General features: G+C 38.7%; 2 protein-coding genes across 4 annotated transcripts; both read right to left on the bottom strand.

The window, feature by feature from the left end:
- Positions 1-2,947: 2,947 nt before the first annotated feature.
- Positions 2,948-45,674, bottom strand: LOC137196591 (cGMP-dependent protein kinase 2). 3 transcript variants are annotated; one of them, XR_010931265.1, is made up of 22 exons: positions 43,640-45,674; positions 33,299-38,910; positions 32,773-33,008; positions 30,065-30,430; positions 23,984-24,150; positions 23,152-23,265; positions 21,901-22,006; positions 21,020-21,083; positions 20,819-20,896; positions 20,000-20,094; positions 18,867-18,935; positions 16,687-16,785; positions 16,251-16,398; positions 14,468-14,604; positions 12,615-12,704; positions 10,560-10,701; positions 9,755-9,918; positions 5,433-5,555; positions 5,038-5,100; positions 4,835-4,901; positions 3,329-3,541; positions 2,948-3,223 (listed from the first exon to the last, which is right to left on the bottom strand). XR_010931265.1 is itself a non-coding variant. In XM_067609280.1 (21 exons), exons 3-21 carry the CDS (start codon positions 32,892-32,894, stop codon positions 3,446-3,448), a joined length of 2,310 nt encoding a protein of 769 aa, XP_067465381.1. In that variant the 5' UTR covers positions 32,895-33,008; positions 33,299-38,910; positions 43,640-45,674; the 3' UTR covers positions 2,948-3,445. The 3 variants fall into 3 exon arrangements, 1 of the variants encoding a protein (XP_067465381.1); XM_067609280.1 differs by having other exon boundaries at positions 2,948-3,541; XR_010931266.1 differs by lacking the exons at positions 2,948-3,223; positions 3,329-3,541 and having other exon boundaries at positions 4,839-4,901; positions 5,433-5,583.
- A 1,389-nt stretch (positions 45,675-47,063) lies between these two features.
- col13a1 (collagen, type XIII, alpha 1) lies at positions 47,064-112,631 on the bottom strand. The gene is made up of 40 exons (XM_067609281.1): positions 112,627-112,631; positions 107,792-107,818; positions 99,901-99,936; positions 97,309-97,335; positions 92,952-93,002; positions 91,018-91,053; positions 89,788-89,814; positions 89,470-89,496; positions 87,690-87,716; positions 87,552-87,578; positions 84,986-85,012; positions 81,983-82,024; positions 81,390-81,452; positions 77,661-77,744; positions 75,841-75,882; positions 75,718-75,735; positions 75,126-75,152; positions 74,586-74,630; positions 70,544-70,570; positions 69,511-69,555; positions 62,154-62,189; positions 62,011-62,064; positions 60,160-60,246; positions 60,016-60,042; positions 59,866-59,901; positions 59,710-59,766; positions 59,592-59,615; positions 59,441-59,494; positions 58,795-58,839; positions 58,415-58,549; positions 57,371-57,442; positions 57,129-57,170; positions 56,954-57,004; positions 56,159-56,185; positions 55,947-56,033; positions 53,687-53,722; positions 51,927-51,980; positions 51,749-51,802; positions 51,132-51,167; positions 47,064-49,461 (listed from the first exon to the last, which is right to left on the bottom strand). Exons 3-40 carry the CDS (start codon positions 99,919-99,921, stop codon positions 49,333-49,335), a joined length of 1,806 nt encoding a protein of 601 aa, XP_067465382.1. The 5' UTR covers positions 99,922-99,936; positions 107,792-107,818; positions 112,627-112,631; the 3' UTR covers positions 47,064-49,332.
- Between the last annotated feature and the right edge of the window lie 31,548 nt (positions 112,632-144,179).

The following is a 144,179-nucleotide window of genomic DNA, read 5'->3' on the forward strand; positions in this document are numbered from 1 at the left end:
GCCTCCAGCCATCCACAGATAGCTTCACTCCTCAAAGGACTCCTAGTCCAAGAGCCAGCTAAAAAGTTTGCAGGATGTGCTTAATAAGTTCCACATCTCCAGGTGAGAAATGAGGGTAGATGAAATGATAAGCTATCTTAGGTTAGGTCTAGCCTAGGTTAGGTTACCTATGGTATACCTTTGTAATTAAACAAGAGCCAATGATACTCTCTTCTTACATAGAGATAAGGCCACCCTACATTCTGATAGAGAAAAATAAGTGACAGCAACTAAGTTATCAAAGTATCAAAGGAACTAGAACTTGCATAAGGAGGTCTGTATATTTAATTCAATGTCAAAATGAATGAATTATATCTACCAATATAAAGCGTAAGAGAAAGGAATTCATGCTGCTTGTGCAGAGAGATACTATTCAGTAATATCTGCATTGTAGTGTGCAATGCCATCAGGAACATCCAGTAGACACAAGTAAGCCGACCTAAGTGACTTTAAGTTACTCCTGGTATATGGGTTTTGGCGGTTGGTATACAGTAACACACTGAACAGGACGGTGACAGTTGACTTTAAATGCCTTTGCCTCAAAACTAGGGAAACCGATTAAGGTAAGCGGTAAACAGCTGGCATTAGAGCAGTTGACACTTGAATTCAATCAAATGTTTGTGTTGATGGAAGTCACTACTGTTGCCATGTGATGGAGGATAGAGGAGCTCTTATCTTAGTTAAATCTGCTGGATGGTAACAGATGAGCACTGTAAAGACTGCAGCAAGTGGGAGGACAGAATCTGGATTTGAAAAGTATCAGAACGAGGACAGCCTGCAACAGTACTTACCCAGAGGCCATTCATGCCCTTAATTCTTAATTCACTAATGTGCTATTTTTTTTAAAATTCGGTCTGTAAGACACTGAAAATGTATGGTGGTATATATGGTATACATCTTAGCTGGTTTGTGGTACTGATAGTATCACTATATGAACGCTTGTTTTGATTATTTAATTTTTATGTATTTATTTTGTGGTATGAGGTTTTGTTTGTTTTTGTTTTGTGTGAGCTCACCAAAGCAAATTCATATCAACTATGTTCAAATGACAAAAAAGTATTGGATCTATTAACAAAAGTAAAAAAATAATATTACTTCACAACAAGAGAGAAACATTGCTTTCAAGGCAAAGAAAACTGTGTTAAAGCCAACAGAGGTTCTTGATATGAGCATAAAAATAGACCAAACCTTATAAAGTAAATTACTACTAGCAGACACACTGTATGTGGCTCTAGGGCTGGCATTATTGGTCTGTTGGTAGGTTGGTCCACGGTTTCACCCCAGACTGAAATATCTCAACAACTGCTGAATGGATTGTCATGAAATTTGTCACAGACATAGGAGGAAGATGAATATAAGGATGAATTATAACAATTTTTTGTTATCTCTTATCTTTTCATCTAGTGCCATCATCAATTCAAATTTTAATGTGTCCAATACTTTAGTGTATGACCAAATACCTACAAAACTACATAATAACATTCCCATCAGTCTCAGCTGTACTTTGTGTGAACTGGTTTATTAAACTAAGAACATAAACATTATGGACCCTATCTTACACCTGGTGCAAAGTGGCGCCAAGTGTGACGCAAGTGTCTTTGCTAGTTTAAGACAGACGCAGTCGTCATTTTCCCGTCCAGCGCCCACGTTGTTTAAATAGCAAATACACTTGCGCCCATCTGAGTGCCCATAGGTGTGTTGGTCTTAAAATGAGGTGTGGTCAGGCACATTGTTGGCACATTGACATCTTGAGGCAGTGGAAAGCGATTGCATGATTGACCAACAAAAACCTAAAAAAAAAATAGGCAGATGCACAACACATGTACACCATGCTTGTTACACACACACAGACGTGCAGCAGTGCACAAACATGCAAAAGATTACAAATAAAAGGATTACAATGTGAAAGATTATTATGTACATTAACATATTTTAAAAACTACATGTCCTAATGATTAGTCATCATATTTATCAGAATTAGCTAATCGCAGTAATGATGGATGAAATTGTCTAATTATTTGACTGAATCGTGGCAATACACATAAGTATTTAAACAGACTGGTCAGGTTGTGGTTGTCTATCAAGACCCAGCAAACGGATATCAACAATGGATCAGACTCAGATGGACTTTCCTGCTACATCAATACATGAGGACATGAGGAACAGCTGAAGAAATAAATGAGGTGAAAACAATGATTAAACTAAAAAAGGCAAGAACTCTGGACAGCTCCCAGCTGCTGCTGGGGAGGGAGGGTCCAGGAGCAGCAGGGGACAGTGTGCTTGTTATGGATCGTGCACTTTCACTTTGTGAATGAGCAGATCCGTTGTCTCTGCAGAGAAGCGTACCTTCTTATTACTTGGCAAATGCGCCATTATAATAGCAATCCGCCAAGGTGCAAGTGCACCTGGCTTTTCAAGGGAATGGAAGATGACACTTTCATTAGTTTGTTGCATGTTATGCCCCAAACACAACCATGAGTAATTAAGAGACTAAGGACAGACCTTTTGAACCATGCGTCTGGCACTACGACCATTTTTTCCACTATTAAACTAGTAAAAGTGATTTTCGACACACCCGAAATGCATTTGTGCCATACGCTTCAGACATGCATGCATATTGTAGTCACAACCTCAATGAAAATACAATGTTAATTCCCTTGTAAATCCTGCGCTTAGGCTTTTTGTCTGACCACTGTCAACATATGTTTATGGCAAAGCTTGGTGCCAAATTGACAAAGTAGTACTCTTTCAAAGAATGATATTCTTGTAGATAAGCCTCTGTTCAGGCCATATATATAATTATAGAACATTAAAAAACCCTAACCCTAACCCCAGCTGATGAAATTCTTTCAGGGTGACGTGAATTCATTAGAAACCAAGACATATCATTCATATAATATGTGACACATTTATTTATTTAAATGACAAAGACCTTGAAAATATTATATAAAGCAACAACACATTTTGTAATTTTATTACCTGTGAAAATAATACATAACATGTGCAAGGCTGGTTTTAAAAACTGTGAAAAATGAGAAGATTTAAAATGTTGTTCCATGGAGGCTGTCATAGACTATCCTCTGTCTTGCTGATGTGGGATTTAGAAAAACAAATGGCTTCTCACAAAGCAAGTCCAGTACAGACAGGGTGTGATGGAAGTACTGATCACTGCAGCATGATGTGGCTGTTGAAGCAGCAAAGGTAAACAGGGAAAAGGAAGTAGTATGAACAGACAAATTTTTACAGTACAGGTTTTACAGTAGCAGGCTGCATGTTCATTCTCAGTTACCATGGTGACGTGCTCCATTTCAAGTCAGCCAAAGCTTCAGGAGTTAGCTTGCTAACTCATTGCTGCTTCAAAAGCCAGATGTGTAGTTGTTGCACAGACTGTCTATGATCGGAGTCTTCAGAAGTCTTTATCCCATCCAGACAGCTCATCAGGAGGCTCCTCTGTGTCCGGAGGAAAGATGTCAAAGTGACTGTGATCCATTGGCCCCCTCAGCTGCACAAACAAATGAAATCATTATACTTTTTCAGCATGTGATCATTCACAAGAGCTGGATTCCCCTCTCAGTGCACATCCTTATAATTAATGAGGCTACTTCATTTTGCATAATGACATGTATACATGTAAACAGCTGAGAGGATATAAATCTAAGTAACAGAGTGCTCTTTTCATTTGAAGGAAGACTTTTGTGTTGGGACTGCAGAATGATATTTAGATCAAAGAGGTTTGTCTGTTTTTACGTCAAAATATTTAGGAATGATTATTTTTCCTATTTTTCAAACACAGCCAGAGCAGCCACATATTATATTTCATTTTTAGACATGTATCTTAAGCATATAAATCATATCAGACCTTTTGTAATATCACATAGAATGCAATTTAATACCTTTTTCACAGTGATACCGGCCACAGTATGAAAGTATGATGGAAAACCAGGATAAGGACAACAATACCTGCAACTATTTATCATTACATCACATGTTTCTTCCCAGCAGTATATAACAATATTTCCTCTTGATATAATTAATTAAATCAAAGCAACCTGGACCTGGATAAAAATTGATGGATCAACGGATTAACCAATGAAAAGTGATTAATTAACTTAAGTTTTTGCTGAAATTAACACATTGTGAGTGGATGAGCTTCCTAGCTACTGTAGCTGCAGTAGTGACACCACAAAAAAGGATCAAAGAGCTTCCTGCAGCACCTTCCACTGTCGAACCAGTTTCATAGCCCACAACCACATGCAAACACATTTTATAAGTAACACAGCAGTCAAAAGAACATATTTAAGACTTTTGTAAATGGAATTTACTTTTAATATCTTCTAAGGCTCTTTCTTGGGGAAACTAAAATTCAATGCAAGACCTGCAGATACCCTGATATAGCAGCACTGTAGTAATCAACACATCGTTTTTCTACATCTAGAATCTTGGTCAGTGGTCTCATCTATTACTGTCTTTGTCTAGATTGAGTCCAGTTGTCTGTTGGAGCAGACTGGAGCAGCTGCTCTGCTGACAGTTTGCTGTCCGTCCACCACAGACACACAGTATTCTTTACTGTTTATTTACTTATTTGTAAATCTCTTCTATTAAAAATCATAAGGATTTGTCATCTTACTGTCATATGATGTGGATAATACTGCACACAGGCTCACAGGCTAACATTTTTACTATTCCTGCATGTCATAAAAAGACAATTACAATAAACTGAAATGTTTTTAATATAAATGCAGTGTAGTACTGGCTGTTTGCTTGTTCACACTCAGGAAACAAAGGCTAATCTCACCTCTCTCTTCAGTGGAGATGAGAGTTTGTGACGCCTCAAACCCTCCCAGTTGAAGCCTTGGAACCACCTTCAATAAACACACACACACACATCCCAACTTTACTAGAATTTACAATGTTTAAGATAATGTTGGTGTGAACACTGTTTGGCTCCACAGCATGAGTTTATAATGATGTTGATGTGATTTGGAGAGTGAGACCTACTTGTGTTTCTTGATGTCAATGATGCCATTCTTTTTGTTTCCCAGCCTATCCACTGGGTTTAGTCTGAGAGGGAAAGAGAGGGCCGTACATGTCAGGTTTAATAGACCTGTGGAACAGCCAGGAAACTTCACCAGGACACACATTACTGAATCAGTCAAGCACATGGCTTAATAACTGCAGCAGAACACAGAAGTGTATGACCAATGTGGATTAGACCCACATCAGTGTGACTGTTGTTCTCAGCTGTGGTGTAACATCACTGCAACATAATCATCAGGTCATTATTATAAATGATGCTGCCTGGTGTGCTCCACATCTCTGATTATGTCTGTTTAAATGTCACTGAGCAGCATTAATTATCCTTGTATCTAATATAGGCTGGTGCGTCACCGTACTTGCAGAGTCTCCTGATGAGGTCGTCTGGACGCTTGCCTATTCTCTTAGGGAAGTCCACTTTCTCAATGCCGTGGAGGACCATGGTGTAGATCTTTATGGGGTCTGAGCCAGCAAAGGGGGGGCTGGAGAGAAAACAGGGTCTTATTTTTCCTGTTCATTGCAAAGATAAAAATGAAGACTGGTCTGTTTAAAGTGCAATACTGAATGACTTGAAAATCTGTAATGCAAATGTCAGTTCATTGTAAATTATGTGGTAACACACCTAGTATTCAAACACAATGGGCTTCATGCAAATCACCCATATGAATTTCTATTCATTCTTAAAGGAAGTTCAACATTCTGGAAAATACATCTATCTTAGCACAAAGACGGGGGGAACAGCTAGCCTGGCTCTGTCCAAAGTTCAAAAACACACCAATACCTCTAAAGCTCACTGATTAACATGCCTGTTAATTGTATTTAACCTGTGCACAGACAGAAATGTTAACCACTAAGGATGTCTCTCGAAACCTAGTTATGAATTGGAACCGGTGCTAAAATTTTAAGAACCCAGGGTATTTTTAAGGTCAGTTCTTTTAACAATACTTTTTTGCGTTTTGGTGTAACTTATGGTCGTGCCGCAATCTCTCCTCTCTGTTCTCTCCTCTGCTCTCTGTGTTTGACCGAGGGCGGGGCTCAGCTCCTGCACACAACACACATACAAACACACAGAGCAGACAGCAGAGCAGAGAGGCTGCAGTGGAGACAGTGAAACAGGTTTATCAAGTTGATGACAACTACACTTGTTACTGTAAGTGCAATAAAACCTTCACAAGTAAAAAGCCAATACGTACTTTATCAAACCACCTGTTCAACAAGCATGAACATGTAGAAAAGCGATATTTTTATCTGCTTAGCCCACAGTCTCTCATTCACTGCAGGTATGTTTTGCACAACCACAGTGTGCTAGTTAGGCTAATAGCGAATTGTTATGAACTAGCTAAAACAAAAGATGTGTGTATGTAGCCTAATGTTGTGTTCACACCAAATGTGAAGCAAATTTTTCGCGCGTTGAGATTACATATAAAGCCAATGTAAAGACGTGAATAGACGCAAATTCGCATGTATTTGCGCTGGGCACTGCGAATGGCGTGAATAACTCGCCGTGAATGGTGCAAATATGCAAAATTTGCATCGCAAATGACGAGAAATTCACATGTAAGCTTATTCGTGCAAGTTGAAAATATTCAACTTCAGCGAAAATTTCGTGTGTTTCATGGGGCTGAACTGGGGGATGCAGTCACAGCTTGCTGACAGACAGCTGCTGAGAGGTGGCCAGCTCTGGAGGAGAGAGCCAGGGAGCATGTTGGTGGTGCTGCTGCTGATTTCTGGAGGAATAAACACACCACCACACGAGTCACACCGGATTCTGCTGTAATCCGGAGCCATTTACCGGCGGAGGAGTTTATGTTTTTAAACTTTAAACTGATTTATCTTCACTTTCGTATCTCAACTCAACCGAAGCTATTTACAGATAAGTGTCGATGTTTACAGATAAGTGTCGGTATAAATGTTGTTAGCAGGAGGCCTGAGCTACTAGGCAGGCTGAGCTTCAGTAACATCACTGGCTGGCTCCCATTGTCCAGGTGGGGACTAGTTGGTGCCTGCCATTGCTCACTGGCTGTTTGGGGCGAATAAGCACAAATGATCTCGCGGCCAAACTTGCGCGAATTACGTGAACAAAAACAAATGTTCCTGCGTTCAAACTCGTAACAGCATTTCTTTGAGATGGATGATAAAGCGGGCAAACTTCTGGTCCACCAAGCCTGCACAGCCTTGGCCTCCAGACCGATTCTTAGACTCAGATCCCCAGCAGGTGAAATCATCTCCAACCTTGTGGGAGTAAATGAGTTATTTTCTATCTATTACTCAGAATTTTACACTTCAGATTCTCTCCTGATATTTGGGAAGATGACAACCCTCTTGATCAGTTTCCCTTCCCTAAAGTTGACAAGAATCTTGCCAGAGGACGGGGTGACCCTATATCTATTCAGGAAATACAAGAGGCAATTAAATCATTACAGAACAGCAAATCCCCCAGTCCCGACAGGTATTCTGTCAAATTTCATAAACAACTCCCTGCTTCGGTTATACCAGCTCTACAGGAAATATTTAACAAGACTTTCTTTAATGGTAGCCTGCCCTCTACCCCATTGGAGGCAACCAATACCTTGATACTCAAAAATGCTACACGCATTTAGCAAGTGCTACCAGGCCTTATCTCCACAGATCAAACAAGCTTTATGTTTGGGAGACAATCTTTCTATAACACAAAGAGGCTTCTGAATGTTCTTTACTCTACTGGCACTGATTCTCCCAAAGTGGTAGTGTCATTAGATGCTTAAAAGGCCTTTGATAGGGTAGAGTGGAGATATCTCCCTTTTATTTTAGGGAAATTTGGTTTTAGTGCAGATTTTATTTCCTTGATTTTATTTCCTTGATAAGATTAAGTATTCATCCCCTGTTGCGTCAGTGTGTACAAGAGGTGTGATATCCGTCACCTTCCACCTCCATCGTGGAATGAGACAAGGCTGCCCCCTATCGCCTCTTCTGTTTGCTCTTGCCATTGAGCCTCTAGCCATCTGGCTCCACAGGGAGGAGAATTTTAAAGGCATCACTCACTTACGAGAGACTCATAAATTGTCCTTACATGCCGATGACCTTCTTTTATATGTGTTGGAATCATTATCTTCTGTCCTTGTAATCCTGAAGATTCTTGAACAATTTGGTAAGATCTCTGGATACAAGCTAAATCTCCAGAAGAATGAGCTTCTACCCATTAACTCATCTACTGAAGTGATTCCAAACTCGCTCCTCCCATTTAAACAAATGATCATGGGATTTAGTTACCTGGGTGTTTTCATTACCAAGTCATTCAATAACATATTTCGCAAAAATTCCTTCCCCCTATTTGAAAAGTGAAAGCCCAGATGTTACCCACTCAATTAAAATATGGACCAAATTTTGTAAATTTCTGCCAACATAGGTCTTCTACATTAGCTTTGGTTCACAATAACCATCTATTTGAACCATCTTGCCTTGACCCCACATTTTGCACTTGGTCGGAATCATTATCTTCCATCATTGAGAGATAGAGGCATTACCTCTATCTCTGAACTTTACAACAATGAAGTTTTCCTGTCCTTCACTGAACTCTCACTGAAATTTGGCCTCCCTAATAGCCACCTGTTTTCATTTTTTCCAGATCAGGCAGTTTGTCCAGAAGCAATTTCCTCACTTCCCCAGTCGCCCTCCTGACTCTAAAATTGACTCTTCTGAATCTTGGTCTTGTCAAAGACATCTCACATCAGTTATTTATAATTTAATATGCTCTTTAAATCCTGATGTCTCTATGAGTCCCAAAAGAACATGGGAGGATGACTTGGGAATGGGACTGCCTGATGACAAATGGAAACATTTGTCATCCATTTTAAAATCGGTTCCTCCTCAACAGAGGAAGAACAGAGGAATGACTGACAGTGACTGACGTCTGTGTTCTTCATTCATTCTAAACTTCACTCAGTATTTTGATGTCAGGAATATTATTTATTTCATTGACATTTTAGATTTGTTTCCAGTGAGATATTATTGAGTTTGTATAGTTACTTTGCTGTTATATATTGTTATATTTAAAATATAAATCAATTCTAATCCTGTTCTGAAATTACTCTTTTCTTAAATAATATACTTTTTAAAAAGCAATTATTTAGTAATGAAAATGAACTGATAAGAGTATTGATAAAATCTTAACAATCCTAACAATACCCATCTCTATTTACCACAATGACAACAACATCATTTCTGCGCAGCACAGTGTGGGTTTCAGGTTTTGGTTTGGGGACAGTGAGCACAGGTTTTGGTTTGGGGACATTGTTACCAAACTTGCAACCTCATTGGGCCTCACACAAGAACATTCTTTTATTCTTATCCTAAAACTCACTTTTTTCTGTGAGGGGGTCTGGGCGACAGGTCTGGACCACTTCTAACTTTCATTTGTACATTTGATTGAAAATTGATGAATGCCACACATTTTCTTGAACAAATCTCTTCATATGAGTGGACTTGCACTGTGCCTACAAGCACAAAGTCACTGCAGCCAGCATTGTTCAGCGAGAAATAATTCTAGCACTTATCTCCCCCTAAAACCACTGTCATTCTTACATTTCTGTTTGTGTACAAATTAAACAAATGAGATATGATGTGTCACACTCACAGCCACAGACAACTTCAAAATGATTTTTTCTCTGAGTTAGACAAATCACAACATATCTTACTGACTTACTTGCCAGTGAGAAGTTCAAATATGAGGATTCCCAAAGACCAGCAATCAGCTCCAAAGTCATGGCCTTTGTTCATGATGACTTCTGGGGCTACGTACTCCGGGGTCCCACAGAATGTCCAAGTCTTCTTTCCAAGGCCAATCTTTTTAGCAAAGCCAAAGTCTGCCTGAGGAAATGTAGAGGAATTAGGGAGATATGTCAGAAATAATGCTACTGAGTACTGTGATAGCCCAGTTACATGTCTCTTAGGTTGAGCTGTGCCCTCCCAAACAATTTCTTTTGACTCTTTGTTGTCATTAGGTGATGTTAAAACTAGTAATTTACAATTAAACTGTGACACATTGTTTCATAAAACAATTTTATTAATCATTAGCAATGAGTTGGGATCTTGTGGATTAAACTGAGAAACTATTTACAGCTAATGCTAATGGTATTCCTTTATTTTTTTGTAATGTATAGGCCTAGTATTTCTCTGTTCCCCCCTTCTTGTGTTCATTGCCTGGCCAGAAAGGTATAAAAGTTCCCCTTTTGTGTCTTTGTGAGTCATCTCAGTAAGTTCATTGCTTAGGCTTGTAGCGCAATTTCTGATTTAGACCTCAGTTCATAGGAGGCAAGAAAGAGCTGCATTATTTTGCCTGTTAAATGTTCACATTTCAGTTGAAGTGATTGTTTGTCATGAACATTAAAATTTTGGTAAATAGAACCCTTGAATTGCACTGTGTGTCTTATGCCTGACTTGCTTGGTCTCTGACAAGTACTATTATTTAAAGGCCATCACTCTAGCAACCATTATAACATGTGGCTTACCATTTTGACATAACCCTCAGCATCCAGGAGAAGGTTTTCAGGTTTCAGGTCTCTGTAGACGATGCCCATGGTATGGAGGTAATCAAAGGCCTCTAAGACACAACCAGTACAGAATCTGGCTGTGGATTCCTCAAAATAAGTCCTGGTAGGAGAGGAAAACATCAATAAATTAATGTCTTGTGAATACGCAGAGCAGATTAGTGGACAAGATTAGGAGGGTCAGTTGTGACTTAATATCCAGCAGAGCCACCTGACAATCACCAAGGACTCTGAGCAAACTGAGATAGTAACCACCAGTTACCATCTCAGGTACATTTACAAAGGATTTGTGTCCCTTTTTAGGCACTTTACATTCAAAATGATATTTGTTGTTATTTACTAAAGGACCGCACAGAGAATTTAATGTTTGCAGAAATCAGGTTTTATCATACACACAGGAGAGAGAGAGAGAGAGAGAGAGAGAGAGAGAGAGAGAGAGAGAGAGAGAGAGAGAGAGAGAGAGAGAGAGAGAGAGAGCGAGCGAGAGAGACAAACACAACAAACAAAATTAAAAGCTGCATTATAAAGTGACTTTACTAGAGCTCAGCACCACAACACTGTACAAAGGATCAGCGATGCTGGCTGTTATTTTTCACATCATTGTACCTTTCTGTTTCCTGCAGTTGCCTCCTTCTCATTTGTCCTGTTAATGGTTCATAGCAGGTGCAGTCCAGTATGAAATGACTGAAGCAGCCAGTAATACTGAGGCCAATAAATATGCATGTTATATTATTTGTATCTGTTTACAGCAATAATCTAGTTAAAGGAGTTCACAGGTTTATCTAATAATCTCCCACAATTATTTTTCATAACACATATATTCATTCATCTTTTTGTTGGGCTGTAAACATCAGGCTACGTAACTTCAAGCTTTGCTGGATGAATGCACTCTTTGAGTTACAAAAATGTCCTCTGTATTGTACCAATATTCCAAGTGCAACAGCAGGACGCGCTTTCTTTTGTGCTCCATTGTTTTCAAGATGTGCATAATATGTGTCAAAAGAACCTGGTATCAGATATAATTTAGTGCTGTAGTTGTAGTAAATAACCTGATAAATAGAAAAATTGCAAAAGTGATGAAAAATTTTGCGCCCAACAGTAATTTGTGGCAGGCTTTGTAAGTATCCTCCTAAGTCTTGTTATGTTATTGCAGCATATTATTCTGATAACATATGTTTTTGTAGAAAAATGAAGCAATTCTGCTAAGAACTGATACAGTCTATGTATTGGGACTCAGTATCCCAAGGTTATATCTGGACAGGGTTTGTTTTGTGCTGTCTGCAATAGTGTCTTTATGAAATGGAAATGGAAAGACAGACACAGCAGCTTCAAAATGACTCTAATTAAGGGAATAGTTTGGTTTTTGAGGAATTGAGCTATTCTGTCTTCTGACCCAGAGTCACTCTGCATACCAGCTTTTAGTCTCTTGGACAGACTGCATGTCACCTTTGGTTATGAATATAACACTCCATACCCAAAAGTGTCCCACATGGGGAGAGGTAACAACTCAAACTCTGCCATCTTCCAATCAGTGCCTCTTCACTTATAGACATTATTTAGAGTTTTATAGGAGACTAAAGTAGACAGATGCTCTATAAACAGGATTAGTGAGCAATGAAGCCTTCACTAACCCCTGCTACCTTTTGAGGCTGCCAAAGCAATGAAAATGCTAAGTACAGCTTTAAAGGATAGATTTTGATTTAACAATACTCTTGTGCCATATGGACAGGGAAAGAACTGATGACTGTAATCATTCTTCTTCTACATACTAGCTGTGAATCCCTTCATAGCACAAGTACAATAAAGCTTCAGCCATCTGAGTTAAACAAGTCAAGTGGGTATGTTCATCCTGGCAGTCACATGAAGGTTCATTGCTGCTGCTTTTACAGTGCAGAAAGAGATCACCTTTCATGACCACCAAGGAGAGGAGGAATGATTACAGTGACCAATAACTGTACATGTGCATATTTCATTTGTTGTAGTTGCTATTAATGTAGCCAAAGGACCTACACTCACATGTCCCGAAGCACAGTCCACAGCTCTCCTCCAAGACACACCTCCAGCAGCATGTAGACAAACTTGTCATCCCAAAATGTTCGGAACAACCTGAAACAGATGCACAGACAGTCAAGAGACTCTTGTGTGTCATTATAACATAATGTAATATTACTATTACAATGGCCAAGTATTATTGTTGTGATACAGTATTTATCCTGTACACACTATGTCCTTATGATGCACATTTATTGCCCTATACATTTTTGTTCACTTAAAAAGTGAAGAGTTGCTATGCAGCCATTCACATAAAACAATGAATGCAGAAAACTGTAGTAATTCCAGTTTGAAAATTCTTGGGTGCAGGCTCTAAACTAAACTAACTCCCTCTCTAAGTAAGCAAGTTTACAGTCCAATAAAAGATTTTAACATCTGAGAATTTGGCATCTAAAATAAAAACTAAAAACCCTGAGACCCCATGAAAACCAGGAAACCAATAAGTGACGTGAAATAATAAGTAAAACACTGAGTGGTACAGTAGGAGGTGTGAGACAAACAGGAGAGAGAAAATCACATTTTGGCTGAGCTTCTCTCTCTGAATGACAGTCAACAGACTGCTTGTTCAAGGCCTTTGTTCTTTAAAGTCGTAGTCCAGATAAATCTCAGGGCAGCTGCATTCTGCAGCATGTTCCTTAGCAACTCCACTGAGAACAGCTCTCATTTTCTTCTCTGCTGAAGGAGCATACAGACGTGGCCGAAAATATTGGTACCCTTACACCTTTTTTTAAAAAAAAAAAAAAATTCTCAGAAGTATATGGTATCCATCATTCTTTATTTCACATTGAATATAACTGAAACTTTGCTTTTAATTTACAACTTAACATATTATTTAATACAATAAAAATAATGAATATGGCATGGCTAAAAATATTGGTACCCTTAACTTTATATTTTCTAGCACAGCATTTGGAGACAATAACTGCAGTCAAGCGCTTTCTGTAACTCTGAATAAGGTTTCTACACTTCTCCACTGGTAGTTCAGCCCACTCTTCTTGAGCAAACTGCTCCAGTTCTCTCAGGTTTGATGGGTGCCATCTCCCAACTTCAACTTTCAGCTCTTTCCACAGATGTTCAAAGGGATTCAGATCAGTCTTCCTGGGTCTTCTACCATGGAGCCCATTTTCATTCAGACAGCAAAGGATGGTGTGACTTGAAACTATTGTACCTTGAACTTGAGGATCAGCTCGGATCTGTATTGAAGTTTTCCTTGGTTCTTTCTCGACCATCCGAGGAATCCTTCTGTTCAATCGCAGGCCAATTTTCCTCTTGCGACCACGTCCAGAGATGTTGGTTACAGTTCTATGGGCCTTAAACTTCTTAATAATATTGGCAACAGTGTTCACAGGAACATCAAGCTCTTTGGAGATGGTCCTGTAACCTTTACATTGACCATGCTTAGCTACAGGGCACCAATAACTTTGTCCACGTTATTTTAGGATGTCTTTGTAGAATAAGCATAAATTCAGTTATTTTCACAAATTTTTTGTTTTGTTCCATTGCAAACTAATCATAGACATGCACTGATAATAACATATCTTTTAATTTCAATACTGTTCAGAGCGAATGGTGCATTATTTTAATAAAATGCAACCACTCCCAATAATTTCGGATGTCTGGAAGAGGTTTTCTGTTGGCTATCCCATTCTCCTCTGTTCAACATCTATATGCTTCCACATGCTCACATTATGGAAAACAACATAAGATCTTACCACAGTCGTACTATTATATAATGGCTTTAGAAATAAGCCCTTGCTTTGTGTGAGACACTTGAAGCTGAAAGTGTAATGTTGTATGTGTGTGTACGTGGGGCACACCTGATGATGAATGGTGAGTTGGTTTGCTGAAGGATGTTCTTCTCAGAGTAGATGTGCTCCTGCTGTCTGGTGTCCACAATGTGCTTCTTCTTAATACACTTCAGAGCAAATGTAATGTCCTCGTCCTTAAGCTTCACCTGAGAAACAGCAGAGAGGAGCTAACTGAGTAAAGAAAGCCACTACCAATCAGTGTTGGGGTTAAACTCCTACCAGGGCGGATATAAATGCATGCACCCATTCTATTGTCTTCCTAGATAAACATTAATGCATCCGCTTTCACTAATTGATTTAAATTTTGAAACCAACCATATTTGAGCTTAGTGCTTCTCATTAATGCCAAAATCTAAACCTATTTAAATTGTAAGAAAGATATAATTCAACATCAGAGGGGATCAGGTGTGCCACCAGATGAAATCCGAGACACATTAACATCAAAACCTGAAACAGTTTCATAAATATGTGCCAGTTTTGCTATTCTTTGTCACCAATTCTTATACAAATAATATATATATACCTAATAAGAGAAGAACTGAACAGAAAGTAAATATTCAAGCATACTGATCTACATAAATGATCTCCATCACAACAAAAAGATTCTGTATCCCAAATCCGTACTACATACAAATTCTAAACAAGTTTAAAGCATGTAGTGTTCACACTAGATGTACACCATTGTCCCACAACACAATGCACAAAGAAAATGGAGGAACTGCTCACAGCTGCAAAACATTAAATCTAACAGTGAATGGTGGTGAAACAGCTCAGAAAACAAAACTTTACTTAATATTGTCTTTGTTAAGTTTAATTAGCAGTGACATTCTTGAGTCACTACCTTTAGTTTGATTTCCTTTGTACCGCACACATATTACATCATTTCCTGTTAGTCAAACAGTAAAGTATGTTTATTGCTTATACAGTATACTTACTGCAAAAAACAGCATACTATAAAGATCACTATATAGTACATAGTGTATACAATCAGTATGTAGTCTGGAATTGGGAAACAGCTCTAGTTTACACCTAATGATGTAGAAACATTTTAAAGACACTGATTTTGTGATGATCTGTGATCGGCTTAGCTTAGATCACCTTGTAATCTGACTCATTTGGCAGAAAACCAACTCACTTAGCTAAACTCTGTATACCAGAGTTGTCTATCCCACATTCACTTGTTTTTTAAAAAATGTGAGTGATTGACTAATAAAGTCACATTATAAACAGAAATAATCTAATCAGAAGGTTGACTTAACGTCAAAGCCATTGCTAGAGGCTGCAGTTCCTTTAAAGGCAATTAGAAGAAAATTATAACTGCACTGATGTGACCAAAAGGAAGAGCTCAAATCCCCCAATTACTCTCTTGAAATACAAAATCAATACATGTCATGTTCTAATGTTTGTCCTTGTGTTCCTTGAAGTCGATCGTAAAGCTTCTCCTGCAGCCAGATGCCTCTAACCTGGCGGCTTGTTCAGGTGTTACAGTTTGGTTATTATTGATCAGTGCAGGAGTTTTATTTCAACACTAAAATTATGCTGCAACTGACATTTTTTAGCCTACATGATGTATCTCATACAGTATATATAAGTGTTTCCAGGTCATATTTCACAGATTTGAATGCAGTCCATCTTGTTTCCCTGTCCAGGATATTTGCAAGTACGTACGTTTTAAACTACGATACTGAGTCAAATCAGCTGTAAATAAAACCCAGCTAAATCATTTCCAGTGTAAAGCATCGGGCTGACTAATGACACATGATATTTGTAGTGTTGTGGTGCTGCAGCTCACCAGCTCCACTCGTCCAAATCCTCCCATGCCCAGCGTGGCTATGACCTCCAGCTCCTGGAAAGGCTGGTGAGGAGGCAAGAGAGCAATCCTCTCCCGCAGCCTTCTCAGCTCCTGGGCTTCCGCAGAGTCAATCTGAGGTGAATGAGGCCTGACGAAGGAGCAAGACAATTACATTTGAACCTTGTCCTACATTTAGGCCTCAGTAGTTAACCACTGAGACACTAAGGTGCCCAGACTGAAGAAAGTGTTTAGTATTTGCTTTCATTCAGTAGACTGTCAGCTGATTTATCTGCTTATCTCTAATAACGCTGCATGGGGAGGGATGACCACCAACTGACAAACAGTGTAATCACATGCAATAAGTCACCACCATTGTCCCCTTACAGGCAAGTTTAAAGAACATGTTGACAGTGTCATTATGTCATTCTGCACTCACAGAGCGTTCCTCCTCTCATCACTCCTGGAGAGCTCCTCCACGTATTCCTTCAGGTAAGCCTGAAGCTCCTCATAAGTTCCCACCATCTGGTTGAAGTTGCTGGAGAGAGGAGGCAACATGAACAGTGGAGACTACAGATGCAAATTAGCTTCAAGCTAGCTCTGGTGTAGTGCATCTTTAATGTTTCAAACTGCACACTGTCCCATTCAATAAATAAATAAATGAATAAAAATCAATTATTTCAGCATTGTGTGCGTTGAGTAGTGAATATAGATTATCACATGCAGATGCTGATGTAGAATGCTACATCAGCACCTACATTAGCTACCTTATATATCTGAATGATAAATCAGGCAAAGGACAGACATTGTGCTTGCATTAGCTTAATGTATCAGCTTCTTCATTCATGCTTCACCATCAGTGGCTCATTCATCAGCTGTGTCTATCTTAGATAAGTAGCATTCAATGATATTCATGCACATGCATGTACAGCGCATAATTCATAACCTGATTCTTCTCAACATCACTCTGCTGATGCCAATACTGTTTGCTGCTGCAGCCCCTTCACCACCCCAAAATCCTTCTCCTTATGTATTGAGCATTTGGTTTTGTTGATTTAACTGATCTAATGTTCATGCATCTTTGTTTAGAGGGAATCCGCTCACTAGCAGAATCCACATCACTGCTCCAATTCTTTAGAAGAACCAAATGTAACTATATAACTATTTACAATAATTTTCAATTCCTTCATGTAGTCCACTGAAAGTGGCCCCAAATGAATTCTAGTTTATTATAACTTCTGTTATATCATTTCTGTTATTTAGCTAAAAAAAATTCTGATGAGTCAAGAAACATGAGCAGTCAGGAGGTTAGACAGGTTGTTATGGCGCCAACAGTCTGTCCAGATGATCTAAACCGCTTTATTTGGAGATCAAACTGAAAGTGAGTGCACCTGAAAGACTCCATTGTTCAACAAAATTGTGCGGACACAACTACAGTAAGTACAGTAGGTCAAAGGTAAACCAGGAAGTCAACCTAATGCTTGTGATGGATGTTTTTGAAGTGTAAAGTGGTTTATAATTGCAGTACATTTACAACAGACATGTTTCTTATTTAGCAATGTTGCCACATTCCCAGATCTCAGCAATTTATTTGTTGAGTACAATGTTATCATATCTGAAAGAAATATTAGTCAAAACTACAGTATGAAAATAAGATCAGAGTTGTAATAAATCATAATGTTTCTTTAACATTAAAAACATTTTCTCTATGGAAAAGTGCAGTATTTCAATAAAAATGCACACATATGACAGTAAGTACAGAATATGAAATACTAATATAAACATCAACAGTTAGATCTTGATTACACACTACTGTGCTTGAGTATAAAGTATCGCTAGTGGGTTAGATAAGAGGAGGGGCTCCATAGAAGCCTCAACACCCTTTAATCCGTCCTTGGGAAGAATATGAAGCAGCTGTTAAAGAGTGAACCACAGTAATAGTTCATAAAGGTGCAGATGTGCTTATTAACTAGGGGTGAGCCCAAATACAAATTCGTTATTTGGAAAAGCATAAATAGTGTTTTTTTTTTAACTAATATTTATTTTGTACAAATATTTTAAAAATGACTTGTTTTCGGGAAGAAAAAAAAACATCAAATACCAGCATGCAGGTCGGTTACATCGCTATCTCAGTCTCTCTCCTCTGCTCCGCTGTCACGTCTATCAGCAGGTCTCAACAAGGGGAGTCACATCTACCTGCTACATGACGCACATTTTCTTTATTTCCCCAGAGATAAAGCTGAGCTACTGACACATGCAAAGTCCTTACAAGGGACTCTCCATAACACTTGTCCTTCCCACAAAGTTAGATTATAAAAATTAGGCAATAAATGAATAGTGCAACGCAAGAATCGCCTTTGAAGTTCTTTTCTACACGTTACACGCCGAACTGTTTAACAGTTTAATATCCTAAAATTAGATTATTAATTAATTATTCGAATACAAATACAGATATGAATAATTTTGCTGCCTCAACAAATATAGATACAAACACAAATACTGGGCCCTCTGCACATCCCTGTTATTTACTGAGGATTTATTATCATTCTCTACATTGTCAGCTATTGTGTTCAGCTGTAGAAAATAACATGCCATGTAAAGCATCATCAAGCTACTCACTCTCTGTCCACCACCAGGCAGTGTGTGTCATTCTCATTGCAGATGATGTTGGCTGAACGAACATCCTCACTGTAAAACATACATGTACACTTCAGTCAAACAAATGAAACCAACACAAACCCACGTGTACAGCACAGATAGTTATTTCTACAGTGCGATGAGGCATGTCTTTGTTCACACAGCCCACAGCTCATATTGGAATCAAACAAACTGCGTGGTGAGCATGTTCATATCACACAGCTGAAACATGAAGGATCATTTCTATTGTTTGCTATGGGAGGATACATTCATATAGTATGTTCTAAATGTCCTGAAGAGGGGATTTTTTCCTCTGTCTCATGAATAGAACTACAGAGATGATGATTTGTTAAATATTATGTTGTAACCTCTAAAGGAAAGATGTTATTAAGTTCCATTCTGGTAAGTGTATGATCCTGCATGTATGGAGCTTAACAGTCAGACTCCTGTGAGTCACACAACTTTATGGATGTGCGTCAGTAATTTAGTACTTACATATTTGGTGGCCAGGAGATCTTAAAGGATAGGTCCAAAAGAGTGAAAGAGGTTTTCCTCACTGTAATCATTCTTTCTGTTCATACTGGCTATTAAAAGATCCCCTTCAAATGTGCTTTCAATGTAAGTGATGGAGGCCAAAATCCACAGTGTGTCCACACAGTCATTTAGTATTTAGTGCAATAATCAGATTCCCTCTTTGTGTTTCCTCAGACAGTGTTTCCCTGTTGAGCTGCGGTGGAAGTATAGTAACAAAAAGAGGAACTTTGGCACTAAAAAGGCTGTAACGCTGAAAAATATCTACTTGATTTGACTCATTTGGATGGCAGCTTCATATTAGCTTCAGATAAAATTTAAAATACATTTTTGCACAGAAGGAGGACTGTGGATTTTGTCCCCCATCACTTACATTGTAAGTGCATTATGAAGGGATCTTCTAATGGTCAGTATGAACAGGAGGAATGATTACAGCAAGAAAAAACATGTTTCAATGTTCTTTTGGTCACCTGATGTCTTAAGACAGACTTGAAAAATTGTGAACTTGTCCTTTAGAGTACTGTGTGAAAACACATACACAGCACATAGAAAAATACAAAATACAGTAAAGATGTTGTTTGTACCTGATCAGAGCTTTCTCTCCAAAGTAGTCTCCAACTCCCAAGGTCTTGATTTCCTGTGGTTCAGCACAGCCCTCTGTGCTCTGAGTGACTATCACCTGCAGATGGCAAACATTAGAATGAGCACAGCAAGAACCACAGTTCATGCATTGGTGTTTGGTCTGTCAACATTAGCTATATTGTTTTAATCATGAACACTGAGAGAATCATTCTTTTGCAAGTCAGTTAGTATAAAAACTGAAAGTTTCCTTAAATGTTGATGTATTTTAAATGTCCTTCCTGAGCTTTCAACTGCATCAAGAGTAAGATGTTCTTAACAGATACCCCTGTCATCCTCACTATAATGTATAAACAAAACATAATATCACACACCACACTGCCTCTGGTCCTTGACATTTTATTATATATGTATTTATTCATTTTTATTTAATGTGGCAAAACATTAAATAAAAATGGCCTAAAGGCCACCTAAGCAGAGCTATTGTAGAATGCTGATTGTCCAATAAATACATGAACCTTAAATTTACCCTCAGACAATCTAATTTGGCAGCAACAAATATTACATTTAAACTCTGAGTTCATCTCCGAAAAGGCATTAAATCTTATGTTTAAATCATCAGAGCCTGTTGTAAATTACTGAAGGGCTACTGAGATCAGACAGTAATGGAGTGACAAGAACATGATCCCTCACTGGCTTCCTCATACAAGTACTGCCAAAACTCCGCCACATCACCCAAGTTTCGAAATGTTTAAAAAATGATTTAAAAAAGTTTAGTTTTTGCTTTCAATGAAAAAATATCAAGGTTGCAAGAGAAATCTCACCTCTCCTTTCGCGATAATAAAGAAAGTGTTCCCCTCTTCACCTTCTCTGATAATGTACTCCCCTTTTTCAAAATAGTCCTAAAAAGACAGATGGTCGGTCTTTGTCTTGTCCACTCAAATGCAATCTTAAACAATTTATTCAAAAACAGATAGTGTACAGAATTTATATTTAAAAAAAAAAAAGAATTAGAAAAGACTCACAACTTCAAGACAATCAACTATCTTGGCTAGTTTCTCCTCAGGCAGTTCTCGGAGTAGAGATACACTTATACAGAAACAAAGACATACACACATTAGATATAATGCAATTGATGATAAGTAACTTGTCAGATTTAACAAAAATTGGTTAAAAATGTAAGAAAACAATATGATACAATATACTGACCATTACATTAACTAGCAACCATGAGTTATATAGAACTATAGAAGAACCCCACAACTATAATTGCTGAATCACTGCAGCATAGTGCTAGTTAATATTACAATATAGTTGGATGCTAGCTAATTAATTGGCCATTAAAAGCATATCTTACATCACTAACAAGATGTAATAAATTGGTCAGGGGTGGCAGTCAGTGGATATTGGTAGTACAACAGATATTTGGAAACAGGGAGCAAACAATTCCCTGTCCTTGTGAATACTTTATTGTTGTCTTTTGAAACATATTTTTAGTGAAACTGTGTCAAAGGATGGGTCTCAATGCCTTAAATTAATATCATGATATTGCAGGGTAATTTTCCAATACTGGTATTCATGAAGCTGTACTAAAATACTGAAAAATAGTTTATTATTACTTGGCATACTCATGTGAATTACACCTCTCCTACTCACAGCCCACTTTGATCCAAAAAAGTGGATGCACAAAACGGGCCTTTGTGGGGACTGAGAAATTTTGGTCCCATGAGCCCCAAGCTAGGTCCTCTTAGCGACGCACATGGGCAAACAGACCAGTGGATGCCATACTATACTTGACAGCAATATATAGTCTTTACAAACATGTCAAAGTTTCTTTAGAGTATACTGTCAACCTTTCATGCTGAAAACACAAGTTTCTTTGTAGAGTATGTCAGGTTCTTAGTACCTGCGCAGAAAGCTGAAGTACTCCTCATGTCTGGCCTGTGTGGTTCGCATCATGATAGTCTGGAAGGTCTTGCGGTCCAGTACCCAGATGTGAGACTGGGACACAGCTGGATGAGAGTGGAAGTATTAACAACTCATTAAACCCATCACATTATCCTTGCTCTGGAGGATAGTGTGGGGTCCTTCTTAATGAACAGGTAATTTATAAGTACGCTGCATAAAAGAACTACAAATTCCCCCCAGTGAGAAATGATACTGACCATCAAGGTGACATAAAAAGTAGCTTTTTTTTTTTAAAGGCATTTGGTAAGATTCAAAAAAATTATGTAAATCAAGATAAACAGTTTAATTTTTTTTCATCATCATATCAATGGCTTATCACAAATCCATTGCACTTTTTGATATTAGCTTTGAAGGTTTTTCACCACTTAATATTCAATGAAAAACATGTTTTTCATAACTTCTGCACACTGTATTTGTTCCAGACTTTGCACACAATATACTGTATATAAAATGACTAGATTGTAGCTACTGAGTGCTTATAAAGTCCAAATTATCTGCAGTGCACAAATTATGTTAGAGGAATAGTTGTATGCTTATTCACCTTCCTTCCAACAGTCAGAAAAAACTGAAAGCAAAAATGTACACTTAAGATAAAGTCATAGACTATCTATTTTAAAATCCAATCATGAATTCATCATTTTAAGTCAGAAGAGGGAAAGACAATTCTAAATACAAAATGATCAGAATGATGATGCTTATGTTTTATTTTACTTTAGGTTTATTAATGCATTATTGAAATGCAAATGTAATTCATACATTTGTATTAACTCTTTTGAGATTGATGTATTTTAAAATAATTATAATTAAACACCATGAAAGTCTTCATTATTCTAGTGGCACACCAAGCTCCACTTATTATTTTCTTTCAACCTTTGAAAACCTATTAATTCATGCTACAGCTATACAAAAAATAGCTTGTTAGAATGAAAATATCAGCACACCCATACAGTATGTAAGATATGGATGAGTAATTTGAAAATATATTTAATATCTCCCCCAGTGAATTCTCATCTGCTCATGTGCCACACTGTCAGCAGGTATCTTACAGATGAAGTGGATATGGTTGTTAAATACACAGAACATGAATATAGGTGAGCAGCTGGGAGTGAATGCATGGATATAATCCCAAAGGTGAGCCATACTAAGAACCCCAGATGGTTTTGTTTTGTTCAATGCTGCTGTCACTCACCTTTTACAGAGGCTGTTCTCTTACAGTTGTACAGTATGGCCAGTTCTCCAAATGCTGTACCAGGACCCATGTCCCCCAGCAGCTTCCCATTCTGGATTACCTCCAGCAAGCCCTCTGCAGTGTGGAAACCACAATATATAATCCAACCCAATTTTATTATCTACATTTTGGTTGGATTTGTGTATGTTTTGGAGAAAAAAGCAGATTCTAATTTTTTTTTTGAATATATATATATATTTTTTTCTGTCTCTGACATCTGTCATGTTGTCACATGTCACATGTTTACGTTGTAAGAATTACTGATGGTTGCTGTTATACTTTTGAAAAAGCTTTTCGATTTTGTTACAAACTGATCGGAGGTTTAAGTTTACTCCCTGTTTTAATTATTTAATTATTATTATTTATTCTTATTTATTGATGTATTTAGTTGTATTTTGACTTGTCTGATAACTGTTTACTACATACCAAATTCCCTCTTTGTGTTACTATCCCTCCACCTCATGGCCAGAGGGATAGACTCATGACTATTAACTCAACTGTACAACATCTTTGACAACAGCTAAAAGGAAAAAATACTGAACCAGGTTTCTTGTAGTTATTATTATAATAAAAATATCTGACACAAGGAAGACTTCTCTATCTTACCTGCTGTGATGAATTTTAGGAAATTTTATAATTACAATATTACCTCCATGACTTTTCCTAAACGCCAACTGGTGTTGTCCAAAATGTACAAAAACATACAAGGTAATATCCCCCAAATCTCTCAACATTTCTAGTTTTAAGTGGGCAGAAAGTCCCATCAGAGCTCCATGTATTCTGCTGAACTGACCTGCTAGTACATAGAGGTAGTTTCCGGGTTCCCCCTCCTGGATGACGAGCTGTCCCTTGGTGTAAACCTTCTCGTACATACAGTCAACCATCTCTCTCATGTGCTGTGGCTCTAGCCTCTTCAGAAAGTCATTGTTCATGATGGCATCATTGATGAGCTTCTTGGTACTGGGATGGAAAGAAGAAGCAGAAACAGTCAGTGAAAAAAAGTCACTTTCTAATTATGAAGGTCAACAAATCAATGTCCCTCCTGTGTGCAGAGTGAAGAGCAGTGTTGGAGAGTAAGTGAGATAAGTAGTTTTGTACCTGCTAAATGGGTAAGTAAGGGGGTGTGTGCTTGAGTTATTCATATTCAGACTGATTCTGTGTAGCACAAATTAATACACTGCTTTTTCTGACACAATGATGTCAAGTACAAGTATATTGCACTGGAAAAAGAAGCAAGCAAAGCAAAATGGTTTGCACCTTTTTCAGTTCATCAATATTATTCTTTTGGCTGAAAGAGAGCCCCATGTAAAAAGTTAAAAAGATGACATTTTTAAATTAAAATGATATCAGTGCTCAGCAACCGTAACTGTGCATGGCATTTCTGGCAAGTTTTTAATTTCTCTACATGCTGAAGTGGTATGCATGGGTTCTAATGAGAGTGATACTTTGTATCTAAAGACTTTGGAGGGTTAATTCTTCTTTCAATTGTCTTTCCAAAAGCAATAACATAAGAGCAAAAGTGTAAGGAATGAGTTAAAAGTGTTTGTCTGCTCTGAAGTAAGCTGCCAAAGTAAACAAGCCTGGCTAGCTTACTACAGTAGTAATATGACATTACATCCAAGTCCAAGAGTTAGCATAAGCTAACTACAGTATTTTGTGGGGTTAAAGGTTATATTAGAAAACATCTTATTTAGTTACAATTTTTAGTGTGTTCTCACATGTCATGAGAACAAATGTAACACTATCCTAGATAGTAAAGCTACTATATCAGACTTTAGGCTAACGTTAGTGTTTCTGTGCTATTTATATTATTATTACCTGAGATACTTTTGCCAAATGCATCAGTTTGTCCTTCACCTTGAAGCCCTTTCTCTTGTACAAGGAAAATGCTTGAAAATATGATCTATAAAGCATGAATCTAATCTTCATGTTGTTTGTCCAAACAACTTACTATGTATTTCTATGTTTCTATGTCTAGGCCTAGGGCTAATGTCTATAAAAAATGCATGCTGATCATGTATTTCCATGTCTTCTACACGGTCCCTATGCAGGATACTCATTACACAGGACTCAGTATAATATCATGTATGCAACCATCAAATGCTCTTAGATCCCCTTTCAAGTCTTTCCTTTTCATACAAGTCAACTGGAGAGTTTTCAGCAGACCCTGGAGTTTATGTTAATTATCTAGCTAGCTTCAGCTGATAAACTCTGCCACTAGTGCAATAGTTGTCTAAAAATGAGAAGCTTTTTTTGTCTACCTCTGTCAGAAATCAAGGACCTTGTTTAAAAAGTTAGCATGAATTCAGTGGCAAATCTTAGATTGCATTATCCACTGTGAATGAATTATTCAACCATTGTACATATAGTTAAAAAACAGTAATAGATATAATATCAGTCAGTCAATATAATATATACAGTATGTGAGGGAAAAAAAGTGTTGTGTGATGTTTTGCTTGTTTTTTTTCAAAAGTTAAATGTTCAACGTGTATATTTGTCCAGTAAACACAATACCCTTGCATTGCCACTGCTGGAACTATAAAATATTCCCACCTCCCATGAATATTGAGATGCGCCACATAGGGCAAGAATGAAGAGAAAACGACATGCTTTATTAAAAATTGTTACATTGAGGCAGGAGAATGTGTTGTTGCCATTGTCCAAAGCAACATATGGTTTAGTGTAAAACTACAGGTTAAAGAAATGTTCTCATATTTGTTACAGGAGAGGAGGTATCTTGAATTGGATGCTAGAATTGTTATTATTTTCATAACATTTCAATAACATATGTGGTCTTATCTGTACTGTATAAATACTGTTCTGTTTTTATCAGACATGGCCAATTAAATCTTGCAAATTTGTGTTCTAGGTCCAAGCCACTGCATTAATCTTTGCAGTTACTATCAATTTATTCAGCAAATTTCACTGAGCTTGTGTTTGTGTGTGTCCCTGATTACCACATCACACAGATGATATGCTAGTGCATTCAGTGAAAAGGAGGCTGCTGAATGAGCCTGAGAGTAGTGGGCAAGGGAGGCAGCATAGGTTGTGTAATTGAAGCCCATAATGATCCAGACCCTACATTTAGATCCTGTGGCCTTTTGTTTACCTCCATGTCTTCCTATTATCCTGCCATGCTAATAACAGCTTTTCACATCTGCACACAGTTGGGGGGCGGGGGGTAGCTGTTGCATCCTCCTGCCGATGATATCCTGTTTTGGTTGATCACAGTTGATCAAACTGTTTAAATGACATATAATAAATTATGGCTAAAATTTGTTTATAGTCTCAGTGCTTTGTCTTTACTTCTTCAGCAAGTATGATGGCTTTACAAAGAACTGTCTGTGTGCAGAGTCCTGCTTGAAATTGATTGGCTATTGCCAGATTTGAGGCAGACTTGTTGCAGTAAATAACTCAGTTTACAGTGCTCAGTGTTTAAATTGAATCAGCTCTCTTTACCTCCTGTTTGCATACATCTTTCATTTAGTAAGGACAATGCAAAATATCATTGTGTCACAATCAAAGGAGTTAATGTATGGAACAACTGCAGTGAAGAAATGAAAACATGGAACAAAAAGAAGACTTTTTAAAAATAACATATTGAACAGATATGGGATGGATTTGTGATGTTTTGTTTGTTTCCAATGTGACTGATTTGTTCTTGTGTTGTTTGAGTGATTGGTTTGTAATTAATTTGACTGTTTTGTTCTTGTTCTGTCTGAATTTTTGGTTTTTGTTTGATTTGACAGAGATGGGTATCACTGACACTGGTGGTGGATAGTTGAGTTTTCATATTAATTGTTTAAAGTTTATTGTTAAAACAAAAAAAATGGGTAGGACTAGAAATATTTTTAACTTCTTCCTTCTCCTTTTCAAACATGGAATACCTTATCTGAATTGTTAACTGAGATTTTGATGTATGTGTTTGCTGATGATTTTGTTTGTTTTGTTTTCTTGCTTTTATATTTTATTTTGTTTTTTGTCTTTTAACATGTTCGAAATAAAATTAAAATTGAATTGAGTTGAATTGACAGTGACAGCAGAGCTCAGGACCTGACGCTGTCCATTACGCAAGTGGCATGCAAGCGCAGCTTTTCAACTTTAAAATTCATCAAGAATAGATTACAGAGCACTACATCTTGAAGTGTTCATGCTTATGGCTACAGCAAAAGACATTCTTATGGCTTTAGACACTGATGGAATAATTGACAGGATGGCAGAGAAGAGTGCACTGATGAGATGTCTTCTCACTGCCTAAGAGGACATGCTATTCTATTCGCTCCCTAAAACTACTGTGCTGTACTGTTTTTTTTAAATGATGTCAGCCGATTAGTCACTCTTGGGGCTCTATTTTAAACATGCAAGTGCAATGACAAGCACAAGGTGTCAGGCCTCAGGCACACAGACTGTTTGGGCTTCTCCATGTGCACCTGCTATTTTGGTTCATGTATGTGCAGCACCGCAATGTGCAAAAGGGCTGAGTGAAGGTGAATATAGATCCGTGGTTGTGGTGATTAATAAATACTCTCTCAGCCAGTGACATCACTGCTCTCATAGCTCTTAAAGAGTTGTGCCAATCACAGTTAAATGTGATAACCACAGCTAAAAAAACAGAAAGATTTTCTTAAGGAAAAGTCTGGTTCACAATATGAACACACATCACCACAAATCTGCAGCCAAAGACAGATGGAGTAGGTTTTTCCATCAGTTAGCTACTATAATAACAATAGGAATAAAAAAAGAAATTGATTTTGAAAATCAATCATTGGACCAACACTATTTCAGCAATAATTTTAATGTATCTCACCTTATACATGGTCGCATAGTTTAGTAATTAATGTTACACAACAGCGTTTGCACTGCTATGTGTTTTAAGGATAAAACATGAAACATCACCTTTGCTAAAAAGAAAGTTGGAAGAGAGGCTGATGAGCGACATCTCCCTCATAAAAGAGCAGAATATTGAGATATAATCAGCCAGTCTGATGTGTGTAGAGGTGTGTGGTTATACTGTAGCAGCCTGGTGACATCAGATGATTTAATGAAGGTAAACACAGTGAACAGCTGTGCGTTATGGTGCTGCGCTCTGGCGCTGCACTTCTCAGAGGCTGCAGATTTATCAACATATCTGTCCTGCTGCCTTTAGATGCTGCAGGGATTTAATGAACTGAAAGAGAAACTTCTCATACAGTATAAACAGATGTGAAAAACAGATGAGAATCACCCACATTCATTTATACTGTAGATTAATGCAGACTACCACATTAGTTAAATGTTATTTTAGGTGCCGATTTTGGTTGGAGAGTGTTTAACTGATATAAATTATTCATATTTTAAGCATAAATCCATTGTTGCAGCACATCTGCAGCAAGTATTTAGTTTGATCCTGTTGACAAATCCCAAAAGCAGCAGCTGATTGATGTTGCGTCACAAATTGACCTGGTTCTGAGATGTCTGTTTTCAGGGCAACATCTAGGACCAAATTTCAACCAAAATACAATAGCTGTCTTTGCACTGCTGTCTGTGCCTCTGTCAAACCTGTCACAGTGTGCTCTGCACTGGTCACCAAAATACTACACAGACGTGCAAAGCGATTTTCAAGGTTAATACCAAAATACCAAACAGACCGAGTGCTGCTTAAATTGGTCATTATACCTCCACGAAAATACGTCACTGGGTCCGCTCCAATAGGGTATAGGCATGCTGCTTGTCACAGCCTGACAAGAGCAGTGAATGAACGATTAAATAGTGTCGTAGCATGAATTCCTGACTGTTAAGCCTGATGTGTGAACTGCATCAGATAAGCTGCAAACACAGTGTTGGATGATTGACTATAAATAGCTCTCACATTTCCAGATCATCATAGGAAAGCTTTTATCCAGTGTGAAAATCAAGTTTTGGCTTTTTTGCTTCATGATGACAGCATTGCATTTTGTCATATACTATGTTCATGACATATCATTATGCCATATTTGTTTTATTTGTGAAGTTACAGATTGTAGCATAAGTGCGCTGAGAGCTTTGTTGCCTATATCAATTGTCAAACAAATAAAATCCTAAGTGCGCCTCTTGTGTGTGTCAACTTGATATCTATTGCTTAGCCTATATGTTATAAATAGCCTGATATTGTTTAATGCAACATGTGTATGTTTGCGTATGTTGGGGAAAATCGACGAAAATTGCCAGGGCCGAATTTTGTTCCCAGTTTGACACAACTTCTCACCAAAAACACGCAGAGTTTGCCAACTTTTACATGTGACCTTTGGGTCAGGAGCATTATACCAAAATTATTGGTAATCACACCTGTTGGTAAGACATTACTTTCTGCATTATGTTAAGTATGCTGGGCATACTTGCCCTCTCTCTACTGAGTGTGAAGGAATAAGACAGAGTCCACCTTCACTGCTGAGTATGTAGTAAATGGTTCAAGAGTTCACTATCATTCATAAACCTCTGATTCAATATGCAAACATTCATTGTTAGTGCTGTCAGGAGTAACAGTGGGGTCACTGAGCTATGATTGGTTGGGGTCCAATGCGTAGTCTGCCATGTCACTCAGCCAAGTCACAGCAAGAATGTAACACTCTTTTACTATCAAATCTGACACAGTGACGATGTGGAAAGACAAAAACAGTTTGTTCCCATCATAATATCTACCAGGAGGTGTAAGATCTAAATTATGTTACAGGAATGGTTTTAGAAGCATCAGTGGATACGCTTTTCCATTCATAAAATAGATGTAACTAATGTAATCCATTGCAAAAGACATGAATTTGAGCAGAGTCACCATGCTCTGTGAAGGATGAAAAAACAAACTTTTTATAGCTACCTTTCAAGTTTATAGGGGATTGGTGTTTCATACTCTTTAACTTACTTTGAGTCTTTGCGGACAGGCTTTGCGATGGACATGTGTGTAGCTCTGAAACCCCCGCAGAAGTTCTCTGAGGTTGGTTCAGCAGAGACACCCTCTTTAGCTTTGAGCCTGCGGTGGACCTCTACGGCGACCCTGTGGAAGCGGCTGGGACCCTGGTTAATGACGCTGAAGCGGCGGTGGCTGTGGTGGCAAAGGTTCGGTGGCGAGCGGCCCAAGCTGTTGTTGTAGCCAATAGCATCCTGGAGCTTGTCAATCTGGGAGATCTTGGCCTCCAGTTCCCTCCGTAGATGCTGCAACTGGAGCTCCTGGGCTCTAAACTCTTGGTCACGTCGTGCCAGCTCAGTCTCTAGGTGTGTGATCCGCAACCTGACGATTAGAATCTGTTCAGTCTCTAAGTGCACATAAAAGCAGCATCACAAAACCAGATTACTGTACACAAAGTATAGTAGTGCTGTACTTTTCCCTGCATGAAAGTGCAGTCCGGAAAACATCTAATGAGAAATGGTGAAGCATGGCCAGATAGACCAATCAATTACTTTTTTTTTTTTTTTACTTTTTTTTATATTTGGCATTTTTGTAAAGCATTTTGAACTGCATTTATATGAAATGGTGCTATACAAATAAATTTGAATTGAACTGAATTGAATGTTTCAATGAAAAAATGACTCTCAAAATTCCTTGTTTTATTTATTAATCAATTAACATAGTGAAACGTGCCAAAAGGTGGATGAGCATTCCTATGGAAGCCCAGTGTAAAATGATGTTGCGACCTATCATTAGGCCCGGTAGTGTGTATCATGCTGTGCTGTCATAAATCTACTGAGCCCTCTGACGTGACACAATTCTCTTGCCCTGACTTAACTTACCTTTAAACTGCCTTTGAGTCCTACTCCTACTCAAGCAAAGAGCAGATACTCAGTACTTTGTAGCCTTATATCTACACTGTATCTGTTTAGGCTAAACTACGTTGGTTACAGTTTCGTATGACTACCATGAACCGCTCAGTGTTCCAGCTTTCATCAGTGTTAATTTAGTTCGACTGGTCTTATAATAGAAACATAACCTTCAGCAGAGATGAATCATGTCCCCTGAGCTGTCTTTCAAATTAAGGAAAATGGTTTCAATATGAAGTTTAGTGTAGGTGTATTGTTTAATAGAAAGTATTATAGTGTGTAAACCATGTATCAACTTTTTATATACTGCTTGTAAATGCTAAATGGGGGACTTAAAAAGGGACTTAAAGTGTTACCAAGAAAACATATAACTTTGACACTGTAGACCACTGTTTGTTTCCCATTTTCTACCATTTGTTGGACTATGACCATAATCATTCCCTAAATAGTTCTTTTAACCATGATGATGAAGGTTCCCCTTAACACAGCAGCTATTTTACAGTAGCTAACTCCCTAACCCTAACCCTAACCCCAACCCACGCCAGAATCTTTCCCTAATTGTAACCAAGGAAACCCAAACCATGATCTTTTGCCAACCCTTTAACAGGGTTGTTTTTGAGCCTAAACCTAACCAAACCTGAACTACAGCAGTAGAAAATCAGAAAATGCTAATATGAATCTTTTTACATTACATTACATTACATTACATTACATATTTTGTCATTTAGTTTGAAGGATTATTTTGCTCCACAGTTATTTAGAAACTGAATTTTGTGGGATTTCCAGAACAGTTTCTATATTTGTAGTGTTTTGAGAAGCAAGAACTAATGACAGCCCAACAAAGGGTTGAAATTCTTGTCGCAAACAAATTCTCTACTGGACCTTGCCAAACCACAATGACCAACACATTCTCATAATTAAACAACAGTGTACGTCTAAAATTCCACCCTCCAAAAAAACACCTTTAGTTACATTTGAACTATCTATAGTGGCCATAGTAATGCACTCTACAATGACATATAGGACCGTAATATGCCACTTTCCACTTTTTTAACAAGTCACTGTTAAAAAATAATTGTGTTTTATGGTGTGACAACGCTGTTGTTAAGGCCTGGTTAGGTTTAGGCACAAAAACCACTATGTTAGGGTTAGGGAATGATCATGGTTTGGGTTAAAATGATCACTTGAAACATTGTTTATACTTCCTTAAAGTTACCCAATCTTCATTGTCATGTCAACAGTAAACACCACAACGTAGCGTTTTTGTAAAAAAAATAGTCCCAACTTGCAGTTGGAAACATGAAATTCATGGTTGGAAACAGGAAGCGAAACTAAACTATAACCAACTATATCTTGTTTTTGCTGGCCTGAATTTTAGACCTATACTGTTGTTTTTCTTGTGAGGATGAGCTGCAATGACATAAGCAAAAATGTGGGTGGTCACATTTCAGCAGCAAAGGTTAAGGGGCCACTACAGCAAATGACAAGTAGATCATATTTTATTTAACAACTTTACTACTCTTCCTTGTGAGAATGTGAACTTATTAACTTCACATTATTTGCCACCACAAACTGTGCCAGGGCCCAATTTGTTGCATTTCCTACTGGTCACATACATATTAATACTCTACTATTCATACATTGATAATCAAGTCTAGTAGCCTTTTTGTTACTTGTATACTTATGCATCATTATTAGAATATATTGTTTATACCAAGTAGTTCTTATCCCTAATGATTCCAGACTGATGCTGTACAACATACAGAATTCACTGGTCATATCTAACAATAGATATTCATAAGAGGTGACTCTAACCTCAGGACGTCTGTGTCCAGGCCAGGAGGGTCTGTGTGGATGGAGGCCAGGCAGCTGTTCTCCTCAGCCCGCGGGGCTTTTATCGAACCGTTGCCCATGGCCAGGCATTGGCTGGCCACCATAGGAATGGTCCTTAGGTTCAACTCACGGCGATGACTGTCTTAATAGGATGCTCTGCAAGTTGGGAAGCTGCTCTTACTTTGTTGATGTCTCCTTTCTTAAATGCTAAAAATGTTCTACAGAAATGAAAATGACAAGCACTGTTCATGTTATTTTTATTCATAATATGAATGAAAATGTATCTTGTATCATCTTTCATAAATATCATATTACCTGGTGCACATGGGTAAACAAAATGTCATATTATTACTTGTGTTTATCCAAATGTTGGAAATGTCCAGCACAGCCTGCACCTGTCACTGTACTATCAAATCATTATCCCAAAGCATGTCTCATTTTTTTGTGCCATGCAATCCCAAATCTATACTGCCATCTGTAAAGAAAAAGAAAATGTTTCATTAATTACCTACAGCGTGGCTGAGATATGCATTCAAAATGACAATCCACCTGCTGCCAAAAACACTCTTCACTGCTCCATAATGCTTCTAGAATTCAACGTTGTCTTTTCTGTTTGCTGTCCACAAGCACAATGACACTCATCTGTGCTGGGAGGGATCTTTTACCATTTCCAAGTACTGATTAAGTGGAAGTGTCTGGCTACCCCTGGTGGTCTAATGGAGTTTGACATTTTTTGTGACATTTTGAGAGAGACCTTAAGAAAGACTAGGGTGAAAGAGATAAGGGGAGGTTCAACTTAAGTATTTGAGATTTTAAGGCTTTAGAAAATAATCAATTCTATTTTTTACATAATGCTTTCTGTTTTAATTCTGAATCCAAAATCCTTTTTCTGTTTTATGTTCTCACTAACTTATTCTTACTGGTAAATACAAACCTACCTTTATTGACAGGAGATATGGTTAATTCTGGTGGGAACACTAAGGATAGGCTAGCCAGTTGCATACAGTTAGCGTACGCTTTTCAGAGTCTGCGCCTATATTGTCTGATCAACAGTACAAGCCCTGTACACCTCTACATATTCAATTTACAGTGTTGTAAAGCAGAAGATTATCACATTCAAGAAGTTGATACCAGCAACCTTTCAGCATTTTTAGTTGAAAAGTGACTAAACAATTAATTTATGCTGATTTATTTTCTGCCAGTCAACTTAAGTTAATCGAGTTATCCTCTCAGCTCCAGTGGTTTCATGTATCATTGTTTTAGCTGCAGTAGACATTACGAACAAGCAGTTTGCTGCTGTTTAAAGACTAAGAGTACTCACAGAAAATATGGATTTCATTTAAGTTTCTTCAGATTACTGCACTTTGTACGAAGTAAATGGATTAATAAAAAATATTCATGACATTATTTTTTGAAAGCATCCTACTTTACATCATCATCTGTGACTCAGGGGTTTTACAGAATTGTACTATATTAATTTCATGTCTGATAATGTGTCAGAAGTAATAAAAGAGATTCTTCACTGCAGTTACAGTCAAAAACAAACAAACAAAAAAACATGAAAAATCCCAAATCAACAAAACACAGGCTTGCACACACACATACGCACGCACACATGCACACACACACACACACACACACACACACACACACACACACACACACACACGCACGCACACACACACACACACACACACACACATAAATGCAAACTAATATTCCACCCAGTTGAAAATGGGTTTCTTTATTCTGAATCAGTGACAAATTGCTTCAAAATTTTGCTTGTACTGAACAGTGAATCTGTTTGGCAATCAGTGACGACAGCTGCCATTGTTTGGATTATAAAAAGTAAAAATAATTTTTTTTTGAAAAACAAAAACAATATCATTACCTTATAAACATTTAGTTCTGACACACTAAACTAACAGGTACTCAGTGAATCTTGATTGCAGTGAATACCCCAACTGTGGATGGAAGTCACATTGAATATTGGAAAACAAACTTATACATCTAAATTCAATGTTGTGGTAGCACAGAAATCTGCACAAAGGTCACTCAACTGGCAGATTTCAATTGACTGCGCAGAAATAATGTACAGTATATCTTATGTTCCATTATCAATATAGGAAAAAAAATGAAAACAAATGTAAATAGTGCTTTATAAAGGCTAAACAATAGCATGCAAATCCAGTATAATGCCCTCTTATCCATTCTCAGATATTGTACTAATCTGACAATTACAGAAAAAAAAAATCATCATGATTTATACTTTGATCAAAATAAGGCAGGTTAACTGTGTTTATGTACATTTATTCTACTAAATCTTCTTTACTTTCCAAATATAAATACAAACAGTGTTACCTAAAAAAATATGGTGCAACTGCTAGTGTAAATATAAAGCAGATTGTGTTAACACTTCATTTGAAGAGCACTGTGAGGCATAAGTGTATTATCAGCATCAAAGAACTTTAGGCCTTTAGTATGGATTATTCTCACTGAACATATTTACTGTGTATAACAAACATTATCACTTGCTGTGATTCACCATTCACCATTTCCTCTTTTCAATACCACAGTAAACACAAGAATCTGACTGGCTAGCAGATGTCCATGCTTAAACTATATTATATAGCAGGTAACCCTAGCAACAATACTAAGGCCTGAAAGTATGTTGCCAGTGAACTCCCTGGAGAAACTGACTATCAACAAGATTAAAATGAGTTTCACACAGTCTCCATATCAGAATAATGCACTACAAGGTGTTCCAATATAAGAAAGTAGGGCTGTAACTCACAAGTATTTTCATTATTGTTTCATCTGTCGATTTTTTCTCTTTAAAAGTTTTGTTTTGCCCAACCAACAAACCCAAACATATTCAATATATGATGATATAACATATATCATCATATATAGAAAAAAAGAAGCAATTTCTCACATTTCAGAAGCTGCAACCATACAATGCTTGTCATTTATTTTGCTTTAAATGACTTTCATGACTGAATAACTAATCAATTTAAACACATTTGCTGACTTACAAAAAGCAGCTCTTAAATCATCGTATTTCTTCAATCTTTCTGAATAACATAAAGTTAACCGCTCCAAACAACCACTATCCCAGGATCAGGGTCCAGTGAATATGACATTAGGCGAACGGACATGTCGCTCACTGATTGGCTAGCCAAAAACAAAACACTGTATCCCTCCCAAACAGAAATCAGCTCAAATGAACTGGATGTTAGACCGAATAATAAAGTGAAATGAAAAGGCAATCTAATTATCAAACAAATCACCTAAATATCACCCATTTTTTTACATCAGAACACCATTGGGTACATTATTGCTTACTTGGAGAGCTGATCATCAAGCAAAGTAAAAAATGCATACTGGCATTAAAATTATTCCAACCAAATGTTGCACAATTACAGCTTTGCATTTGATACAAAACCAAAAATATATGTGTACTCTTCATATAAAATGAGTCAAATAATGCATATTTGGATTCAGTTACTTCAGCCACATAAACCATGGATGACGTTCACAACCAGTTGCAGCTTATTTGTTTAAAACTCACGCACTTACATAAAAATTGTATTTTGTAACCTGATTTCACACTCAAAAATTTTATGATTGCTGTATTGCTTGCAGTGTATTACATGAGTGCACTTTTACTACCATATACAGTACCAGTCAAAGGTTTGGACACACCTCCCTAGAATGGGAAGGTGTGTCTAAGCCTCTGACTGGTACTGTAGGTTGAAGACACATATAAGTTGTGACATAGCAAACCAAGTACATAAAGCAAAGGAACAACTTGCTTTCTTAATAAAAAAAACAAACAAACTGTTAGTTCCATCTTTGTGCAAAATAGAAATGTGACAGTTATAGAAGAAAATGCATTGAAACTTCCAAAAATAGTAAGTTAAAGGCGCACCCCTTCATTTTGTTATAACATCCAATAGTGACCAAATATCTACTCTCAGCTCACTTTTGATGTTTTGAAGCTCAGCTGTGTTGAGTTTCAAAACAGCAGCAGTGAGCTGAAAGAAGAGCTGAGAGCAAACTAAAAAGACACAAACAAAAAGAAAAAAAGGGAGTGTATCTTTAACTTATTTGGTGAATGCTACATTACATGACAGGAAAGTTCTTACTGAAATGACAACTTTAAACAACACAAGTAACAATCAAATTCTACTTAAATGTTTTCATAAAATCAGATGTTATCAGTCATGAATTGTGGTAATGATCCCTTTTGTATGATGGCCAAGAGCCCTCAACACACCGCAACAAGAAAAAAACACACAAGTAAAAAAACAAAACACAATAAAATACACAAAACACATATACACAGAAAAAACGCTGTAAAAGTAAATCAGCATTTTCTCTAAATATGATGCATATGTTGTCAAACAGATGAAGATCCTCACTTAATTTGCTTGTGTTGTGTATTTTGCTTGCGTTTTCTTGCGTTGCAGCGTGCTGAGCTCTCCAAGCCACCATACTTTTATTACTGAAAGGTTTCTTTTTCAAAATGTAATTGATTTACAGTAAAACTTCCAATATTACATTGTTGTTTAGCTCACGTGATTTTCAGACTATATTTATTCACACATGCAGCTTTTGCTAGAATTTAAATATCCAAATTGAAATTGAAAAATCTAAATTAAAAACTGAAGATTCAAATATTTAGAATTTAAAAGTAAGTTTTTTTTCTCTCTTTTTTGTGTTTTGTAGCACACTTGCACTTTCACCAGTTGAAACAGTACATTTCTTGTAATCTCAAACTACTACAATCAAACCCTGGAAAATAAGCAAATAAATAAAAATGAAACACCATTTGACCCAGGTCTGTTTACACGGCAGCTGTCAATATGACATAAGGAATGCTTCTGTCCATCTGATTTTCAATGAAACAGGAAAGTGTTTTGTGTATCACACTGATAAAGGGCATTGCTTCTTTAGATTATTATTTGCATGTACAGTAATGGTCAGTCAAAATATAGACTTTTAATCAAAAGCCATCTATATTCAGAGTGACAAAGGTAAATAAATGATTGAAGGAAGACTTATATCTGCTGATATTTTTGAGTCAAAAATTGAAAATACTCAATGTTCATGCAATACATCTTATTGTATGTGATAGGGATTGGATATATGGTGTATGCAAATGTGAAAATAGTTAAGTCTATAAACGTTTTGGTGAAAAAGAGGCCAAAGAATAGTTTTTAAAAATTGTAAATATATCAAGAAACAATTGTCAATAATCTGTACATTATCAAAGTGTGAATACTGCCCTTTGAGAATTTTGATGCTTATTCTGTTTGTAAAATCATGTTTCATCAATTCAACCTATATACAAAGACTGAATACCTTTATACATACAATCCTTTGTCTTATATTGTACAATACTTACAATTACAGCATTGAATTTTGGTGTACTTTAACACCTCAATACAAAAAAGTAAAGAATATCATATATGTAACTAGGCATGATGTGTGATGTGGTTTCAAAGCATTTCCTATACAGCACAACCATTCAAACATAATGTCATAGCTGCAGGTAAAGGGATTTTTGAGAAGGCAGTGAGTCAGATAAAATCAAGAAGGAATCATCAAAAGGGTCTCCCTTTGTTTTTTGGTTTTCATGGAAACACATGGCATCTATCTGCTCTGTGAGCTGCTCTGAATTCTTAATCACAGTTACAGTATTGATGTCACATCAAACACAAAAAAACAGCATGTGCTAAAGTGTCCATGCATCGCTTTCACTAGGAGTCAAATAAATCAAAGTGTATGAAGTCAAAGAAACACATCGGTAGGTACAGTATTTCCCCGTGGCAGTGATGGTTGTCCTGTCCAGAGAGCCTTCAATGACTAACTAAAGGATGGTTCATGGCCTCTACTTTCCAGTCTTATTGAAGTCATTTTACTCACTGCTGCTGCTGGAGCCTCCAACATTACTGGCCCTGTGTCCAGCTTCCTGGAAAAATGTCGAAATGGCAACTCCAGGTTTGGGTAAAAACTCAAAGATATCTCCAAATTTCTTCAAGTTTCCTGTCTGCGGCTTCATGGAGATGCTCTCTGGTGGCCCTACTTCTTAGCCAGTTGGAAAGGATGTTGACCCTTTAAACATATGTGTAAATACAGCTTAATCATCTCACATAATCAGTCACACAAGCAAGTTTGTAATGCATAAAGAACATAAGTCATCAGTGTTTGATGTACAGTGCATTTTTTTGGTGACAAAGAACTGTAATATTTTTTACCTTTTCCTGAGAGATGGTTGAACAGTAAATTCCAAACATCTATCTAATGTTTCAAGAATTTAAAACAAAAAATGTGTTTCAACTTTGCAATTCTTGGTGGCAAAGCCTAGAATTACCTTTTGCTCCATAGTCTTCATATAGTCTACTATAAATTTCCCAGAAATGGAAACACATTTATGAGGAGGACCTGACACTACCACATCCTCTTTTTAGATTTAAAAATATGATCTTTGGCGCAAAGTAACCTGCCACATTATCCACGCCTAGCTGACTTTGTGTTGTAGCAGTAGCTATGTATGTATGTCATGAAAAAAATGTATAAATTCATTTTTGCTTTATTAATGCTTCCTGTGAAAAGTTAGTTCTAAAAGTCAAGTTTAGAATGATGAGATCTTTTGGCCTTTGCTGCATACAACAGCCTGCCAGTCATCCTGAAGTTTCCCCTTCATTCTACTGAAGAACGTTTGGTGCCTGAATATTAGTATTGCATCTTTATGTGATTTGTATCTGGTGTGTATTTCTTTGCTGTGCTGGTTATACAGATATACAGCAAAAAAACCCCAAAACAAACAATAAAAACAAAACTGCAGCCAAACACAAAATGCACTGTATATCAGAACAGCTGTGTATTAAAGTGTATTTTGAGGGATTTTTTCTTTTAGATGTTTGATTTAAAGAGGACCCATTATGCTCATTTCAGCTCTAAATTTTTCATTTTTGGACTCCACTAGAGTAGCTTTCACAGTTCACCGTTCAAAAAACTATTATTTATCTTATACTGACCCTTTATGCAGCCACTCAGTATACAGTTTCTCTTTGCAGGCTGTTTTAGCTCCTGTCTCTTTAAGACCTCCTCCCAATGAGCCCACTCTGTTCTGATTGGTCAGCTTTACTATCAGAGTTGTTTAACTTTACCTCCAATGCAAACCAAACATTTCCTGTTTTACTGCTTCAAATTAAATGCTTTTAGATGACTAACTAAAGGGAGACTTTTATTGTGAAGAATTTACAGGAAGTTAAAAGTGCTCCTCACTAAAATAGCAGAGGTTGAAACAACAACATATGGAGATATTTGGAACTATTTGATCGGCTCAGTGTGACTACCCCCGGAGGAGATGTCCATATAAAGAAATCTGTCATAAATTGACATCAGCTTAAGCTGAAAGTAGAAAAAACGTTGGAAACTGAGCATTTAGAGCAGTCTGAAGCTGGTGCTTTTTGCACACAGGGATTACTTCTACATATGTTTACCTCATTATTTGACACGTTTGCCACCATTAACATGAACATTCGACACTGTGACATTATATATATATGTCTGAAAATAAGGAAAAGCGTAATACGTCCCCTTCAAAGATATTTGATCCTTGTGATGTGCTCTTTCACCACAAATATTGTCTTGGGCATCATACAACAGCTCAGAAAGATTCACCTCATTCAGTGCATGCAGTGAAGCACACATTCAGCTATGAATCAAAGTGGATTAGCATTCTTCAGAGACAAGCAGAAAACCAAACCCCTGTTAGTGATCAAACCTTTACAGACAGGATTAGGTGTACATTAGAGGGTTTGGTAATGTAAACATTTCTGGAAAAGATCTGGCATGGTGCGGAAAAGTTGGTGTATCAATAAAAAGAAAATGTGACACAGAATTAGCAGATACATTTTGATGTCCATAAAGCATGTGACCTAAATGTGTGCACTAATGCAGAGACTGTAGTGTTCCTTAAATTAACATAGTACTGGGATTTAAGACACAACACAATTTTGTCTCAGAAACCATAGATAAAACTGCCTGAAACCTTAAACAGCACAAATTATGAAAGAGCAACAGTCCCATAATGCTTTCTCACTGTCTAAAATACAATGTTTTACACAAACAGTAATTACTAAATTGAAAAGGAAATTAATCGAAATTAATTATCCCCAGCCTCCTTAAAAAGTATTTTTAAAACATTTTTGAGAACAAAATCAAACTCCTCAGAAATGTATGTTTATTTATGATTGTCATTTTGAACACAATCAACATTTTGAACATTAGAACATATCTGGACATACTTATGATTGATACGACAGCTAAATCAAGGCCAGCTAGTGACTAAGGCATGAGTTAATGAGGTACTGTGCAGCAATGGGACACAATGAATATTTTATTGCTGGCAAGGTTCCAACAACAATCTCTCATGGCAACATTAAATCCAGGCAGAGCGAAACACAAAGCTTTGTCAAAGAGCAGCAGCATATAATGGATCAAGCTCCACGCCAGTCAGTCCATCCATTTCTTCAACACTGGGTCACTTGGTAGAGTTAATGAGGTTAGCTTAACGAGCACAGCCACTCCTTTAAAAAGATGCTTGTGAATAAAATATTCTGTAGTTCTTGATAAAAAATAAGATCTCCATTGTCTAAGCAGGTTACAGTTTTCTTCATAAATGAATGAGGCAATGTGACGGTTGCAGCAGCATGCCTTAAGGGTGAGCAGCAATATTTCCATCCAACACTATGAGTTGTATACTGTGCCTCAGATTAGAAGACAAACAAATATTCTACAAACACTACAGTTAATACACAGAGACTGACAGTCATAAAGCAGGAAGTGGCTTCCTGTAAAATTTGGCAAAACTATTTACAATGAACTGAAACCAGAAGGAATATACAAGAAGCTAAAACATAGAGATGTTGCTTTCCTGCTGTACAACATAACATTTAGTTTCCAGGATCTTTCATGCCTGAACTTTAAAAGCTTCAAATGGTTAGGAGATCTTGGTTGAGACCCTCCTCCATGACACGAGTGTTTGGTTCGGAGATGTTAAAAGCAAACTGTGATTGTCTGGAATAACTGATTCCTCATGAGCAATGAAAACTCAAACCCAAAAGACTGAATTTCAGGCTGTCCCCTTATGACTGATCATCACACCACATGGCATGGCATGGTTTGAATATAATGTCTGTCCAAAAACATTACTATCAACACCACCATTAAAAAAAAACATTTTTATCATTTGTGTAGCATAACAAGACTAAAAGTCACACTAGCAGACTGTAGTGACTGTGATGGCCATCACACCCAAATTTAGATTAGTTAGATGGAAAAATTAACATGAATGTGCATTTTCTGTTTCAGTTTGTCCTGGAGGTGACACTACAGGAAAACCTAGCTGATTTTGGCAGTAAAGAAAAGGTCCTATGTAAATGATTATTAATTAATTATCAATTTCTTGGCAATTTTGCCATTATTTTTTGAGATAAGTTGTCAAGCAAAGTGTTGGTGAAGAAATAAAGAAGTTGCCAAAATTGAATTTGTGGGATCTGTAGAAAATGATAATTGCAACTCATGTAAAATAAAATGTAATACAAAAAAGTGATAATGTAATAACCTGTCCATAATGTAATGAAAATGTATGTGTATGACATTGTAACTTTTTGCATAATGTTTTAAGCAATATGTGTATCATCAGTTAAGTCTTTTGCTTCTGGACCTTTGATCTGCCATTTCATGTGAACTACTCCTAGTAATCCTAGTGCCAAAACCTGGACATCCCTCGCACACATAGTTGAAATGCTAATTAAAAATGTATTAATGTTACTATAGTATATGTTAATTTGTTACATGTTTCTTTAGAAAAAAAATTGCTTCTGAAATTATATCACGATAACCATCACAAAACATAATATGTTATTATATTAAAAACTGAAATGTTATCAATATTTTGTTACACTATAGGCAGATTATTACATTATCTGTTTTTTAAATAAATAATCTGTACTTATTATGTTATGGGCATTTGATACACTATCAGTTTCTAAAGGATCCATATCAAACTTCATGTAAATTTGGCCAACACTGCCATACTATGCTGCTGCTAGAGGGACGGAAATTCTCATTTAACCCGGTGACAGCCTTAAATATGATCTTAGAGGTTTGCATGTTCATCAGTACAATATGAGCACATGACCACAAATTCAAAGTGCAGACTTTAAACAGCTTTCTGTCACTGTGTGAACATTTAGTAAAAATATTAACTAATATATATGCAGTGCTTGTCCATGTTTGTTTTTTAACACTTTATCACAAAGAGGAGAGTTCAACTAAGACTTTCCAAATGCTAACACAATCTTTCCAGCCCCACAATTCAGTGCAGCATGGTCTATTACAACAGAACAAAACAACACGGTACAATAAGTTAATAAGCATTATCCACTTCACATTATGCACAAATATCATGCATATGTAGCCACATTATAATTTTTCCTTATCCAATCTTATTAAAATAATGCATAGATATAAAAATCCAATACATAAACATTATCATATGTATTAAAATAAACAATCTGTACAAACATTTGCCATATCTTTTTGGGATTTTTTAAAATTTTTTCCATGTATAACAGAATACGGAAAAAGTAAAAAAATAAATATCCTATGTACAATCACACAAGCCATTCCAAAGTTATCGTCACTGCAAGGAGAAAGCAAAAGGCAAAATATCATATATTAGTTCGAACAATATCTTTGGTGAAGTTAGCAAAATGTGAGCTGCCAGAGTGATGCAGAAAGCAACACATTGTCACACTCTCATACTTACTTTATTCCAACATCCTGGTACAGGTAAGCCATCATCTCCCTGGAAAAAGAAAAACAAGATGTGAAGTGAAAAATTCTGTGCACTGCAGAGATGAACAAGATCATCATGCAAGTGTGAAGAAACATACAGAATAGCATAAATAAGCATACAAAACTGTTGAAATTAGTATTCTTCATCGAGCAGCAAAGATTGTTTTGGCCATCCAGGGTTCTGGAAGTCCCATTTCTTTTTTCACAGACAATGTTTGGTGACTGGCAGTTGGATGGGCATAAAACTCAACTTGCAGTTAAATTATCAGTCCAATATATGATCAAATATTGAAATTCAGGTTATTTAATAAGGAGTCAGGTGGTTAACTACCACTCCCACAGTGCATTTCGCTTAGATACAATGAATTCCTTAGTCCACTAACAGTGAGTGGACGCTGGTTTCAATGATTATCAAATTGTCCAGGGGACTGCTGTGTGTCTATGTTAAGGAACATTAAGGATATCATTACAGAAAACTTTGAAATTTGCAATTATAAAAATTACTTCCAGAACCAGTGGATCCCCCAACTATGCAACTCTATACCATATTTTAAACCAAGAATTCATCATTATTAATACAATAGACAAATGAGACCATAACTGAGAAGATAAGCAGCCTCCTTCATTTTACATTGTACCACTGAGTCTGGGTTGGATTTGACAGAGTTAGAGGTTCTGGGAAAGTCAGACTGTAAAAAGGGACCGATGGGCAAGCAAGAAAGCAAGCAAGAAAGGGTCTTCTCATTATCTTGAGATGGTTTTGAGAGACACTAGTACCACCAACAGGCTAGTACCAATCCTCTCCGACATGGTCTCATTTTTCTTCAGTAATTATGTCGAGGTTACACCCATAAATTGACAAAGATGTGTTGATGCCTTACATAACCTTACCTGCGAAGATGAAATTCAGAGATTAGAATCCTATATTGTTGATTCCTTTCTCCAGATTTCTGAAGCATGAGCAAGGTATCTTCCGATACCACATCTAGCAACCAATAATCAAATAGTAAAGCCAGACTATATCTCCCAAAATCCCAAAAAACAAATTATGAAGAGTGTTAAGATTATGACATGACTTGCTCAGCCTGTGAACAACTAGGTGTTCCAGTGAGGTGCAAGAGCAGTTTATGTTGATGTTAAACAGCTCTTTTCCACGGAAGAGACTCAACAAATAACTCTGATGGGCTTAGGTAACTAGACATTGTCACAAAGCAGGATCTTTCAGATATATAGTGCATCATTAAAATGGAAACAAGAGGAGCAAACACAATTATCTCACACTGCTTGGTTTGTGACTGAAGTAAGTGTGTGTGGGCCAGACAAAAATGTGGTGCTGCAGCACTGATGGCAACCCCTGAAAGTACCTATGCTTAAATTTACCTCCAGGAACTCTTCTTTAAAGTGGGTGGAGTGGAACAGTGGAAATGAAAGCAGAACCCATGACAATGGAAAAACATGAAGTTGCCTTTAGTTAAGTTGCTGCAAGTGTGCTGCAATGATGCTATCCAGGGGAATACCAGAACTCTGACTTTCTTTGAACAAATGATATTAGCTCCTACTGTGCTTTTCACAACCTGTGGTATTCTGTTGCCTTGAAGATGGAAAAAGTGGTGCTCCATGCAAGAGATGACAGAGGAAACGAGGATTATCAAGGAAAGTTCTTTGTGTACGGGAACATAAACATTTTAAGGCTTTAGATTGAGGTGATTATTGATATTAGTCACAATCATAGAACTGCATGTTAACAATAGAAAATTTGTTATGTAGTGACAAGTAAGTATGATGAAATGGTTGGGAAAGGCTTGTTCATTATAATTCTACAGGTGGTCAGAGGGAAAGTTATGTCTTGTTACTGGGTTAGTCAAACCAACGATTAACAGCAGTAATTACATTTTAACCTCCATGCAATCATGCAAGTTTAAGTGAATCTATTGGACAAATTTTGAGAGCCTGTGGTTAGGGGTAGCTAAAGGCATGCTGGGAAAAGTGAAGGGAAAGAGAGACCACCATACCACAGGGCAAGGGGCATCCAGCCCGTCCAGGCCTGGCAAGCCTGGTTCACCTTTCTCCCCTTTAAAGCCTCGGAAACCCTGTTTGTGAAATCAACCATTGAAAAACCAGTTTTGCAGCTCATTTGCAGCAGAGGAGTGTTTGTCCTCCGCTGCTTGATGGCAGGAGGATCTGTACTTCTGTCCACTGGATGATTGGATGCAGGTTTACCTAAACATGCAGGCAACCTGGGACTGACAGGAACTGGGCTTACCAAGATCAGTTTGCAAAGTTTATTTTGGTCTAGGACATAATGAGAAAATGTTTCTTGGACAGAAACATATACTTTAGTTCACAAGGGTGAATGGATTTAGAGTTCTGCAAGTGGACCCAAACCCATTATTACTGGGTTACCGTTTGGGTTCAAGTCATTTTTTTATGCAAGGATTGGATTCACATCCCTGCTTCATTGTGTCAAAAGGAACCATTTAAGGTGCATCTGGTATCTGATAAGGATGCTTCTTGGGCACCTTCTTTTAGAGGGTTTCTGTGTATCCAAATAGGTGTAGACATGGGGGAAACCCAGAGCTTGCTAGAAGGATTACAAGGAATTGTCTAGGGATGCCCCAGGAGCAAATGGGGGATGGGCTTCTTTCCGTGTGTTGCAAGTAGCCATGGAATACCCAGTGGGAAGTGAGAAAGAGATAGAGTATAGCCAGTGCATTGCCAGGTGAGCTAATGGATGAAATTAAGCAAAAATAGTTTTGGGTTTCCAGTCAGGTACAGGTCTCAAATTTGATAGTATCTATGGGTTCAGTTGGTCTGGGTCTTAAAGACATGGGTTTGGGTCCGTGTAGAACTTAGTTTGCTTCTCCTCAGCCTGTCCGCTATGCTTCAATGTGAAGGACAGGGCTACAGAGCTGAAATAGAGAGGCTGAAAAAATTTGAGACAAAATGCTTTGGTGTCTGTTGATACTAATCAGAAATGGCTGCCTGGTTCCTGTCCGTCTCATTCCTGGGGAAAAAAGTTCCTCAGACAGAGTTCTGGTCTGAGGTCCATCCAAATCATTTTTCACGTGACCTTAATATATTTTCATTTGTACAGCATAACCTTTTCCTTGCTGAGTACCTCTGCATATCTCTGAGAGACTGCAGTGGACATTTGGACCAGACCCTCCCTGAGGTTGATTAGAACCATTGATTACCAGAGCCAAAAGGAAGTCGAATACAGAATACAAAAGCTTTAGAGCAACTGAGGCAAGCTAGTGCTCCTTCCCTTTGGCTCTTGGTTACACATCAGAATACTGACATACCAACGGACAGGGGGCATCTAATCCAGGTGCTCCTTGGTCTCCCTTATCCCCTTTGGCCCCCCTGTTGCCTTTCTTGCCCCTCTCTCCCTGCAAACAACAGCGTATTAAAAAAGACAAACTTTAGTCCTCCTCATTAAGCCACACATGAAGCAAATGTTTGGTTTTTGTAAGATTTCATCTGTCCGGGGTTCCAAGCTATGTGTTATTTAGATAATATGAGCAATAAGTTACTTTAATTCACCAATGGGTTCAGTGTGCTTTTTTCTATTTTCATAATAATATATGATTCTGTCATGAGATTTTAGTGGAAAGGGAAGGTAAGTAGTGGGTGTTAGGGAAGAGGGATTAAAGCCAGTGCATTGGTGAGCAGGTTTTATTCAAGCATCTTGCCAACGACTACCGAAAAGCTTATGTACAGTAACAGCAGCTTTTATAGTTAGAGTAGGAAGACACACATTTCATTTAATGTTTACATTTATCAGTGCAGGTGTCTGCTGAACAAAATACTGTGTAAAAGTAACATGATAATGTCACAGGAATAGCAAAGTGTGCAGGGTAATATCAAGCAGCCAGGTCTCTTACAGTAAATCCTATTGTCTTTTTCCCACCCAACCTGGAAAGACAACATAGAGGAGGGTGGGTGGATATAATGAGTAAGTAAGAACTTACAGAATTTAGGGGAAGAGCACTAGTGAGAGTGTCTTTATCCTCCATGATGTGATGTGTCTCAGAGGGGAACAGAATATGTGGGTGGGGTTTAGTTCTAAGATTTAAATCTAATCCTCTGCTGGAAAGTGGGTGTGGCTCAGGAAATACAGCGTAATACAGAGCTGTAGAGAGATAAGAAGCTGTAGAGAACTATGGACATCCACCAATCTGCATTGTTAGATCAGAAGGACGATAAAAAACAAATGTTTTGCTGACTGATATCCAAACACAGCCCTCCTATTGCTGCTAGCCGCTATGACCCACAAGCTAACAGTCAATCCGGAGTCTGGGTTGTGGACGTTGTGGGGCATGGCTGCGGGGATGGTGTGAGGATAGTGGCGTGGTCCTGTGGGTGTTCTGCCTCGACACCTTCTACAGCTATTATTGCTATTATTATTACTAGTCATATCTCTATTATTATTATCGTTGTTATTGTTATTATTGTTGTTATTATGCCTCTCTGTGTCTCTTCACCCTCCCCCCCTCCTTTCTCTCTCAACCCAACCAGTCAAGGTAGATGACGCTTACCTAGACCCTGGTTCTGCTTGAGGTTTCTTCCTGTTAAAGGAGAGTTTGTCCTTGCCGCTGTCGCCAAGTGCTGCTCATGGGGGAATTGTTGGGTCACCATAAATTAAAGAGTACGGTCTAGACCTGCTCTTTGTGAAAAGTGCTTTGAGATGACTTTTGTTATGATTTGGTGCTATATAAATAAAACTGAATTGGAAATTGAATTGAAAAAGTGGGATTTTATACGATGGGCAGGGTTAGCTTAACACCCCAAATCACATTTGATTAGATAAATGTACTGTATCTGTACACCCTCGAGTTCAACATGAATCATCAAAAATATGTTGGAAAATGTATTTTTCTTTTCACTTCAAAATTCTATTATCCTGCACCACCCAAAAAATAGGATGATTAATGGTAAAAAAAAAAAAAAATCAGAAAGCATCCTCAGTTTGATAGCTTGGCACTTGGAATAAGTTGCCAAACAAAATGCAAAACCCTAACTTTAGTAACTTTAGACTAATGTAAAACTGGACCGTAACAAGATCATAGTATCAACAGAACCCCTGCTCACCAAGGTCAAAGGCTGGATCGCATCAGAGTAAGAAATTACACTTTATGTATATAGAATATGACTGCAGTGTTTTCCCAGTGCTGTCTTCACATCACCCGCACAACTAAAGTCATATTTTAGACTGATCTGGTTTAATGCTTTTAATGCTGTCTCAAATGGCTCAGATGCAAAGCTCAGCTATGAGTGCTGCTATCTGACAGAGGCTCACAGAGGAATAGAACAATTTTTTGTGAGATTATGGAACCCACTGCATGAGCTTTTAGGAGTTATGACAAGACTACAAATATGGCAAATAAACTACAGAAAACTATTGAAAAGTCACTGGTTACATGTTGAAAAAACTTGTTTAATCATTTAACTGTGTCTTAAAATGATAAGCTCAGAAATAAAATCTTTTGCGTGCTTCCGTCTACATATAGCATATGACAACATTTTGACATTGCCAATTTGGGGTATTGGGAAAGGGATCAGGCATGGAGGGACTACATGAAGGCTTGCAAGGAAGAGGTACTGTTAAGTAGGAGTAGGAGTAAAGAGGAGGTGTAAGAGGAGGAAGATTAACCCAGGACTACATTAGAATGCAGGAAGAGGAGGAGGAGCAGGAGGCCAAGGTTTGTGAGAGGGAGAGAGGGCAACCCCGGCAATAAAAAGAGCCACGGGCCACAGAGCAAGGTGGAGGGAAGGAAAAGGGGATAGGAAGACCTGCGGAAACAAAGGACAGGACAAAGAGTAAAAACACCAACACTATCCCATAGCTTTGTCTTCAACACATTCAACTGAACAGTCACATTTGTATATGTTTATCAGCAGTATTTTCTTCACTTTGCCTACTAGAGAGAATGTAGTAGCTGAAATATTGAAATATTGCTACTTTTCAGTAGAGCTCAGTTGAACGTGTTGAGAGAGGTTATGAAATGTGAAGACTTAAAAGATGGGAGTGGAAATATTAAAAGAGTCACATGTTAATGGGAGGGAAACAGAAACATTCTCTTAGAGGAAGGGTATGTGGACATTACAAACAAATCTCTAATACACTGCAACCTGGAGATGAAGTTCATTTTTACTCAGTATCATTTTGCAGGGCTCTATTGCCACTCTTTGCAAATTAAAAGAAAAGTTCAAGAACAAAATATGCTAATTTACTTTCTTCCCAAGAGTAAGCTGAGATCAGTATCAATCTCATGTCAATATGTTAGTGAGGACATGTTTAGCCAAGCTAGCATACAGACTGGAACATGGTTAAAAACAGCTAACCCAGCTCAGTCCAAGGTAAAAAATATGCCTACTAACACGCTGGAAATAGCGCTGGAACTATTTCTTTTTCCTATCTCTACTGTCTGTGCACAGTCACTGCACGTGGTTGCTGTTCACCAAGACATTGTACCAGCACAGAATTCCACTTAAACTGACTAATTATCATTTTTACATTTCTGATTGTGCATGGAAAAAACAAGCAAGCTTTAAGGGTGTTAGAAAGCATATCTTTTAACGTTGGATAGACCCAGGCTAGCTGTTTCCCTCTGCTTCCAGTCTTTAAGCTAAGCTAACCATATCCTGCCCAAGCTCCATACTTAACGCACAGACATTAGATTAATATCCAGCCTTTCATCTCACTCTCAGGAAGAAAGCAAATAAGTGTACTTTCTAGAATGTTGAACTCTTCCTTAAATTACTAAAATAGACCAAATAGTAAGTTGTAACTTCAAGTATAAACTGAATCCACATTATGTAGTCACATAAAAGACAGCAAAGCTGGAAATGCTTGAGGCAGAGATAGCTGTCTCCAATGTCACTTACTAACATCTTTGTATTTGTCTTTGATAAATGAAAATTATGTGTTTTAATATTATCAGAATTATTCATTTCCTTTGATCTGTTAAAGTTTATTCTGAAGTGAATCAGTGACCATCAGGTTCAAAACAAAGCCACCACAAAACAAATACATTTGCCTCAGAAATGCTAAAGACTTCTTGACGTGAATTATTCAGAATCATAAAAAAAAAAAAAATCAAAGCAAACTATCAGACTCATCTGGCTTTCTTTTCATGCATGATATCAAAGAGAGCATCTGATTTATGGATATCAAGCTCTTTAATTCACATCTACTTGAGAGTGTCATTGAAGCAGTCACGCTGCTCAGGTGACCTTTTATGGCCCTGCAGGACAGTTTCAACAATAATGGCAGATGTTAAATAATGCTGTGGATGCAACTGCAGCCTGCTATGATGAAATATGACTTCCAAAGACTCATACAGTGTTTAGTGGTCTGTGTGTGTTCCACAGCTGGTATGCAATGTGTGCCAATGAGCCAGAATCATGTCCCTAGTTCTGCTATCGTCATAACTTGCAAAACATAGCAGGTATTGTCTTACCCGGTTCCCTTTGAGTCCTTGTGGTCCTACTAAACCCTGCAAAAAGAAATGAGAAATAGCATAATGCATTTTCACTGAATGCAATAGTTGAATGGAAGAAATTTACAAAAATGTAGAGAATCTGTTTGGGTGGGGGTTAATTAATTTGGTTGGGCCACCCAAAATATTAATTAAATGGAAATGACTGGTGTCATTTCCCAAAATGTCGAATACTTCTTTTAGAAATCTCTGTCAACCACCTTTGATGGATTTGAGGTACTTTGACCGGTTACATAGTCTTTGTGTGATACATCTCTTTTTGAGGCCCTTAATGTCAATTGATTCAATTACAACATTTCGATACTGTGTACTGTACATGACAATGAAGACTGTATCTTTTTACCATCCCATGGTCTAGATTGTGCATGGAATTTTCTACTCACACAAGAAAACAAATCTGAATAATATGAAGTATTATTTGATCTTAATATGAAGTTTATTTAATGACACTAGATTTTGGGGAAAAAAAAGTGCTTCCACTCCACTCATCCTTGCTAAAAAGTGTCCTATTCACCAATGAGGTAACAGTTGCTTCATGTTGTGGTATACTGTGTATTAAATTGGAATGACAGACTTACAGGGATGCCCTGAGGCCCGATTGGTCCTGGTAATCCTGCGTCTCCCTTTTCACCCTGCAGTGATGAGAGAAAACCCAAAGTGTTTAAAACTCTGAAACTATGCATGCATTTGTATGTACATATACTGTGTGTACACACACACACACACACACACACACACACACACACAGATACTCACTCTCTCTCCCTTTGGTCCTGCTGGCCCTGGCACACCTGCTGGTCCTATTAGACCCTTTAAAACAAAAAGGGAAAATAAGTACCTGTCAGCAGTTACAAACAGGAAACTACTAGAGACAATATCATTATAAAATGCCTCAAATCAGTACATCAACAAGCTTTCTGGTGGACATGAATAGGTTTGATAAAATATAACATCATGGAACATTTATACCAAATTGTAACTAATCTTGAAAGACAGAAAAGGGTTAGGCTGTAATTTTCTGTCCTAACACCTGTGGCATTAACACCATGCTTGTTGAACTACTGTCCAAACTGTTAAAAAGGAGGGAAAATGAATAAAATGTCATCAGCTGCAGTTCTCTTTCTGAGTAGCAGTCAGGATTGGAGAGGAAGACCTTGCATCGCAGGCATATCCAGTAGATACAGTGCTGTATGGAATACGACTGTCCAAATGTACTGTATGACACGTCAACATGCAGCATGGCCATCTCTGCATGCTCCTTTTGGATAGTTCTTACTGTAGCAATGGCAGCTTTTGCAGCCCGCTGCTGGTACAGGATTATCAGGCAGGAGACTGTTGAGGCAAGATTGAGGACTGTGGATTTACACTGTCATGGTCTCTAATATGAGACATAATGTAAATTTTAAGCTGCACTAAGCAACATTGCACTTGGCTGGCCCCAGGTAGTAATGAGAGACTTTTTACAAATTTGAAATGATTGCCATCAAAAAAGTAGCTGGGCATGTCCAGCATAAACTAGTAGAGGCCAAAAATCCAAATATTGTACTATAATGGCTCCCATGGTAAATTCAGCAACATACATATATAACATACATTTCCACAGCACCCTTCTGCTGCTCTGACTTTCTCTTTTTAACAGATATACATTTTATGAAATAATAAAATCTCTTCTACTTTGCTGTTTTTTGAACAGTGTTAAGTTGCTGTGAATAAAACTCAGTATTTCCGGCAGATGTTTCACATTACGGAAGGTCCAAAATATTTTTAAAAATGGCAAAGAAGAACTGACTGAAATTAATTAGTGAGTGAATTTAACACATACTACTGTACACTCATATTTCACATTATAAGCCTCCTAGTAGCTCAAAAGGCATGAACCCATCCTTGAGCTATTAGAGGCGTTGAATTTTAATGCCAGTACCATGACACTGATCGAAAAAAATGGCAAAGTAGAAGAGGTTGTAGTTATTTGATTAATATATTTCTATTTATAAGACAAATTCACAACAGCAGAGTGGTTCAACTGTTGGTACAACTGTCGTTGTTTTGTAAATCCTGTAGAAATGTATATATCCTGAATTTATCAAACAAACAGAACATTGTTAACATTAAAAAAACAAGCCTGTTTGTTGAGACTTTATGGTATTTATTTTTAAACCGAGTAATCACAGGGTGTCTCATTCATGGGAATGCCTTTCTTTCATAGTTTGTGATGTAGACTTTACAAAATAATTGATGTAATGATTGTGGGAGGGGTTGTGGTCCAAAATTGTCACAGCAGATAGTCAATGAATGCAAGTGCATCCCCAGAACCCAACTCTGAACAGTCATCCTCACAGAGCTCCCATAGAAGGAAACGAGACAGGACAAGCATGGGAAGCAGGAAAGCAAGCTGACAAGACAAGCAGACATGGCAGACATCAAACAAGCTGTAGCGGGGGGGTGGGGGGGTGGAAGAGGAAGAGGAGGAGGAGGAACAGGAGAAGGGGGACCGGAACAGGACTTGCGCCACTCACCACTGGACCCGGTCTGCCGTCTAACCCATGAGCCCCCTGTATAGCGTTGTACACAGTTAGAGAGCAGAGATGATGGGGAAGATGGTGGGAGGAAGGTGGGGGGTGGGATCGGGATGGGGAGGTGGGGGGGGGGGGGGGGGGGGTGAGTGAAGCTGTGACTCAAGTGACTTCAAAAACACATTCAGATGATGACAAATGAAGGGTGATGGAAGTGGTGGAGGTGGAGGTGGTGCTTAAGTGAATGACAGTAATTGTCAGTAATTTCCTCTGCTGGTCATGGTTGGATGATGACATTAAGACGATGGCCCTGTTATTGCTCATGTTTTCACACTCATTGATATGCTATAACCATATTCATATTTGTAGATAAAAACGCACTAAAAGCTTAATGTACAAGCTGCAAGGTGGAAGCATTTAACAACATAATCTAGGATTTGCTACTATTCGAACATTAATGCTAATGAATGGCCATTTTCCTGTTTCCATTATTTCAGCTGACAAAGTCTTCTTGTTAGGACGGCATTATTCGATCATTTTCTTTTTGTCAACAAATTTCATGAAAAAACCAATGTGTTAGCCCATCTCTCAATACTGTCTGACTTTCCTACCCTGTTTATACTCCTCAGCCCCAAACCCAGTGGTTTCTACTGAAGATGGAACTCTTTAAAAAAACATAATAAATTATTGCTTATTGATGTGTTTTAATAGTTTGTGGACAACAATGAAGCTCTATGGCACAGTGGAATAAGATATATCAGGTTTTGATACACATACAATACTTTTTATTATTTCTTGTTGGTTTTGGTCTTTTCATGGGATTTGTCAACATTAAGAAAAAAATATAGAATATCACCAGGCTTATCTTTAAAGGGGGGATTCGATTTTCTTCTAACCAATCACTAGTATCTGATTGACATTGTCCTCATCAAAAAACAACAGCATATGACATTTGTTAGATTGTTAAAACGAGCTTTCAGTCGTGGATTTCAAAAGCAAATTGATTCTTTGATGCTGTTAAAAGCTCTAGAAAAAGCTACCCAAATATATTAATATGCATTATGTGCTCTCACATTGGTACAGAATAAAAACAAATACAGAAACACTGCCAGTTGTAAATGCCAGTAATTTGTCATGCTGCACAACTGTACAACAGTTACTTCCAATGATAGATAATGCAAGAATGTTAAAACTAAATAAATTAAGCATTTTTAGCTCATTTTCCAACTTAATTTACTGTATGGGCGGTCGATGTTGTCATCAGCTTTTAGTGTCCTCCCAGAAATTCTTGTGTATTTACAGTGTGTTTCTTCATGTTGCATATGTGTTAAATTGTTTCTTGATTTGCCTGTGTTTAATTACTTAATGTTTTATTTTTTTCTAAATAGGTGCTAAATTGTATTATTTGCTTGTTTTCTGTCTATTTCCAAGTATTTTCTTAAGCTGCAGTGTGTTGAGCTCTCTCTCAGCCACCATAGATTTCAGACAGAAACAATCCTGCTTCAGTGATACTCTTTCCACCCCAGCTGGTTAAAGTATACTGGCTCAGTTATGCCCATTATGGAAAGTTATTGTATTAAACAATACAACATAGAACACAACATGATCCATAGTTTCACATAAAAAGCAATTTATGATGTGACACATATCGCTATCATGTGAAAACCTCATAATTTTACATTTTAACTTTGAATATGTTACAGAGTCAAAGGGATATATTCATAAGCATGTAGTCAGAGCAAGCAAAGGTTTGGTTCTTGAAAAGCCAGACTTTTGGAGATACAAGGTTTTTACCTGAGAGCGACTGTATACTGTGTACATAAATGATTTTTAAATAAGGGTGTAAACAAAGAACAAAAGACACCCAAAGACACCATTTTGACGAGTTTAAAAGCATCTCAGTATAAAACAGCCTAAACATTATTTCAGTAACACTATGATTCAAAACCTACAATAATAAATATCTAGATTTGTAGTGTTATTTACTTCATTTGATACAATCCACCCACCCCCATTTCAACAAGATTATGACAATATAAAAGTAACTCTTCAGCCATGAAACATCAGTCAGTAACAAATATCTAAAGTGATTTTATGTCAGCTATAACTCTAACATGTCAGCACTGAAGCTGAAGCCGTCATTTAAACCCTGCAATGATCAAGATTGAGTTTGAAAACTTAACAAGATAGAACACCAATCTACCTGAAAGAAAGAGAAAGATTTGTGAAACTTTTGAAAAGACAGGGACTTCTGTGTACTTACAGGGAGCCCAAGATGGCCTCTGTCTCCCTTGTCACCCTTCTGACCTGTCGCACCCTTCTCTCCCCTGATGCCTATGCCTGGCTCTCCCTGAGAGATGAGGTAAGATAGAATCACATCCTCAAACTTTTACTGATTTAATGTATGTGAAGCAGACCATATATAAGTAGGGGCAGATTTATTGAAAGTACTATTTTATGGAAATAATATCTCACCTTAGGCCCCGAAGATCCTTGCGATCCCTAAATGGAAAAAACAACAACACAGTGAGTGTACTGACACAATCTACACTGATTCTCAGTTGTTGCCAGTGCATACCACTGGCATATTTGATGAATAGTCAACATACAAATTAGGCATGTGTAAGCCACCTGTGTGGGGTTGCAAAGCCTGAATGAAAAGTAAAACTTTCTAATTTTTCCATATGAAACAAATTAAATGACTTCGAGGTGTTGAAAACTATTTTTTTTAAATACTTTTGTTATAATAAATGTATAACTATGTATAACCAAGAGTACAAAATGTCCCTCTATGCAGATGATATTATACTATACTTGATTTAGAATGGTCATTATCCACACTTAACCACATTTTTGAGGCATTTGGAATTATTTAATTAGGTCATTAAATAAATTGGGGAAAATTAGGATTTTTGTCAATCAATGAACACTTCCAACAAGAACATGTCCATACCCTTTTGAAAAGTAAAGGAACTAATTCAATTTATGACGATGATTCTCTCAAAGATAAATTACTGTACATAATGAAAATTCCAACTGCACTAATATCTAAAACAAGTTTTTTGACACTTTGTCTTTGTCACCTGTCTGTTTATCACCTACATTTAAAACTTTGGTGGTGTGCGAACTTGTGTGCTACTCCTGAAATGTAGGTGCTATCACATTGGGTGCAGTTGTCATTATTCTTACTGAGTACATTTGGTTGCATCAGTCTGCATTACGAATGAGCCACCCTTTAGATGAAGGGGTTAATTGGTGGATTTGACTCACCGCTGGGCCGACTGGTCCTGGAGGTCCTGGGGGCCCAGGAGGACCATAGATCTAAATACAGACACACACAAACCAAAGCCACAGTTTACATTCAGCTAATACTCTTGCTCATAAAACATGATTATAACAAGTTATGCTCTGATTTAGCATGAAGCACTAAGTTAGAAACCCTTACCATTTCTGACCTGACCCTTTCTCCAGGTTCACCTTTAGAACCCTGTAGAAATTGGTGGCAAAGACATATGAGGACACAAAGTTGATGATATATTCACCCATCAAACAAACTACAGAGCGAATGAAAGATGAAGCAACACCATTTCACACTTGGGGTAAATAGAAAATGTATTCCACTATCCCCCTTTGCCAAGTCAAACACTGCATCCAGAAAGATGCAGTCCGAGAGGCACCATTGCGTACCATTATGCCTGGTAATCCAATAGAGCCTGGGGCCCCTGTAGCCCCTTTTTCACCCGTAGGGCCATCTAAACCCTACAGAACAAGGAAGGGGAGATAGACATCACGATAATGGCAGAGCGATTCAATTCAGGGGCTGATGAGTTGATCTTCATATTACAATCAAAGCAGAAAAGACAAGTGAATAAGGTTTGTTTTTATCCAAGTAATTACCAAAATGTTGCATCAATCAGCACCAGGCCAGTGTATGTCCTGTCAATGGTTTATTTGTTTTTTTGTATTTGAAGTGAAAAAAAAATGTGGGGATGGGATGGGCCCTTGAAAACAGTTCTGAGAATAGAGAATTTTGACTTTAATTGACTCATTTAATTAATTTTCTGAAACATACATTTCAGGTCAAAACAAAAGCATTTGCTTAATGTGAACCATTTCAGCATCTTTAAAAATGCACTATCTTGCAGTTTTTATTTTTACAATTGCTGACATAGAAGCCAAAAATTTAGAAAAGAACTTGTTTTTTGTTTTTTCATTTCAAATCCACACTGTCACCCACCAGTATAGCTTAGTGACAATCCTTTTTTTAACATTATAATGACCCAATGTTCATTTTCTTAGTGCTAGAGAAATGTTGTCAGGGATTCATTGCTGCTCACCCTACCTCATTCAAACAAGACAAACAAAAGATGTATGAGCAAAAGCATAATAAATGTCTCTCTCTTTATAAATCAGTCACTATGTTACATACATAGAGATTTACAGTACTAACAGTATGTACTGTAGGGCTTTCCATGTAATTCCAAGCTACAAATAGCATAGGCCTTTGTATGGGGGCACATTTGGCCACATTTGCCACAGAGAATTAAAAGTTAAACTCAGTTCCTGGGGTCTCTTCCAAGCTAGCGAGTCTCTAATTAGATAATAAGAGGGCATCTAGAAAAACCAAGGCCTTTCCTCTGGATAATGACAGATGTAGGACTCAGGCTTTGGTCAGTGAACCCCAGGCTGTGGTGTGATGTGGTGTGGTGTGTGGTTAACACAGTCACTCACAGGTGATCCAGATGGACCCATGTCTCCCTTGTCTCCCTTGGGTCCTGAGAAGCCCATGACACCACCCTCCCCTCTGGGACCTTCAGGACCGGCCGGGCCTGCTGGACCAGGCTCTCCAGGTTTCCCTCTGGGGCCCTGAAAACACAAGATCTCAATACTTATTATGGTTGCTTCATTACTTGTCTTACTTATTGTAACATGAATAACAGGAAACTGCGAAACTGAGGAGGCTTATTTTCTTTTTGCATCAAATCATACTATGAGGAGCTTCAACCATCATTCCAACATATGTGTTAAAAGATGTAATGGGTTCTGTTACATAAACATTAATTAAAAAAATAAAGTGCCAATAATATGGGGTGCCAATAAGAAAGTCTTACCTTCTCTCCATCCAATCCTGGAGCCCCTGGTAGGCCCACTTCACCCTGAGGAAACACCATGGCTGGATTACCAACTGGGAAAAGCAGGCAACTGCCCCAGGGCCCCAGACTGTAAGGGGCCCCAGGTTTACTTTATCTAAATTGGTTTTTAATCAACTGATTAATTGCAAATTTATTGGAATTTGCACAAAAACAAAAGTACAATATCAAGTAAGGCCAAAGGATCCTTCATTATTATCTAATCCTGTGGTTGTGTCTTGCAGAGAGGATATTAATATTGTGCACATATAGTGCATATTCTGAAAACATTGATTTGTGTATAATCAAATCCCCATAAACAATTACTCCAGTTAGTATTATCAAAGCATAGGAGTACTGGTAAATTATATAGTTTTCTTTGGGCTATAATGTGTAATCTGCTGTGTGCACTGTACTTAATGGGAACGTGGAGACACTGTGTACATGACACAATGTGCAAAGGGTTGGAGGTGAAGGGTCAATAGGGGCCCTACAGTCAATATATGCTCCTGGGCAACTAAAATGTTAATCTGGTCATGAAACCCAGAAAACATGAACACAAACAAGCTTATCTCTAAAAGCCAATGTGTAATACATATGTGTCAATTGTCTTTCTAATGTCTCCTACCTTGGCACCAGTGAGCCCAGGGGGCCCTGGAGGTCCAGGTAATCCAGGCGGGCCCTAGAAGGATAAGAGTTCATTCCATTTAACAAGAATGAACAAATCCTAAAAATTATTGTGTTTGCACAAATCATGATGAAACATAGACAGTACTCACCATCAGTGGTATGTTGCGAATATCCTGTGGAGGAATATTAAATGTTAAAATTATTCTTTATTGTATACTTTAGTTTTTCTATATCTAAGAAAAGTGCAGCCAAATAAGAGTGACATACATTTTCATTGTTGAGGATTTCAGCCTTTCCTGGCTCCCCAGTTGGGCCTGGAGGACCCTTTAAAGTTGAATAGACAATCTGTAAACCTCATCGTGAACATAATGATTATATAATTTTGTGTATTATACTGTATGTCATAATGTTGTCATGACTTACTCTTGGTCCAGCTGGGCCTTCAGGGCCTGCTTCCCCCTAGAGGATGAATGAAGGTATAACATTCCATAAATACTCGTGTTAGTATTTGGCAAGTTGTCTTCTTATTAAGATGTTCTTGTTAAGTCCTTTCATAATGCTCTCCTATCCTACCTTGTCTCCCTGGTCGCCTTTGTCACCCTGTAAGAGAAATATCATATTGTGACTATGAGTATTAGCTATTGTGGAAGGACTCTGTAATGGAGTCATTGCTGTATGTGCAGGTATCTATCCACTAACCAAACTATTTCTCTTTACCTTGGATCCCATTAGGCCTGGCAGACCTGGTGAGCCTGGTTCTCCTTTAATTCCCTGGGTGGTGATGCTGGGTTCTCCCTTCTCTCCCTGCCGTACAAACACAACAGCTCTTATATAACTATACTACAAATTACTACTGTATTAATCAGACAAGAACAATATGACCAAAATAATAGTGTTATCTGTTACTGGATACCGTTTGTTTTCAAAGCTGCCAGTCAGTGATATTTTAATGTTAGTATTCCTTACATCTACATTTTCTCATTTTCTCAATTTATATGACAAAAACCTCCACGGGACTCTGAAAGTATACAAATAAAACTCTGAATATACTGAAAAAAGATGGATTTACTACCTTTAAATATTTACTGACAAAACATACTGAATAATTAAATGAATAGATAAAATATACAAATCAAACTAAATTTCACATTGCTTGTTGTTAACAATGTTAAAAATGATTTTAAATATATGGCCACTAGGAGCCTCATTCAGTACTAGTCAAAAGTTTGGACACACATTCCCTTGAATGAGAAAATGTGTCAAAACTTTATATATTACTATATATCTGCAAAATAAAATCTGCAACCCTCATAATGATAAAAATATCCAAGGTGGTTCACACAATGGGATGAGGCTACAGTGATTCATATGGTATGCAGATTAACAAGAAATCTACATCAAACAGCAGGCAACAAGTGAGTAGAACATGACTTCATTTCGACCTTTGAAAAAGTAGTTTGACTAAAAAAAAATCTTGACTCAAGGTCCACTTACTAACTATTTTTGGAGCTTTCATCCACAACTAATGGTCTTCATCAGTGAATAAAGTTTGCTCAGTTGTCACAGAGATTGCTCACATGCCATCATGTGACCTAAGTATGGAATTCTGGTCAGGTGGTTGTATATGGTGATAATATGGAAGGGGATGGTTAAGCCTATCTCTGTTTAAAGATGGTCTGTGGTGTCAGATGTGAAGGCGGTTGATAATCTTTGACCTCTTCACAGTGGATGCTGTGAGTGGTTTTGGTCTCAGATGGCTGGTGTCTTTTTCTAGTGTTCATTCAGTCTGTTGTCTAGGCTCCTTGCTTTTTCACTGATGTAATGCTGTCACATTACATGTGACAGCATGATCTCCAGGTATTGGATGCTTTGTGGCAGGAGCTGACTTCTTGTGGCTTGAAGACTCTGGCTAGATGTTCTGTAGAGGAGTCCCACTGGGATGCTCCTAGTGGTCCCTGCTGAGTTAGCTCCCTCTCTCTATTCTCTTCCTCCTTACAGACTACTGATGTTATGTGTTGTGTAAGAGGGTCCTCACCAGGGACACATGATGATATCTGAGCCATCTCCATTACAACTGAACAAACTCAATTGGCTGATGAAGATTGTGAGATGCAGTTGAAAGCCACATAAACAGGAATAGGACTTGAGTTTCTGCATTACTATGCATTCCCACAGATCACAGCACATACAAGAATTGTTTTTTGGCAATTCATTCCTCTTGGATCCAGAATGAATGCATGTATGAGTGTTGTTAGAAATTAGAAATGGTATGATAATGCTTGTACAGTACAACAACAAGGAGGTAGCCCGCCCAATTCATTAAGGCTGGCTAATTATACCATCCATTATGAAGACCAAAGCCCTCCAACAAATGCCAGCTGAACAAGCTGACATCACAGAGAGTTAAAGATACCATGTTATGGCTCATTTGAAGCTTTGGCCAGTCACAGAGACAAACAATGACATGATGAATATCTGACTTCACAGACATCCAGTTACTAGAGGAAAAAGAGTGACTGACAGAAGCACAACCAGACAGTTGGGATGCTCATTCCATGCCAGGCCTACCCTGTAGCCTCTCTTGCCAGGGATGCCAGGGGTACCAGGGATGCCAGCCTGGCCCTTTGCAGTGGAAGAAAAACAGTTATGACCTGCTGGTCTGGATTAAGCATGTAATAACTGCTGCATAAACTGCTCAGTAGTGACTTCACCTTTAACCCAGGAGCGCCTGGGAAACCTGGTTCTCCCTACGATGGCCAAGATGGCACAAAGGTCAAAGATGATGAGAAAAGGAGTAAAAGAGAAAGAAAGAGATAACATGAAAAGAGGATGTACATTTTCCTGCAACATTCATGATCTGGGAAAGTACATGCAGACACATCTACAAAGCAAGTATTCAAATAAGTATAAAGTGAAATGGAAAACTGGGAATGATTAGCGTCTGTCTAGTGCCAGCCACAACATGATGAACCCCCTGAAATTGGTTGTTAAAAATAGAAATGAAAACACACTTGAGTCATTTAATCAATTTGTGTTCATGCTCTCTTCTTCAGATTAATGAGTAGATGATTTAAAGATGATGTATAGTCACAGCTGTGACCACACAAGCACAGACATAGCAGGCTGGCAGAGGGAGTTCCTACAATGCTGTTTGTCCCAGGGGAATATGTGTGCTGTACACTGTGGGTCTGATGATTCCTTAACATAATTTCTCATAGTTTTAAACAGTGGATAGCAAGTTAGGATGAATATGTTATCTCAAAGGATGAGAAAGGCAACATGCAAAAGGGAAATGGGTAATACAGGAATCAGTTTCACAACATCCTTCAAAGTAGTACCTAACAAAGACTTACTGAATTCTGAATGAACTGAATTCTGTTGACTAACCTTCACCCGTGACACACTGGCATTCCTACTAATGCCACAAAAGTTCATATCTTTTTGCTGAATCAGTACATGTTCTACATGCATCAAACAATCAAGTTTTGAGGGTTTTTCAAGTTTCACTGAAAGTGCTGTGCCCCTTTTAGGCCACTAGAGAGCAGAGTAACACTGTTCAAGGTTGTAGTATAGATGCCAAGATGGGAAAGGAAGGTGAGATGTCAATGTCAAGGCTGTGGCTGTTTCCTGGAAGCAGTATGCACCAGAGATCATTATTTGCTATGGATTATCCATACTATCATACAGCTTTGACCGGCTTAACCCATGATTGCTGTAAATCACCCTGATGAAGGCTTTGCACTGAAACACACTGGCGAAATAAAGAAGATTCTCCCAGCAGTCAGCTTAGTGTTGCAGCAACAACACACTCCAACAAGTAACCCATGATTGCTGCAAGCATTGGATGTCACCATTCTTTTCATCAAATCATACTTTTTATGGATACAAATGCTTAACTGCAGAATGCAAGTAACACAAGTTCAAATAGTTAGTGTCAAAATTTCCAGTGATAGTTGCAAAATAACAGAGCACTGTAATCTTCAAAAGGCATATGAGCTCCAACAGAAATATGAACATATTCTGCAATGAAACACACATTTCACCAACCATCACCCTGATCTATATCCACAAACAGATCATGCACCAGGGTGAAACATTATTAAATTTAACCTAATTTCAGAAATGTTTCTCAAAAACTTCAAACTGGAAAAATGACTTAATGAATGCAAAAAAAAGTAAAGGTATTTTGGAAAAAAAAAGTTGACTATATGCCTCTACTATTGCCTTAGCTATTATTACAACTACCAAAATAACAAATACTAAATAAACACTACTACCAGTGTTGGGAAGAGAAGCACTACTTTGTAATGTAATTAATTAGTAATGTGATTACATTTTTCAGTCACAAGTAGTGTATGGAATTACAATTTGAAATTCAGTAATTACATTACAGTTACTAATATCAGTAACACTCCGTTACTTTGACAGTTTGGGAGTGGACTGGTAGTTTGATGGAGGGTTGATAGCATTTTGGTCTCTGTGTGTTCAGTGGACAGACTGGTCCAGTAGGTGCTACTGTAGCCTGGTGCAACATGTTGTGTCTTCTTAGCTGGCTTGCTAATGTTAGCAACCTCCTCAATCAGAAATCAGCTGGTTGGAGTTCGAGGCTGTGAGAACAACAAAGCTTCACTGAGAGGACAGGACTTAATGCAGTCACTGGGGTTAACATTAAGCTGACTGTTGATGATCAAATACCTCTGTAGACTGACTGCTTATTAAACCATGTATCCTTTTATTCTTCTGCATGTGTTAAACACAGAAGATGGAAAATGTGGCTGTGGCTTTCAAGCTGTTTAAAGGCACCGTTGATGGAGCTGATCGCTGAGTAACAGAAGTAAAGAAACAGGTGGGTTAATGTCAGTAATTACTTTTTGAGTGATTAGAAAAGTAATGCGATTAGTTGACCTTTTCAATGAGTAATATCCAGTATGTAAATGATTACATTTTGCCCAAAACTGGCCACTACTGGACTCTTTAGCCTACCAATTACTTTTCTCAAACAGCACTTAAGTACAGTCTGTACAATTATTCAGAAAATAAGAAAATTCAAATTCATTCTCTGTTATTTTCATATTTTTTTCAGATCCTATTGTCTAATCGCAGACCTTCAGATTATTGAAAGCTAATGATGTCATTGGGGCTGCACTTTTCACACTCATGTCAGATGGAAGGTGGAGATGGAAAGGACCATATCAGTCCACTAGCCAATGTGAGTTTTTGAACAGATGAAAGCATTGCTGGACCTCTATTATCCCTGCTACCCTCAGGAGGACCTGAGTGGTGATGGCTCTAATCGCACTGAGGGGTTCATTACTGATGCTCCCCAACAACCAACTGCCCCAAACAGGAAACCGCTTCTCCCTTTCATCTATGGCTGCTCCAATCAGCTTTTATCATTCCTCTGGTTGCCTCAAAAGTTTGTCCTTCGTCTGCTATGATTCTATTTTAACATCTCTCTCAGTCTGTGACATCCAGTGGGTGTAGCCCTGCATAGATCTGTCACACTGGCATGCCATGCCATGATTTATCAATACACTAATCCCTTCACTGAAGCCATGAAGCCACAGGCTTTCCACTTCAGAGGAAAAGTACAAGGAGGGATGAGGTGGAACCAATCAGTCACCCTCACATTTAAAGAAACCGTAATCATCCTCCACTGATGCTGCAGGATCACTTGTTTTCACTCTGTTTGTGCTGCAGCCAACTTGTCATGTCACAGTCAGTTTCAGAGAGAGGACATGGAGACTGAGCTACGCACTAACAGGGTTTCTGTAGTGACTTACAAGTACAAGTAAGCTTTCCATGTGTACCAAAAACAGTACAGTAGTATGCTTGGCAACAGATGGACAGGATTAGTCTTAGACTGATACAAAGCTCTTACAAAATTAAGATCACTTAATCAGTAATAAATAATAATAAACACACCAAATGTTATAGAAAAGATCTACTTTATAGAAAATATTAATTGTAAAATATATTAATCCCACTTGTTGAGAAGCACCTTTAACTGACTGGTAAAGGTCAGGCAAAGATTGTATGTCCAGATTTATTACAAGCATACAAGAACACGTGTTTCAATAAACAGTTTCAGTGTCTACCACAGTGTCTTAAAGGCTTTACCACGTTTCTTAGGTCAGAACACAGTATGAAGTACCACCAAATTCAATCTCTATCTAACTGAGCACTGTTACTTATCATAAGTAATGACAGTTTCTAATGAATGTAGGAACACATGATGAAGTTATTTTAAGTAGCAGGCTATAGATAGCTATAGAATGGAATTCTGGCAAAAATGTGCAGCTGTGAAAAACAATATTTTTTAGCATCTTTTGCCTTCTGTCAGTCTGTAAGTCACTACGCCTGTCCTTCCAGAACCCATTCCCTCCCTGTCCATTAGTTGTCCTGCATCACCTGACCTTCACTTCCACTTGCACATTTCCTCTGAATCCCCTCATCAGCTCCACCTGTTTCTTAGCCACTGTTCTCTATCAGATCATTGGTGTTGCTTTCTTGCTGTTCTAGTAGCCACTGCTTGCTAGTCTATCTACACGCTATCTGTGCCTGAAACTGTGTTTCACAAAGACAGTTCACTCATTCACTATTCCCTGTGACAGACACTCCAAAGTTATCTCCACTGTATAAGTCATAGATTTAAACACTGATCATATGTTTGGTCATGTATGTCTGTGTGTGTGTGTATGTGTGTGCATGTGTGCATCTGTGTGTATTTGTGTGTGTATCTGTCCGCAGCTAATTCCGCATACTTCTGGACCCATCAGCCTAATATTTTTTGTGCACATCTATCACTGTATGCACAAGGACCTTTCGTGGTTGCAGTGATTAACAATTGTTGCAAAACCTATTTTATAACACATTTTATAACACCATTGACTGCTGACTTCTCACTCCTCTTAACCGGCCAGTAGGGGCTGCAAGTGATCAACAACTACAGCAAAAGGCATTTCTGGCAATCGGCTAGGCTAAAAACAAGTCTGTTGCAGGCCACGTTTTGGCCTTTGTCGTAGCTCAAAAACTGACATCCAGAAAAGTTTGGCCTCATCTTGAGCCGGAGCATCTGGAGATTACTTTCATACCCAATATGTTATGATCCACTAAAGAAAGGCACAATAAAAGATGAATAAATCCCTATTTTTGTTAGCTTTGCTGCCATCCTGACTGTAAGGGAGCTGGGAGGGACAACTGAGTGAGATTCAACTCTTATATGGGGGGGGGGGGGGGGGGACTTTGCATTTATTGTCTCGTTTACTGTTACCTTATTAAGTTTATACCATTAGGCGAACCCAGGAGGATGATCAGTTACAATACCATTATACTATTCTATGCATCTTAAAGAAAACTGAGACTATACATGCCCCCAGACACACCTAGCTGAGATCTGCACTCTACTGAGGACACTCTTCTTGTTTACTCTGTAGTGAGCAGTAAATTGAATGCACTATGTTGTAAATAGGGGGTGATTTCAGACACAGCCCCAGACGATGGTTTGGGTCAAACCATCACACTGAAGATAGATGTCATCTGATATTCACATGTTGCACAAAGCTGTCTTGTTCTTGATTATTTTAAGCAGGACTCATTTGCCTCCAATTAGTCGTAGATGAAGGCTTTTTTCAACTTAAAAACATGAACAAACTGAGGAACCATGTCAAACTGTTCAGCTCCCTTCACTCCAGCAGAAAATGTTTGATCTGATCTGGAAGAATTCAATAGTTACAAGGCCATTTATTTACTGTTGGGGGCTCAGTACTTCCGCCGCAACATTGTTAGCGAACCACAGGTTATGAGCCATGTTTTCCTATGTTTTGTCATTTGGTGCCACTGATCAGCAGGTGTCAAACTTGGCTCTCTTTCAGTTATGGTGGCTAATTCTTTATTTTTGTGATAAAGTCTAACTTACAATAGACTAATCTAAGAGCAAAATGAAGACCTAACACTGCAGGCTAGTCTAAAATCTATTTGTGAAATTGGCAGTTGCCAATTCATGACCTGCCTTTGCCTTGTCAGATCTTGTTTGCCTGTTCGGACTGTCTTTTTCTGCGAACCTGTAAACCATTGAGCAATTAGTAATTAGTAAAGTGCCTTTATTCACTTCTGCTCACGACTCCTAAATCCTCTGTCTAAAAATGGTGTGCCAAGAGACAGGCAGGTATAGGGGTTAATTTTTTGCTAATTTGTGCCAATTCATTACTATTTGTATTTATTACTCTGAATTTGTCATTTATACTCTCACATTCAAAAAGATAAATACTCTTAGGACCATGAATATGCTTAGTAAATTCAATGGAATTCTACCTGTTGGATTATGAGATACCTTTTGTGTAAATTTGACATTTGGGCCAGAGAATGGAACTAGTGGAAAGCTCATGGGTGTCCAAAAGGGAAATGGTTCAGGGAATCATTGTCTATATTTGAATTAAATATTGGCACATGGTATCTTGGACCAAACTCTAAGATGGATAAATCAAACTCAATATAATTTAATTGCTCTCTTCCCCTCTGCTCATAATGTTTCCTACAGCTTTGTAGCTCATTGCTTCCCCAGAGATGCATTTTCATTCAGTCAAAGAATTGTGACTGTTGGCACACACTCTTCTTTGTCATGAAATCCACCGTCCTCCCATCTCTTTGTCATCCCCTGTTGCCACTCTCAGTGCCCACAGGCATAGTAAAATCAAAGCTGCTTTCAAAGACAGGGCTTATTAGATCAGTGGAGTGGAGGAGTATTTCACCATTGTGGCAGACGGGACTGGGTCCTGTGGTGGTAGTCGTGTCTGCTTCCTTCATGGCTAGACATGGGCCTGTTGCCCGCTGGGAGCTTTGGAACTTGTGTTTGAGTCTATAGAAAAGTCATCATCTGTGATTGGCACCAAGTAGATATTAATGATTATGACTCATACCACAAAATCTCTACCTGGCCCACTATTTCACTCTGGCACAAGGCACCAGCAGCCAACTCTCTGAGATTATATATAGAACAGATCTCCCCTGGGTTAATGAAAGCATCAACTCCTTAGGCAACCATACCCTAACAATGAAGGATCAGTCTGCAAAAGCACTTTCTCTTTATTATTAAACAATAAAAGTCTTTCCAGATTGCTGTTTCCTGTGGATACCAACGAATATGTGCCTTTCTTTAAGTTTTTTCCTCTTTTGATTTCTTCTTCCTCTCCCCCCATATGTCCATCTGTGGGGCTTAATGAGGAAAACACACACATGCACAGGGCTGCCGCTGCTACTGCTATGCTACTGTGGCAACAGGAGAGATGCTGTGGTTGCAGGTCAGCTGGGACTCCTGAAGTGATGGAGTTCGTCAGAGAAGGAGAACAAATTAGAGAAGTCCACAAAAGATACAAGGACACTGTCACTGTTGTGGAGACATGAGACCTTTGACAAACAAGGCTTGCTCAAGGATCTTAGCCTAGTTCCAGACCTCTGAATCACTGCCCACATCTCTGATTTGTTCACAAATTGAAATAAGTCTGCTGTTTATTGATGGCAAGTTGACGGCTGTTTCCCCCAGTTGGTGAAACATTTGACATATCAGAACTTTGTGTAATCAGTGAATTGGAATGCCCAATGGTAACATTTAGAAATGAAATAGGGCAGCATCAGACATCTCATCGCCAACTGCCACTGAAAGGTGAAACTAAGAGCAGAGCCAGATAGACCAGATAAACTGTCATGGCCATCCAAAATACAAGTACTCAGTGCTCATTCTTGCCAGGTAGAGCCTCTGAGACAGCACAACTGAACGTAAAACCACATTTATTGCCCGCAATATTGACCCATACTACCAAACCAATACCCTATAACTCCATGTCCTTATACATGCTTAAATTCAGTAGAGTATATGAAGCATTTCAGGTTATTTGTGATCAAAGAGACAGCAGCTCCTTTAATAAAATACAAAGTGCCTTTCCACTAAGAGATAAATTAAACCAAGTTTCAATCATCCAGACTCCAGCAGTGATGTCTGTGATCTTGCCATGCATAAATAAACCTCGACATGCCACACACACACAATTCCGTGCTTGACTTTCACTCTACCTTCTCTCCTTTCTCTCCTGGGAAACCCCTCTTTCCTTCATCTCCCTACAGAGTTGATGGAAACAGCAGCTCAGAGAAGCAGCAGGGCAGTAAAAATAGACACACCCTTTCAACCAGGGGAAAATCAAAACACAAGTAAAGGCTCATGGGGAAAAGGGAGTGCTCCTTCTTGACATGGACCTGACAGGAGGAGATCTAAATCTTTAGAGATGACATCACAGGCCTTCTGTCATGTTGGTCCCTAGACTGAAGCAGCATTGCCTTGGAAAAAAATCAAACAGTAGCCAGGAGAGAGCTGATTTCTCATCCAGACCCAGGGCTGAAGCTACCACTGACGACACTGAGGTCATGTCCTTAGTAGCTTTCACTCATAATCAAGGGGGTTTGAATCTCCTCAAGTGTAGCTGACCATCTATAATAGTCATACATTATGACTTTTTAAAGGTCCTCAAAGTTTGACAAAACAATTCCCACTTAATGTCAGTTATCTTTTTCCAAAGCTTTCAACTGTATCACAAGATCCTCAACAGTGTTTGCTCATTTGTCATGGAGATGGATTCGTTGATATGCAAGTATCAGTAGCTTTTATGTTTTAAGTTGCACTTTTATGACTTCTCGTCCATGTTGGCTTGAAGAACACAAACAGTGTGTTCATACACCTGACTGATCTATAACTCTACAATAAAGAAAAATGAAATAAGATTAATAAGACAACTGAGCAAACTCCACCCACCTAGGAAAACCATGAGATGCAGCTGAAAGCTCTGATAAAAGTTAATGAGTGGACCATGTTGTTGGATTTTTATTTTTATTTTTTTTGTCAAAAGAAAAAAATTGATATTGATTTGGGTGTGTGGTCAAAATGGTTTGTGCTGGAGTCGAGGGTGCAGGGGGGCACTTGGACTTGTAGCCTCCATACTTCTAAAACCCTGGCTATTGCCCTGGACAGAACATAGAAAGTCCTGCAACCTTAATAAACAGCTGTTCCTACTCCCACTTTTATGTTGCTTTGAAAAAAGGTAAATAATCTTACCTTGATTCCTAGGTCTCCCTTGACTCCCTGTGAAACAAAGACAAATATTTTAGATGTAACAACTGAAGACTATCACAGCAGTCCACTAGATGGAGCACAAGATCCTCTCTGACCATCATAATTAACAGTGAATACTGTGTCCAAAGCTTCATAGAGTGAACATTCAAACTCAAGGAGCAGTTTGTATTTCATTTAAGAAGTTATCTAATCCTTTTCGTGCAAACTGGAAAAAAGTCCCACCAAGATGCCATATAACCATGCCTGCAAAGGCTTCTCCTCTGTCCTCTTAGTAACCTTCAGCTCAGTAGCCTGATGCGCTCATAAAGCTCATGGCAGAGAACAGAAACAGGATTCTGGGATGATTTCATGGGAAAACAAAGCAAGACGGAAGAACGGCTGAAGTTTACAAGGACGTAATGTGAACAGAAGCTCACAGTGAAAAGGTTCTTCCAGCAGTCCTAACCTCAGAAAAGCATCAGTATAAACTGCAGAGGGACACTGTGTTTTCATTGTGACCTTTACAGCTCAACCTAAATCTGAGATTTTATATCTGCCTTCAGGCAAATATCACTTTAACAGAGTCGTGTTATAGATATATGCAATGGTTTTGCTGTTGTAACAGAAGCAGCCAAACTGTTTAATGTTGCCCAGATGGCTGAGATGTTTTGCTTTAGCAGATTTGAGTTTAGTGCAAGTGGAAGAATAAAAGTTATGAATATAAGTGAAAGTAATGAATTACATTGTCATCACATAATGAATTACTTAGTCTTGAAACTCGACACAGTTTGCAGTTGAATTTTCAAAACATCAACATCAAGTTTGAAGATGCTTTTTAGTATCATAGCAAAATAATAGGTTGTATCTTTAAAGCTCCACTAATCATTTTATAAAAATATTTATCAAATAATCAAATAACTCTGTGAAAGGTGTCACTCTTGAATGACAAAACCACAGAGGATTGTCACCATCTCTATGGTTGCCTTAGCCCCTTTTGTGATATCAGCAATTCTGTGATTTAGTTCGACAGACACAGTGTGTGGTAATATAGGATTTAAAGTCCTAAGTAAATTGCATATTTAGTCCGCTACAGCATACATGTCTGCATGCTGAAACACAACAGAAAAGACAGAAATTGATATTTTATATTTTTTGGTTTCATGATGGTGCTCCTTGGTTTTGCATTAATACATTGCAATACCATTCTAGTTCGAATACAGTTCTCTGTCTATGCTGATGAAGAACTGAACCCCCATATTTACATAAAACAGCAATGTCAGGGTTCTATGAGCAGACGGTCACACCGACCAGCAGCCTGACAGCAACAGCAGCCTGCTACACAAGACCCACAGACTCTGAGCAACAACACACATTATCAAATGTATGAAATGTCATTTTGCAGACTAGATAGTTAACGCTTAGCTGCAGCACATTAAGCAGTATGTAAATGTACCTGCAAATGTCACTTTGATCTGGTTAGATGATGGTGTGGTCCTTACACTACCACTGCTAACAACACTGTCTGTCTATGACATGTACTGTAGCTACAGCACAAGTTTGTTTACTTTGTTTCTTGTTGCCCTGCTTGGGCACAGCCTGCCTGCTGCTGTCAATCAAACACACACAGAGAAGAAAAGGAGCATTTCTGATATTTCCCTGAAGACCTTTTTTTCTCCCTTTTAACAATAGATTTATACATTTAAAAATATGTACTGACATTATTTTAGACTACAAACAGGGATAACTAAAGGTAATTTCAGGTGGACTTTAAACATTGGTCTCATCTTAACATTTTGTCATTTCTAACAGATAGTAGACAACTCACTACTAGATAACAGGTAAAAAATAACTTTTTGATTTTTCACTTAAGGTTTGTCTAGTAAAGGCTATTTGACTGAATCACAGAGTAACATACAGTAAGTGCTGGGGTCACCAATGGTACTATAGTTTTAAGCCTCTTTCAACTCTTGTTTTGGTTTTCATAGCCTACAAACTCTGCTCTTAACAACATCTCAAATCATGTCCAACAGCCAACATCTGCCACAGCTCCCTTCTTCTAATCCTCTTTTTAACATACTAACAGGATATTTTTTATTTTTCCTTCCTTTTTCTCCTTTGTCTTGTTTGTGATTTTCATTTCTTCCCTTTTCACATTTTTTGGCATACTTAAATTTGTCATGTATAATATCCTAAAACACTAATGCTGTATAATGACTTGGCTTAATGTACAACAGTTGTACGTGAGTGTGTGTGTGTGTGTGTGTGGATGTGTGTGTCCTCCAGAGGAAGTCTGTTAAGCCATGGAAAGTGGAGAAGGACAAGCACATGGGGAGTGTAGCGGGCATAGCTCACTTTGCCCCCCACAAAGCTTCAAAGCCAGGGTTAGACCCTTTAAGCTGCCAGTGTGCGTTTGCGTGGATGTGAGTGTGTGTGTGTGTGTGTGTGCATGCTGTGTTTGTGTGTGTGTGTGTGTGTGTGCATGCTGTGTTCATTCCTGTTTATTCAGTATTAAGCAGAATATTGTGCAATAACACAGCAATATTACAATATCACTTTCCATTGAATAAATGTCAAAACCATAAATGTGGCAGCAGATGCTACCTGCATCATTTTGTGAGGTCAAGATCTTGGTATTTTTATGATATCAGTTCTAAACAACTCCCTTTTTTAACCATTTAATATAGAATGAAAGAATGAATCTGATAGGAAGGGCTAGACAACGTGATTGAGATGGAGGTCAAAATCCAGAATCCTCGTTCTATGCAAAACTGGTTCAGCTGAGGCCAATATGAAGCTTCAGCAGTTTGAGTTCTACAAATTAAGTGAGTATCTTCCAAAGTTATGGTCTTTATGGCACAAAATACCCTCTTTGTGATGTCACAACACTTCTAGCTTGCGCTCAAAGATGGCTATTTACAACAACTGGGGAAAATATTGACCAATCAGAGCTTTGTACGGGTCCAGAATGATTCCCTCATTCACTCATTTCCTACTGCCTATATAAAAGACAGTGAGCAGTGAAGTCAGATTTATAAATCATCATGTTGCATTATCACTCACAGGTATAGTGTCCAATGACTGCCATGGGCAATATCTGTTTTTCCATTATGGGAATTTTTGAGGGCACTATATAGAGTATAAAGTTCACACTTAGAATTCAGACACTCAAACTAAATGGCGGGCAGTGAATATAGACCACTATATATTAAACAGCGAGTGATTTCTGACTAGCTAGCTACTTAGCCTCATCCATGAAAAAAACTGAGAAAAATGGTCACAAATATTCAGCAAGCTTGGATGAGATCACGGATCATCATAAAAACCATTTGCTGCTCCACATAAACCCTACCGCAGCCAACATGTCGACTGGAAATGATGCGGGCAGGATGGATATGTCATTTGCTACTGATTGGTTAGGGAAACCAAAACAAAATAACACCCCTAACAAGAGACTGGTTCACATGAACACAATTTCAGGATGAACAGATGAAGTGAAATACATTGCCAGTTCAGTCTGATTATCAGGCTACAAGATACTCACTTCATTTGACTACAGCTTAAATTATACTTCATGTGTCCACATAGCCGCATGGGTTCATATGTGATGTTAATTTTGTCATGTGCCCATCTGCGAAGGTTCATACAGTCATCCACATCTGTGTCCATGTTGGCATATATTTTAGGGCCTGATTTTCTCAATCTTGAACCCTCATTTTAGCTTTCACCTGAATTTTGGTATGCATTTTGTGTATGGAACATGGACTGATGATTTTGTCTTCTATGTCTTACATGGTAGTTGCATTAGGAATGGGTCACCTCACAGCCAGTATGGAGAGGTGGAATATTTTTAAGGACCAATAACTCATCCCAGTGTTTATATTATATGTGAGTGTTGCATTAAGGTGGCCTTTAAGAAATCTGAACCTATCTTTTAAGGTTTCATTTTAAACTTTTTTTTACAGATCTTTTCAGTGACACATACTGTAGACGTGTACACCCACAGTTTAATATGAAATAGCTATAAAACAGGTAGAAAGTGGAATACCTTTGGGCCTTCAGGACCTGCTGGGCCAACATCACCTCGATCACCCTTTGGAGAGACAGAAAGATAATTATTTATGGATGATACATTCACAGAATGTTGAATTTAATGTTGATTTGTTGTTCTTCTCCTGAGGCCTTCTGAAAGTTCTTTTATGATCCCGGCTGTCGTATTTCTACTTTCTTTCAAAAATACAAGCTTACTGCACACAGACAGGTAAACTGTTTTACTTTTGAAAACAATAAGACTGCATGTTTTTCAGCCAAAGCGTAGCAACAAGAAATGAAATACTACTTCCTTCTGCTCCTGCATTGATCTCTGCAGGTGCTTGAAAGCAGAGGATACATAAAAGTCATTTTTCTTGACCATTACAGGAAGAAAAAGCTGGTTATTGCTGTATGTCCACAATGAAAAACCAATCATTTACTCGATGGTATACAGTAACTTGTGTACTGGAATAGACTTTTTTTAGCCACTCTAACACATCCTGGAGTCTACTGACACACATTTGTTTTCAAAAGTGAAATACAGAAGGGAGCTCACCTTTTGTCCTGGTATACCTGGTTCACCCTGGAAAAATAAACCAAAGTGCGTTTGTTTTTTGTGTCTTTTTGGAACATATTCAGCTAGTATAACAAATAAAGTATTTCACGTTGAGAGATGTACAGTCATGTTTTCCACCCAGATGGTGCACAGATCATGCTGCAGCTTAGCTCAGCTATTACTGCTCATGCTATAAGTCCATCACAAGTGAGAACCACTTCCTGCTGTGAGTTTAGCTTGTGTTCCACAGTGAGGGGCATTTACAGGACAGGGATTCTTTGACCTCACAATCTACATTCCTCCTTTTGAATAATCTGTGACAATTACTGCATCATATGGAGATTGACTTGTCCCATCCAAAGGAAACACAGAGGTCTGCAGTGTTTCTGTTGTGCAGGTGGAGTTGGTCTGAACTTCAGAGCAGCTGTACAGAGACCAAGTTAAAATGACTTGATCCCTGTTTTCATGTGGCTTGCTTCATTTCGGACTGAGTCTGTAATAACTCTAGAACCATCATGAGAGGCCACAGTGATGCTAATCATGTTTTTTCAGAATTGTAATTTTATTTGTACAAGAAGGGGAATTAGTTTACCTTCAGTCCTGGTAAAAGCTGCAGAAACAATGTAGAAATCGCAAGAAGGTTAATGTTAAACCAACAGACTTTCAATGATGAGAAGGTTCTGGAAAATCAAAGAGGGTCTGAACCAAAGCTCACCCTTGGGTCTTTTCCTGGTTTGCCTGGTTCCCCTGGCTTACCCTGCAATGAAAAGAGCAAAAATCCTTATAACATAGTCTACAAAATTGTCTACAATACCAGTTCCATGATGCCATTTGAATCGACAACAATCCCATTTGTGAAAAGAGTGAGAAACTGAATAAAGTAATGCAGTCAAACTAGCACAACAGTCAAGTAAACATGCATCAGGATAGAAGTTGCATCTTAAAGGGAAAAATCACTGCTATGAATATGATGATTTCTTAAAGCTATGTCACCTATGTAGTAGAAATGTCCAAATGTTTTTGAAATTGATGCCCTATGACTAGAGAAAACTGAGAAAAAGGCTGTAGATTCCCCATACTGCTCTTGAGGGGGAATCCTACAACAACCAGAATGCACTGCGCGCATCACGTCCACTCAGACTAACTGTGTCTACTGATGGTGTGTTTATGGCCAGCAGAGTGGCCATTTAGCAAAGACTGAACAGCATTATATCTCTTTACTGAGGCTTATTTTCATTTACAAAACGTTTAACCTCATCCTGTCTGGATATATTGTACCAGTGTGCAAGGATCATAAAACAAACAGCGCACTGAAGTCAGTTATGTTGATCATTACAAACTTATTGAGAGCTGCATGGCTGCACACAAGCCAGAGCCGCCAATGAATAGTCAAAAAAGTCAAAACACCTCTGTGTCTGCTGTCTCCATTTGAGCTTGTTTTGGGAAACAATCGTGGATGAAGTGGTGAAAAACTGCAACCAACCACTGCGTCTTTTACCTATTTCTGACAATGATGAGTCAGACTCCGGATTGTGCTCAAACTGGATGCAGGCACAAAAGTTAACTTCAAATTAACAGGTAACTTAACACTGCTGTTCACTGTTCTGTATTCAGAGTTAAAATCCGATATAAAGTTCTGTCAGAAAACACATTCAGGTTTACCAAAGCACCGCAAAGCAGAGTTTTCAGTCTGTCTCCATTCTCTCTGACGATCCTCACCGGTCACTGGTCAATGCTGCAAAGCTTTCAGCTTTCTTTCAGCTGCCATTGTAACGTAGCTCCACTTCCTCCTATGGCCTTGTATCATGTAACTAGTTTTCTTCCAAATATGTTGATATTTTAAAGTAGTAGTATGATATTTTATATTTTAGTGTCTGCTTTTCCCTATCGCTTGTGTAACAGGGTAGTGGTTTTGGGAGACCCACATTTGACAGTCCTTGAAGGCACCACTACAGAAAATGAGGAAACGTAGTTTGTAGTCTAAGGCAGATCTCCAAAGCATAATGCGTCACCTGGTGGACTCTGGGCTCTGGGTGCAGGCAACATAGGGGTTCTGAACTGAAAAGTTGCCAAGTAGTTTACCGTTCTCAGACTGCAATATGGTATTCACTGCTGAGTCATGCACTGCAGCATGTTAAGGTTTTAATGGTGTCCCCGAGCAAAGTGAATGTGACTCCGCCTATTTCCAGTCCCGGCTAATATTTTCAATATGTTTACTACATTTTCACCTCCTTGGAACCAGTTGGAGTTTATAAAGCACAAATACAGTGTACACGTCATATAGGATATGGTAGACATGGGAAAGATTCCCTTGTTAACAACTTGCAAGAGTTCACCTTATTGGACAACTCAAGACATTCATATGATTGTAAAGTTGGTCTCTATCCACCACTTCTGTTTGTACCAAGGCTGAAATGTAAGCAAGGTGGCTAATTTACAGGTGTAGGATTTATATTTGTGATTGAACTGTCTCAGATTCATTTTCAGACACGTTCTCTTCCGGACAGAACCTGCTGGGCTCAGACTGGCACTTACCGGTGGGCCACTGGCTCCACTCAGGCCTGGAGGTCCGGGGGGTCCTGGAGGTCCCGGGGGTCCCTGCGCTCCAGGCTCGCCCTGCTGAGAGACCTTGAGTTACAACCTGCCATGCTGGAGAAAGCCTAGCCCACACTGGCCATGCCAACACAACAACTTCAAACTACACTGCAAATTCTGCAGCAGGGGTGGCTAGGAGGAAGGTTAGCTGGGGAGTAAGGCAAGCGGTTATAATGCTTGAGTGTGAAGGTTCATTCTTGACCTTGGGAGCACAAACCTGTGTTAAAATATTCTAAACTCAGGGATCACTTATTAGCTTTTTGCCAACTGTATTCCATGGCCCTCAAGGAATGGAGTTTGCTCAGGTGTCGTGACATGGTCCTAAACTCTTACCCAGGGTCCTAGCAAGTACCCTGAGTAAGGGTCTCTGACCCAGGGCCTTTGCTAATACCCTGGATAAGAAGGTAAGGAAGGGTAGGAGGGTAAAACAGTAAGAGGCACTGGAAGCAGAGAACAGACAGACCCAAACTCATCACAGCATTGACTGGAAATTACTCTTTGGTCCACTGACTCCTGGTCACTGTACATTGACTTTGACCCTTCACAGTCACCTGGAAAGGTCCTGACCAAGAGCCTGAAAGAGAAAAAAAAAGCCCCAAATTGGGTACAGCGTTGACTGGGAGGGAGTCAAAGTCATCGACCAGGAGTCAGAGGATGTTCAGAGAAAGATTAAGGAGGACATTCACATCCAATGCCAGAAACCATTGTTGAACAGAGACAGGGGTTACCATCTCTATGACTATCTGTTATCACTATGGTCTGCTTTGGTTTACTTTGGTCACGTGATGACCCCTCAACATGTGCTGAAGAGGGCCACTGGAGTCAAAAACCTCCAGCGAAAGCTATTAAGTGAACTTTGCGTTTAGAATATTTTATCACAGATATGGTCATGATACTGTTTCTTCTCAGTGACTACCTTTGTTTGGAGAGCAAGACACTGGGAATTGAGTGACACTGATGTAGGTTGTACAATTTTTTATAGGCCACATAGAATAGAGGCTTGTGGTTTAACTTTGACTTCTCATTGAGGAAAACGCAACTGCAATTAGAGAGCACAGAAAATGTGTATAAGTTATTATTGTTTGTATTTTCAATGAATTCATGTAGGTTTTACAATGATACTTCCTACAGTTTCTTTAAAACAGACAGCTAATCTGTGTGTGGTTATTCTGAAGGCTGCCCATTGACAGCCAGAACCCTGGGAATATGTCAAACCAAAGCCAAGACTAAACAAAATCAAATGGAAGCTTACAACGAGCACAGGATATGAAGAGCATAAATACACCTCAATGGCTGAAAAACATCTGTCTGGCTGCTGGACATCCTGAATCAGTGTCTCCTTTGTTTTACTCTAATTGCTGCTACTTATCTTTTAAAAAATCTTAAAATCAATTTCCTGATTGCTATAGGTCAATATTTTATGGTGAAAACATCTCCATCTGGATATATTCATTATCATATAGGGTGACAACTTTGCATGGCACAATATTTAATGCATTTTGGCACAGTACATGATTTATTTGCACATGTGGTCCGACTTAGAGAAGTTCCTAACACAAAGAGCTGGCCTTACTTCAGTCACTCAGTAATCACTGTGTTACTGTAGAAAAACACACATGTACAGTAGCTCAGGACCAGAGAGCACTGCCAAGTCTGGCACTGAGATAATGGAGAACATATCCATCGACATTATATCCTGTACTGCAGAACACAATGTGTCCAGACATGATTTATGTCCCTGGAAGATTTTCTCACTCATATGGGTAGATTGCAGCTGCCAATTGCTGAAATTTTTTTTTGTTCAGCACAATTTGACCATATTCATGAAAATATTGTATGTATCAGGATGGAAATCCCATCATATCAGAAGGACAACACTGAATGGTTGATATTGTATTTATCATAGAGAACCAAAGTGAACTTTTTCTGTCAGTCCAACCTGTGTTTTTCACATAGCTCTGATCTCCAAACAAAGCATTATGTCCTGCTGAGCAGACTGCACACTTGAGATAAACAAGACAGAGCTGATGCCAACTAGGCCAATCTGCACCAGATTGCCAAATGACCCATGTGGCAGCACACCGAGGCTCCTTCACACACAGCTTTGCCTAGTGTTTTAGGAACCAATGTAAAGTAAGGACTGTATGACAATGTCAGTCATAACTTTAAATATCTCTCAAAATGTGTCAAAATATATGATAAAGAATTGACAATGTGATCAGCCTATTGATCTGAAGCTTATTCTTCAAAGTGGATGAATTTAATAATGTTTTTTTATAATTTAATATGTACATTATTGAATTACAATTAAGGGAATTACATTATTTTTCCAAATATACAGTGTTAATGTCTATCAACAGTTTTGAAAGTATTACCACAATTAAATGCATATTCTATTATATATATCTAATAATCAATATCACTGTCAATTATTACATAATTTTGAAAGTTATTTTCTGCATTACCAGTTGCGGTTGTTGTTAATCAAGCAATCATACTGTTTATTATATGATTTATATTAATATTCAGCTATTTTGCACAGCCCAGTGTCCTTCCGATTAAGGTTCAATGACAACGTTTAGTGTCATTACAGGGGGTAGTGTGCCCTTTATGTAGCAAGGCCAGAATGGTGGATGGTATGTGGCACATCTCACTTTCATGCAGGAGTCCAGAGACTGAAATTAATGTTTGTCTGTCTTTATAAATTTGGCTTTGGGTGTATCTGGTTTTGGAAAATCTTGCAATATCAATGTTCTTGTTTGGTTATAGGGTGGATTCTGCATTAGCAAAATGAATTAAGTGGAAAAGGTAAAGTAGTTCACTTAATATTTTTTCAGATTGTTTATATTCAAAATGTTCTGGTTAGTAATACCCCCTCGTTAAAAGCAATTACAAACTTAACACATTTTGACCATTCTCTTTTAATCTGCCTCATGTGAATCCCAAAACTTTGTGAAAATTATTGCTAAACTACTCTGGTAACCCTTTAAGGTTACAGAATGATGGTCAGGGTCAAACAAGAAAAAGAAAAAGAAAAAAAAGAACTTTGATGTATTTGTCCTTACTTTTGGCTTTGCTATGAATGTCACACTACTTTCTGCATTGACCCTGAATGTTGCCCTTGAAAGTAAATCACTATAGATGCATATGAATGCAATCTGTAGGAGTCATGGCTGTATGAAGATGCTGGGAGAAATGCTGACCTCTGTATAAGCATTGCAAGATTCTAGTTCAGGAAAATTTGACTTATTGGCATTTCTTTTATCATAATGACTTATCAGTGGGCTGTGAACACTAGAATCTACTGTGCATGTATTTGTATTTGTTGTATTTTCTTGCTATTGGCTATGCCCACTTAAAATGAAAAAGAACATGTTTAAATGCCTTCATATCCTTTAAAGAAAGCTTTAAATAGTGCTTTAAATTTTTCATGGTTTGTCTGAAACAAGAGAGAAACTTCAGCATTTTTTTGGTTTGATTTCCTGTCATGTACAGAAAAGACCTTTGGCCTTGAATATGACTAAACATTCAGAAGCAGTAGCAGCCAAAAGTTGGTTAATTACAGCTTGACGGCGGAGGAGCATTGGGGAGGTTTTGGCGATGGTCGACAGCGGTTGGCATTCACAGGAAAGAGAGGAAGGGGCAAGTAGGGGGCAGAAAGAATTGTACCTTGAGGCGTTTTAGGATTAGAGGGCTTATTGAGGGCATGTTGCGCACGGTGATGGGCAACATCTGCCGGGGGTAGTCACAAAGCACAGGTGGCCAGCGGTGTAAAAAGGTTCACAGGGCAAAGGTCACCAGGAGGCCAGAGAAAGGAAACAGGGTAGAACCAGAAGAACGAGGGAGGAAGGGGGTGGGATATGGAGGAAAGAGAGAAATACAACATAACATGAGAGTGAAAAGCAAGGAAATGGGAAGGCAAAGGAGAGAAAACAGGAAACAAGGTTGAAGAAAGGAAAGACAAAAAGAGGCACCAGCAAAGCAAACTATGGACCTGGAGTGGCAAAGGGGACAGTTGATGTACTATGATGCTTACATTCTTTATTTCAAAAATATGTGAAAGCATGCCAATTTCTTGAGATATTTTCTGTATCTGATGGTTGCCAATCATTAAGCATCCCCTACTGAGGGTTTGTATGCATCAAAGACCCCATTAACAGTAAACCAGGCCCCTAGATTGCAGCAGAGCAGAGATCAGGTGGGTGCCAGTCTTGCCACAAAGAGAGTACAGCAGTACAGTTACAGTGCACATCCAGACTTACTGTGGCCAACTGTCCAACACAGGGTTGTACAATACGCCGCTTCTGTTGAGATGACCAGCATCATCAGATACAAGTTTAGGAGAGGGCAGTAAAAGTGTGATTCCACTGATATCTACATTTTTCCCACTGACACCAGGTAGAACCAGCAACTTGCCTACTTTTTACATACCGTACATATTTCCACAATTCTTATTCAACCTTCAACAAAACAACCCTCACCAACTGAAACCCAAAAGAAGTGCTCTGCATTCCTTCCTCTTTAAAACACATATTTCTAGCTTTAAGTCAATTTTGGAGCACACGTCTTTTCACTGTGAAAAGAGTGATCAGTCACACTATAATTAAGTAGATCAGTTGAATTCCAAAATTAACAACAGAACTATTTCTATGGAAATATATACAGTATGTGATAAGTAAATATAAGTGGGGGAATAAATGTAGTAAAAGTAGGCAAGTGTGCTGCTTTGTCTTTCACCATTTCCAGCTATCCACCACATTTGCACAGAGGTTTAAATGTAAAGAAGTCAATGGCTGCCAATATTAAAATGAAATCATTTAATCACAATAAAAACATTTTTTTAATTTTATTTTGTGTGGACATTACGTATGATACAATTATCATAAAAATAAGAATTACTTCATTTTTATTTCCATGACTACTGCATAAATAACTATTATGTAATTACTAACAAAAGTCTAGAACCACACTAACAGCTCTGTGGCTGTACTTGAGCTAAATGCCAACATCAGCATGCTAACATGCTCACAATGACAGTGCTAACATGCTGATGTTTAGGCAGTAACGTTTAACCAGGTTCATCATTCTAAGTTTAACCTATTTGCATGCTGATCATAACTAAACACAAAGTACAGCTGAGACTGATAGGAATGTCATTGCAGGTATTGGGCAAATTAATATTTTGGTCTCATGATGGTGTTAGATGTCTTTGTATCACCAAAGTGGTCTGTCTGCTGTGGCTCTAGATGAGCTTTGTCACGTCTAAGAAAATAACCGTGATGATGTCATAGTGATGTCATCAGTGTTATCTCTGGGCTTTGAAATTACAAATTCAGAATCGACAGCCTGTATTACCAACAGGGGCATGAAGTTTGGAAAGATGTGGGTTTGGCAGGGCATGGGGGGTCTAACAAAAGGCGTGTTTTAGTGGCATTCTGAGAAGTAGGATCAAGTGTTTTTGGCATTTGATACTAGTGACTAGAAGTCAAAATATCTCAGCTTCTGGTGCTGCATCTCTTACTCTCTTGTAAGTCCTCAATCATCATACTAGAATATCACTTTAACATTAGGCAAATTCCAAATCATATGAATTGCGTCTTGTTAAGTTGGTAATTCATTTACCCACTTTAGCAAGTAGGAGTTTGTATATCTATCAAACTTTGTTGTCAGAAACTACTGTCATTCCTAAGGAACTACAACAGCTGGCAGTGATAAAAGTAACAAAGTAGACTGTTTTTACAGAAACAAATGGAAAGTGACATTTAAATTGAATTAAATGATTTCATTTTAATATTTGTAGTCCTGGGCTTTGATATGGCATTTATCATCGAGTAACAATTTAAAGAGATAATAGTTATATTCTTTCTTGATGTCCCTTTATTATAAGTTTTTTTTTCTTAAGAAATCACTTAAAAAAGCTGTTGAACAAAATCAAGTGATTATTTTTGGTGGACAGCAGAAGGTTGATGCGTGCCTTAGCTCTACGGCACCGGCTCTCTTTGCGGCACGACTTGGTGACAACCCCGCTGAGGGTTATCTATGGGGGTGTTTAGGGGCACCCACAAACCTTCAACATCAGAGCCTGACTGGAGCGCAAGGCAGCCAAGGTTTTCAGAGGGAGATCCTGCACAAAGAGGCCCTGCACACCAGGGAAGTGGTCATTTCAATTAGTGCTGGTAATGGTGACAATGAGCCATTATCCAACGTGAGTCATGTCTTGTGAAATCTAACTTAAGATGCTTTAATTTTAACCATGAGGCTGCTTCAGAAATACACAATTACACAAAGACACAGGAAATACTTGCTGTTACTGGCTTTGTCCTAAGAGGCAAACTCTCACACTTCTCTCTCAACACTGAACATTTTACCTCCACCTAACCCCCCAACCCCATGGGTCTCACTAAAGGATTGAGGCCTGGAGTGTGAGCAGACAGCAGGGATGGACCTCCCATACAGAATGCTGCAGGGGGCTCTGGAAAGTGTATGAAAAACAAATTCAACAGACATACAGCTTGTTAGAGGGGGGTGGGGGGTGGCTGATTTCCCTTGCAGGCTAAAAACATCAAACCCAAAATCCTATCTGGGTACTTCTTCCTCTGAACGCCCCATTCTGAACTTTATCTAGCCTCAAGCATTTGCTGTCCAGAGATGTATATCACAGCCTGATGCCTTATCGATAGCAACTCATAAAACCATTTCAGCATGCACTGCCATGTTATTCTGAGCAGCTCTTAAACAATGTAGCAAAACTTTGATCATCTTAACAGGAGCAGTTTAATAACTGAAAGGTTGAATTATGCTGGAAATGGACTTAGCTATCTGAAAAATCCCCCTATACACAGGAGACTCTTATTCTTGGCACCCCCACACACAGGCTCTTATCACATCTGTATGCTCCAGCAGACTGCTGGTAATTGCCTTGTTTTCTCTCAACTAGCCAAACCCAAGAGACGGTAGGCCAAAGAACTGCAGAGCTCTTCCCATGTGCTACCCGTTATTTGTCTGTCCAGCTTCTGCAATAGTTTTTCCTCTTCCAACTTCACTTTTCTACTCTAACATTACACAACTACACATGTGAGCCTGTGAGAGATAATGTTGTTAATAGTTGTAGGATAAACAGTATGGGTTCACTTATAATACAATATGGCAACAGTGTAGCAGATTCAAATCATTTCTACATGTTAGCATAGACATTGATAATTAAGTGGTAACTTTTTCTGGAATTGTAATGAGAAAGATTTAGTTCCAAGATGATGTTTTCTTACCCGATGTGTGTAGTCTCCACAGACACCCTGGAGGGAACACAAAAAGTTTAATCAGAAAAAAAAGACAACAAGTAGTAGTTTCTCAAATATTTCTACATTAATTAGAATCACAGAGTTTGAAACAAAAGATTAACTCTGCTGATTTTACACCTAACAAATACTCAGCCTGTGAAAACAGTTTTGTCTGAGAAAATGACTCTGATGATGTCATTGTGATGTCATCAGGAATACTTAAATTTGGGCTTATAGACTACAAATTCATCACAGAATACCAGCATTATAAACTGGAGACATGGAGTTTGAAAGATGTGGGTGTTTACCAGGCAGGAAGGGTATAACTAGGGTGCAATTTGCAGAGGCAGGGGCAGGGGCAGGGGCAGGGGCAGGGGATCCCCCCCCCCCCTCCTCTGGTCTATATATCCCTCCCTCTGCTGAATTATTTTTATCTCCAGTGGGGACAAAAATGTATCCCCCTCATAGTGATTTATGCTGCCTCACCCAAGGACAAGGCATGAACTCGACATCACATCGCTGAGAGTGAAAATATTGCGCTACTTATTGAATTAAATTTTAAAGAATTGATTAAAATATTACTGCAAATGCGGTGGTCAAGTTCAGTCGGTGTTTTATTAATTTATTAATTATTTCTAATTGACATTGTCAATTGACGTTGTGTGTAGCTTTGTATTTTGTATTTTGTATGGTGTGTTCTATGTGGAGTTTCTTTGTTTTGTTTTGTTGTTTTTTTTGCTATGTACTGTTTGTTGTTGTGCTGTAGTATGTTTTGATTGTAGGGGACTACGGATGCAAATTAGCTTTGTGCTAACTCCGGTGCAGTGCATCTTTAATGTTTAAAACTGCACACTGTCCCAATCAATAAATCAAATCAAATCAAATTAAAGCTCATAATTATTTTATAAATGTTACTGTAACAGCTGCAAGAAATAGTCTAACATGCTTCATAGTCTATAGGCCAATTGCAATAACTGATTTTTGACCACTTGGGGGCAGCAGAAACAATCTTCAAACACAAGACTGACATACAGTGGAAACCGCTTATAGTGATCACAGTTACAGTGATCAACCGCTTATATGGATTAAAAAACTTGAGACAGAATCATTCCTATACAAATGCTGTTTAAATAATTTGCTTATAGTAATCAAGTAGTCTGCTTACAGTGTTCAATTTGGGTCTTTTCATACATGAAAACATATGTAAAAAAATTTAAAACTATGGTAATTCTATTTTGCTCCCATGATACACGTATGATATGTACTTAGCGGCTACAGCACCATTATCAGGCATTGCAGTACCTCCGCTGGTTTGTGTGGAGGTGGTTGTAGGCATGTTTATTTGTAACCTCTGTGAAACAATCAGACAGTAAATGTTTTCTTTGTCTCATTCACTGGCTTTCTCACTACAACTGCTCACTCTCCTCATCCACACTCTAGCTCGCTCGACCACTGCTTCTCTCTCTCTCTCTCTCTCTCTCTCTGTGTCTCATCTCTTTTAAAATGAGTCGGGAAGCCAGCAGCAAAGCCTAACTGTACTTTTAATGTTATCAAAGTAAGAAAAAGGTCACCCCCTCTTCTTAGTAATGTTTTTGTCCTCCATTACAGCAGGGTTACAGCTCTAATCAGTCTGACCACCGGCTGTGGTCGGCCACTGCATTACCCCACCCCCGCAGCCTAATGCACAACCTGTCTGCTTCGGGCTGGTTGCCTGAGGCTGGTGCTGTAAGCACATTGAAATCATGATGGGAAAAGAATGTCTTTGTCTTAAAAAACATAGTCTCCTTAAAGCTTATGACACACTGCCAAAAACAAACCAACAAGCTGCAGCAGCAAAACAACAACCGTTTGAAACAGCTGTTCTATATTCTGAAAGTCAATAAAATTCAGTAAATAGCGAAGCTGCATGTTTCATTACTTTATATTCATGTAATAAATATACAAATGTCAATTAGATGGTAATCTGCATAAGAGATAAAGAAAAAGAAAAAAAATCGGTTATAATAATCATCCGCTTATAGTGATCAATTTGACCCGCACAGACATGATAACTATAAGCGGTTTCCAGCTGATATGGCAAACTGTCCAGCAAACACTATGCTGGAAACCAGGTTGATGAGAGCTGTGAGAGTGAACCAAAACAGTAAAGTTGTGGGCCATAACACCAAAACAATGAGGTGAAAGAGGCTAATGCTCCACAGAGCCGAGAGGAACTGCAGAGTTTGTGATAATTTCTGTGGCTTTACAAGTGACAACTTTCATGTTAAAAGTAGTAATTTGTTTTTTAATATAAAAAAATATTGATTAGAGCAATATTTTTAATGCAGTGGTTTTGCTACTTTTCCTTAATAAGTCAGTTGCCTCTAGTGGTATTTGTATGGCTAAATACCACAAAGTTAAGAGAGAAATATATGTTTTTTGTAATACAGGTGAACAGATCATTGTAAGTAAAAATTCTAAATATTTTGTCCACCACTGCTAGCTACTAAATTGTAAAGTCTGTTAGTCACTGACCAATTGACAAGTTGTAAAACTTTTTCTAACAATATCTCACCTTCTCCCCTTTGGGCCCTGGTTCCCCCTAAAAGGAAAAACAACATAGGTGAATGGGACACATTAAGTGGTTAAACAGTTATCTTAAAAGATTAGCAGGCTATTATGTCAGGACTGATATCAGACTTCAGACACTTACTGGCAGTCCTTTAGGACCACGCTGACCCTGAAAAACAACAGCAACAGACAGTCTTGAAGTGGGTTTAGGCAGTGACATGCAGCATAACAGAGTCCAACTGGACTGAACATAAATTCCTCCCAGTAACATGATTGAAATGAGAAAACATGTCAATGTATCAATCAAACTGATGAATTAGCTCCTATCCTCTATCTATCATCTAGAGTCTATTCTAATTACTTATTATGGATGAAGCCATTCAGTTTGACTTCCCATCAGGCCCTGGGGTGTGCCCAGTCAGTAGCTGTCAGAGCGCAGCAACTTGTTGATTAATGAACTCAGGGAGAGGGCCCAGTAGGACACATCTAGTTCACCCCATGCTGGTGACCCCACAGGCTCAGCAGCTCCAAAGCCACTTTGTGAAGGCAAAAGTATCTCTATACATTTACCAGACAACCCCTCAAAGCCCTTTTCAATACTCCCTGACATTCATCTGGAAGGAGACTCAGAAACAAGGTCTCATTATGGGGCCATTAATCAACATTCAACATTTCAACAGTATCCAACCCCACTTGGCCTCCTGGAAATTCTGCCATTTGTACTGGCATGGAGTTCACTGGAGCTGGACACTGTAAGCACAAGTCAAACCGCTTCGAAAAACAAACCCAGGCATGATGACTTCCCCCCTGTCTGACTGAGAATAATGATTTTCAAACAGACGCATGTGAGAAGCTACAAAAAATCAGCATTGAGTGTGATAAAAACCAGACAGTCAGCCAAGGCTGGACAATGCTGAAATGACCACAACATCATTCAAGTGGAACAGAGCTCTTTTATCTTCAAATTTTGTATTATAGGTGGAAAAAATCCAAGAAGGTCGTGAAAATTAGTTAGAAAAATTACCAGCAGTCACAGTGTCCAAAATCGACAAGAATGTCAAGAATGTCGATTTTGGACAATTCTACAAAACCCTGAATTGCATTTTTTTTCTTTGTTTTTATCAGTGCTAACCTTTTTTGAATTCTTGCTTTGGCATTTGAAGTAAATCATGATGTGATGGATGTAATTCTTGTAAAGATACTGGGCTGGTTTTAACTTGTAATTGTGTCTCTTCCTGAGGCCACTAACCTCATACAGGATTGATATGAACCAGTTAAATAACCTGTGGAAACTGGATATCCACATACTTTCTTTGGCTCCATAACAGTGGAGCACTAGCCAGAGTAAGTGGTCTTCAGATCATTAGTCACCAACGATACTGAAATGGATGATTTAAAAAATCTAGTCCTGCTTTTACACCTGCATGATGTTCATTGCATGGCTGATAGAAAATCATATTATTTGTGAATATTGAATGTTCATGTTGATAAAAATGCTTGTGGCATTAAATGTTCTCAAGCCTCAGTAAGTACAGTCTAAAATGCCCATTTCAGTTAGTCAGATTTTTACCTACTAACCCTGACTGAAAGCCAGATTGCAGTTAAAAGCTCACATCTGTCTAGATCTTTTCCCCACTGCATGGAGCTCACTGTTAGCCCATTACTGTGGTGCATAAATCAGGCACCTACTCTGTTTTTCTTATAACTTTGTGGGTACAAAATAAACAGGCAGTTAAAGTGACCTTAACAGCAAAACAAGGTTCAACGCAATTTTATCATATTTGCTTTGGCTTGTTGTTGTAAATTTCATTTAACATGCCCAAAATGTATATCCAAGGTTTTATGGCCTCAAATGAATGTTGTACCAGTGGTAGTTGTATTACGGCTCAACTCAGTTTATGACAAATTTAAGGAATGCTTACCACGTCTCCCTTTGGCCCATTCTGTCCCTGTGTGAATATTAAAACAGTCAGTGCAGGTGGTAAAATAATTGAATCAATATAAACAGATACCTCCACTTGATTTCCTCTGAAAAACACCTTACAGATTTCCATAGCATGTTTAACCCCAACCTATAATAACAGTAATGACACTAATAGAGATTTTATTACAATAATGACCATAATCATTCTTAGCTTAATTATGCCCATTATCATCATAGGGTGCTGGGTTCTGGGCACTGAAAAAGCACTCAATTACTCAGTTATTTCACTTTTTGACAGGAACTTGGTTAAACTCACAGCCTTGCCATCCAACCCAATTGGACCCTAGGATAAAAGAAGAAGAGATGTTTGAGTATATGTAGAAATCAGCAATTGCATCACAAATTTCTGCAGCAAAATACTGTATGGCTCCAACAAAAAGAACAGTGGGTGTGTGCAAATATTGGCTAAAAACAGTTATCCAGAAAAGATTGTGATAGAATTTTAAGCTCTGTGATTGAATGTTTCTTGTTGCAATTTATGCACACAGTGTTGTAACTTTGACTATTTATCCAAGAACCAGACATTTTCTAATGTTGCTCTATGATTTAACTGGGAGAGTTTTACACCGATCCAAGCTGTAGAAGTGCTCAAACTGTGACATTGTCTATGGGAAAAATGAATAGAGTGTGATTTTTTACGTCCGTAAACAGGGGTGCCCCAAACAACTCCTTAAACTTTGCAACTCTATTGTTGAAGCAAGACTATGTAGCTTTCACTGAACAGCAGCTACTGTGGCCACACTGTGGTGTAGGGGTGTGCCCGAATACAAATACATTATTCAGCAAAGCACAAATAATGAGTTTTATACGAATATTTGTTTCCTACACAAGTATGAGATGAATCATAAAGTAATGTTATATACAGCAATATCTATCTGAAGTTTGCCAACATTATGCAATGTCAGCCACCATAAGCTACTGCTCATGCGACACCAAGAAAAGCTGCAGCAAAACCCTGGACTGAACGTGGACAATGTATTGAGCTGAGCAAGAGTGGGGTTTGTTGTCCATGAATTCAACTTTTCATCTGTAAGAAGAGGAATGTTATTTCTCCTTTCAAAAGCTACAAAGTCTCACCTTATGACACTGAACAACATGTTAGCATTGCCTCTAATTTCTAATAGACAAGTTAGCTAACTTGCACATCAAATATCTTGAGTCAAAATAAGAACTAAAATCATAAAAGGTAACTTATTGACAGAGTGGCCAATATGAAGATTCACAGATATCTTCAGCAGAACACAGTTGTTCATAAAAATGATATTTAACCTCAAGTAACTCATCATTATTGATTGAGCAGGAACTGCAGACATGTCAGTCTTAGGGAAGCTTGTAGCCTTTTTCCCTGATTTACTATTGAACTCAGGATTTTTGTGTACTTTATTGTTAAGTATGACAATTACTTATTACAGTTCCACTTCTAAAATCTAAAGCTTTAAGAATCATTTACTGTATCAACTACATAAACAGCATGGCCAAGACTTACTGGAAAGCCTGGAAATCCTCTTGTTCCAGGTTGTCCCTTAAGAGAAAACAGAAAAACAATCCGTGTCTTCATTGTACCACAGACTGACATGAAAAACTGCTGGAAGAAGGTCTGTGTAAGAAGATACAACTCTCCTCCCCAATCCCTCCACTGCATGGAGGTATTTGGTTATAATTGTAATTGATTTTGACATAAGGAGTGATACTGAAGACTCAAGGGAATACTTGAACAAGAGTGTGTGTGAGTGTATTCTCTACACAGGAGGAAATTAGACACTGAATGCAACACTGAAAAAAGAAAAAGACCAAGAGCTCTAATCGAACAGCGATGGACGAAGGTGAAAGAGCTCAATGAGTATATGTCAATAACACTCGAGATGGAGGTCTGTTTGAGCTTTCTTACCCTGCCTCTTGTACTGGTACAGGACATTTAATATCCGCGGGAAAAAGAGTGAAGGGAGAATAAAGATGTTGAAAAAGAAAATTAGAATGACTAATGACTATTGAAACAGATTGTATGTCTGGGACCAGAGGTAGTTACATGAGGCTTTGAAAGGTTTCTCTTTCCAGGGATGTTTTGGTTTGTTTTGGGAAAACAGGATAAGGCTTCATAGTTTTTTATACAATGAGAATTTATAATTTGACAAAAAAAAGCCATGTCTGCAATGTCTACTGTTTTTTCACAAGGCTTTCAATCTCATGGTCTTCAACGATGCAGCTGAAAGCTCTGTAAAAAAAACTAGTAAATGGAGTATGAGACTTAAGTTTTTTTTGGCAGAATACAATTTCTAAGGTCAAGATTTAAGTCAACATGGATGAAAAGTCCAAAAAATGCTGTGGAATATTCTAAAGATACATCCACTGATGAAGACAAAAATGCAGTTGAAAGCTCTAGAAAAAGCTAGTAAATGGACCGTGAGTTCCACTTATGATTTTTGTTTTTGAAAAATACTATATCCACCTTTCATGGTCACAGACACTATGAGATTTCATACTGGCATGGAAAATCCATTTTTCAGCTAAAATATGGAAACGAGTATTATTTCTTCTAAAATTGTTTCATGTGGGTATTTAATAAATCATTGTGTATGTGCTACAAATCATCATATGGATACTGTATGTCTAAAAACAATCACTTCTTTGGAATCTGTCGTCAAGTTGTAAAGTTGAAAACCTTTCTCGCAGCGGAAAATATCTCTGCACTCATCCATCAAACTCGATGAAATGACAATGTGGCAAAGAAGTGGAGGCACTTTGCTCACCTAAGCTGTCATTTCCTCTCATTCTCCTCACCTCTCTGTTGAATTAGCTCCCTTGTTCCATCTAAGGTCACGACTGGAGTCTCTCATGTTGATCTCACCTGCTGCGGTAAACTACCCTCTAAGTGTTTCTGACTGACTGGCCCTCTAGGTTCTGGACTTGGCTCCTACTGTGCAGAGCTTCCTGCACAGCCTGTTATTTATTAGAAATGCCTATTACCATCCAGGAGGAGTGGGCACACACAAGTATAGATTGTAATAACCATCAATTACAAAAACAGATGTCTGTTCCACTTAAGTTTGCTAGAATCTTGGTTATGCCATCTGAAGTGGAACAAAAGGTAAACTAGGAAAAAGTTTGTTTTTTAAGGCATGTATGCAACTTATGTCTTCCTGAAAACTGTAAAAGGAGAAGACAAAGAAACATGAAGTTCATTTGGCCTCTTAAGAATTTGGGTCATAACAAGGGGTCTCATTAAGACCTGGTGTCTGGATAACTAACAATGACCCCATTGTCTCTCCGATTGTTTAGAACTGTAAGGTCTCTTTGTGTCTGAGAGCTTGATGTGTGAAGCAGAAGTCTTCTACTGTAAAATGGTAGACTTGGCTTTCAGGCAGGCAGCAGTGACTCAAGATAAGAGGTTTATTAGGTGTAGGGAGAGATGAAGACACTTACAGGAGGTCCTCTTGGTCCGATGATAGACAGACCTGGTTCGCCTGGTGCTCCCTGTGGACAGATGGAAAGACAAGGAGAAAACATAACTAAAAGATAAGATAGAGAGGGGATTCCACTTACTTTCCCAGCCACCTCTACAGATATTATGAGAGAAATTCTGCACACTAATGCATTTTTTAAATACTGTAGCTAGCCAGCCAGGAACATGCCAGGAGGTGGATGCTAGCAAGGTGGCTTGCTAGTTGTCAGTTAGCAATTGCCAGCTAGGTAAGACACTAACCCAACAAGAAATTTGAAGGGTCTGTTACACATCAAAGTCAGTTTGCTCGTCACGAGGAGCTCGACTAAAACAGTTGTATAATGTCTTCTGTGGCTGCAGAGGGAGCTTTCCACAGTCTGAGAAAATAACTGGGTTATCTCAGCTTGGACTTGAAGACTACACATTTATACCAGAATTTGCTAAACGGAAATCCTGACTTACAAACTGGATGTGGAGTTTGAGAGATGTGGGAATTTACCAGGCTCAGGGGTCTTAAAAAGTTGCTATCAAGTTGCATTATGAGAAATGTAGGATCCAGCATTTTTGTAGCTTTACCCATATACCCTAAATGTCAGGATACCTTAGCATCTGCTTAGCATAAATTCTGACCATTCTTTTTTAGTCTGTCTCTCACAAATCCCACAACTATATGTAAATAGACTACTAAATAGTTGGAGTGCCCCTTTTAAAAACATTGTTCAAGAGATGTATTTGTACTATAGACTCTTGTCTCCAGTGCTGTCTGCTCCAGCAGAAGTTATATAAAAGTAGATGGTGTGACACAGCTAATAGGCTAGCTTTCTCTGTTTTAGATGCTCATGTCAGCTTGCGGTTGATCAACAGTGCAAATTCATGGGTCAAAGTTCCCCAAAGTTGAACTCTATGTAAAAGATTCACATGGAATTACTTTGGCTCAAGAACATATCTGCTGATTGCAGTGATCATACTGACATTTGTTTATTTCGATCTGAAATTTCAATGCTGGTGTGACAGGGCCTTAAGTGTTGAAATGAACACTTTCATCACAGTTATCAGGGATCTGTATTCAGGACTGTACTTCATAACTCGACAGTGTGACTCAAAAGGTCAGCAGTGCCGGTGTACGAATGATGGAGCTCCTCTGCACTCTGGCTCTGGCACAAACTGGTTGATTTGTATAGTGCACAGCCCCACTGACCCTCCTTGCACAATCCCACAAACCACTGTGGCCAGACTGGCCCAACTCAGGTTTCCAGCACTTTCCCTAATTAGCTTTTCTCCTCCTGAAGAGAAACCCAATCACAAGGACATACCTGATTGTCCCGGTCATCCATCAAACACAAAGGTGATTCTAAATATTTCTGAACAAATGTCTACTTTAGAAGGCCAAGTATTTGTTTTCTCACTCTTGGTTTGATGGCAGATGTATCACTCGGGGGCCAAAAGGCAAAGGTAATGATGGAAAAAGAGTGTTTATGTCATCTGAAGCAGTTTTCAGTTACTTCCTTGGTTTTCTACAGCTTTAGTAGATTAGACAAGTGAAGATCTACAGATATACTCATACAGAGATTGGATTACTTTGGTTGTAAGGGGTCAAGGTACCAAGGCAAAGTTAGAATCACAACTAAACCAGGACCCACTCAGAGCAAATACACTCAAATAAAACCAATTGCTGTGGAATTGCAAGCAGACACAACTATGTAGATCTCATTTCCTTGAAAGTGAAATTTTCTCGAGCCCATAAAGAGTTCTGTGTCCATCTGCTGTGGTTCTCTTTTCTTTGCAAAACCAATCCATCATATCTTTCTGTTTTTTCTCTCAGCCTGGCTCCATTTGCCAGTTACTTGCCCCAAACACCCTCCCACAAAAGCCACAGAAGCCATTTGTTTGCAGAGAGCAGTGTTCTGGAAAAGCTCGTCTTCACTTATTCTCTTTGTGCCTGCCTTTCTCTTGCTTTCCTGGGGATGATGCTTCCTTTTAAGAGATGATCTACAGCCAAGTCTGCTGTGTATAATTCATACATTTCTTCATCCTCTCTGTCCTGGCAGCTACTGTAAGAGACTAACCACATATGGGACAAATCCTGATCACACTATTACAGTATGTTCCCTGCCTCGAAATAAAAAAGAAGCCAACAGATTATTTTGGATGCAGAGCTGTAGAGGGCTCCAAAAAGCCACCACTACATTGTCTGGTTCTCCGCTTACCGTCTTGGTGGTCAGGTTACTATTTTTGTTCTCTCACAAGTCAGGCTGTAGATCAAGAGGCTGAAACTACTTTTGTTTTGGCTGACTGACCATATTAAAAATGCTTGGCTAACAACCACACTTGTCATTGTGCTATGACAGTCAAGAATGTGCTGCGTGTTTCCCCTTTCCATGCACATTTGGCCCTACACATCACAAATCATGTTGTATTTGATGAGAACAGATCTGTAAGTCTGCAATTTCTGGCTTTGATAGAGCTGATAGGGGGGAATGTTATGATTGCTTTTGCAAATGTGGAGAGCCAGTTTTGAAAAGGATTCAAATCCAGCACACACATTAGTTTGTAACATGTTGGGGTGAAACAAAAGTCTTGTTAAAGCTGCATTCAAAAATGTTTTGTTTTATTGCTCACCTGAGGGAAGTGGAACATGGAGGACACAAAATCTTGTCACAACAAACATGTTAGCAAGCAGTTGCTTGTTTACATATCAAGCAGAGCAACATCATCAACCCATTGGAGTCTGTTTCTGGCCAACATATGAATCTTGAGAAAAATATCTGGCTGTTCAGCGACTGGATATTCTGCTTCTTACGCCCGCTAGTCCATAACTTTTTCTGTTTGCTGTTTGGTGCTGGGCGGGAGCTAGTGCTGGAAAAAAAGCTGATAAATTTGCTGGCCAGAAAACCAAAGCCCCGTAGAGCTGAGCAAGCTGCACAGTTGGAGATAATTCTCTGACTGTTAGTCACAATAAGCTACATACATAGTCAATTTACTCAATGTTAACATGAAAAATATTTATTAATGCAGCTGAAAATAAATAGATCAGTGGAGTAGTGTGAAGCAATTGATAGGAATGTCTATTGCAGCACGTATGTGGTTGCACAAGCATGTGTATCTTTGTGCGCATGTACAAGAACAAAAAACACAACAGATAGTGATCAAAAACTCCAAAGGGTGCCTTGTTTTTCTTATTATTGCCCCACTATGATGTTTGAGTTTCACTTTGCAGAATACACTGAGAATGGACTCTTCACTTAAGTAGTGTCCAGCAGTCAAATTTTTGAAATGAAAAATTGTTGCATATTGATAGATTCTGGATTTTTCAATAAGGAGAAGGAGTAATTTGTAATTTCAAGTGTTTTTAATGAGGCAATTTAACTTTTTTGTCTAAAAATCATATCAGACACAAATTATTATTCAAAGCAGTCTTTGTCTATGTCTTAAAACATGTCTGGAGGGGATCTTAAAATTTTACTTGTAAGCAGCTTTGCAATCTTTGAGTTCATACTCAAACTCAAAATCAACCTTCAACAAACTGCGGGTCGAGGTGGTTGCACTGAGGTGAATAAAAATGATCATCTTGATTTTTATTTCTCTGTGCAGCTGACATTGGCAGATTCACTGCATGTTTATTGTCTCTATTGACACACTTTTGCATTTCATAAAGCCAAGTGGGAGATATCAGAGCCTACAGTAAAACTTGTCTTACATGTAATTTCCACCATGAGGCCGATATCAATCTTTTCTCTCCCAGCTGACAGCTCATATTTATGCTAACTTCAACATGACAGAGAACTCAGATTTAACTGTTGCGCAACACACCAGTAACAAAATTTATTTATCTCAACATATAACTATATTCATTCTACGTTCTCTTTGAGAATCTCCTCATGTACTCTGCTGTGGCCCCTATAAATGTCTCTCCACTTTCTTTGGGGAGTCTTAAATTAGAACTTTCAGATGCTTATGTGACAAATTGTTACTATTGTGTTTCATAGTGTAAAGAGTTCAGGTAATCCAACCAGGGTGGGAAACCATTTACAGAATGTGACCCTCGTGCTGTTTCAAAATACAGACCTCAGTCCCTGATATAAATCACAAACTACCTGTACACACAATACAATGAACTGTTCACCTACTAAGTCACATCTTAGCATCGTCATAACCTATTTTTATTTCACTGTTTGTCTGGCTCATCCAACTTGTGCTAATACAAGTAGACTGGATTGAACATAAGTCACCAAAAACACCAAACTAAAGCCAGTAAATTATAGGAAAAAAATGTAGTTTGGTGCTAAATTGTTACATTTTTTGTGAAACCCTGCTAATGGCCCATGCTCCTAAACTTACCTTAACCCCTGCTTGTCCTTTTAAGCCCTGGGATCAGTCACAGCAGACACAGTCACATGCAAAAGAGTGTGAAGGGGGGAGAGAAACACAAGAGAGAGAGGAACCATTGTTAGAGACATGGAGAGGGTTTGGGGCATGCAGCATCCTCAGGGCTGGTGATGGGGAGGTACTGAAAGAAGTACTGTAAGGGGGAAGCTAAAGGCCTCAGTATGCCTCAAACAAAGTGCTTGTCTGATTGTCTAACAGTGTCTGAAACATCCTTTCCGACAGTAGAATTGGGAGTCTGACAATTAGTCTATCAGTTTTTTAACTTTATAACTCTGAAACAGACAATCCAACATGAACGCTCATTTTGAAAGGGGTTCTGTCATTGCTCACACAGCTACCTGCATTACCTTCTAAGTGTACAAACAAGTCCAACAACGTGAATTCTTTGGAAGAGAGACCGTCTGAAAATCTGTGTCATTAACCCAATTTGTACATTTTATTGGTATATTTTTCTTTTTCCTTCTGTAAGTTTTTTACTTTTTTAGTGAGATGTCTTCATACGCCCTTTTTGAATTTTTAAAATCTCACCAGCACAATATTTTTTATTTCTTTAATGCATTATTGGGTTTTTGTGTAAAAAAACTAAAACTAGTGACATGCAGAGGACACAGAATTCATGGGGAAAAATCGCTGCCGCAAGTAATAGACAGGCAGGCTTTTTACCTGTGGATGTGGTCCTTTGGAACAGGTAAAAACACTTCCTCTAGATGTGTTGTGGACATCATATTGTATGAACTAGTTCGTTTGAAGAAAACTGAGGCCTAAGGATCGCTATGTGTAAGGTAAAGGAGCAACATTTAACCTAAGGGGTAGTAAGTGCAGCATCAAGATGGACTCTCTTAAAACTGTAACACAGTGATTTCACAATTCACTTCCTTTGAGAGTGGGCATAAGGAAAACACAGCTCTATTCTGGGAGTAAAGTTAGATGAAAATGGCAGTGGTACAATTAAAAATCAGCTTTGTTTTTATGCTGTGAAAATCCTTTTGCTGGGTGAGAGGCCTGCAAGTTATGGAGACCACAGTGTTATATAAGTAAAAAAAAATATCCGGTGTTAAATATTATCCATATGTGACAAGGTTGAGATTGTTTGAAATATGGCCATATCCAAAAGAAATGTTCAAAACTAAGAATATGTAAAGTGTGGTAATGCTATAGATTAACTGCACAGCAATGACTGGAAGTAATAGCAAAGTAAAAGAGATTTGGTGATACAGTGTGTGGTTATACTATACACTACACACTACAGGCTGGGTGGCCTGAAAAGGACATAAAGCACATGCTGTCATAAAGAACTACAAGCCCAGAGAATAAATTATATACAACTGTTAGCTGTGAGATGAACATCAGTAAGGTCACATTCAAATGTAATTGTTGTTGTTTGTGTTGAATTTGTATGGAGGATGTTTTCTACATTGTTATCTTACATCTTATCCCTGACCTCTGTCACCATTCTAGGCTTTTAAGTGTGTGCAGTATCACAATTGGACTGGCTTTTAATAATACATACCATGACAATAGAACCTAATAATACCATAAGTTTTCTTAAAGCTAACACTAATATTTTCACTCACTTGATATAAAACTGCCCACATTTGAATTGAACTGTTGGCTGCTATAGCAAAATCAGGTGATGTATGATGATACAAAATTACACAATTCATAACTATATTGACTTTATGGTAACAGCCCCCTTATTTAGCATTTATAAGAAGTATACAAACAGTTAACACATGGTTTATAACACACTTTAATGTAGTTGTAAGCAGACACTATAATTGTTGACAAATACTGTACATTAATAAGCACTTAAAATGTCTTTATATCTAATGTGTTATAAACAATGTATCAAGACACACTGAACACTGGCACTAACAGATCAACAGTCTTCTTATTTATTGTGGGCAACACATTTCAGCTTGAAGCCGCTGATGATGGCTTCAAGCTGACTTATGTTTGTTTTTGCCTACAAAAACAATCACTTATTATTATATATATATATATAAATATTTATATACAGCTTATAAATGCTAAATGGATAGATCAATGTGTTATAACTTTGTTAAATGCTGATGGGGTATTTCCAGTCATTACTGTGTAATTAATGGATATCTGCACAAATAAAACAGTGTGGTACAGCGATACAATATGTGCTGGCAGAAAGACTAAAAAGTTGTGGCTAATTAAACTACTATTATACATATTATAACATATGGTTACAGTATGTGTAGTGGTGGTTATAGTTGCATTACATATTTGTATAGTAATGCCACAATTAACAAATTACAATTTAATGCGTTATCAAGTTACAATGTCAGCTGTTCCGTGCTAATTTACAACTGATCTATCATAAATGGTCAACAATTGAAATGCTGCACTTACAACATTTATTAGGTCAATAATACATTTGGTTCTGGTAATAAGACATGGCAGCCTTTCCTTTATATTTCTACCTTGCTTAAGGACTGATATGTTGCCTCTGTCATTGGCCAGGTTATGTGAATGTAACCACTACAATAGTGCACTTAATGCACAAACACTCACCATTCTTCCAGGAATTCCCATACTTCCTTTGTCACCCTATTGACCAATGCAAATTCAGAAGGAACAGGGGTCAATGAGAAGGTTAGACTGAAGACTGAAGTGAACTGTTGAAGGGATACCTTGACATTTGGACTTGTAGCATCTTTGTCATTTTAAAGGCAGTACATGAACTTTGAATATACTGTTATATTATAAGAACAGCAGTTACTACGTCTGTCTATCACCAGTAGCGTTCTGTTAGCACTGTTAAAATGATTCACTGAAGCCTAATGGGAGATTCTAACACTGAGTATACAGAGTTTTTACAAGTCTTAATGCCATGGTATCATTTTAAGGAATAAAATAATTTGTGTTAAAAGGGCTTAAGTCAGTTAACCATGCCATGCCTAACGTTGAGAGGAGACAAACATTCCATGATATTGTGATAGAAATAGCTACTTTGCTGCAGCCATGCCCAGCCCAAGAATCCTGATAGATTTGAGATGTTTAAGATAATATTGCAAAGTAAGCGTCAACTCTATGAAATGTACAAAATTATTACTTACATCATTTGAAGCAAGAGTTTGGTGGCCATGACAAAAAACCCAGTAAAACATATTTGGTGTAAGACCCTGCTCTGTAGCTTCATGGTAAATGGTAAATGGACTGTACTTGTGCAGCGCCTTTCTAGTCCTCCAACCACTCAAAGCGCTTTTACACTACGAATCAAATTCACCCATTCACACCTTGAATGGTTACAGGGGCTACCATGCAAGGTCCCAACCTGCCCATCAAAGGAAATCTAATCATTCACACACATTCACACACTGATGGCACAGCCATCAGGAGCAATTTGGGGTTAAGTATCTTGCTCAAGGACACATCGACATGTGGACTGGAGGAGCTGGGAATCGAACCGCTGATCTTCCGATTAGTGGACGACCCGCTCTACCTCTTGAGCCACAGCTGCCCCATTTATGTATCTACAGTGCACACAGCAATGTGTCAAAATTATTTATTAGATAAAGGTGCCCTTTTCTAAAGCCCTGACCTTGTCCTCAGGAGCTCTACCAGTGTCTGAGGATCAGCAAATGCTCTGATGATGACAGCTGTATGAAGACTCACTCCTGCAGGGTGTCATGGAGAAAAGGAGGGTCATGGGGGAGTTGGGTGATTCGAGGGATAAGGTCAGTTGTAGCAGCAGGTTAGGACTGAAGATTCTCTGAAGATTTGTGGAGAAACAATGCATGACTGAACAAACTGTGAATAGACTTTTGGGAGTATTTGGGGACACGTGCATTATGTCGGCTGGTGGCTTCCCTGATAATGAATTGCCTTGAAGCCCTAGACATACATCATGGACCACTTCAGGTCTGAGAGATATTCAGAGGTTTCCCACAAGCAACTTACTGCAAATCATATTTTCAAGATTTCTTAACTAGTGCAGTGCCCGTTCAAAATGTGCCTGTTCCGAATGGGCCGACTGCTTGGCCTCCAGCCACTACTTCAACGCTTAGAAAATTAGGGATGTGCAGAGGGCCCGGTATATTTATTTGTATCTATATTTTTTGAGGCAGCAAAATTATTTATATTTGTATTTGCATTCAAATAAAAGTGGAAATAGGCATAAAAATCAGGTTTTTGTTTTTATTACTATTACTTTATACTATACGACTATTATTTGAAGGATATTAGTGTTAAAATAAGTATTAATGAATAAACTATCTGACAAAGGAGGTCCCCACACCGGATCTCAAACTCAAGTCTCCAAGATCGTAGATGACTGCGCTGACTATTGAGCTAAACCAAGTGCATCACCAATGTGCAGACAGACCTCTACTTATTTATACACCCATAACACAGAGACAGCACAGCGAGTAATGTGTAGAGAAATACTTCAAAGGTGATTCTTGCTTTGCACTCTTCATTTACTGCCTATTTTTTACAACCTAACTTTGTGGAAAGGAGAGGGGAAACAGCACTTTGCACATGTCAGTACCTCAGCTTTATCTTTGGGGGAACACCCTCAACTCTGTGAGTGATGTCCAAATAAGGAAATATGCATCATGCAGCAGGTGGATGTGACTCCCCTTGTTGTGACCTGCTGACTGACCTTTGCGCTGGTATTTGACATGTTTTTTTTCTTCCCGAAAACAAATAATTTAAAAAATATTTGTACAAAATAAATATTCATAAAAACACACAATTTGTGCTTTGCCGAATAACATATTTGTATTCGGGCACACCCCTAATACATACATACAGAGATTCCTTCCTTTAGTACAGAGATGTCAGCATTAATGTTCACAGCTCATTTACTGACTGTCTACCTGTCCTGGAAGAGGGATCCCTCCTCTGATTTTACCTTTTATTTCCTGTGTAAAGTTTCTATGCAGTCTAAATTGAGCATTATGTCCAGTATTCTGTACATCCCTTTTGCGTATGGGGGAAAGATGGACTCTTAATGGCTAAAAATAGATGTAAACACAGAACATTAACAAAGTGAATGAGTGATTGTTAAGAAATGCTTGCTATACATGGTATCAAAATAAGGGTCTGATATAAAGATTTAAGGGATGTTATTGGAGTTATGACACACTTCAGTATGTTGTCCTAGCAGGATTTTGGTAGGGCACTTCTCAGAAAGAGTTGGATTTGGCATCCAAAAACCAGGCTGGATTTGGGCAATACATAAAACCCACAAATCCCAACATGTTTGTGCACTACTCAACCACAAAACCATGAAATGATTCACTCTATGGGGGTCAGCACTTTCACATTGACTATCTTGTCTGTCTCTGTTCTGTATATATAATATATAAATAAAATTATATATACAACAAGGCAATTCAAAATGCTTTACATAAAACATTAAAAGCATTAAAGGTGCAGTGTGTAGAATTTTGTAGCATCTAGTGGATCACACTTTTCAGAAATGGAATGGAGCCTGCCATATTGCACCACCATGTTTCTACAGTAGCCCAGAACAGACAAACCAAACACTAGATCTAGAGAGGACCTTTCGCGTTTTTCACAAGTTTCATGGCCACCGTGGGTTCTCCTACAGGCTTGGAGGGGGAGGGTAAGGGGAATCTGCAACCTCACCGCTAGATGCCCCTAAATCCTACACACTGGTCAAAGACAAAGTGCAAGAGCAACCCATTATAAAAAGACATTTAAATACAATTAAGAATAGTTATTAAAGAGTTAAGAGAATAGAAAATAGAAATAAGCTAAAATAGAATAAGAGATAAAATACAAGAATAAAAGTTACAGTGCAGTGCAAGAAATGAATCCTCAAATTTGATTAATAAAAGGCAGCAGCAAACAGAAAAGTCTTGTAGTCATGTAAATGTGTGTCGTCTGCATAATTATGGTAACATATTTCGTTGTTTTCCATAATCTGAGCTTAGCCAGTGGAAGCATGTAGTTGTTAAACAGACGAGGCCCCAGAATGGAGCCTTGGGGAACTCCACAGTTCATTTTTGTGTGCTCCTATGTATAATTACCTATAGACACAAAGTAGTCCTTGTCTTTTAAGTAGGATTCAAACCAGCTTAGTACTGCGCCAGGAAGTCCCACCCAGTTTTTTAGTCAGTCTTTTTAGTCAGTAATATGTTGTGGTTGACTATGTCAAATGCAGCACTGATATCCAGTAATACTAAGATTGAAATTCTGCCACTGTCTGTGTTCAAGTGGATATCATTGAACACCTTAACAAGAGAAGTCTCAGTGTTGTGGTGTGGTCAAAATCTTGACTGGAAGACATCAAAACAGTTGTTTAGTACCAAGAACTTGTTCAGCTGAAAACAACAACAGCTTTCAACAATTTTACTTAAAAATGGGAGGTTTGATATGGATCTATAGTTGTTGATGTGGTGCTTCCACATTTGAAAGCACCATACCAGTTCTCCTTTCTGTTTATATCTATGTAGACTGAGTCTAGGCTTGAATTCAGCTGTTTTCAGTCTTGCAAGATCAGATGTGCTGGTATATCTGTCATTAGTATGAGGCATATTTTTAAAGCTTTTAAATACTATTAGGCTACAGCTGGTCTCTTTGAAGCCCTGTCCAAGGTCCTGATTTAAACCACAACCTTGGGGAAAATCTGGCACGACCAAAATGGTTTTAATCCAGAGCTGGGGGCTTTACATAGTGCATAAGTGCATAAAGTGATTATTTGTTGCAGCCACAAAATACAACCTTGACTAAAGCAGGTTTTATAGCTGTAAGATGAATTGAGTGTTTTGTGAAACCTCATTCAGTTCATGTGTTGCACTACATTCCATAGACAGAAACCTGATCGCTGCTGCACTAGCTTCTCCTGTATGGTCCAAAAATGTTTCGACCATTACTTTTTTCCTGAAAAGATAAGGTAGATTGTTTTGCCACTGCCCCTCACCACACACACACATACACACACACACACACAACGACATACACAAGCACGCATGCACATACACTCACACACACATACATACATACATTAGACCCCACACATACATATTGTACACACTCCAGTCAATTGGATTTATGTAGGTCCTTAGTGGAGCAATACTGAGGTGTCTGAGGCATATTTACTGCCTTAATGAGCCTCAGCTGGACCCTAGACTTTGGCCCACCACACACACATACAGTCATACACAGCTGACAGCAATCACACCAGCCTCTACTCCCTCTACTCCCCTACTTGTGAAATAGACACCCATGAGACAGCATTTGTTATGATATAGTTTGCAGTGGAGAACATGAAGGCAGATATATGCAGGGATTGTGTTAGCTTTCATTAATTATGGTTGCCAGTCAATAGCCATGGATTGGTAGGAATTATAGGAATACTGCACACTGTGAGCTTGGCCCGCCTGCATGTGGAGAAATATAAGTGGATACATAGTGTATACGTGTAGAGCAGCTGGGGTGCTCAGTATAACTGGGAAAGTGGGGTGACGTGTGTGTATGTTTATGTGTATGTGTGTGTGCGCGCGCATGTCTGTCTATCTTTGAGAGAACCAATTTCAGTCAAAAACCAGCTTGTGAGGACATTTCTGTGTTGTGATGACATTTTGGCTCGTCATCACAACTTCAAAGGGCAATTTGAGGGTTAAGACTTGGTTTTAAGGTTAAGGTTAGAGTTGGGTTTTGGTTCAGCTTAGGATAAAGGTTAGGTTTAGGCATTTAGTTGTGATGGTTAAGGTTAGGGTAAGGTGTGTGTGCATGAGTGTGTGAACATGCATGTGTGTGTGTGTGTGTGTGTGTGCGTGTGTGTGTGTGTGTGTGTGTGTGTGTGCGTGTGTGTGTGTGCGTGTGTTCATGCATGTAAAATGAGGAGGGAACAATGTGTTTTTGATCTATCATATCAGTGGGGTCTACCTCCTTCGGTTATAAAGACCTATACTGTCACATTATGACAAAAACACACTCTATGGAAAACACTGCTCCCTGATTTTCAATTCTTACAAGTCCTCTTTGCAATAACCACATCCTTCCGTCCTCATTCAGTCAAAGACTGCTCCTGATTTCATTTCCCGCTGCTTGACGGGTGTAATCAATCACACATCCTGGAAGGAATCTCATCCTCGCTTTGACACAAACTGTCAGCAGAACTCCGGTGGAGGAACAAAACTTGAGGCCAGTCTCTGCTTGAGACTGTTTTATGGACCTGTTTCACAAGTGGATTTGTCAGAATCAAACGGGGGTTTGCTGGTTTTTAGTGGCAACATGAGACAAAGTTCAGATACTAGATGGCCACCTGTTGTCATGATAGGAACCATGTGGGTTTGACACATTTAGACTGCTGGGTCAGCAGAAAGAAAAGAGGAGTGCTAGACAAAAGAGTTCATGTCAAATATAGGAGCAGATTTTGTTCAGAGAGATTAAATAAGCATTACTTTCAGGCTGTAGAATTTATAACACAACAACCAAGAGGCCATGGCATGACCCAGCTAAGAGCTCATGAACTGACAGTGTTAAGGTCTTAAAGCTATAAGCACTGCTTATACTGATATCTCTGAGGTTTCTGAACTGAGAAGTGACCACAGAAATAATAAAAATAGAAATAGTTTGTTTGACTTATTTTATTATAGAGCAAATTTATCTGAACACATTAAAACTCTAATGAGTCTTGGATGGATGGCAATGTGCAGTTCAATGCAACGCTGTCTCCTTTAGAAATACATTCATATACATTGTGCCCAGATTTCATTCTTATATTAAGAAGAATTGCCTGCAAAATGTTTACTTTCATTCTATTTCATTTTCTTTCCCTACAATATGTGCTCATGAAATTTAATTTCTGTGTTCAGGTAACTCAAAGCACTTGGTTAAGAAAAAGAATGTGGTGTTGGATAAATGTGGAAAAAAAAATGAGTGCTGATTTGAAGCACTGAGGCCTTCTGTCCCTAACCTTAACCAAATCAACTTAACCTAAAACATGCGCATGCATAACTGGAACCCATGTGTCTAGTTACAACGTCCTGTGCGTCAAGGTGAGACACTGTAGGCCTACCTTTTGCGGTACAGCAGCCACATGGTTACGAATGGCAATTACATGACAATGGGGGATTCATCTTCCTTCATTTCATCAGACTATCTTAAATCAGTTGCTTTAAAGATAATTCTGGGGAAACACTTTGTTGGGGAAAGCCAACAATAGCTTATACTAGGCTTTCTACAAGCTACTCAGAAAAAGTAGTTTACTACATTAAAGTTATTTCACATGAAGAGACATTGACACAGACACTGTTAAGTAATATAACAGTAATATAATAGACAAATGGACTACTTTTGGGGCATGGTAAGCTATGCATATTAGATAGTGACAGTAGAGAGATGAGGGGAAAGAGTGATAGGGAATGACACGCAAAAGTTCCCTGCCAGAGTCATATCAAGGACATTGTAGTTCAAGGTTGGTGCCTTAAAAGCCAGACCACCAGGGCGCTGTGATGCACTCATTGTTCTGTGGTGCAATTTATTAGCCTGCACTGCAAGACAAATGAGGTGGTTAAAGACTCCATTATGATATACTTCCATACACTTCACTGCTTTTTTCTTCAAAAGAAAATAAATTATAGTGATGTGGTGTTTGGTAATACTATGCTGCTACTTGGTGGAAAAACTATTTGCTGTTGGAAATGCTACATGATTTTGAAAATAACTAAATTAAATGATACTACATAGAGCATTTGGATAGCTAGTAGTGTAGTACAGTTTGTTACATGTAGCATCTCTGCTCCCCAACAATTTTAAAGACATCGTAATTTGGCAGTTTGTCCAAGAGTGAACGTAACGGGACCACAAGCAGGAAATAGTGCATGTCTCCTGGTGAGGTACTTACTTCTTGCTCTAATTTATAATTCCATTAAAATGTGTATCTGTGACATGGTAAAACACAGTGTAACAGTAACACAAGTCGAGAAGAGTTAAAGTCAGTGACTCAGTAATGTCACTTATACAGCAATATGTATGATATAATAATATGAGTCTGCTAACAGTAGCTAACATTAGCCATGAAAAGCTAATGGTTGTACCAGATCAAGTAAGGCTGTAGCAGCGAAACCCCTGAGTGCACTGAAGTAAATAAATGTGTGTTGTATTTCTTATGAATTCAACTTTTCATTTGTAAGAGAAAGATTGTATTATTTCTTCTTTCAAAAGTTGCATAGCCCTGCTTCCAGGCAGCAATTATTTTCCCGTGAAAACATTTGGCAAAACTGAATTAATTGTTTATAAATGTATTTTGCAGGAGACACAGTTGTGATCTGGCCATCATGTCATAACAGCAGGTATCTAATTTCACTGTACATATGCAACTACTCAGTAGAGGGCAGACAGAGAGATCAATACTGCAGTGATGACTATCTACACATGCAGATATACAGAGACACACAAAGACACAAGTTAAAAAGACAGTTACCGGAAAGCCTGCTCTTCCAGGAGGACCCTGAGAAAGGGGTGAGAGAAGGATGGTACAAAAAGGATAGAGTAAATTTTACAGATAAAGTTCACATCATGAAAGAAAGCTGCATTGAGCCAGGCCAGAATAAGATGAATAGGAGATAACTGATCTTACTATTTCTTACAAAAATGTTTTATTTTGGCCTTTTCAGCTCAGTGACAGCTCACAGAAAGAACATTATTGATGCAGTAACATGCCTCTTTAAATTCTGGTCAACAGGCATTCAATCAATCATATTTTAAGACAACACAAGGGGTTTTCTCAACATATTAACAACAGAGTTTCGTCATTTCACCACAAAGACTCATGCAAAGATTGTTTTTTGGAGAGCATGCTCTACTTTGCTGGAATTCCTCATGTCTCCTCATGCATAATAAACCTAAATAAAACTCCTAACTGGCCTCACCCTTCTTGAATACCTTTCTAATGCGGACATGACAACATGTCAGCATAGTGGCTTCCATCAAAAACAATTCACTATTCGCTAGAATACAATGGCTTTCAGTGATGTCCAGTTCCAAACACAAGAATGAGCACATTGTCAAAAGTCAAGTGTGTTTTGTTTTCATTGAGCAAGCGGAACAGCAGCTCTTAAGAAAAGGATGGAGGGCTAATTGGTTGGAAGTCAAAACAGGAACTCTTGACAGTTTCCAAAAAGCTGCTGAGGCACTGACAGTCCGCTGAGGAGAATGATAACTGCCTGCTCTTGAATGCTGGCATGTCATCAATATTCCTCATTGAGGAGTCCAGTGAGAGAGCCGCACTTCCCAGAGAGAGAGTGTGCATGTGTTTGTATGTGCGTGTGTGTGTGTGCATGTGTGGATGACTTCTGGCTGACTGCGACCGAGGGGAAGTCATTCTTCTTACATCAATAATTCTGGATGGAAGGAACGTCAAACATTTATGAACTTTTTCTTATTGGCTTTGATATTATATTCTAACTATAATTGTCTATTAAATGCTGTTGTGTTGTGAATTCATTTTGAGTAGCAGCTTGATGCTCTGTTGGAACAAATGTTACCAAGTAATTTAAAGGAATACTCCAGTGAAAATCGATTTTCTGAGTATCACAATGTGGCTCTGAAAAGTCTGCATCTTGTGGAGCACTGCAGCTGTAATCTGATGATCATCTTCCAAATCAAACTTCTTCAGCAGAATAATTCACTTCTCCACAGTTGATCAGATGTTCAGTATGTTCCGAACAAGCTTCACTTCACCAATAAATAGCTAAATACACTACTTTCTGTGGCGCTTCAGAGGTGTGCCGAGAAGAAGCGCCTCACATAAAAAGGGCCAATTAACCCACGATGGGGCTATATGGCAAAAATAAAGTGTTGAACCCCTTGTCCTTCCTCTTCTCTGTGCTCTGTATATATATAGTGCCCCATCATCTTCAAACACCCATTAAGTACACCCTGCAGACTACATATTACATGTTACATTTTGACTGGAGACTTAAAAAAACAGCTGGTACCTGTTCAAAGTTTGCGGTATGTTAGTTAATTTTCAGCAATTCAATCAAATACAATTTTATTCAGATATATGCATCACATACACAGGATATCAACCACAAAACGTGTTTTTAAAACTAGAAGGCCCTACTACAAGATGACCTCAGGATAAGATTGTGATGCAGGTGCATCTTAAGGCCCTTAGCATTTCAACTAGCGTTGTTATTTATTACAGCACAACACAGAATTGGAAAAAATGCGTAATTAATTAAATTACAAAAAAAACAACTGACACACACTGAACCCTTTAGTCATGTCGTGTTTGGAAGATGCTTGGTAGTCATATTAAACTGCAGTAGTTTGAGAAGTTTCTAAGGATGTTTTTCTATATGATTTGACATATTTTTTGCGGTGACAGTGAAGGAAACGTTTTAGCGCCATCTTTCAAGCCTACATGTAGTGAATATTTTATAGTCAAAAGATTTTCAATGGAGTATTCGTGTAATACTGTTCTTGAGCTTATTCTGATTGTGTTGTAATTAACTTGTTGAGACTTTGTAATGTTTTGGTCTGATCTTTGTTTCATAAAATCAATTATACTATGCCGTAATGTCACCTTTTTGTTGCATTTGGTATCATAATGTTGTGGAAAGTGTAGAGAAAGAAAAGCTGTGTCCCAATTCTGTAGGCAACCACATACTAACACAGTATGTACTATATACTGTACAAATAATCATAGTATATTGTTTTTTACATATTTATATGTTTTTTTGCAATTAGTATATAAGAAATCAATGTACTTTATGGTTCTGTAACAGGAAATGACTGACACATGTTAATCAAACTGCAACTTGGCAATGTCACTGTCAATTAAACTTCATAAAGAGAAAGCAATGACAGAGCTAGAAAGGTTAACACCTCCACTTTTCTAGATAATCAGTCACTGTTTGATACAAATATATGTGTATGTGTTTATTTTTACTTGCATTGGCTCATAGGTGATCCCCTTAAAATCCAATATTAAACCCAGGATGGGAGCCAAGTAGGGAGAAAGCTGAAAACGAAGTACAGCTGCCACTGTGTTGGTTACCATTGATTTATGAAGCAAAACCACAATTTTACATCTTGTGGGTCTTTTTGCAGGGTCTTAATTTCATACTCTACTCTCACCCATGTGATAGCAATTTACTTGTACATCAGTCTTGAGGATTCTAGGTCAGTGTGGCTCATGCTTGGCTATCCAGATGAGCACTATTTCCACTAACACAAGCTGGCAGTCAGAGGGCAGTGCATGAAGGTGCATGGCCAGGTGCTGAGTGTGAACATACTGCACGTAGGTGCCTGCCTGTTCACTACTGGGTCTCCAGGGGCCGTCTGTTTGGGCAGAGGTCACCCACTGCCGGAAGGAACCCTTCACTTGAATTACACAGTAACCTTACAACATGTGGCTCCCATTTGGCAAAGTGCTGCTGAATGAATGGGAAGGCAGGGAGGGGGAGGGAGGAGAGGGGTATATTTGGCCATCGTACGTGGGATGTATGGTCCACTGGGTACACCACTGCTCAATAATAAGTGAGCTGGGATGTATAGGAGAAAGGTTGGATTTACTGTTGCTCCATTCTTATTGGTGTTATTTTACCCAGAAGCTGACTTTGGTGTTACCCCAGAACTGAACTTGAACACCAAAAAAAACACTAGATATTAATTTTCAGTGAATATGAGGACCTCCTTTTGTGAAGCTAGGTGCACAGTATACATTATAATTGTTTCAAATGGATGTTGTAAATTATGTTTCTGTGTTTTGAGCTTCTGACTGACAGCCTCTGAAGGGACCCATGCTGGTATCCTATTCAGCTTCATCAGAGTCAGAGGGTGTTTCCTATCATCTCTGATTATGTTAAAATGTGATACATGCACAAGCCCAAAGCAAAGTCCAAAGGCCAACAGGGCCAAGCCCCTTATTATAACAGTCATGATCTATTACTGTATATGAACAACAGCACAGTAGTTTCAAAAAATGATGTCATGTCACTTTACAGTTGTAGTAGGATTTTAAGGAGATAAAGGTCTGGGAAAATGTGTTGGCCATGTGATGTACTAGCAAATTAAAATGGAATTGCCAACATCAGTGGATTTGTTTGTGTATGCTAAATAAATTCACACAGAAATTTTGTATAGAGTTCTTCTTCAGGAAACTTTGACACAGGAATCTGTGCCATAAACCAACTGCAAACCATTTATTTTGACAGAGCTGACTTTGAGGGAACAGTGTCATATATTGTAACTGAGTTGCACCAAATAATTTTGTACAACCATGTTCTGTCTGGCTCCACAAAGAGATTTGGCATGGTTTGTAGTTGTGAAGTTAACTTAGTGACCCAGAGATCCAAGTAATCGCACCAGGATGTCACCTTCCACCTAATTTGCCAGGACATGTGGATGGATTTTGCTGTGCCACTTCCTGGTGTGGCACCAACCTACCAAGAGGTAGGTTGGTGCCACAAGGCATGGGTGTTTTGCATGTTTAAGCAAGACATAAGAGACTTGTAGGAACTGACTATGTCTCAATGCTCAGATCCTGTGAGTGTAAGAGAGTGGAAAATCCGCCTCGCTGTCTGACCTCATGTACCTTAAAACCTCCTCTGTAGGAACTATCTCTCAAATTTTCCACGGAGGTATATTTGGCAGAAGTGATCTTAAAACTGACACGGCTGCACAAAAGTCAAACTCATAGTGGCCAGATGTTTGGAGCAGTGTTACTAAACTGTGCGCCTTCAAGGCTCAGGAATGAGGAGGTTTTCCTTCCAACCAAAGGCTTGATTTCACCTGTTTACATGCATTCAACCAGAGATGTGGAAATCCATTATCTATATCTGCTTATTCTGTGCAGGTATGCACAGTGCTGAAGCCTATCCCAGTGTACACCTTGGACAGGTTGCCAGTTTATCACAGATATAGACAGAAAACCAGTCACAGTAACATTCACACTTACAGGCAATTAAGAGTCAATTTAGGAGGAAATTCAACACCCCAGCTGGCTAGCCAATTCAAACCCAGCACCTTCTTGCTGTAAGGTGACAGTGTGAACCACCACTTATTGAACACTACCAGATACCTCAAATGTTAATTCAAACAGTGACTTCTGAAAACTGGAAGCACTTGTGCAAATCAGAAATGTGTGGATAATTTAAAGCATAGTTTAGAACCATGAAATGTATCTAGAAAAGGCAAAACACTGGCACCAAATATTGTAAGTTTGAGTGGACCTATTTCACACCAAAATGCAAAAATAACCAGTTACTTTACCCCATGCAGGTTACACAAGGTGTCTTGTCTACTTACTGGAGGTCCTGTAAAACAAAGACAGAGAGAGAGAGAGAAAACATTTAGATTCATGGTTAATGACAACATACATTACATACAGTCATTTATTTCCAGTACACACTTGTTCAAACAGTCAGTCAAGTATCTCAACCTTCTTATTTGTGACTGCCTCATAGAGTGTTGAATTCTGTAAACAGGGCTAAATTAATCTACTTAGGGGCATAAATGAGCTGTGGGTTCCTGTTCCGCCCCTAACAGCCATGGGCCTTTTTCCCAGTTGGTATTCTAGACATGATTGTGAAGAAACCTAGATGTGAAATAGAAATAGTCTCTGCAGCCCTATGTATTTTTTTTCAAGAGGAAAGCAGAAATATACACTTCAACTTCAAAATGTACAGTTCAAAGCTAGGTTATGACCCACTGATGTGTACAATCTCTGTCTTGAAACAACAAGACACAAGAAATGATTCCACAAACACAGCAGGCTGTTTTCAAAGACATGTGATGTTCAATCATCGAAGAATAAACCACAGTATCAATTTCAGGGATCTTGATCAGTGTGCATCTGAAAAGCTCCATGTGTGGTCCCTGGGGAGTGCCACACTGAGCCCTGAAACTTAAAAACATTTCACTTCCCTGGCAGCATTGGAAATAGTCTGCCTACCAATCAATCCTGGAATTGATGGAAGGAAAGAGAAAGATGCCAGATGATACATCATCATCTGTAGCCTGAGCCGGGGACGAACAGGGGAGCAGGATTATTCCTTGAAGAATTTCCACCACGCCCAGTCCAGATTAATGCACGACACTTGGTCCAAGCAGCAAGACCTTTTTTCATTCAGGCAGTCCAACTCCCAGTAAGAACCAGGGTTAAAGTGATAAATCAATTGGCCTGTGTCTGCTGCTCATATTGGCCTTTTATAAAGATAATATAAATCAGATATAATAAATCATTGTCAGTCACTGCATATGGATGTAATGATTAGATATTCTTTTTGGAATCCATCAGTACTACAGTGTTATCTTCATGGACTTGATTCTAATAATATACATGAATGCATGTTTTATCATTCTTGTCATGATCTTTTTCTATAGAAAGTTTTAGTCTCCCATTGTGGCCTAAATCAGTGCTTTGTACCTTTTTGAGTAGTGATCCCTAAAATTAATAAATACATGAATGTCTCCTTATTACCCTTCAACAGTGGTTGCGTCTTAAGCCTTGTTCGCACATATGTTTTTGGATTTTTGCAGGTATGTTTGCACTGAGCACATAATTTACATATTCAAAACAAAACAAGCAAGCAAACAAACAATCAAACAAACAAACAAACAAACAAAAATAACAGAAATATTTTCTTTAATCATTCCTTTAATTTATTGTGACCCCTTAGATTTATCTGAGGAACATCAACTGTAGGTTAGGAACCACTGATCTAAATGCTGTTTGAGAAGCTTTTTTTCACCAATCAGAATCAAAGATAAAGGGAAATAGAGAACATTTGTAGTTGTCTGCATGAACATTGTAGTTTTGTCCCAAAACTGGTAATGGTGTCACTGTCCATGGAACCCCTCAAACACGTAAATCCCTTATTTAAGAGAAACTCAAATGTCATGTGAATTTAAAAACTCTATCCTGTTTGGCAGTTAAGATTGTAACAGGCTTCAAAACTCTCATAGCCGTGACTCACTCTCAGCCCCATAAAATAGACCTTTCAGAAAACTCCAATATGCTTCCCTTGACCTTTTCATGAGTACAATCAGAGAGCCGCAAGTCATCCGACAAAATCAATTACTGCTGAATCCAGACAGGGGTCACTAAACATGTCGTTACGTCAATCACAGCAAGGTGGGGAAAATCACTAATGACAAATCTCTTATATGAAATGTCAAATTGAATCCCCTGCTTTATCTTTGAGGCAGGTTTAGTCCGTCTGCACCTCAGACAGGTCCATCCCAGCCTGGAAGCATGCTGTCAACTCAATTTGTTCACTTTGCACTCTCATAAAATGAAAAACAGTTGGAACAAAGAAAAGAGACACTTAAGGGGACGAAGAAGGGATTTTATAGACAACTTGAATAAATAACTGCTTGGTAAAAATGAAAATCAAGTAGTTGCGTGGAGTTTTAGTATAACCCCAAGGGTAACATTGCCCAAAGTCAAAAGATGTGTCATAAATTCAATTTCTTTAAACAGAGGAAAGGATACAGGCTCAGGCTAGAGGGAGTGCAAAACATTTGTTCACTCTTCCAGCCCCAAAGACAGGTTTGCATGAGCCAAAATGTCCAGGAGTAACACACAATACAGTCAATGTGACAATTTTTACCCTTTGGACTTGGACATTATTCTCTCTTTTCCTGTTATTTTTGTGCTAAGCTTCTTGTAGTAATTTGAAAAGTCATTTTCTTCAGCTTGTGCTGACTGGGCAAGTACTTTTTCATTACAAAGGCCTGGGGGCAAACAAATGTCAAAGCAAAAGTGCACCTTGGAAACTACAGGTGGTATTTAATTGTATTTTTGCAATACAGTATAGATCATCCTTTGCTGATACAGAATCCCAGACTAATATATTCTGTTCACTATAAATGTGAAATATAAATCCAAAATATCACTGACTGTCAGCAATGTTCAATTCAATTATCCTGTAATGTATTGTCTTTAATGCCAGGTGGTGAAGCCAAAGATCATTTTCCACAACATGGACAATAAAGTTCCTAATTTGCTAACTAACTAACTTTATTATGAAACGGTAGGAAGTGACAAGTTGCTATGTCTATTTATTTCAATAAAGAGCTTGGTGGTAGCTTTGTTGCCCAGCCTGGCAACAGTTGCAAGCACTCTGTTGTCGCCAACTTCAACAAGCACAGATTTTTCCCTTTTCTATCACTGCTGCTGAGAGTCGATTATCAGGTTTACCTAAAACTTTGGCCCAGGACAAGATGTAGGGTTGGGCATTGAGAACCAGTTCCAAATTAGAACCAGTTCCAAAATTCCGATTCCAAAGGAATCATTAAAAAATTTTCATTTTGATTCTGCTTATTGGTTCCTAACAAAATATAACCCTTTATTATTGCAAACAAAGGCTACATATCTGCAAGGACATGGCAATCTGCCAGGACCTGTCTATGTCACCCATCAACACAACAGTATGTCTATTTGTTTCACTACGAGCACGCATGCATGGCTGACATCACATCAGTAGTGGAAGATGGATCAAAAGTGTGGCTTCACTTTAGAAAAGAAAACGATATCAAGGCAAAGTGCAATGGATGTGTGAAATTAATTAGCTGTAAGTCAGGTTGCACATCAATTCTGACCAAACATTTAACGTTAAGGCAGCACAGCATTGATCAGAAAGACTGTAACATTACAGTGTGTGATGTCTTGCTGTCTCCAAGCCCATGTGTGTCATTGGCCAGTAGAACCAGGGACACCCAGCCGCTACACACCGTGTATGCATGTAAGTTACTGTATTCCTGTTGTCATTAACCTGTCGCTTTTCTTTTCGATTTTTTCTTGTTGTTAAGCAACATAAAGGAACTCCTCGTCTGCATTCAGTCCGGTTGGAGTAACAGATTATTGTGTTTAAAGGCTGATCAGAACACCGTACAGCGGCTTGTCGTAATCACAGGCTGAATTTTACAACTCTGGAAAGTTATCATGCTGCAACCCTGTTTACTAGTGCGCAAATGTGAAATGCGTCTGTGTGAATTGGCCTTAACAGTGACAGTACACTATGTCATGGAGAGAAAGATGAGACAGAAAGTATTCAAAACAAAAGCAGAATGTTCAGTTAAAAACACTTTGAATTTACTTATTTTAAGGAAACAATATTAGTCAAAGTGAACGCTTAAAAGAATAAAGATATTTTTGATATTTAAACATTCCAAATTGCATACCCAAGCACAGTTCAGTATTACAATTTCAATCAACTGGCTTCTTTAGTCTTTATTGAATCAATGTCTCACAAAGAATGCTCTCAGCCCACATTTTGCTTGGCTCTGCCTTAAACAGTTGTCAGAAAGGCATGTTTGCTGCTCGCAGTGATTGACATATGTGTCCTTTCAAACTGAAAGACTTTCAAACAGACTTGTATTACTAAAACACACTTCACGTTAGCAAATGCTAACCTATGCTAAACCTAACCAGGTACACTTTATAAGCACCCAAGTGTTATAATTTGTGAGGTTTCTGCTTTGAGATGGAATTCTGGTCATGAAGTCTCAGTTACAGCAGGGCGTCTGTTTCACTCATTCCTGTAGTTGTGATCCATTCCCTAAAGGGTAAGCTTAAACCTTCTCTGCATGCAAGACTGGTGGAAGCAAACATGGAAGCAAGATTCCTTTTGCATTCTGGGCCTGCCATCACATCCTGTTGGCTGGAGCCACTCACTCAGGGGACATACTGTAGAGCACCTTGGTCCAAAGGCACTTTCGGAGGCCTGGGGGAAGAGGGTTCAAATATAGCGCATGAAGTGGCGCCTGACAAGGGGCTGCTGAAGCAACAGCTTTACGTGCAACAAGCACTGGGCACAACATGAAACGAACTTTACGCTCATAAACACACACACACACACTGAAAGGGAAGTTGCTTGACTGCACTGATATCATGTATGCCAAGCCTTCTCCTCTGCTGGGCTTAATGCTGTCTAACTATTGCTAACACCTGTTGTTTCTGCTTATGTAAGGGCACTGGTTTGACATGGCCGGAAATGGAGATCTAATATTGCATGCCAACATGCAAAATCATGGGCGTTCCCCCTTTCCTGCTCCTGTTAGAGTCAGTCATTTATTCAACACTGGCTCTTGCATGTATTTAAAGCAATTACGCAATCAAATGTCTGGGACACTTTGCTGTAATACAAAATAATATCAGTAAACAAAGAGTATGCCCATAACCCTAAGTGCCCGAGTGTTCTTCTAGAATACTGCAACATCATGGCTTTCACTTCTGCATCTGCAATAACTCTAAACATTACAAACAATCCTAGTCATTTCTCCTTTATTCTCAGATTACTTGACCTTTTGTGTTACAAAGAGTAAAGTAGCGTGGTGGGCAGGTGGGCAGCCATCTTGAGACTATCTCTCTCCCAGGATCTGGATCCAGGAATAACCCATGGAATTTCAGTTCTGAAAATATCCAGATCCAAAAACCCACCACAGCCTCCCCATCCTCCCCTGCTCTCTCAGATTCCCTGCCTCTCTGGTTGCTCTTGTAAACACACAGCAGTGGTCGGTGCAAATGTGTTGGCTGTCACACTTCTGTTTGGTGAGTGCTACAGACAGATTCGAGGAAATATGTCAGACTGCACTGGAAGATGATTGAAACATAGGACATGAGACAGCAGATGTAGCCAGAAACATATCAAAGCCAGTTTTAGTTCTGGAAGATAAACGTGAAGGCCTGGTGAGCATGTTATGTTCCCAAGGAGGGAGTCCTTAAAGTCTTCTGTAAGGAGTGTTGATGTTGAGTGTTGAGTGTTAATATCTGACAAGTGTTTTATTTGAAGCATACTGACGCCCTTATGATATAGGCTGCTAGTTTCTGTAATCTCACAAATAAAAGAGTTCTTGCATATAGAATCCCTTCCACAAACAATGACCAAATGAAGAAAAGTTCTGTTTCTGTGTTTAAAGTTTTAGAGCTAGTAACCATGTGCAACGCATGGATGGTCACATCTGATTGGACAAACAGAGAAAAGGTTTGCTGCTGCATAGCTTTGTGAGGAACCATAGAGGACTCTCCATGTTATATAAAGCCGGAGCTTTAGTTATAAGTTTTCAGTTATGCTGAACTGCAATACTGCTTTAATTTGGATTTAGTGAGATTTTTCTTTCTTAATCTGACAGCTTGGAGCAATAAATTGCCTGATGAATTGTACAGGTGGTGTGAGGTGTGTTTGAGATCTTAGTCCACCTTGTGCAAAAACTCAATGTTAAAGGTTTCATTTAGAGATATGGTGACAGGAAAGTAAAAAGACTGTATGCATTGTCAGCAGAGCATGTCCAATCACCTTCACAGCCAAGCATTAATCACTTGGCTCTGAGGCCCAAACTGTTCAATTTTTCAGAGGAAAAGAATACGATGCAATGTAAATTCACTTTCACACTTCAAGGATTTTCAGCTGCAGTTGTGCAAACAGTTGAGGGGATTTACTAAAGGGTGTGTATCTATCAAAGGATAAAACAGAGTGAACTTTTGCACTTCTCTCTGTCATAGGGAGGGAAAACGCCTCCACCTCTTATTGAAACCTGGAAAAATCATTTTTCAAATTTCACCATTTGTTGCAAATATCCCCCGTCACACATAAAGGCCTTCACTTTCCAAATGAAAAATGCACATACACAGTCTTTTGTGGAGCACAAGTGAGGTTTGTTGATGAAAAGATGAAATGGGATGGACCTCTCCGTGCTCTTCTGCTGTCTCTGCATCCACAGGAGAATTAATAAACACTAACAGCAGTGATATTGAGTTTAGAGCTTTCCAAAAGAAAAAAAAATCACATCTAGACAAACTAACATGTCATCAAACACCCTTTTCCCCTGTTCCAGCCTGCCCAGAGAAAAGAGAGGCCCAGTAAAAAGATGAAATACCCTGAGAAGCAGACAGTCAGGACAAAGGCTCTCATTCTTTATCCTCATCCTATGTATATTAACTATATACAAGTCAGCTCAGCCATTCCCATAAAGCCACTATAACTTTGTTGCCTTGTAAAATATGAAGTCATAGTTCTAAAGCTGCTTGTGATTTTTTTGGCTCCATGCTAACTTGATGTCAGGCTATGAGAAAATGTCAAATGTGAAGAGGAAGTTAACACGCTAATATGAAAAGATGCTTTCTAATAATGCTGAAAAGCCACTTGGAAACTGTAGGGGTGATATTGCTTTGGCTGTTGGACAGAGGGTGAATATTCTTTGGACATAGGACTAGAGAACAAACCTACACATCCAGTTAAATTTCCAACATGTCATTTATTTTGAAGAGGGAGGTTCAAGGCCAAAAGGTTTCATACAAGGAAGAATTTTTCCTCTACAGCTCTTTGGGATGTGACACCTTCTGAGCCTGGGTTGTGTAGCAAATATGCTTTAGGGGTGGAAAGGGGAAGGACTTGCCACTTGTGCTGATGAAATATCCATATGCAGACTGTAGGACCTCTGCAGGATATCTAATGCATCAAATCAATGAACCATATTCACATGGTGGCCATTTTTCTCTGACGTCACGCTCAGGGTGGGAAGCTGTTAAGTAAAGCCTATGTGAGAATGGCGAGATGGTCGCTTGAACTTCATTTTTTATTTGTAACATTGAAGTGATAAGTGTTACACGGACCCACAGTTGTAGTTTGACATCTTTTTGGGACCATGGTTGTAGTTTTCTCACTGTGTAAAAGTTAATCAGCTGCTGTATCCTTTTTTCAATCCTATTTGGATAGCAAACTTGAAGTTTGCAATTAACTTTAACGTCAATGTTAGTAGTACTAAAGCTGTCAGATGAGAATCAATCCACTGGCTTGTGAAAACATTAAAAAGTAACTAACATTATATGGTTTCATGATCAATCTGCATCAATGATAGAGTAATATGACAGCGGAGTGTTGTGTGCAGAACTCCATTCAAAAATGTTGAGATTTAATATTGCTGTCCTTTTCTGAAAGTGGGCTGCTCACATAAAACATGATAAAACCTGACAATTTGACTGACAGACGGAGTCTTCATATCGGTGTGAATGTGACAGTTTAACAACCAAAGCAGCGGGACTAAAATCAGAGTCTTTATGAAGTTTTTAAGAGCTGTTGAGTGAATCGGGCTAATTAACGTTAGCTGCTTTATTTCCAGCCTGTCTGCGATGATGCATCAGCTGGTTTTGTTCAATTTGGTCCATTAGATGCCAAATAACCTGCCCTGAATTATACAAACAGCATCTCATTTCATTAAATCCTCCGTGGCTGTTTAATGTCATGCTATGCTTGTCAATGAATGTAGCAGTTCTGCTCTCAATGCCAAATCCTTTTGTAGGGACACTGGAATATTTTCCAATAAGACTCAGACCAAAAAAAAATTACGCTGCTAAGCCTGGGATTAAATAATTACACAGCAGTTTTTACAGCAGATCACCACAAAGACGACATTGTATCTTTGCCAGAAAAGCCACTATTAACCTGATGCAATGATTATTCTCTGAAATTGCTCTCAGGAGGAAAAGGCATGTATTAAAAAACTTCTACAGCTCCACTCCCATCTGGACAGAGGACAAGCTCCCTAATGCAATCCATGGCAATGAGTGGAACTGAAGTAGAGGTGCATAAATCATACCTTTGTTTACCCTTTCACTAGTCTTTCTTCAAGTTAAATCACATGCTTAAAGCTGCATTAATGGACCACTTGGGGGCAGCAGAACAAGCAGAAAACACATCTGACATATTATCACCCTATAAAGTTGTTACAGTGAATGAATTGGCAAACAGTTGCATATTTACACATCCAGCAGACATGGAGCAACATTCATTAATGTGAGTCACGTCTCTGGCCCCTTGATGAATACATTTTTATTAGTTTTTAGAATGGGAACAGACTTGGGTCCCATAGCCAAGGTACATCACTTTCTTTAGCAGTTTATTTTCCCACAGAATTTTTTCTTAACAACATTAAACACTCATGTTTGTCTCCAAAGGACTTCTACTGTGGCATTAACACATTATTGTTTATTGGCCAACAGCAAAAGGCCAATCCCAAAAGCTAAAGTTTGGTAGGTTTTAAAACAGTACTGTAACATTAGTGACAAAGACAATATTCCCAACATGCTAATCTTTAAGTTAAGTCACTTTTAATATTAGCATGGAGTTGAATCAAACTTTTTGTCTTTGTCATGTTGCTAATGTTAAAATGCCAACATCAACATCTTTATAAATGACTGATGATAAGGTTATATTTGCCCAGTAGTACTCAAACATTTCACTTTCTATGAGGCTTTCTTACAGAGCTACTTTTATTTCACTTAGTTGCTAGGTGTTCAACTTTCTTCACCAGCTAGTCACTAACTTTGTCTAATATTCATTAGTGCAGCTTTAAACAAAAGCAATAATTGAATTGTGGCTAAGTCCAATTTACTAATGAGTTCCAATGAGTTGAGTCAGTTCCAGAGTCTGTTTGAATCTGCTCTGTTGGTGAACAGTAGTGAAGTTCTCTGAGCAATGTGCCATATACACAAGAGCAGGCTCTGTGGAGTACCCTGCTGAGTGATGAAAGACATACTATATACAACATAAACCTATGTCCTCTACGTCATATTTCACTGTATTAGTTCCATGTTCCCATGCAACAAACACCTCACTGAGAGCTTGGGAAGCTAATAAAGCCCAGGGTCTATCATTAAGAAATTAGGCTAAACATCAGCACCCCAGGGTACAAGGTTACATTTCCCTGACTCGCTAATTCACCTAACCACTAGAAATGCACAGTCAGGGCCTTTTTGCAATAGGCCAGAGCTTTTAATGAGCCTGTAGGCCCAGCTCCTCTTTCATTGACTTAATGGTGGGGTTGCATTCAGGCGCACTGAGGGTTTATTCAGGTTTTGCTTTTGTACATGGTGAACTGTTGTTAAACCTTAGGGCAGGAATTAGCAGGACACAAAAAATCTGTGGAAGGAGAAGAAATGAGTTTGACTTTCCACTTAGAGAGGTCAGTGACAGAGGTTAGCTGATTTCCAGCAAAAGCTCACCTTCAGGATGAAAATAAAAGCGCTCAATAGATAATACTGAACAAATAAACAAAAAGAGGAAGAAGTGCCAAAGAAAATGAGACAGACTAAAATAGAGAGTGATAATGTGAGAGAAAACTTGTTGAAATCCACACAGTGGCAAAAAGAAGATGTGAAGGATTTTACCAACAGAGCCACCGGAAAAAGCTTCTTCTCAACGCCTTTGGCTAGGATGCATCCACCTCCCACACTGTAACCTAAGAGGGGCCCCTGCGCTGTTAAATAACCTTCAAAAATCCAAGGTCCTCTGTCATGAAAACCAATATGTCATCCAGCGCGAAACTTCCTTTGTTCGATGTCACCAGCTGAAGGAAACTATGGGAAGTCAGAGAGAGGCAGGAGAGGTGTGTGTGGAAACAAAGAGAGAGCAGTTGCAATTCATTTGCTCCGGGGTTTTAAAATCATCAAGATTGATTCAAACGTATCCTGTGGGTTTTGGAGCCGTTCCCCAGAAGCTGTGGGCGGGGCGGGTGGATTTCTGAGGTGGGATTTGAAGTGAAAGCTTGATGGGTGGAGAGGCTTGAACAGACGAAGGCTGTGCCAAAGGAAGATCTACTAAAGGGGATGGGGATTTGATTCAGATGCTGTAGCATGCAAGTCATCGCAAAGCACAGCCAGAAAATTGTAAGCAGACTGAAGATAGTTAGGAAAATGACGCCAAGTGACTGTCTTAATTTCCTATCGTCTGCTATGATTAATATGTTTGGATTATTTGTAATGCCTCCTTCTCTAAATGGATAATCCAGCTTTCACCTTGAAAAATAGACACAAATTTGCTTGCTTTCTGAGAGAAGCAAAGATTGGTACCAAGCTAAAGCTAAAATAGCTCCAGCACAGAACTCCCCCTAAAACCACAAACTCATTTTTACGCTTCTGTTTGAGAACAGGTTAAACAAGCACAAAGAAAAATCTTTCTGTAAAGCTTGCTCATCTGAGTGTCCCAAGTCAGACTGACCTTCTTATCTGCACAAACTTGATGACTGCCTCAGGTCATCATCAAGTAGTATGAGGATTTCATGTATGCACCTGATCCTTGTATGATAAGTGCCCTAAATTGGTATCTATAAGGCTACCAAGTGTGTGGACTCAAAAACAGAGTGAGAATTAGAGAGTCAGAACATTATACAGTTAGACAATGTTACACTTTTGAGTGCAACAGAGGATCTTCCATTGTATTTGTATTTCCATTGTATTTTTCATCGAGACTTGCTTAAAGACACTAATACATCTGTTGAAATATGATTTTTTCCTAGAAAATAGTCTGCTTAACTGTATACATTGCCATGCCAAAATATGCTAATAAAATCATAAAATATGCCAATAAAAACAATAAAATCATAAAACAAAAAACAAACAAAAAAAACTGTCAAATCATGTATGGTTTATTTTAGTTACAAATGTTATTTTACATTATTTTAATATTTATATGTATTTATATTTTTATTTCAGTTGATTTTGGTAACATATTTAAACACCAAATTCAATCAGGTTAAGGCATTATACTCAACAGGTTTTCTCTATGTGAAGAAAATCAGATTATCTGTGATTCATACAAGAAGTGAATTTCGTTCATGAATTTTCTTCGTACCTAACAGAAAAATACAAACTAGATGAACTGCATACCAAAAAAGACCAAAAAAAGAGGTGAATATTACAAGTTCTCTTAAATCACTCATTTGTGTCATTAAAGAACAAGTTTGTACAAGTGCTTCTTGCATGAGGCCCAGAGTGTGAGTGAGCTGTAGAGGTGTGGTTAGGTGTAATTTTGGACACTGGATGGAGCCAGGCTGGCTGTTTCTCCCTGCTTCCAGTCTTATGCTAAGCTAGGCTAAACACATTCTGACTCCAGCTCTGTACTTAACATGCTGACATAAGATTGATATCCATCTTTTCATCTCACTTTTGGCTATAAATGTATTTCCCAAAATCTCCTTTAACAAATGCATTTTCCTGCAGACCAAACACATCAGGGACACTCATTCACAAATCCTCACAGGCTTCCTGCAGTGTCAGATTCACAATTCACTACTTTTCCTAAACTTTAATTTCTTGATTTATAGATTTGACAGTTTTTTAGCATGATTGATGCTGAATATTATCTTATCCCTACTGACTCATATTACATTCACAAATGTTGGAAATGTGAAAAGACAGTGATCCAACAATAGCCTGTTTTTCCTTACTTTTCCAAACTTTTTGTCTAATTTCCAAACTTATTAAACACAAGCCAAGTGTTCCTAAAAAATCCACACTTGCAATGCGCAGGAACCTTGCCCTTGAAACTTATCTATAAAAGAGTCTGTGGTAATATTTTCATCATCCATTGAATTCAGTTTCTAATAATAGGCCAAGCACGTGGCAGTTCTAATGGGAGCATCCAGGCGCCACTCGCTTCCTGTCAGCCACACTTAAACAACAGACTGTGGGCGTCATGGGGGGGAAACCCCACCTCTGCCTGACCCTTGAGCACATTACTTAACCAGACAAATGGCATCTCAGCAAAGATTAAAACAACAATTTCATCAAGGTAAACCCACAGAGTGTTTTCTGTATGGGTTAAGACAACACTATGTGCATTGTACAGGTTACACACAGTTGCCCTTCCTCCACCTTTTGATGCTGAATGTGCGTATGTGCATGTCCTTCATTAAGACAGTCCTCTGAGGCTTATAGTGTTGTTTTCAGAAGAAGATAAATGAATTATCAGTGAAGTCTTACAAAAACAGCACAAAATCAAAATAATCAAGAGGAGGTGAAGCCAGTAAGTTACATCAACAAGTGTTAAAGAGATATCAGATTTCAGCCTGTATTCATGATGAGACATTAAAGGATAATTCTGGTTTATTGCAACTTCAGTCTTACAGTACTAGTTTTGGCCATCATTCCTACAGAACGATCATGACCATGAACTGCAACGTCCCAAGTTTGTCATTCCCCATCTCTCTCTCCCCTCATTTCCTGTCATTTCTCTCCTGAGGGCTATCAAGTAGAGACATAAAATGGCCAAAAAATAATATTTTAAAAAAGTGCAGGTGCATTTATCAGTTCATATGGTAAACTTATTTACCTTGGGTGTTCATGGCTTTTACAGCTTCTATTTGTTTTGCATACAGGGAATCTAAAACACATTCCCAATGGCATTAGCCTAGCTTTTTTAATACTAAGCAGTACAAGAGGTCTTCTGCCAATAATTTAAAAGGTAGGTTCACAATTTTTCAAGTGTGTCTTAAAACAACAGTCAGGTGTCCATATGAACAGTGAAAGAGGTTTTCCTCGCTGTAATCCTTCCTCCTGTTCATACTGACTATTAAAAGATCCCCCTCAAATGCACTTTCAATGGAAGTGATGGGGGCCAAAATCCGTAGTGTGTCCACACAGTCATTTTGTGCCAAAATGCATTTAAAAGTTGAAATTATAAGAAATTCTTTCTTTGTGTTTCCTTGGACAGTGTTTCCTGGTTATAATAATCATAATACCTTTATTTATGAAGCACTTATCAAAACAATGTTCCAAAGCAATAAAAGAATGAAAGTGCTAAACAAACATAAAAAGCAAGCCTGACAATAAATAAAAATGGCAAAACCCATAAAGCAGAATAAAACACGAATCAAGTAAAATCAGGGAAGGCAGTGCAATAAGAGTATGTTTGGAGCTTAGATTTGAAAGAAGCCACTGACTCAGCCTGCTTTATTTCCTTGGGTAGGGTGTTCCAGAGCCTTGGGGCTCTTATTTCAAAAGCTCTGTCCCCCTTAGTCTTCAACCGAGAGTCTGAAACAGACTCTTTGAGGATCTCAAAGTGCAAGCACAGTCGTACAGGGATAAAAGGTGTGAGATATGATGAGGAGTCAGACCATTTAGTGCCTTTTACGTAATTAAAAGAACCGTGAAATCAATTCTAAAACGTACTGGAAGCCAGTGTAAAGAGGCTAAAACCAGGGTGATATGTTCAGACTTGTTTACTCTGGTTAAAAGCCTGGCAGCTGAGTTCTGTACTGTCTGTAGCCAGTCCACAGTTATTGGATGATTATGACCAGTATGATTATGGTAAGAAAAACCTGTTTCAATGTTCATTTGGGCTCCTGACTGTTGTTTTAAGATAAACTTGAAAAACTGTGAATCCATCCCTTAAAGCTGAGATTAACAACACACTTTGATTGATTGCTCTTCTTGACAAAGGGATGTAAAACCAGCAAAATAATGAAAAGGTTAAAATACTTTCAATTAAAGAACATCAATATGCTACAATCTACTCAAAAGGAATTTAGCTTACGTAGACACCACCTAGCCTTTTTCAAAATGGCAACTGTATTGTAGTATCATTAGTTCTAGACAATTTCAACACCTGCACCATGAATACTTTTCTGGGTGATTGTCTGTGTACTTTGGTTAAATGATCATTTCTTTAGGTTTGGACACATTTAAATGTAATAGAAATTTATCGCATTGCACAAATTCTTTGCTGTATGGGTCCATGTGGTTGATTGTACTGACTGCGATTTCAGCAATCACTCTGGTGACACCAGTGTTATCAGAACTGATAGAATTAATGGACAAAACTATAAAAATACATGTCAGAAATGAGAAACGGGGGTTCATGTAATACTGATATTTCCTCTCATTTCATACAGACTTATGCGTCTGACAAGGGAACAGGTTTGTGTTTAATGAGCTTTCATAATGGATTTTAACACACATTTAGAGCAACTATGAGCTGCAAGAATTTTTATGAGCTAACATTTTTCAATTTGTGAGTCCATTTCTCAATTTATTCAGTGAGGGGCCACTAACATACATCATAATTTTTCAAGAAATGTAATCACAACATAGATTTTACATGGCTATTAGTTGCTTTCCTGACACCCTGCTGTCTTAAAACAACCAAAACACACTAGATAACTGTTCTCGGGTTTCCTGTGTGTATACTGTACTGTCAACTTATGGTGGTGAGTGAGGCAAATGCTTTTAGTCCAGCTTTGTCACATTGCTAATGTGAAATATCACAGACGTCAGATCTCCCCAAGGACAAGCAGGGCTGGAACCTCAGTTCCCCGTGTGACTTCATAAGTCAGTCTTCTGCCAAGTTTAAGAATGAGGTGCTGTGAAGATTTTAAGAGGCGATTCATTCTTTAATTGAGTTACCAGGCAGGAGAAATGGTAGCCGGCACACTATGCTATGCAAGCTATTAAAACAGAAGCTCAGACAGAGAGAGAGGGAGAGAGATTGCTGAAATAAATGGAAGGAAAGTCAATGCTTTTTCCATGTGTGCTGTAGGAGTTTGGCATTTGGCCAGCTTCACACTCCACACTAGTCCTAGCGTTAAAACGGGGGCTCTCACCCTAATAGCTCTTGCCTGTTGGGCTAATAACAAAAACAGAACCACCAGCATAAACATCACAAGTCTTATGGGTTAAAGGGGACTAAAGGGGTCTGGCTCTAATCAAAGAGGGTTGAAAACAAACTGGAAAGACGGAAGTGAAAGAAAACCTGAGAAAATTTCACTATAAGACTAAAAAATATTTGCAATGTCTAGATGGTATCATGCAATCCTTTGACATGTGAGTGGAAAAGATTAGATTTGGGTCTAAATTCATAAACTGAAAGGAAACCTGAGACCCCAGCACCTCTCCAAGCCTTCCCCATGCAGTTTAGGAATATCTGGCCACCAATGTACTCCGAAGTCCTTGAAGTGTTTCTGTGGCTCCACGAGGCCGAAAGATGAGCTCGAGATTCAAGCTAAGCACCCCTCATGCAGTCTGGTGGTGAGACCACAGCAAAGCTTGGATTTCAGCTTCTCTGAAATAACACCCAGGCAGCCCACCCCCCATCACCCAATACCTACCCTTCCTTCTCACCCCTTACACTGAGCAGGGCTCTGAGTTTCTGAAGGCCACTGTGGTTGCCCATATACAGTATCTGGAGTGAAACCAGAAGAATATAGTTTGCATTCTTTGTTTTTTAGAGTGCTGCATTCCTGGTAGGATGGAAAGGGCTCTGAAAAAGCATTTAGACTGGGAGATATTTAAAAGCACTCGGATAAAACACTTGGGGGATTTAGGATTGGAAGGCCAAATCCAATCTGATACACCAAGATTGAAGATTAGATGTGTAATGATTAAATAAAACATATCAAGAGTCAGAGATATGGCTAGCTACATCAGTACACCACAGATCCAAAATAAATGCTGTCTCAAATTTATTTTGAGATATGGCTGATATGGCTTATCAAAAACTAATCCCAGTGCATCACTGCCGATGCTAACTGTTGTGGAGTAGAAGAGGACATCATTTTCTGAGGCATTTCTGATTCAGTACTTAGAAAACAAGATGAAATATTGATTTTCCTTTGTAAAATGTAGTTACTCAAACCAACACATGTTGTCTCCCACAGATAGAATCTGATCAAATGCAATAAAAGACATTTTTGATATCCAGGCATATGTTGCAGAGGAACAGCCTCCATCATCATATCCAAGTATCTTGTTTGTCATTAGCAGAACACTTGAATGTCAATAGGCCAGGCTCAGAATGGGAGCTGTCATTAGAGACATTAGTCAGCTGGACTGCCCCATCCAAAGCAAATGAATCAAGCACACATGGAGACATGATGGGTGTAAACAGTCACTTCAAAATAGCACACAGGAACTTTGTATTTGTGTTAAGATGAAGAGTGAAACCCACATTTATAGTGGATTTAATGGCACTACAAAAACTAAATGGTCAAAAAGTGTTTTGGGGGAATAAATGCTCAACTAATTCACACAGTTAGACAGAGTCTGATGTGTGGTCCTCAAGAGCCAGGAGAATGGTAAGGATTGTTCGACAGTTACACTTAACAGGAATGTGACACGAGAGAACCAGGTTTAGCCTGGTCTTTAGGTCCTCTGAAGGACATGTCAAATGACAAGTGCTTTACATATTCTGAGATACTGCTACTCAAGCATTTCCATTTGATGTCCCTCTATACCTCTTTTCTTCTACATTTCAGCGGGAAATATTTGACATTTTACATTCATTTGACAGTCTGTTAATAGTCATTTTGCAGATCAATGTTAATATGAGGAATCAATGAATCAATTTAAATATGAGGCATTGTACATTTCACTGATTATAGTTCTTACTTTTTAGGGAACATTTTGAGAGCAGGATTTTTAATATCTTTTGTGGTATTGCTAATTGTACTTTAGCAAACTTTCTGAACACATCTTCCACCACTTCCAGCACCTGAACTGGGACCAAGGCTTGATTACCAACTTTGTTTAGAAATATGAAAATACGTACTACTATAGCACAGTATTTACTATCATATATTATACTATCATATAGGTCTTTACCACCCCATCTTGAGGCCGTTTATTATTTCAGCTGATTTTGTGCCTACAAGGAGCACATTCCTTAATTCATTTGTGTTTAATGTAATTACCACACAGCAAACCTAGGGCCAGGAATAATGCACAGAGTGGGGGAAGAACGGGGGGTGAATAGGGGCCCAGCAGCTCAGTTTTGCCCTGGGGCCCCCAAGCAGGTTAAACCGGCCAAGTCTAAGACACATTGTCTCCAATTGTAACATATTTTCTGAGATTCTCTCTATTTAAATAGTATTTTCAAACCTCCAATAAACCTCAATGAGAGAGCTAGATATGAGAATTATGGTTTCTTTATTATGGAGATGTGTCACATGACCCCTCTGTTTTTTCTGTTTATGTGCATGGACAGTGCTAGCGCTGAAACAAGTCACTTAGTTGATTGATCTGTTAATCTGCAACATTTTTATTTTATTTTATTTTTTCTGCACAAGTCGTTTAGCAAAAATGCTAAACATTTACAGGCTCCAACATCTCAAATGTGAAGATTTGCTGTAAATTGAGTATCTTGGACAAAACAATCAATGTCCATAGCCTGTAGGAACTTGTGATGGGCATTTTTTCAGTATTTTCTGACATTTTATACAAAAAATTGATCAACTGATACATTGAAAAAATGATTAATAGATTGAAGAATGATGAAAATAATTGTTAGTTATAGCCCTATAAGCGCAATACAGTAATCACTGCTGACATGTACAATATGTCTTAAGTGTGTTATAATCATACACATATACTGTGATGCTACCAGTACTAACATTTCTGTGTGTAGCATGCATGAGAGAAGATGATAAAGTGAAATTAAGGCAGCCAGGAAACCACAAAACTGAAATTACATTCAAACACACTGATCATTAATTAGGCCTGTATGTCATCACCATAATGTGCTTGTAGACTGCATACAATCTCCTTGTTGTTATTTAGCATGACAGAACTGTATGACCAGCAGGGACACAGTAAATGAGGATGTGAGCCACACAGGAGAGCATTGTAATTCCTGTGGCAGACCTTCAGGTCAGTGCTCAGCGGATTGTCTCGCTCTCCTTCCCAAACAGCCTATCAAAATAAACAGTAATGGCTGATGAGGGATGGCACGTCCACTGCAAAGACAAACAAAATGAAAAGCTCAATCACACGATGGGATCAGGTTTCGTATGGAGCAGCCCTAAATGAGGAAAACAGGCCTGGCCGCAAAAACGGCAGTTTACCTCCAGCTTGGCAGAGTTATGACTGACAAGACATTCTCGCATTCCTTCATCTCACCACCAGCGACCCCTTGTGCACTCCCACTTATTCTACCCCTCTACTGTCTGGAAGTTTGAAAGATAATATAATCTCATGTGGACCACTTATATTAGGCTTGTAAAGTAGAGTGTTAATATGGGACAACCCATGCTACACATTTTCGGATACTATGTTATGTGTAGGTCAAGTGGAAATTTGGATCTGACAGTTTTGCTACAGGAAAGGTCAGGGGATGACCAAAATCACCAGGAACCATCCTCTAGAGACTGTGAAAGTTCACAGCAAATCTCACGCCAATAGTAATCAACCTTTGTTGCCCTGGAACATCCTGAGAACGCTGCTGCAAGTGGAGTAAAAACAGGATAAAGGCCAGTTAATATGATTAAAAAAGAAAATTAAAAGAATGGACAGTGGAAATGTTTTTTTTAAAAAGGATGGGAAATGAAATTTCATTTTTCTGTCCCCCTTATTATCTTTTCGATTGAAGTTTTTCATGTAATCTCTCTTCTCAGTCTCTCTTTGTCCCTTTCTACCGTTCTCCTTCTGTCACATAAACATCAGCTCTGTGGACATCTGTTTCCAGATGTTTTCTGCCCATCTACATAGACAGGTCTACCATTTGATCTATATCAGACTTCCTACACATCTGCCCATCAGATCTACAGTCACACACACACACATACAGATGCTGGTTAAAACTGCGGCTGGGAATTGAGTTTAGGGTTTTCCTTTGAAAATGTTTTAGTCTATGGAAGAAATTATGTTTTTTTATTATTTACTACATTCTTGCTTTGTGGTGCTCATAATATTTTAATCCTGTGATTTATGTATCTTGTTACCTGGAGATATGACATTTTTTTTGTTCTGTTCTGTTTCCCTCACAGCATGATAAAATTTCATGATAAAGCCCATTAAACCTGACATGATGAGAAATTTGTTATGATAATGAGAAAACCATGTCTGATATAACCTTGTGATTAAATTGTTATGTCAGAAAAACAGCTTTAAATCTACATTTGTTAGTGATAATAAATTGTATAATCCAGGCAGTACTGAACTGAGCATAGCACTAACACCGACGGTAATCCGTTTGAGTTTTTTGGGACTCCATGAAATATTCCAGCAAATATTTAAATACTGAGAAGATGGCCTGCTTTAAAAAAACAGTGTAAGTAAAGCAACAGAAACTCTCAACATCAGCAGTGGGTAGAGTTCAGAGCTGGGCCACTGACGCACATGCACATGATCACAGAAACTGCATAAAGCCCTACTAATCTATTAAGCAGTTGTCCAAATCACTTCTTAGAGCACTCAACAAAGACTTGCAGTGCAAAGAGCACAGAAACCTCCTGGGCTTTGTGATCTCTGAGGACACACGCATAAAAAACTAGCTTGAAAAACAAACCTACACTCCAAAACCATTATCTTTCATCACTAAATAAGAAACAGGTGTCATGTTTCCTCAATCCCATTTCAGTAAGAGGGGATGTGGACTTCACATTGCACACCAGAAATTAGCCATGTCGCCCCCAGATGGACAGCTCTTGCTACAGGGCATCCCACAAACTGTTTATGTGTGAGTGAATGTGGAGGGATCTTCTCAGACAATAAAACATACTACCCCGTCTGTTCTGCTTCTTTGGACCTGTGCCAGCCACTTATCTGCTATTCTGCGACAACTCTTCAACCTGAGCCTGAACCAGGAGAAGATACCAGTGCTGTGAAAGACGTCCTGCCTGATTCTTGTTCCCAAGAGCACAACTCCATCTGGCCTCAAGGACTATAATACAGTTGCCCTCACATCTCATGTGATAAATGTGTTGGAGAGGCTGGTCTTGGCCCACGTTAGACCTTAGAATTTGCCTACCAACCTCATCTGGGAGTAGAGGATGCCATCATCACTTGCCGCAGCGAGCTCACTTGCATTTGGATGGAACCATTTGCACTGTGAGTATCACATTCTCTGATTTCTCCAGTGCATTTAATACCATCCATCCACTGCTACTGAGGGAGAAATGCTCTGTCGGGTGAGGAGTAGTACAAGAACTCCACAGGGAACTGTGCTGTCTTCCTTCCTTTTCACTTTGTAGACCTCAGACTTTAAATACAACTCTGGGTCATGCAACTTGCGGAAGTTCTCTGATGATTCTGCAGTGGTTGGGTGTATAAGTGATGGGCGGGAGGAGGAGTACAGAACACTGGTAGACGATTTTGTGGAGTGGTCTGGAAGAAATCCTCTGCTTCTAAATGTGACAAAGACCAGGGAGATGGTGATCAACTTCAGAAGGAAGAGGACAGTTACACAACCCCTGTGTATTCTGGGAGAGGATGTTGGCGTGGTGAAGGACTACAAGTACCTGGGCATCCAAATCGACAACAGACTGAACTGGAAGACCAACAATGAGGCTGTATGGGATGAGCAGACTCTTTTTCCTGAGGAAGCTGAGATCCTTCAATGTGTGCAGCAAGATGTTGGAAATCTTCTACCAGTGTGTTGTGGCCAGCACACTGTACTTTGCTGTTGTCTGTTGTGGGTGTAGCATTGAAGCCGGCGACAGTGGTGGAGGTGTACTGGGATGCGTTATATTGAATAGTGTTCCTAATATTTTGTCCACGCCATTAACATACATGAGGGGGGCAAAATATTAGGAACGTTTTTCAATATAATGCACTCCAGTACACCACCGCCCACTACCACTTCAATAATAAACACAAAGTAGAATTATTACCTTTCTGACAATGTTAACAAAAACTGAAAATGTATAAGCTTCATAAAAGTAGAATTTATTGCAGAGCTGTTATATTGGATTGCATTAGATTGCAAAGGTGTACCTAATAAAGTTCCGGTGGGTGTATATTCACTGTGTATTTACTGCTCCTGTGCAATGCTATAACACACACAATCTATCTATCTATCTATCTATCCATCCATCCATCATCCATCCATCCATCCATCCATCCATCCATCCATCCATCCATCCACAGGGGTCAAACTTCAGAACACTGCAGCCGCAGTTTCTGCCTCTTCTTACGTTGGCATCTGCCTTCTACAAAAATAGAAAAAGCTTAACATTCAGAAGTGAATAAATTTGTATCTATATTAGTACCTAATTAATAGAGAATTTGGAGATACAAATTGGCATACAAAGGATAAAATTATAAAATAGCCACCCCCAAACAAACCTTACAAAATGTAATCCTGCTCAGTAATGACCAGTCAAACTAGTTTTGTCCAACAAAGCAAAAATATACCAAGAACATGAACAATTTTTTTGGAACTTATCTTTTATTAAAGGAATTTTCTGGTGTATTACTTTGATATGGGGTATGTTGGGGCGGTCATTCATGTATGTCTAATTTCTTCCAATCATGATGTTTATCATTACAGGCAATTAGAGAAAAGTACTCCAAGACAAATATTTCTGGGCCTTAACCAACACTAATAAATGTTTTTGATGTAAAAACCTTGTGTCTGTGTGTGTGGCCATGTGTACTGTATCTGAACAAGTGATTAAAACCTGGAGGTGGTCACTGGCCATGCACTTCCAAGAATTACAGACTTAAAAGCCTTCAAAACATGAACCTCAGTGCTGCCACAGAATCCAATAAAACAATCCCAAATTGCTGACGACTCCTTGGGGTGATAATAAAAATATATTTGTAACGGTTTCCGGAAGGGGGAAGTTTGGAGGCATGAGCGCTGGGCCCCTGCTCAGAGCTGGCCATGTTAGTCCAAATCAACCATCTGCTATTCAATTGTTACCTGAAGAACAAAAACTGGACGCCATTGTGTGTCCCTGTGTCTCAGATCAGCAGAGTAGAACCTCTGAACAAACACAGCTCCAGTCGCCCTGTGAGACCACTAACACAGTGCTGAAGGCAGGGGAGCTGTGGTGTCCATTTTAGCTCGCTGGAGCGAGACTGAGCCACTGCGGCGACACAGTGGTTGTCCAAACCCCCTTAGTAGCATCAGGTCTCATAATCTGGGATATCCATGTCATCATGCATGAACAGGCACAAGAGGGTCAACCGTGACGGCAAATACTGGGGCCACCGCAAATGAGAAGACCATCCTTAAAGCTCTGATTCCAGGGGTGCAGTGGAAGTTAGAGCTGCACAGTTGAGCTCTACTTTGACAAGGCAGCAGGACAGTTAGGGAGGACTTCTGTTACAATACTGATATGACCTGTGACAGAGAGCTTAATTGTTCAAGTTATCCAAAGCAAGCCCTTGAGTCCAGTAACATAATGAAATTAAAAAGATGTAAACTATAATCTTCATTTCATAGTAACAAACCACCAATACAGCAACAAGACGAAACCCCAGAGAAGCTACAATACTCATATATTCAAATGTGATGGACAGAACAAACACGCTGAGTCCAAAATGTTCACATCCAGACTTGCAGACTGAGCCCTCACACACATTGGTTAGAAATACCCTGACATGTTCACTATCACGTCCACAATGGTGCTGGGCAGGGAGGGTAAAAAAAAGTGCTTTGAGAACTTTAAACCTCAATTGTTTCCATGGAAGTGAATCCAAATTTTCTTTGTTGGGTGAAAACCAACTTTTGCCTTTCTAACTCTGTAGATTACAATGGACAAATCTGAAGATGCATATTCTGTTTTCTGGACATTTTATGTCCTTATTAGAGATGCAACTTTAGACAGCTCTCTGCCCTCATGGACTTAACATTCCCAGGAAATCTGCCAGTCCGTAATTGCAGGAAAATCATTTGAATTCAGCCACATACTGAAGATTTTGCTAATCACACAGCCTTGCCAGTACATTTGAGGATGACACTAGAGGAAGGCTCATGGAAAGTCCAAAATGGAGAGACAATCCTCTGGAGAGCATGGATGTGCTTAGTGAATTCCATGCTAACCTGCCCCTTAGATTTAGATTTCTTGAGCACATGTGGAAATGTTACCCTGATGATGTTGCTAGAGCAAAGGTCAAGGGGTCACCAAAATCATTAAGAGTCAGCCATTGGGGACCATGAATATTCAGTACATAGTGGCTTTCTTGGCAATCTGGCTGATAGTTGTTGAGCAACTTCATCACCGGACAGAACTTTTTTATTATAAGATTCTGCAAAACAGGACAAGTTTGAATGTGCTAGATGCCTGTCCTACTTTCCACTTCACTACATTAAGGGAACACACTTCCTGCACTGGCACTAAACATAGGCATGAAACATAAACCAAAAGGTGCAGAGTCATTGTATGAATGTAATTTGAGGGATACTGGGCTGTGATGAGATACCTAGCTGCAGATCAAAAAACAATTCAGATTGGTATTGCTAACACTGATAGTATAGTTCATACTTGATAATAATTCCTTCTTGAGAATCTCCATCACCATATTAATTAGACCAGACTGAGGTTATTTACCTTGTAATACCACAGAAAATGTTCTCAGAAGAATATCAGCCTCTACAAGTGGCTAAAAAGAAAAAAAATGCTTATACAGCAACTCTTATGTATGTGTTTTTTGCTGCATCCAAGTAAATCTTTTAAATGCCTGCCAGCATCAAGCAAATAACACAATGTAATTCAGTATGTGACTATATGCAGATCATGTCACTATGGCTGCATTTGTGACAATATACCAGTGTATATGGTATCTATCATAGACAGGGTGTTAGTCGTATTTTGACTGCCAGAATTCGGACAACCTGTAAAACAGACTGTGTATGGAATGTGTAATTCAGGATGTGAAGAGATGTTAGACGGAGAACCTGGATCATCCCCTGACTGCTCTCCCGAGCTTAGGTTTGACGACAGCATCCTGGGACACCTTAGTGAATGATCAACATGGGACACATATGTCTGTGACTATGATCTCATCAGTTAACTGCTTAGGTGTGTCAGTCCATCTAGGTTTGTTTAGGATTGTTTTTCAGTGTGGATTGTCCCTTTGTTGTACATGGTTGAATCCAACTCCACCTGATCTGACTCCAATTTAATACAAGTTTGGACAGACTGACGGATACAATTCATAGTTGTCATCATCTGTTTATCCAATAGAATCAAGGCACATGTGTTGTTTTCATCACTTTCCTTTTCTGCCCATTCAGTGACCCAACAAAGGTATTTCTATACCAACTCTGAATTCACATAAGTTATTTACATGAAACCAAGTGTTTTGAATAGTTCTTGCACACCAAAGGCAGAATTAAGTGCGATAAGAAAAAACTTGTATTGTTTCTTCTGAAACTTTGCAATCAAAAATGAGTTTGACCTATGATATTTGTGTGTGTTTATTCATGATACACTAGGCTTTTGCATCTGAATTCCACTTTGGACCCCATGAGCAACAGATTTAAGTTGGTACAGAACTATGCAACCAATGGAACTGTGAAATCCTTTGCGTAATACAGCTGGCTATATTCAGATTGTGATCCAGCAGTTTGTACTTTCCACATGTCAAAGTCACAGTGACCCAAACACACACACACACACACACAAGATAAATGTGTTGCTAAACACAGGTGGTTGTGTTTCTCTGGTCCTCACAGCCCATGCCATTCCAGCAGCATGGACAATCTACGAACCAAAGCCGAGCATTACCACAAGCAGCAAATTACCCAGCAGCCCTCAAAAACTGCTGCAGAGACCTACCATGATACTGTTTTGGAATGTCAAAATGTGTCACAGAGTAAGGAGCACGACTGGTGTTAGGCCATATCGTTCTGATGATCTTTGATGATTAAAACAGCATAGATGCTAGCAGCAACAGGGTTCCATCACGTAGGGTTAAGGTTAAGGTAAGGGGAGGTTGAGAGTTTTTATAATCACAACAATCTAAAAGTTCAAAGATTTGGGAACATTTCTATGTTTAGCAAGAAACACTGTCCTTAAAGAGCAAAACCCAAAATCCAAATTTAAAGCCATTTAAAAAAACAAACGAGCAAGGTGATATCTCTCTTTGCTTTTAGGACGGTGTAAGCAGGAAGGACCTTTGAAAACCTAAACTCTATGTGACAATATCAAGGGATTCATCAGGATATGGCAACAAGTCACTGATGCTGTGGATCCCTTTAGGCTGGACTTCCTTATGCCAAATTAACAATTGTGTATCAAAAAACAATCTCAACTCAAAGTACACATACTAGCTTTTTCCGGAGCTTTCAGCTGTTTCATATGGTCTTCTTCAGCAGATGAATACTGCTGTCCTAAAAGTGCTATGGATGAAATCATCAATTAGTGAGCTTCTATGTCAACAAATCCATCACCATGACAACTGAGAAACCTCCATCTGCTGATGAAGACCACATGAAGCTCTGGTCAAAAAACTAAAGTAAGAAGACCCTGAGTTGGCATTGTTTTGTCAAACTACTATTTCCAAGGTCAAAGAATGAACTCTGATGCTTACTTAATGCTGAAACTAACTATGACCAAGTGTATGATATTTATTGTAGTTTTGTTATTGTAGTTCCTTGGTGGTTTTACATGAATATGCAAATGAATAAGAACATGTGCTGATTGTGTATCATTTTGAATAGAGTGGTTAGAGACATATCTTATACAAACATTAAATGAAACATAGAGTCATTTTTGATGCATAGGAACCTTCCAGAGCCCACCCACAGCCAAACCCCACTTGTCCCTCACACACAGACACACACACATGCACACACTGCTGCCTGTAGCCTGTAGTTTACAATGGGAGAGGGAGCATCAGTAGCGTTCTCGCGCCCAGCCTCTCTGGATCAGTCTCAGTCATCACCTCCCTGCTGAGCTGATGTTGACACAAGGTAAACAATAAGAAAAAAACACACACATACACACACACACACACACACACACACACACACAGGGGAGATTAAATCTTTGAATTCTATGAAGGAGGCCTTGACAAGCTTATAGCTCTGTGCTGATCAGCCCCCCATCAACACATTCACTTTGAGAGCCTGTCTCAACCTCTCTCTCTCTCTCTCTCTCTCTCACACACACACACACACACACAAACACACACACACACACACACACACACACACACACACACACACACACACAGTCATACACTCTATGCTGGGAGGTATACTCCAGTAGTAAATAATGATATCAGGCTTTGGTGGGTGCGATGTGAGGCCCAGCATGCCAGATTTAATCTTTCTGCACAGTCTTTACATAAGAGTATGAGGGGCCCCAGGTCCTGGCACCACAACACCAAAAGGGTCTGGGGGGAGACTCTTCAACTATACAGAGACATATCATACTGGTTGACACATTGGTGTCATGTAGACTTGTGGAGGAGGTGAGAGTGAAGCTGATAAATTGGTGGTGGCTCCAAAGTTCTGACTAAAAGACAGACTAGACCAGGTTCATTTGGATCCACCAGTCTTAGGAGCTGCAGAAGTTAATTTTTTTCTTTATGTGCTTGCGACTAGGTGAGTTGGAGTAGAGTTCAACTGGTAAGAGTTTACAAAGGCTGATTCCAACATTTTAGTATTCAAGTTGCTGATGTCCTATGCCCTAAAATGGCAAGGATTACAAGGATTCAGTGTAAATTATATCCTGTGAAAAGTATCTGAATCAACAACAACATATCATAAATATCTCTCGCAATTGAAACTGGTTAAAACTCTGGAGACATGCGAGAAAGTCACTGTTTCTCACCTCTGAACTACTAGCTGAGAAAATCTGGAAAAGGAAAGTGACTAAACCACATTCTAAAGTGCCCTTTAGCAACCTGTTATACTCTAACACTGAGGTTGTAGTGAACATGTGAATGTGAAGCATGCTGCTGCTAGAAACCAGCATGGTGCACTGTCAACTTTCCCTGAGTAAACACACTGCCAAACAGCTAAAACACACATTTGCCTGACGACCCGATGAGGGGGCCATTCAGCAAAGAGCAAGAGAGTGTCCGTCACCTCCAACTTGTCACTACCTCCTCCTGCACCGTAAATAACCCTGTTTATGTTAGGAACATCAAACAGCTGGTTAACAGCTAGATGAGCAAACCAATTGTCCACCCCCCGCTCCCTCCACTTCCCTCCTTCAGCAGGGCATTGCTCGCCTTTTTTCACTCCTTCTCTTCCCCCTTTCCTCCCCCTTTACTGGTGCGCAGCACTCTCTCATTTCACAGCTGGGGAAGTCATCGTGCATAGACACATGGTGTCATCATCTGCCTTCACATACAAACACACACAGACAGGCTGCCGGGGGGTGAGCCAGCAACAGGTTTGACCTCTGACCTGAATAGATAAGAAGCCTGTTAACTATAGAGAAACTCAGCTAGAGAAGATCACTTCACCTGCAGTTAGTGAGCAGCAATCACCTTATTCACAAAAGAAAACATTTTGACAAATAGGAAGTAGATGGGTATCTTTAACTATGTCTCATACAGTATGTACAATATTAAATGTCAAAGTGTGCTGATTTTGCAGTTAGCATACAAGAAAATAATGAACTTCATAATTTTTTTTCAAAAAGGAAATGATGCAACATATGTGACCACAGAAATCAATCAAACTGAAACTTTGGAGAATAATTGACCTATTGAACAGTAAGCAATTGTAGCTTCTGGGTTTTGGTTGCTGGGACTTGTTGTTTTGGGACCTAGTGGGGATTCGCTGTACAATTAAAACATACACATGGTGGTTATAATGAAGGGTGATTTCAATATTTTGTAGACTTGTGACTATTTTTGTACTCTTCTCCCGGCCGTGTTAAGAAAGCTTCTAAACTGTACTTTAAACCTTCATGGGCCTGAATGAAGTTATTATGAGTGTCATTATTTCTCATTATAATGGTACTGTCCTCTCTTTTTGAGATTATGAAGGTTTCTAAATTATTACCATTATTGTGGTTATTTCTTTTTTATTTTCTGTTTTTTATTTAATTTTCATTTATTTTATAGATGGTATTATCAGTGTTGTCATCGTTGGTGATCCACGTCAAACAGCACAGGGGAAAACATTTCATCTACACAATATACTGTGTAACTGATACATTAGTACTGGTGGTATATTATTTAGTGGTATTGATGGTATATGGTTTCAGGAGAATCAGTTTGTATGAATGTCGTCTTTGCTACATCTTTTCTTTATTATTATCTTTGACAAAGTGTTAAATTATTGAGTACAGATCTTTTTAACTTTGGCACCTTGATGAGTAGCAATATGCGTTGACTTTTTCTGCATTTCATTCATATTTTTTGTGGGCATTGATTGCTTACTTAGGCATCAAGAGCACCTGTTTTGTGTCACATAATGTCAGATTCAAGAAGCACTTAATCCTTTGTTTTTCATAAAGATATAAATGCTAATGTTGAAACTGTCAAGCTTTATGTAAGCTGATTAGTTAACACTTTTAGTTAACACCATTTTTCTGTAGAAGTTCTGAGTGCACTATGAGTCAGTAATCATTGCTACGATAACACAATATGCAACTAATCTAAGTGACTGGATACTATGAAACTCTTACAGTGTAACATAAGTTGATTTATTCAGCTAAATAGTGTATAAACAGTTTGTAATGAATCATCCTCTTACTGACTGTATCTGGAGCATTTCTGCTCACTGAAAAACATTGGTTTGACAGCTTTAGCATGCTACACCTGGGTGCAAGATATTTTTATTGAAACTGCAAAGTTATTATTAACATCAGCATGTCACAGATTGGTTTACGTGACTTCCCCAACATGGTCCTTTTAAAAGCTGACCCCAATCTGGCAGGCATTTTGTCCATCTTTTGAAGTGGGTTTGATGGCAGGACTCTGGTAAGGCTTCAGTCTGTTGACAGCTCCATAGTATGATTGACGTGCTGCCGAGCAAACACTAAACTATTCTTAGATGGGGGGCTTTTACAGCAACTGCAATTGATAAGTGTGTGTTAAAGTTTGGGAGAGGTTTGGGTCAGTTCTGGAGAATAGCTTAACCTGCCTGCAGCCTTAGTCTCCTGTGACATGTGTTCCCAGGCCTGCCTGGTAGAAGAGCCAAGTTTTTCAGCTTTTTAGATTGGTTGCATTACCATTTGTGACCAGAATTCACAGATATAGATGGATGAAGTGGTATGTGGAGGACCACACTAGAGGTAGCTTTTCCAAGGCCTTTGAGTGATAGATTGACACGACTATTTGCTGTGTAAGAGCCTGGCTGAACTTTCTGTCTCCAGCCATTCTTGGATCAAATCAGTGCTGTTACTGGAGTGTCACATAACGCCGCAACCTGAGCACTTCGATAGAGCCTCTTTCACTTCTCACTTCTTCACAATAAAATGTTCCCAGTCATCCTTAGCTCCACTGCTCCGGGCTTTTAGTGTCTCGCTGACTAGTTCAGAACTGTGTCTCTGGTAAAGCCATAGAGTTCCTGCTGCATTCTTCAGCTCACCTCAGAGACCTGACGCGCTAACGTCTTTACAAGACAACAAGAAGCTAAGAAGTAGCTCCTACGTGGGAGCACAGCACATTCTTCGGCTACTGACAGGAATCTCAGGCACTTTGGGTCCACGTCCAACAACAAAGATTCATTTGAAGGGGGAGGATTAAATTGTTTCCGTAGAATGGATGGCATAAAAGAAATGAATGGGAAGAAGAATGCACCAAGAGAGAGGGACTGATGAGTGTCTCTGGCTTTTACTTATGTGTACTATATGTCACATTTATCAACTGTTTAAAAAAACTGAAATTAAGCTAAACATCTTAAAAACAGAAGTGAACCTGACAGGATTGTGCGTCAGTAGAGAGGACGCCTTTGCCATTAATCATCATTGTTTGTTTTCACTGCATCATAAACTCACAGTGTGAGAGATGTCCAAGTGCTTTTCCTTCCTCTCTGTCATCCAAGAGAAACCTCCAAAGGTTATGGAGCCAAAAGCAGTTAAGATAAGAGTGATAGTACAATGTGCGTTATGATAGTATAAATATGACAATGCACCCTTTCAATGCCAGTCTCACTGTCTCCAAAGCCAAAATACTGAGGATTCTCAAATAAAAGCTGATATTCAAGTAATGGCATTCTCCAGTGACGAACAAACTAAAAATTGGTCACCATTAAAGGCCAGATGTTAAAGTAAACATAAAGGATGGGTGGAATTATCTATACTTTGATGGCTGAAATGGTGAACTTAGCATAATGTCCATTTTCACAGCAGCATTCCATCAGTACAACAAAAATGTTTTCTCTCACTTATTAATTTCAGTCAATTCTACTTTAACATTTTTTAATTAAACCTTTTGCTTATTAAGTTGCTGTCAATAAAACAAAAAACTTCTGGTGTTTTATACTAGATGCAAAAACGTGAATTATCCAGTAGTACTACAGTTTGTTGAATTTAATCCCCCTATTTCCTGTCTAAGATATATTGGTATTGAGAAGGTATCACTCCATCCAAGAGGAGGTAACTCTCTGATGTTTTACTTTCCAGAGGGGAACACTATTGGATCCACCATCTGAGAACCCTGTCACCTCATGTATTGAATATAAATTGTGACTTGAAGTGTTTTATGTCATATACCTCTATTTATTGGATATTTAGATTAATTTGTTTATGATGTTCACCTATCTATCTATCTTAGGAAAGTCATCTGAATAAAAGAGAAATGCGCATGGAGCCAGAGTGTGTGGCACTTTTTTCCTACTCTCTTATACTACAAGTCTATCAGGATTATGTCCTATGAGTCAGTGGAAGGCTTTTATTGTGAAACATGCATGAAGGGATGGTAGTTTAACACTGAACGAAAAACAAAAAAACAAAACAGTAGACAAAGAGTTATTAAGTGAGTAAGATCTGTTTTTCTCTCATTTCTTTTCACATAAATATGTAATGTACTTTTAAAATTAGGAACATGAGTAATAAAGGCTTGGTTTCCTCTGTAATTGAGGTAAATATATTTTCCATATGACAGATACCCCTTAAATATCTGCAGAAAGGCTTTATTTGGATGTCTTGCCTTTAGTCACAGACAGAGACAGTGCACTGTGTGCATGTCTGGTTTCAGGTATACTCATTCTCATATTATCATGGGCAATTTTAGGGTCAGAGAGAGTGGGTGGTTGAGGGTCAGAGGTCAATATGACCCCTTGTAGAGTCTCTGGAACCCGTAACGGATCCCCCACCCCTGGCCAGACAGCTTCTCTTTGGTGTATTTTTCTGATCTGATGTAACTCCTCCCACTCTGCACAGCCCCTCAACTTCTGATCCATCAAAAGCCTCCGCTAATAGCACTGAAAACATCCTGGGTCCTGAGAGGCCTT

This window comes from Thunnus thynnus, chromosome 14, assembly GCF_963924715.1.
Source record: "Thunnus thynnus chromosome 14, fThuThy2.1, whole genome shotgun sequence".
Lineage (NCBI taxonomy): Eukaryota > Metazoa > Chordata > Actinopteri > Scombriformes > Scombridae > Thunnus > Thunnus thynnus.

Bases quoted from the DNA above. Each gene is read 5' to 3' on its own strand.
- LOC137196591 (XM_067609280.1), bottom strand. From the start codon at position 32,894: ATGGTGGCCAGCCAATGCCTGGCCATGGGCAACGGTTCGATAAAAGCC. The intron at 10,702-12,614 runs GTGAGTGTAGGT...CTCTCCTACCAG, and splicing joins TGGACTGTGCTTCGGGACAT to GACTTATTTTGAGGAATCCA. The intron at 3,542-4,834 runs GTGAGATTAGCC...TTGTTTGTGCAG, and splicing joins CATCTCCACTGAAGAGAGAG to CTGAGGGGGCCAATGGATCA.
- col13a1 (XM_067609281.1), bottom strand. From the start codon at position 99,921: ATGGGAATTCCTGGAAGAATG. The intron at 59,495-59,591 runs GTGAGTACTGTC...TTATCCTTCTAG, and splicing joins TTCGCAACATACCACTGATG to GGCCCGCCTGGATTACCTGG. The intron at 57,171-57,370 runs GTACGCAATGGT...CAATTTCTACAG, and splicing joins TTGGATTACCAGGCATAATG to GGTTCTAAAGGTGAACCTGG.